The sequence below is a fragment of the Gorilla gorilla genome, chromosome X (assembly GCF_029281585.2).
Source record: "Gorilla gorilla gorilla isolate KB3781 chromosome X, NHGRI_mGorGor1-v2.1_pri, whole genome shotgun sequence".
In the NCBI taxonomy this organism is placed as follows: domain Eukaryota; kingdom Metazoa; phylum Chordata; class Mammalia; order Primates; family Hominidae; genus Gorilla; species Gorilla gorilla.
The window spans coordinates 128,573,833-128,718,011 of NC_073247.2; the positions used below are offsets into that span (position 1 = coordinate 128,573,833).

The 144,179-nt window shown below is 37.0% G+C and overlaps 1 non-coding gene across 1 annotated transcript; it reads right to left on the reverse strand.

The window, feature by feature from the left end:
- Nucleotides 1–14,662: 14,662 nt before the first annotated feature.
- LOC115932452 (U6 spliceosomal RNA) lies at nucleotides 14,663–14,769 on the reverse strand. Its single transcript, XR_004068732.2, has one exon. It is a non-coding gene; the product is annotated as a U6 spliceosomal RNA (small nuclear RNA).
- Nucleotides 14,770–144,179: the final 129,410 nt, after the last annotated feature.

The window sequence follows — 144,179 nt, forward strand, 5'->3', positions numbered from 1 at the left end:
CCTCACTCTCTGTGGGTGACGCCAACTGCCTAGTCAGGCCCAGTGAAAAAACTTAGATGCCTTGATTGCCAGTGTAGAATTCACTGGTCATTTTTGTTCTTCTCAGTGGGAGCCTCTGACTGCTGCTGTTTCCAGTTGGCGATCTTGGCCCCTCCCCCACTTTATTCTCTTTTATTATTTTTTTCTTTTGGTGCCTACTTACTGTGTATTTTCAAATAACCAGCCTTCAAGATTACCAATCTTTTCTTCTACTTAATAAATTCTGCTGTTAAAAGGCTTTGATGTATTTTTCAGTATGCCAGTTACATTTTTCAGCTCCAGCATTTCTGCTTGTTTAAAATTATTTTATTTTATTTATTTTTTATTATTATTATACTTTAAGTTTTAGGGTACGTGGGTACAATGTGCAGGTTAGTTACATATGTATACATGTGCCATGCTGGTGTGCTGCACTTATTAACTCGTCATTTAGCATTAGGTATATCTCCTAATGCTATCCCTCCCCCCTCCCCCTATTTTAATCTGTTAAATTAATCTGATAAAATTCTAGATTTCTACTCTGTGTTCTCTTGAATTTATCTGAGTTTCCTCAACACAGCTATTTCAAATTATCTGTCTGAAAGATCATATATCTCTGTTTCTCCAGGATTGGTTCCTAGTGCCTTATTTAGTTATTTTGTTGAGGTCGTTGTTTCCTGTATCTTCCTGGTACTTGTAGATATTCATCTGTGTCTGGGGGTATTGAAGAGTTAGGTGTTTATTTTAGGTTTTGCAGTCTGGGCTTGTTTGTACCTCTCCTTCTTGGGAAGGCTTTCCAGGTATTTCAAAGGACTTGGGTGTTGTGATTTAAGCTGTATCTGCTATAGCAGACACCTCAGTCCAGTATTCTGTGGTTCTTGCAGACTCATAGAAGGATAGCTTTGATGGTTTTGGGCAAGATTCAAAAGAATTCTCTGAATTACCAGGCAGAAACCCTTGTTCTCTTCTCTTACTTTCTTTCAAAAAATGGAGTCTGTATCTCTGTTCTGAGCCACCTGGAGCTGAGGATGGAGTGACGCAAGCACCCCTGTGGCCACTAACCCTAGGACAGTGGTGGGTCAGACCTGAAGTTACCACAGCACTGAGTCTCCCAGAAGGTCTGCTGTAATCACACTCTCTGGCTATGACTATCTTCACTCAAAGCCCTGGGGCTCTACAATCAGTGGGTGGCAAAGCCAGCCAGGCCCATGCCCTTCCCTTTAGGGCAGTAACTTCCCCCAACCCTTAACGGGTAGAGAGGTGTCATCTGGGGACCAGGGACTAGAGTAAAAAACTTCAGAAGTCTACCTGCTGTTCTACTGTACTGTGGTTGAGCTGGCACTCTCTACACTTTATTCTCCTTTCCAAAGGCAGAGGAGTCTCTTCCCATTGCCACCACCACCTCAACACATGTGGAGTACTGATAGACTACTGACAATGTTCCCTTAAGGTCCGAGAGCTCTTCAGTCAGCTTGTGGTGTATGCTGCCTGGCCTGGGACTCACTGTTCATGGCATTGAGTTTCCCTCTGGCTTAGGGCAGGTCTAGAAATGCCATCCAAGAGTCAAGTCCTGGAACTAGGGACCCTAAGAGCCCACTTTGTGCTCTGCCTCCCTGTAGCCAACCTTGAACCTAAGGTGCAAGACACACTCTCCAATACTTTTTTCTTCACTTTTATCGACCAGAGAGAGACTTGTCCTGTAGCCGCCACAGCTGGGAATGTGATGAGTCTCACCTGAAGCCATCAAGTTTCAGAGGTTTATGCAAGGCCCTCAATGTAGTACCTGGGCATTGCTGCCGGTTATTCAGGGCACAAGGTATTTTCAGTTAGCAGGTGATAAATTCTCCCAGGGCTGTTTTCTTCCCTTTAAGGCAGTGAGTGGGTTCCCTTTTGGCCAAGGTTAGGTCTAGAAATGTCCTAGAGCTAGGACCTGAAAATGGGGCCTTAGATTTCTGACTGGAACCCTATCCTGCTGTGGCTTAGCTGGTATCCAAGATGCTAGACAAAGTCCTCCCCACTTTGCCATCTCCTCTCTTTAAACCAAAGGACAGTGTCTCTTTTGGAGTCTTGAGCTGTGCAGCCTGAGTTTAGAGGAAGGGTGATGCCAGCACTCCCTTAGCTGCCCCTGCTGATGTCTAAGTAGCTCGCATCCCCCACCCCCAACATTCACTGTCTGTGGGCCCAGTTCAGCCCTAGGATACACCTAGGTGTTGCAGTCCTCGTGGTTTAGACTGAGTTTCAAGTTTATTTGGGGCCTCAGAGGACTTTAGTCAGCAGTGGCTAGGCTTGTGGGAACTGCTGGGATTGGCAATTTCCCTCTGGCTAGGGCTGATTTAAATGCTCCCTCTGTGGGTGGGCATTACCTGTGTTTGATCCAGTTTTGCTTTCTGCTATAACAAGGGCAGTGCTCAACTCGAGGCCTCACAATTGCTGGCTATTACTCCCTTAACACACAGTAATGCTTTCTGTACCAGGCTGCCTATACTGGTAGACAGGAGACGGGTGGCATCAGTGATTTAAGACTGTTTTTCCTATCTCTTCAGTGCCTCTCTCAGTGATATAAAGTTAAAACTAGATACTGTGAGTACTCACCTGATTTTTGGTTCTTATGAAGGCAGTTTTTGTGTGTATAGATAGCTGTTAAATTGGGGTCCTTGCTGGAGGGATGATCAGTGGGGCCTTCTATTCTGCCATCTTGCTCCGCCCCAAAAGCTCATTATAGATCTTATTTTTTTTACATGACTGGTAATTTTTGATGCCAGATATTACTATTTTAGATTGTTTGATGCTTGATATTTTTGTATTTCTAGACGTTTGTTCTGTGATGCAGTTAAGTCACTTGAAAACAATTTGATCCTTTTGTTTGGTGCATCTAAAGCACTTTGCAGTCTAGGGTTAATTATTTCCCATTACTGAGGTGAAATCCTTCTGTTTGTTCTACCCAATGTCTTGTAGATATTCAGGTTTAGCTGGCAGCAGGAGTCACTGTCGTGGGGCCTATGTGAATGCAGAGAATTCTAATCCTCTGGAAATTGTTTCTAATGTCTTGGATAGTTTCCTCACAGTCACACACTCATTTGAACACGTGAGGGCAGCTGTCTCTTCTCTAGAACTGTATTCTGTAAACACTGGTCGCTTTAATTTACCTGGATTCTCAGATCTTTCTTCTCAACTCAGGGAATTCACTGGGTTCTATATGAGCTCCCTCTACTTGTGGTTGGGAAACTGTCCCAAGGAAGTAAGCTAAAACAATCTTATGTTTGCACTCTCTCAAAGTTTACTGTCTTTGATTGCCAGATATTCAACATCTAAAAATTTCTTGTTGCATATATTTTGTCTTTATTTGTTGGTTCGTATGGGAGGAGAAATATGGTTCTATTATTTCAATGTATTTGGAAGCAAATATCTTGTGGACAGGTTAAAAGTAATGAGCAATAAAAAAGTCTTTGGCATCTGGGAATGTCAGAGCTCATTCAATAATTTGCCCTTTAAAGGTGGAATTTGATTACAGAGTCAAAAGTCTATATATTCACTGAACATCATTTTACTATTTTGTGAATAGATTTCATGTTGTTAGTATAGCCAATCCACCGTAGATATTAAATTTATAGACATTCCTTAATGCAACTTCAATAAAGGTTAGGTTTTAAACTTCAGGGGTTTTCAAAGCAACAAAGCATTCCAGAAAATGTTTGCTGCTTTTTCCCATCCGTCTTTTTCACACAATATTATTCATTCACAGGGTGGGAGAGTTTACCATTATTTCCTTTGACATCTGGTCACATAATTTAGGTCTACAAATGGAAATCAAAATTCAGAATTGAGTCTGTTATCTAAATTATTCTGCCTTCAGTTCCTCTGTACCCTCAAACCTAAATGGAATCTAAAATGTATGTGTGACATATTCATAAATATAAAAGCAGAATATTTGAGAGGCTTTCAACAAAATAGTTAAAATTATTGCCTTATAATTTCTAGCTTTATTCCTCAATATATGGTACTGTTTCAGGTGTTGTGAGAATATTAAAAATAGCTTATGAGGGAAAATATATATATAAAGAGAAATACTACGTTTACTGCTGAAGAAATGTTGATTAAGGAATCTCTTGAGTATGCTAAGAATTGGGCAAAGAATGAAATCTGTGAAGTAGAGTTTCATATAGGGTTGATTATTATAATTTTTTTCTTAACCAAATTGTTGCAAATTGATTTAGAAAAATAGAGAGCATTCCAGACATTGGCAATAACATGAATGAAGGCATGGTGGCAGGAGGGAACAAGATGTATTAATAAGAAGGGTGATTTGGCTGAAGAAAGAAAGAAATTAGAAATAAATTTTTGAAAAATATGTGAATTCGAAAACAAATCTATGGAGAATTTTGTATTTAGTCTAAAGGCTTAAGCATACATAACTTTCATTTCCAGAAAGTAAAGTGAAGTAGATAAATTTACCAATTCTTACTCTGAAAACAATAAACACAGAAACCTGGATTAAAAATTACATATAATAGCCTTCTGGTTTGGAACAAGATGGCGTAGATTCATTTCTTCCAGCTTCTCTTCACTTAGTACAAGTAAAAAGCCTAAAGATAACATAATAGACAGTCATAGAATAACCTGAATGATGAAAACGGGAAGCAGACTGCCTGGGGGACCCCAGGGCTTGAGTGAAAGCACGGCAACTCAGTGTCTCCTGATCACCTTCTCAGAGCCAGAAGCAAAATCAGACCCAAAGTCTCCCAACCCCCCAACAGACAGGAAGCATAGCAGGCCCAGTGTCTTCATACAGCAGTACCCCTACTGGCACTGAACAGCCTAAAAAAGCAGGACCTTGGAAGCTCTCCCTTTTTTTATTTAGTTCCAGCTACTCCCAACCTCTACCTTGCAGCACCCAGTGGCCTAGAGTAGCACAGTCTGCCCCTGCAATCAACACCAGGAGAAATCAATAGGGAACTTCACCAGGAAAGGGTGGGTGGGTGGGGCTGACTGACAACATGTTGTATGTGTTTTATCAGGCCCCGCTGTCTCCTGGTCCCACTTAGGGACACCAGGCCTAGGAAAGCACATTTAAAGAAGAATTAACACCATCTTTTACACAATCTCTTTCAGGAAAGAAAAGAGGATGGGAGACTTTCTAACTCATTTTATGAGATCCCTTACCAAAATAAGACACTTACAATTCCCTTACCAAAATAAGACACTAGCAATACAAAAAAATAAAAATAAAATAAAAAACTAAACTTCAGTCTCTCTCATGAGCATAGACTCAAAATACCTCAACAAAATATTAACCAAGTGTTGTGTAAAAGTGGTGTGAAATATTCTTTAAATGTTTGGTACAATTCTCCAGTGAAACCATCTGGGCCTAGAGAAATATTTCTTGAAAGCTTTTTAACTACACATGTAATTACTTTAAAGGTAGTGGGGCTATTCAGATTATTCATTTGTCTTGTTGAATTTGTTAGCTTGCAGTGTTGAGGAACTGGCTCATTTCTTCTAAACTGTTAAATTTATGAGTCTAAAGGTGCTCATAGTATTGCCTTATTATCCTTTTAATGGCTGCAGGATTTGTAGTGATATCTACTATTTTATTCCTGGTATTGCTAGTTTGTGCCTTCCCAGTTTTTTTCAATCTTGTTAAAAAGTTTATCAATAATATTGTTATTTAAGTAAAACCAGATTTCTTTGTTGTTTCCTCTGTCAATCTTCTATTTTTAATTTAATTGATTTCTGCACTTATCTTTATTATTTCCTTCTTTCTGCATGCTTAAGTCTACTTTGCTTTTTCTATTTTTTGGTAGTGGCTGAGATAAATGTGATGCAGGGTCTCAAATAAAAAAATCTCAGCCACTACCAAAAAAAAAGAAAAAGCAAAGTAGACTTAAGCCATAATATAACATGTTTTAAAATCCAGAAGTCAGTAAAATGAAAAAAAAAAGTTGATGTTTTCAACAGTAGTGAAATGAGGTGTGCAGTATAATCTGAATGATCTGAACAAATACTCTGACAAACAGATCAATTATATCTTCTTTTCCCGAAATCTGCTGTAAAAGTGAATGTTTGAGTTATCTTGATTTATTTAAATTCTCCACCATATATCTATAGCATTGATAACTTTGAAGACTTAAAATAATTCAAAGACATATTATTTAAACATAATATGTAATGAGAAAAAGAAAAAACTGAGACAAGTAAATACAGAAGACAAAAGAATACCCCATGGTGTTTGCACCAAAAATAGTAGAGAAGATTATAAGGCCAAACAAATGATCAGAAATGCAAAACTTAACAAGGCTAAGTAAGAATAGGACTGATAAGGAAATATAGGAGCACAAAACATAAGACAAAGATGAGATTCAGTTTATATAAGAAAACATTTGATGAAGATGATTTTTAAAAATTATAAGGACAAGGAAGACTTATTCAAGGATGAAGGTAAGACAGTGCAATCTAGTAGTTATTAATGCTTGCCAGGACTAGACTCGGTGATTCACCACTTACTAGATGTGAGAAGTAGGGCAATTTACGTATCTTCTTTGAGCCTCAGTTTCCTTATCTCTAAAGTGGGAAATAATAGGCTTTATAATTTTATAAGAATATCGTAAGGATTAAGTGAGGTAATGTGTAGTCATTTAGCATAATGCTTACACATAGGAAACAAGGAATACTACATATTATTATAAATCTGGTCACATCCTTATATGACTCACCATACATATTGAGCATCTATGAAATTATCTTTACAATTCTCTAAATTTTTTTCTTACTGTTTTGAAGATCCTTATCCAGTACTGTTCCAAAGTTACTATATAAAGGATCTCATTTTCTGATGTTAATCTGATACCTTGTAATTTTCTTGTTCAATTTGTTCTACTATGGCCATTTCATATGCAAAAAAATGGGGCTCAGGGAAACTAAGTGAGTGGTCTGAAGTCACACAGATGGTACATGGTGAAACTGTGTAGGTAATTATTACTTGATGAGAAAATAAATTCAAGAAAGCAGGGAATTAGAATTCCTCAAAACCTTACATGTTCAACTATGATCAGATAATCAGAAAAAGCAGCACATCTATAAAGGGGTAAAACGTCAAACTTGATTCATAAAATATATATATATATATTTCCTGTTACCTAGACAGCCCAAGTTCAGCAAGCCTGAATTTCTTTTGTTAGTGATTGTTGAGAAATGCCTTGACTATTGGTCAATTAAAAACTGTAAACCTATAAAAGGATATAAGGCATCTGTTAAGACTAGAAATGTGTTGGCTTTCTGAGTTAGTTCATGTAAAATTGTATGAGTTCAATGTATTTTCAGTTAGAGGATGTGGTATTATGACTAGTCCTATCAGTATTAACTGAGGAGTTATTTTTTCAAATTACACATATGAAAGGATTCAAGCATGTAGCAATTTAAAATAAATCTTAGAATGCAACTTAGATGTGCAAAAGGACCAAATTTCTATAACTGATATTATTTTTCAACTTGTACCTTTGATTTGCTCTATGGCTTTATACTTAATCTTGTTAATTCAGGGTAAATAAAATCAGATAACTTAAGATTTTCTCGTGTATTTCAGGGTAAATCCATTATATTTGTGGTTTCCCTTACCCTTCCTCTAAATATACATTCTATTGGCCTAATTTCTTCAGACATTTCTCTTTTAAAAATCGAAAGCTGGCCAGGCACGGTGGCTCATGCCTGTAATTCCAGCACTTTGGAAGGCTGAGGTGGGTGGATCACATGAGGTCAGGAGTTTGAGACCAGCCTGACCAACATGGTGAAACCTCGCTCTACTAAAAATACAAAAATTAGCCGGGCATGGTGGCAGGCACCTGTAATCCCAGCTACTCGGGAAGCTGAAGTAGGAGAATCACTTGAACCCAGGAGGCGGAGGTTGCAATGAGCCGAGATCGCGCCATTGCACTCCAGCCTAGGCAATAAGAGTGAAACTCTGTTTCCAAAAAAAAAAAAAAGAAAAAAGAAAAATCAAAAGCCAGTCATCTTGAGATTCAGAAACTTGTTCTTATAAGTTTCCATCTCTCTTATGAACTTCAAATCCTATTTTGAAATCTATTTTGAGATTCAAAAGCTGAGAATTGAATCTTTCCTTTCTCTTTGAATGTCTATCATTATAACTGTACCCTCAAGGTAGTGAGTATAGAATGATGTACATACAATGGCATGAATGGGATAGAGTAGAAATAGCAAAAAGTAACAACAAGCATATTGTCATATTTTACAAATTTATCAAATAAAATTAAAATATCTGCCTCATGTCCTTTCAACCAACAACGTGTTCTAGAAATAAACTTGAACAAGAAGATCAGGCTTTTCCTGTACTCAGACCTAGCAGAGCACATTGGTGTGCTGCTAATGGTTTACAGGTTTGTTGAGATATTGTACCCCTAAGTCCAGGGAGCTTCTGGCCATTAACAGCTACGCAAACATCTTATTTAAAAAAAAAAAAAAAAAAGATACGAAGCATCGTCCCAAACTATCTTCCTTTCTATTCCTCTATTTAATCTTTTTTAATAAATAAATTTCTATAGCAGCAAGCCTATTCAGACCAGAGTAAGATGGGATATGAAAAGTGTAAACCAATGAATAGGGAAGATAAACCAAGTTAAACTCAAACAGAAGAAAGGTGGTGCAGGTGAGGGTTGAAATCAGCCACAGCATCTCCATTTCAGAGACAGGACTCTAAACTTTGAAATTCTCGGAAATAGCAACAGAATTTAGAGTACCAGGAAAGAAGTCAGGGGAGTAGTTCATCAGGCCCAGTTATTAGAATTTGGGTGTGATCTGAGAGTAGGACCAACAGTAAGGTGAATGTTCCTGAGATACTAAATTACTGGACTAAAATTCTTCAGATTTTCTTGCTTTCATAAAATGGTCCTAGATTCCAGAGCAGAGATGGATTTCAGCAAGATTTAGTATTAGGGAGCAAGGTACACTGTTATATGCTATGGGAACAAATCCAAACAAAAATTCCTAAATATTGAGAAAAAGTGGCTTTTCCTATCCTAGGGATCTGTGATTATGCATGACTTCCTAATTAGGAATCAAATCTGGAAGGACTGAAGACCCAGAGACTGTTACCTCTTACTAACGAGATCTCTGCTGTCTTAATCTGTTTAAGCTGTTATAACAAAGTGCCATAAACTATGTAACTTATGAAAAACAGAAATTTGTTTTTCTGAGCTCTGGAGGCTGGGAAGTCCAAGGTCAAGACAGATTCTGTGTTTTGTGAGAGACTGCCTTCTGGGTCATAGATGATATCTTTTTGCTTTGTCCTCACATGGTGGAAGGGGTGAGGAGTTTTTCTCATTCTCTCCTAATAAGGGCACTAATCTCATTCATGTGGGCTCTGCCCCCATGATATAATCACCTTCAAAGACCACTAACTCCTAATACCATCACCCTGGGGGGTAAGATTTCAACAAATAAATTTTTGGAAGGGTGAGAAATATTCATATCATAGCATCTACTGAGGTATTTTAAATATTCTCTTTGTTTCATTACAAATCAACAATAAAGTGAAAAAATACTTGAGACTAAAACATACAATATTTCTCTGATATACCCGTCACATGAAAAAAGCTTGTAATATCAAAATTATGCAGGCCAAACAGCAAACCTCATCTTTATCCTCACAACTCATCACCCCAAATGCCAAGATTCCTAGGCTTTCTACCCTCTGCAATGCTCTGTACTTCCTTGCCTATGACTGAAGCAACTATCCCCCTTTCCAAAATCATTTTACTAAACCCTCCGTAAATATTCCTTGCTCCATATTTAGCAAACCATCCTATATACTACTCAGAATACAGGTGAGCACTACAAAAAAAAATGCTCCCCCATCTTATTATCTTAACTGAATCCTAGCTCTCCTCTGAGATCACTTCCCCTACAGTATTCTAAAGTGAAGTTTTTATTTTTCTCACAACACAGTTTGTTGCTGTTCTTGTTTCATCCCAAAAGTTTTGCCTTCATCCTGGATGACTCTCATACCTACAGGAATCATCTATATAATAATACCAAGACCTCTCATTTCTTCAGCTAATACCAATATATTTTTTTCTCAACACTATGTGAGTCAGCTATTTTCACAATGGTGACTTGAACCTCACCATTATTCACAACTGCTCTAACAAAAGTATTATTAACCCAACACTTGTCTTTTCTGGTTTCAATCTGCTATCCTTCCAGCTTGCCTGTTTGACTATTTCCCTTGTGATCATATCTCAGGATCATGGAGAATTCTGGTGTATTTATTCCTGTACTTTTTTCTTATTCACTCAGTACTTCCTTTTGTAACTTGGCTGTTTATCCAGCATAGATTTTATATATAGGATAAAGAGTAGCTTATTAGTAGTATTAAAATGGCCCAGCATTTCAGTAATATCCAGCCAATTATTTCCAGTGCAAGTTTATACTTACTAGCTTTATGTAAGACTTCAAGACTACACTGTGTCCTTACTATGGTTCACTGCTCAAGTGACTGTATTGAAACTTCTCTATTATGTGCAAACCTCCTTGCCCATGCAGAAAATGAGGGAAGGGGTCAGAAATTTTAAAATAGAGGGTACGAGGAAACTCACAGAAGAAAGTTTTATTTTTCACAGCAGAAAACCTACACATTTATTTAAATCTTATAACAGCTATTATCCTTCTCTCCAACTAAGACAAAGGAGCTGTCTTTTATGCCATCTAAAGTGAATCCTGCCACATTATTTATGCTCACAGTCTCCATTTCTCTATTTCCCCACTCATCCACTTCAATTTAGCTTTTTGCCCCATCCCTCCCTAAAAATAAATCTCGTTATGTCACCAATATGACTACATAAACTTTACAGCTCACAGTTTATTTGACCTCTTATCGATATTTGCTGTTGAACTGTGCAACCTTTTTTGAAACACATTTTTCTCTCAGCTTCCACGAGACAGTACTTATCTGTTATTTTCCTTCTGTGTTTCTTTGCAGGCTCATCTTCCTCTTCCCAGCCTTTGTATGTTATAATTAATCAAGGTTTGTTTATAAACTTTACTGGCTTCTCAATCTATAATCTTTCTTGTGGCTTCAATTAGTACATATCCCAAGTGAGTAAAATAGAGATATATTCATCTGAGACATTTGTGATCCAAAGCAGCATATTCAACTACTTGTTCTACATCATTCTTTTACTATTTTAAAGGTACTTCAGATCGATGCTGAACACATACCCCCTCCTCTCTCTCTCTCTGTCTCTGTCTCTCTCTGTCTTCCTCTCTCTCACACACACACAAAAACTCTGCCCCCCACCCCCCCAGCAAATATAGTCCTCTATAAAGATCCTCTGTTTTAAAGAATGAAACGTCCAAGCATCAAGTTGTAAAAGCAAGAAATTAAAATGCATTTTTGACATTATCCCACTCACACCCCATAGCTAATTCAGAACTAAGTTCTCACAGACTTTACTTCCCAAATCATTCATAAACATTCAGTTCTCTTTACCTCCACTGCTACCACCCTAATACAAACCAACATCATCACTTGATTGAATTTCACAACTTTCTAAATTTTTCCTATCATATTCACTATCTCCGCCTTCCTAGCAACTTTCAAATGCTGCCAAAAATTGTAATGCTAACCTTATCAGTGGCTCATCTTTCAATTTAATATTTTTCAATGTTTTCTTATTGCTCTTAGGTTAAGATTAAAACTCCTTAACATTTCAACAAATCTCTCTGTGCTTTGGGCTTCACCTATTTTTCAAGTGCTTTTTTTTTTTTTTTTTAATTACACTTCTCTATCTTTCTGTAATTCAGCTACACAGGGCTTTATCAGGCCTTTCTGCCTGCCATATTCCCTCACAACACAAGGACTTTGTACATACCAACCTTTGTTTTATTGAACATTTTATCCCATGGTCCTTCAAGTCTCCCAGCAGAACTCAGGTCAAATTTCTTTCTAATACTCCTTACTTCTTCCTAGAATCCATCTTAGTTTGTAGTTTTTCTTTGTGTTGTTATTACTGCCTGGAATTTTGTCTAGAGTCTAGATTCTAGCTCTGTAAGAGCATTTTTGCTTCTACTCACTAGGCATATTTCCAATGCCTAGTGACTAATTGTTGAATAAATGACTGAATGGATACTTTATCAGCACAACTGTGATATTCACCAAATAGGAGTTTAGTTCTTTTGTCCACACCTTTCCATGTCTTTTTTTTCCTCACCAGTGGTACAATGTCCTCATTTTCCTTAGACACTCAGTGCTCTCAAAAACTTTCTCTTATATTTTTTTTCCTAGTTCTAAAATTTTAGTTCTCATATGATAAGCTCATTTAAACTTAAGAATCACAGGCTGCTAAGACTCAATAGTTTTCTCCACCCAACTGGAATTACACTTTAGAAATCGATTAAATCTTATAAGTAAAGCAGAAACCTTCTATTATGGGATTTCTTCTACTAGTCAACCAAGTGAAAAAGGGTTCTGAACCAGAGGTCTACCAAAGAGACAGTCTTTTCCTTACTCTGTTACTGTGAGATCCATTTCTTGTTTATAGTATAAATATAAGTTCATTTGGTAATTGTCTAGAAAATAGTTGACAACATTTTTTAAACTGAAGTTTTAAAAAATTAAATTTTGCTAATATATCAGAGCTGAGAATGACCTAAATATTTTCCATTTCCACATAATGTAATACGTTTGTTTTCACATTTTAACTAACTTGAGTGGTAATTATTGTTGAAGTGGTTATTGTCAAGAAATATAAATTATGTCAATAGCTATATATAGGTGTATATATTCAGATAGTACATAATTGATTTTATAATATATATGTTAATAGTGAGAACAAATTATCATAACATTCCTTTCTCCCTTGTATCCCAAAGAGGAATAACTTCTCTGGAGAACCATAGACCCAATGAAAGACTTAGCACTGGAGATGACAAATTCATCCTGGCTTCCATGACTTGTAGGAGGCTGTACGTTTTATTCACTGGGAAATATAATTTCTGCATTGACCTAGAATACAAAAAGAAATCCACAAGTTGTTGAGATTCTGATTGATACACAGCTGCATTAAAATGAGAGACAATGTAGTACTGTTTGCCTGTTTTCTTTCAGTCACCACAGAGTAATAAAGGAAACATATTTTTTAATTACCATTTCTTACTAGAATGTTGAAATATTAGCCTCCAGATACCCATTTAAAAGCCTGAAACCAGATGGTGGAAAATATCAAACTCAATCAAAGTAAAGGGGAGAACAACATGACTAAAGTGATTTGGAGACATCTGATGCATGGAAACGGAGCATAATAAAGACTCCAAGAGAAAAAAAGACAAGGCAGAACTCAACTACTAACATCTCTAAAACCTCAGATATATTTCAGAAAATGATATCAAGTCAATAATGAGCAAATTCACGTTTTATTTCACTGGATGACTAGAAATCATAAGCTGTAGTTTCCAGCATTAGATGTGAAATTGCTTCTTTAAGTATAAGTGATTTTGATACCTTAAATTTCCATGGTGGCTTTCTTCTTGTTTTTGTTTTTGAAGGTGTCATTTTATTTGAGATTCAAAACCACATTAAGCATTTTTTAGATATACTTTAAGTTCTGGGACACATGTGCAGAACATGCAGGTTTGTTACATAGGGATCATGGTGGTTTGCTGCACGTAACAAGCCGTCATCTATGCTAGGTATTTATCCTAATGCTATCCCTCCCCAACACCCCCACCCCCAACAGGCCCCGGTGTATGATGTTCCCCTCCCGGTGTCCATGTGTTCTCACTGTTCAACTCCCACATATTACTGAAAACATGTGGTATTTGGTTTTCTGTCCCTGCATTAGTTTGCTGAGAATGATGATTTCCATCTTCATCCATGTCCCTGAAAAGGACCTGAACTCATCATTTTTTTATGGCTGCATAGTATTCCATGGTGTATATGTGCCACATTTTCTTTTTCTTTTTTTTTTCTCTTTTATTATTATACTTTAAGTTTTAGGGTACATGTGCACATTGTGCAGATTAGTTACATATGTATACATGTGCCATGCTGGTGCGCTGCACCCACTAACTCGTCATCTAGCATTAGGTATATCTCCCAGTGCTATCCCTCCCCCCTCCCCCCACCCCACAACAGTCCCCAGAGTGGGATGTTCTCCTTCCTGTGTCCATGTGATCTCATTGTTCAATTTCCACCTATGAGTGAGAATATGCAGTGTTTGGTTTTTTGTTCTTGCGATAGTTTACTGAGAATGATGATTTCCACTTTCATCCATGTCCCTACAAAGGACATGAACTCATCGTTTTTTATGGCTGCATAGTATTCCACGGTGTATATGTGCCACATTTTCTTAATCCAGTCTATCATTGTTGGACATTTGGCTTGGTTCCAAGTCTTTGCTATTGTGAATAATGCCGCAATAAACGTACGTGTGCATGTGTCTTTATAGCAGCATGATTTATAGTCCTTTGGGTGTATACCCAGTAATGGGATGGCTAGGTCAAATGGTATTTCTAGTTCTAGATCCCTGAGGAATCACCACACTGTCTTCCGCAGTGTTTGAACTAATTTACACTCCCACCAACAGTGTCAAAGCATGCCTAAGTTCTCCACATTCTCTCCAGCATCTGTTGTTTCCTGAAAAATATGGAACATGTCACGAATTTGCATGTCATCCTTGTGCAGGGGCCATGCTAATCTTCTCTGTATCATTCCAATTTTAGTATATGTGCTGCCCAGGCCAACACAAACATTTTCTTTTTTTTTATTATTATACTTTAAGTTTTAGGATACATGTGCACAACATGCAGGTTGGTTACATATGTATACATGTGCCATGTTGGTGTGCTGCACCCAGTAACTCGTCATTTAACATTAGGTATATCTCCAAATGCTATCACTCCCCCCTCCACCCACCGCACAGCAGGCCCAGGTGTATGATGTCTTTCCTGTGTCCCCCTTCCTGTGTCCATGTATTCTCATTTCTCAATTCCACCTTTGAGTGAGAATATGCGGTGTTTGGTTTCTTGTCCTTGCGATAGTTTGCTGAGAATGATGGTTTCCAGCTTCATCCATGTCCCTACAAAGGACATGAACTCATCATTTTTTATGGCTGCATAGTATTCCATGGTGTATATGTGCCACATTTTCTTAATCCAGTCTATCATTGTTGGACGTTTGGCTTGGTTCCAAGTCTTTGCTATTGTAAACAGTGCTGCAATAAACATACGTGTGTGTGTGTCTTTATAGCAGCATGATTTATAATCCTCTGGGTGTATACCCAGTAACGGAATGGCTAGGTCAAATGGTATTTCTAGTTCTAGATCTCTGAGGAATCACCAGACTGACTTCCACAATGGTTGAACCAGTTTACAGTCCCACCAACAGTGTAAAAGTGTTCCTATTTCTCCACATCCTCTCCAGCACCTGTTGTTTCCTGACTTTTTAATGATTGCCCTTCTAACTGGTGTGAGATGGTATCTCATTGTGGTTTTGATTTGCATTTCTCTGATGGCCAGTGATGATGAGCATTTTTTCATGTGTCTTTTGGCTGCATAAATGTCTTCTTTTAAGAAGTGTCTGTTCATATCCTTCGCCCACTTTTTGATGGGGTTGTTTGTTTTTTTCTTGTAAATTTGTTGGAGTTCGTTGTAGATTCTGGATATTAGCCCTTTGTCAGATGAGTAGATTGCAAAAATTTTCTCCCATTCTGTAGGTTGCCTGTTCATTCTGATGGTAGTTTTTTTTTGCTGTGCAGAAGCTCTTTAGTTTAATTAGATCCCATTTGTCAATTTTGGTTTTTGTTGCCATTGCTTTTGGTGTTTTAGACATGAAGTCCTTTCCCATGCCTATGTCCTGAATGGTATTGCCTAGGTTTTCTTCTAGGGTTTTTATGGTTTTAGGTCTAACATTTAAGTCTTTAATCCATCTTGAATTAATTTTTGTATAAGGTGTAAGGAAGGGATCCAGTTTCAGCTTTCTACATATGACTAGCCGGTTTTCCCAGCACCGTTTCTTAAATAGGGAATCCTTTCCCCATTGCTTGTTTTTGTCAGGTTTGTCAAAGATCAGATGGTTGTAGATATGCGGCATTATTTCTGAGGGCTGTATTCTGTTCCATTGGTCTGTATCTCTGTTTTGGTACCAGTACCATGCTGTTTTGGTTACTGTAGCCTTGTAGTATAGTTTGAAGTCAGGTAGCGTGATCCCTCCAGCTTTGTTCTTGTGGCTTTCTTTTCAAATAGTTTTCTCAAACTGAGGTTTGCAATGACATAGTTGTTAGCTTAACCTTGCAAAGAGAATAATTCCCGAGCAACATTGACCTCTTTCTCCTTTCTTCTAGTTCAACTCCACATTCTTCACCACATGCCTCCAATACTCAGCCACCATATACAGTGGTACCCCTTTATCTGTGGTTTCACTTTCCTAGGTTTCAGTTACCCATGGTCAGCTGCATTCAGAAAATGGGTGAGAGGAGGCAGAGATTGCCATGAGCCGAGATGGTGTCACTGCACTCCAGCCTGGGTGACAGAGTGAGACCCATTTCAAAAACAGAAAAAAAAAAAAAAGAAAAGAAAGAAACTGGGTGAGTACAATGCAATAAGATGTTGAAAGACAGAGAGACAGTGACACACACACACACACACACACACACACACACACGAGATAGAGAGAGAATGAGTCCACATTCACATAGCTTTTGTTACAATGTATTGTTATAGTTGTTCTATTTTATTATTAGTTTATAATTAGTTATTTGTTCTTAATATCTTACTGTGTTATGTATGTATAGGACAAAATATATATACAAATACTATATAAACTCTATAGGTATAGTTTACAGTTGTTGGCCCAACATAATCACTGATATCACCCTTTTTTAGCCTCAAAAATGTTTTAGTTTGGATATTAATTTATATGACAACTCTTTCTATAGGGTATAAGAGGAAAGGTGTTTAACCCAGGCAACCTCCCACAGAAAACCATAATCAAAAGCCTAAAGGCTGAGTAAGTGATCGCTAGATAGAAGGAGATGTAAGAAATGCTTCCCAGGCAAAGAATATAGCATATGAAAAAGTCAATTAAGAAGATGTGCTAGCACATTGAATAAAAGTAAATATGGCTGAAGTATTATAAGAATGGGAGAGAGTGTGCAAGATGAGATAGTAGATTGGACAGAAATCAAAGACACCTTTCTGTGCCTTGAACACACCAAGCAAGCTCTGGTCTCAGGACCTTTGGGTCTTTTGTTACTTCTACCTAATGCATTCCTCCTCCAAAAATTTTCTTTAAAAATCCACATGGCTTCAAACTATACTACAAGGCTACAGTAACCAAAACAGCATGGTACTGGTACCAAAACAGAGATATAGATCAATGGAACAGAACAGAGCCCTCAGAAATAACACTGCATATCTACAACTATCTGATCTTTGACAAACCTGAGAAAAACAAGCAATGGGGAAAGGATTCTCTATTTAATAAATGGTGCCGGGAAAACTGGCTAGCCATATGTAGAAAGCTGAAACTGGATCCCTTCCTTACACCTTATACAAAAATTAATTCAAGATGGATTAAAGACTTAAATGTTAGACCTAAAACCATAAAAACCCTAGAAGAAAACCTAGGCATTACCATTCAGGACATAGGCATGGGAAAGGACTTCATGTCTAAAACACCAAAAGCAATGGCAACAAAAGACAAAATTGACAAATGGGATCTAATTAAACTAAAGAGCTTCTGCACAGCAAAAGAAACTACTATCAGAGTGAACAGGCAACCTACAACATGGGAGAAAATTTTTGCAACCTACTCATCTGACAAAGGGCTAATATCCAGAATCTACAATGAACTCCAACAAATTTACAAGAAAAAGACAAACAACCCCATCAAAAAGTGGGCGAAGGATATGAACAGACACTTCTCAAAAGAAGACATTTATGCAGCCAAAAGACACATGAAAAAATGCTCATCATCACTGGCCATCAGAGAAATGCAAATCAAAACCACAATGAGATACCATCTCACACCAGTTAGAAGGGCAATCATTAAAAAGTCAGGAAACAACAGGTGCTGGAGAGGATGTGGAGAAACAGGAACACTTTCACACTGTTGGTGGGACTGTAAACTGGTTCAACCATTGTGGAAGTCAGTGTGGCGATTCCTCAGGGATCTAGGACTAGAAATACCATTTGACCCAGCCATCCCATTACTGGGTATATACCCAAAGGACTATAAATCATGCTGCTATAAAGACACATGCACACATATGTTTATTGCGGCACTATTCACGATAGCAAAGACTTGGAACCAAGCCAAACGTCCAACAATGATAGACTGGATTAAGAAAATGTGGCACATATATACCATGGAATACTATGCAGCCATAAAAAATGATGAGTTCATGTCCTTTGTAGGGACATGGATGAAGCTGGAAATCATCATTCTCAGCAAACTATCGCAAGGACAAAAAACCAAACACCGCATATTCTCACTCATAGGTGGGAATTGAACAATGAGAACACATGGACACAGGAAGGGGAACATCACACTCTGGGGACTGTTGTGGGATGGGGGGAGTGGGGAGGGATAGCATTAGGAGATATACCTAATGCTAGATGACAAGTTAATGGGTGCAGCACACCAGCATGGCACATGTATACATATGTAACTAACCTGCACATTGTGCACATGTACCCTAAAACTTGAAGTATAATAATAAAAAAAAAAAAATCCACATGGCAGCCGGGTGTGGTGGCTCATGCCTGTAATCCCAGCACTTTGGGAGACCTAGGCGGGTGGATCACGAGGTCAGGAGTTCAAGACAGTCTGGCCAACACGGTGAAACCTCGTCTGTACTCAAAATACAAAAATTAGCCGGGCATGGTGGCACGAACCTGTAATCCCAGCTATTCAGGAGGCTGAGGCAAAAGAGTGGCTTGAACCCTGGGGGCAGAGGTTGTGGTGAGCCGAGATCACGCCACTGCACTCCAATCTGGGTGACAGAGCGAGACTCCCTCTAAAAAAAAGAAATAAAAAATCACATGGCTCTTTCCCTCACTTTATTGTAGACTTTGCTCAAATGTCACTTAGAGAAACCTTTCTTCGCCAGTCTAAAATAACACGCCTCCTCATCATTCTCTATTCCCTCAATTTGCCACATTTTTAATCATAGCACTTATTACTCCCTGATACATATTACTTATCACCTCTCTTTCCCAGTGTAACATAAGCTTTACAAGAGAAACTTTATTTCTTCTTTTCATTGCTATACCTTTTTTGTCTAAACTTGTTTCTGGCCCATTTCAGTCATTCCACAAATATTTGATAAATGAAGACATGAAAAGCTCTTAGGTGCATGGCAGATAATAAGCATTAAAAACTTAATCATGTTATTGTGAAGTATGATAGGGAAGGGAGATCCTAAAAATATGGTAAAATTAAATATTTGAATATCACAGTATCACTGACAGGAAAGCTGGGTTTGAGTCTCTGCTTGAAACATCCCACAAAAAGAGGGACTTCACTATTTACTGAGATGGACTATACCATGATACCATGATTACATAAAAGGTCTATCCATTCAAACATTTTTTCTTAGGTTGAGCTGAAATCTGCCTTTGTATAACTTCTATTTCCCCCGACTTAGAAAAAAAAAAACAGTAAATCTTTTCTGAAGAGTTAGTCTTCTATGATGTTTCTTTGCTTTTAGATAGAAAAAATAATTCCTCCAACGGTACTTCATGATTTTTGGTATGTTTTTAAATATTAAGACAAAATGTTATAGATATCAACAGATTAGTAGGTATGATCTAATGAGCATCTTTTGTCCCTTGGTATCAATACTAATGCCATTTATTATTCTATGACCAGTATTATTTATTGTTGTGAATTTTACTGCGATAAACATACACGTGAATGTGTCTTTATAGTAGAATGATTTATATTCATTTGGGTATATACCCAATAATGAGATGGCTGGGTCAGATGGTAATTCTCTTTTAAGTTTTTTGAGAAATCGCCAAACTGCTTTCCATGATGGCTGAACTAATTTACATCCCCACAAGCAGTGCATAAGTGTTCCTTTTCTCAACAACCTTGCCAGCATCTGTTATTTTTTGAGTTTTTAATAATAGCCATTCTGACCCTTATGAAATATTATCTCATTGTAGTTTTGATTTGCATTTCTCTAATAATCGGTGATGTTGGTCATTTTTTATATGCTTGTTGGCTGCATGTATGTCTTCTTTTGAAAAGTGTCCATTTCCTTTGCCCACTTGTTAATGGGGTTGTCTTTTGCTTGTAAATTTGTTTAAATTTTTTATAGATTATGGATAATAGACCTTTGTCACATTCATAGTTTGCAAATATTTTCTCCCATTCTATAAGTTGTCTGTTTACTCAGTTGATAGTTTATTTTGCTATGCAGAAGCCGTTTATTTTAATTAGATGCCACTGGCCAACTTTTGTTTTTGTTGTAATTGCTTTTGGCATCTTTGACATGAAGTTTTTCCAAGGTCTTATGCCCAGAATGGTATTTCGTGGGTTATTGTCCAGGGTTTTTATAGTTTTAGGTTTTACATTTAAGACTTCAATCCATTTTGAGTTAATTTTTGTATATTGTGTAAAAAGGGCATCCAGTTTCAAATTTCTGCATATGGCTAGCCAGTTATCTCAGCACCATTTATTGAATAAAAAGTTCTTTCCCTATTGCTTGTTTTTGTCAGTTTTGTTGAATATCAGAGGGTTACAGGTGTGCAGCATTATATCTAGGTTCTCTATTCTGTTCCAGTGGCTTGTGTGTCTGTTTTTGTGCCAAGACCATGCTGTTTTTGTTACTGTAGCCTTGTATTATAGTTTAAAGTCAGATAATGTAATGTATCCAACTTTCTTCTTTTTGCATAAGATTGTCTTGGCTATTTGGGTTCTTCTTTGGTTCCACATGAATTTTAAAATCATTTTTTCTAATTCTGTGAAGAATGTCATCAGTAGTTTGATGAGAATAGCATTGAATCTGTAAATTGCTTTGGGCAGTATGGCCATTTTAACAATATTGATTCTTCTTATCCATGGACATAGAATGTTTTTCCATTTCTTTATGTTGTCTCTGATTCCTTTGAGCAGTGATTTTTACTCTTGTGGAGGTCTTTCACCTCCCTGGTTAACTGTATTCCTAGATATTTTGTTACTTTGTGAATATTGTGAACGGGATTGCATTATTGATTTGGCTTCTAGTTTCTATGTTGCTGGTGTATAGGAATGGTACTAATTTTTTTTGTTTGTTTCAGATGGAGTCTCGCTCTGTCGCCCAGGCTGGAGTGCAGTGGCATGATCTCAGCTCACTGCAACCTCCACCTCCCTGATTCAAACAATTCCCCTGCCTCAGCCTCCCGAGTAGCTGGGATTACAGGCACACACCACCACGTCTGGCTAATTTTTTTGTATTTTTAGTAGAGACGGGGTTTCACCATGCTGGCCAGACTGGTCTTGAACTCCTGACCTCAGGCAATCTGACCACCTTTGCTTCCCAAACTGCTGGGATTACAGGCGTGAGCCGCCATGCCCAGCTGGTACTAATTTTTATATATGTATTTTGTATGCTGAAACGTTGCAAAGGTTGTGTATCTGATCAAGTTACTTTTGGACAGACTATGGGGTTTTCTAGGCATAGAATCATATCTTCCATAAACAAGGATAGTTTGACTTCGTCTCTTTCTATTTCAATGCCTTTTATTTCTTTCTCTTGCCTGATTACTCTAGCTGGGACTTCCAGTACTATGTTGAATAGGAGTGGTGAGAGAAGGCATTCTTGTCTTGTTTCAGTTTTCAAAGAGAATGCTTCCAGCTTTTGCCCATTCTGTATGATGTTGGTGGTGGGTTTTTCATAGATGGCTCTTATTATTTTCAAGTTGTTACATTAATGCCTACATTGTTGAGAGTTTTTAACATAAAACAATGTTCAATTTTGTTGAAAGTTTTTTCTGTGTCTATTGAGGTGATCATAAGAATTTTGTTTTTAGTTCTTTTTTTTATGATGAATAACGTTTATTGATTTGTGTAGGTTGAGCCAAACTTGCATCCCAAGTAAAAATGCCTACTTGACCATAGTGTATTAGTTTTTTATGTGCTGCTGGATTCAGTTTGCGAGTATTTTGCTGAATATTTTTGCATCTATGTTCATCAAAGATATTGACTTGAAGTTTTTGTTTTGTTTTGTCTTTGCCAGGTTTTAATGTCAAGATGATGCTGGCCTCATAGAATGAGTTAGGGAGGAGTTCTCTCCTAAATTTTTTTGAAATCCTTTCAGTAGGGATGGTACCAGCTCTTTCTTATACATTTGGTACAATTTGGCCATGAATCCATCTGGACCTGGGCTTTTTTCTGGTTTGTAGGCTTTTTATTATTGATTCAACTTCTGAACTCATTATTGGTCTGTTCAGGGATTAAATCTCTTCCTGTTTCAATTTGGGGAGGTTGTATGTTTCCAGGAATGTATCCATTTATTCTAGCTTGGGCAGTATTTTTAGCTTGTGTTCATAGAGGTGTTCATAGTAGCCTCTAAGGGTTTTTTGTAATTCTGTGGGGTTAGCCGTAACGTTCCCTTTGTCATTTCTGATTGCGTATATTTGGATCTTCTCCATTTTTTTCTTTATTACTTTAGCGAGCAGTCCATCTTATTAATTTTTCCAAAGGACCAGCTCCTGGCTTCATTGATCTTTGGTATGATTTTTGGTGACTCAATTTTCTTCAGTTCAGCTCTGATTTTGGTTATTTGCTGTATTCTGCTAACTTTGGGGTTAGTTTGCCGTTGTCTCTAGTTTCTGTATGTGTGATGTTAAGTTGTTCATTTGAGACCTTTCTGACTTTTTGATGTGGGCATTTAGTGTAATAAACTTTCCTCCTAACATTGCTTTGGCTGGTCCCCAGATATACTGGTATGTTGTATCTTTTTTCTCATTATTTTCAAAGAATTCCTTCATTTATTCCTTAATTTCATTATTTAACCAGAAGTCATTTAGCAGCAGGTTGTTTAATTTTAATTTAATTGTATAGTTTTGAGTATTGATTTTGGATTGAGTATGGATTGAGCATTGATTTTTGGTTTTATCACACTGTGTGCTAAGAGTGTGGTTGGTATGATTTTCTTTTAATTTGCTAATAATTGTTTTATGCACAATTTCGTGGTTGATTTTAGAGTATGTGCCATGTGCAGATGAGAAGAATGTATATTCTTTTGTTTTTGGATAGAGTTCTGCAGATGGCTCTTAGGTCCCTTTCATCAAATGTTGAGTTAAAGGCCTGAATATCTTTGTTAGTTTTCTACCTCGATGATCTGTCTAATACTGTCATTAGAGTATTAAAGTCTCCCACTCTTATTGTGTGGTTACGTAAATTGCTTCATAGGTCTCTAAGAATTTGATTTATACATCTGAGTGCTTCTTTGTTGGGTGCATATATATTTAGAATAGTTCATGTTGAATTGAGTCCTTTAGCATTATGTAATGTTATTCTTTCTCTTTTTTGATCTTTGTTAGTTTAAAGTCTCTTTTTTGTGAAACACGACCCCCTTTTTCTTTTTCAGGGGATTGACTGTGGTATAAGGTGGAATCAGTCAACTGGCTTCATTTTTGAAATATTTTAGGGGGTCAAGGCTTAGATTAGGACTCCTGGCCTGCATGCTGTATCCCTAGGGAGCTAATATTGGGCCCCCAGCTTTGCTTTCTGGCTCCTCAGGGTTAAGAACCTGCCATGCCGGAGGGCCCAAGGTGTTCCCAGACTGCTGGTCACAACATTCTGACTGGTGATGGAAGCCAAAACACTTCATAGGGCAATGATAGTGGGATCTGTTCTTGTTTGCACATGCCATTAACAGTGACGGTGTGGTGAGGTGCACGCTCATTGGCTGCAGCAAGGTGCTGGTGGATGCAGGGGTGCTGGCCTCTTTGTGGCCATTCACAGCAGCAGCGGTAACAGCATGGCACAAGGGGGTTGTGAGCCCAACTGGCATCTGTGTGTGTGTGTGTTTATGCTGGGATTGGTGTTAGCATGAGGATAGGACACTGGCAGACACTGGACCCTGTAAGGCCTCTGTGTGCTTGTTCACATGGATGGCAGTGGCCACTCCAACAAAACATTGCTTAAAGTAAATTCGATTGACTAAACCATGACTTAGTACTTTTCAAACCTAAGTTTTTCTGTTTGAAATTATTATGACATTTACATACCCTGTGTATTCAGTTAAAACAAAAGTTTTATTAAACAAAATAATTCAGAGAAACTTTTCTACGATGTTTAGAATTCATTTATTTCATTTTGAATTTTTTTTGTGTTTTTTCTTAACTTTTTATTTTGAAGTAGTTATAGATAGAAAAACAGTAAATAGATATTCTATGCAGCCTTCATCCAGTTCCCACGATGGTCGCATCTTAGGTAATCATACTATAATACCAAAATTATAAATTGATATGGTTGCATGTCATTTTATCACATGTAAGCATTATCAGGATCTTTTATACTACTTCTTGACCCAACCCCCAAACCCCTGCTCATTACTGTTAACTCCTGATGACCAGTAATATGTTTTTCATATCTATAATTTTGCCATTTAAAAAATAATATATAAATGGGATTATACAGTTTGTGACATTTTGAGATTGGGTTTTTTACACTAAGTGTAATATATTTGAGATACAGTTGTTGTGTGTTATCAGTAATGTATACTTTTTTATTGCTGAGTAGTATCTCATGGTATGGATGTACCACAGTTTTACTATTTACCTATTGTACAATGTTTCATGTGTTTTCAGTTTAGGCTATTGCTAATAAAGCTGATATAAACATTTACATTCAAGTTTTTGTGTGTACATAAGTTTTTTTAAATTTTTTTCTGGGATAAATGCCCAGGAGAGTGATTATGAGGCATCATGATAAGTTCAAATTTCATTTTTTAAGAAACTGACAAACCACTTTCAGTGATAATGTACCAGTTTGAGGGAAATGTAAAAAATCATACTTAACATCTCTCTGTTCTCCCCTATTTATAATAGTTTTAAAATTTTTATCCATATAAATAACTATATCACAGTGTGCAATATTATAATTTTACTTAATCCATCAAATATAATTTAGAAACTTCAGAGCGGGGAACATCACACACCGGGGCCTGTTGGGGTGTGGGGGGCTGGGGGAGGGATAGCATTAGGACAAATGCCTAATGTAAATGACAAGTTGATGGGTGCAGCAAACCAACATGCCACATGTATACCTATGTGTAACCAACCTACACGTTGTGCACATGTATCCTAGAACTTAATGAATAATAATAATAAAAAAGAAACTTCAAGAGGAGAAAAGAAATCTATTGTATTTGCCAATATTTTTACTACTGGCAAAAACTTCTTTTAGTTTTTCATCATTTGAGCACATTTTCATTTTTTCTTTATTTCTGATAGGCATTTTCACTGGTTATAGAATTTAAGCTTTCAGTTTTTTTTTAATTTTAGCACTTGAAAAATACTGTGGCCCTCATAGCTTCTAATGTGAAATCCTGTGTAATTTCAGTTAGTGTTTCTTTATAGGTAAGGTGTCATTTCTCTCTCCAAGTCTTCAAGATTTATTTTTTTTTGTCCTTAGTTTTCAGAAGCTAGAATATGATACTTCTTGATACGAATATATTTAGGTTTATCCTTTTTAAAGTTTGCTCAGCTTCTTGCATTTGAGATGTGTGCCTTTCACCAAATTTGGCAATCTTTCAGCCATTATTTTCTCAAATACTTTCAGAGCCCTTTAACCTCTGTGTCTGGGATGCCAGCGACATGCATATCTTCTGCTACAATTCTGCATGTCCCAGAGTTTCTGTTCTTGTTTTTTTAGTTTATTTTCTCTCTGTTGATACTGGGTAGTTTCTACTATTCTCTCTTTAATTTCTTTTTTTATTCCACTTTTTACCATTTTGAACCCATCCATTGAGTTTTTTTTTTCATCATTAGGTATTTGAGTTCTAAAATTTCCACTTCACTTTCTATCTCCTGTTTGCTTGCTATAGTTTTCTATCTTTAATTTCAAGAGTATTTATAATTATTCATTGAAAAATTTATTTAATGGCTTCTTTTAAATACTTTTAGATAATTTTAACATCTGTATCACCTTGTTGGCATCTGTTGATTTTCTCATCTTATTCAAGTTGAGATTTTCCTGGTCTTGGTTTGATGAGTGATATTTGATTAAATATGGTACATTTTGGGTATAATGGTTTAAAAGGCTGGAACTTATTTAAATATTCTGTTTTGGTCAGCCTCCTCTGACAGGAGGAAGATGGCTACCTTCTCATTACTTCCAAATGGTGATTGATTCCATATTTCATACTCAGCCTCCATTGACACCTTGAAGTGGAAGGGAATACTAGATACTGCTTGGTTATATTGGATTTCCAGCTCCACATGTGACCTCTATCTGGGAAAACAGACGTGATGGAGTCAGTTGCAAGAACCTGTATGAAACTGGAGGTCATTATGTTAAGTAAAATAAGCCAGTCACAGAAAGACCACATTGCATTTTCTCACTTACTTGTGAGATCTAGAAACAAAGCAGTTGAACCTACTGAGTTAGAGTATAAAGATGTCTAGCAGAGGTTGAGAAAGGTACTGCGGGAGTAAGGGGAAACTGGGGATGATTAATGGGTACATAAAAATAGTTAGAATGAATGAATAAGACCTAGTATATACCACAATAGGATGACGATAGTCAATAATAATTCAATTGCCCATTTGAAAATAACTAAATGGTGTTTTTAGTTTTTTTCAAATACAAGATTATATTATCTGCAAACCAGGATAATTTCACTTTTTATTTTCCAAGTTGGATGCCCTTTATATCTTTCTCTTGAATGATTGCTCTAGCGCAGAATTCCAGGACTATGCTGAATAACAGCGGTGAAAATGGGCATCCTTATTGTGTTCCAGAACTTAGAAGAGAGAATATAAGTTATTCCCCATTCAGTATAATACTAGTTGAGGGTCTGTCATATGTGGCTTTTATTATCTTGAGGTATGTTCCTTCTATGGCCAGTGTTTTGAAGGTTTTTATTATAAAGTAATATTGAATTTTATCAATTGTTTCTTCAGTATTAATTGAAATGATCACATGGTTTTATCCTTTATTCTGTTGATAGAATGTATCACATTGATTAATTTTCATATAGTGAAACATGCTTGTTTGCATCCCAGGGTAAATCACTCTCAGTCATAGCAGGGTGTGGTGGCACACTCTTGTAATTCCAGCACTTTGGGAGGCCGAAGTGGGTAGATCACTTGAGGCAGGACTATAAGACCAGCCTGGACAATATGGCAAGACCCTGTCTCTACAAAACAAAACAAAACAAAAAGCAAAATTAACAGGGCGTGGTGGTGCATGCCTGTAGTCCCAGTTACTTGGGAGGCTGAGGCACAAGAATCGCTTCAACCTAGGAGATGGAAGTTGCAGTGAGCTAAAATTGCAACACTGAACTCCAGCCTGGGTGACAGAGCAAAACCCTATCTCAAAAGAAAAAAAAAAATTCACACTCTGTCATGATGAGTAAATTTTTTATTGTATTTTTAAATTCAGTTTGCTAATATTTTGTTGAGGGTTTTTCCATCTAGATTCATCAGGAACATTGGCTTGTAGTTTTCTCCATTTAAAGTATCTTTGTCTGATTGTGGTATCAGGGTAATACTGGCCTTGAAGCATGAGTTTGGGCGTATTCTCTATTCCTCTATCTTTTAGAAGAGTTTGAGTAGGATTGGCATTAGTTTTTTAAATGTGTGCTAGAATTCAGCAGTGAAGCCATCAGGCCCCAGGCTTTACTTTATTGACAGACATTTTCTTAAGGTTTTGACCTCATTGGTATTGGTCTGTTCAGGCTTGGAAGTTTTTCATAATTCACTCTTGAAAGGTTGTATGTGTTTAGGAAATTGTCAGTTTCTTCTAGATTTTCCTATTTGAATTTAGTTGCTCATAGTAGCCACTAATGATCCTTTAAATTTCTGTATTAACATGTGTCATATCTCCTTTTTTATCTCTGATTGTATTTATGTGGGTCTTCTCTCTTTTTTATAGTGCAGCTAAAGTTTTCTCTATTTTGTTTCATTTTAAAAAAACAACTTTTTGTTTTATTTATCTTTGGTACTGTTTTCTTTATTTCAATTTCATTTATTTCTGCTCTGATGTGTATTATTTTTTATTACAGTAACTTTGGCTTTGGTTTGGTCTTGCTTCTCTAATTCTTTAAGATGTATTGTTGAGTTGTTTATTTGAAGTTTTTTTTCTCCGGGCATTTGTAGCTATAAACTTTCTTCTTAGTAAAGCTTTTGTTGTATCCCATAGGATTTGGCATGTTGTGCTTCCATTATCATTTGTTTCAAGAAAATTTTCAATTTTCTTCTTAATTGTTTTATTAACACACTGGCCATTCAGGAGCATATTGTATTTGTACAGTTTTCAAAATTCAAATTATTGATTTCTAATTTTATTCCATTGTGATCAGAAAAGATGCTTATTCAATTTTTATGAATGATTTAAGACTTGTTTTGTGACCTAATGTATGATCTATCCTTGAGAATAATTCATTTACTGAGGAAAATAATGTGTTTTCTGCAGCTCTTGGCTGATATGTTTGGTAAATATCTGTTAGATTAATTTTGTCTATAGCTCAGACTAAGTGTGATGTTTCTTTGTTGATTTTCTGTCTGGAAGACTTTTCTGAAGTTGAAAATGGGGTTTTGAAGTCTCCAGCTATTACCGTATTGGGACCTAACTCTCTCTTTAGCTCTACTAATATTTGCTTTATATATCTGGGTGCCCTAGTGTTGGGTACTTACATATTTACAGTTGTTATGTCATCTTGCTGAATTAGCCTGTTTATTACTATACAGTGACTTATTTGACTTTTATCATAGATTTTGTCTTGAAATCTATTTTGTGTGATGTAAATATGGCTACTCCTGCTCTTTTCTTGTTTTCATTGACATGGAATATCTTTTTTAATCCCTTTATTTTCAGTCTGTGTCTTTCTTTATATGTAAAGTGTTTTTATTGCAGGCAACAGATCAACGGGCCTGGGTTTTAAATGCATTCAGCCTCTATGTCTTTTGATTGGAGAGTTTAATTTATTTACATTCAATGTTATTATTGATAAGTAAGGACACACTTCTGCCAACTTACTACATGTTTTCTGGTTGTTTTGTGGTCTTCTCTTCCTTGTTTCTGTTTTTATTGTCTTTTAGTGAAGGTGATTTTCTCTGGTAATATGATTTAGCTTCTTGACTTTTAATTTTTTTGTGTCCTTTGTGGGCTTTTTATATTTGAGATTACCATGGGGATTGCAAATACTATCTTATAACATATTATTTTAAGCTGATAATCATTTAACACTGTTTGCATAAACAAACAAGCAAAAAGAAACTAATAAAGACTCTACACCGTAACTTTGTCCTCCTACTTTTTAACTTTTTATTGTAACTATTTATATCTTATTGAACTGTCTTAAAAGCTTGTTGTAGTTATTATTTTTGATTAGTTAATTGTTTAGTCTTTCTACTGAAGATAAGAGTCGCTTACACACCACAGTTACAGTGCTATAATATCATGTGCTCTTCTGGATACTTACTATTAACACTGAGTTTTATACTTCAGATGATTTCTTATTGCTTATTAATGTCCTTTTCTTTCTAAATGAAGTATTCTCTTTAGCATTTCCTGTAGGACAGGTCTGGTATTGATGAAATCTCTCAGGTTTGGAGTCTTGGTGAGTCTTTATTTCTCTTTCACGTTTGAAATTTCACCAGATATAATGGTCTAATGTAGATTTGTTTTTCCTTCAGCACTTTAAATATGTCATGCCACTTTCTTCTCACCTGTACAGTTTCCACTGAAAAGTCTGTAGCCAAATATTTTAGAGCACGATTTTACTTTATTTGTTTATTTTCTCTTGCTGCTTTTATACTCCTTTCTTTATTCTTGATCTTTGGGGGTTTTATTATTAAATGCCATGAGGTAGTCTTCTTTGGGTTAAATCTACCTGGTGTTCTATAACCATCTTGTACTTGAACATTAATGTATTTCTCTAAGTTTGGGAACTTCTCTGTTATTATCTTTTTGAATAAACTTTCTACCCCAATCTCTTTCTCTACCTCTTTTTAAGGCCCATTACTCTTAGGTTTGCCTTTTTGAGGCTATTTTCTCATTTTTATATTCATGCTTCATTGTTTTTTATTATTTTTTCTTTTGTCTCCTCTGTATTTTCAAATAGTCTGTCTTCGAGCTCACTGTTTCTTCTTATTGATTAATTCTGCTATTAGAAGATGCTGATGTATTCTTCAGTGTGCCAATTGCATTTTTCAGCTCCAGAATTTCAGCTTGATGCTTTATAGTTATTTGGATCTCTTTGTAAAATTTATCTGCTAGAATTCTGAATTCCTTCTCTGTGTTATCTTGAATTTATTTGAGTTTCCCCAATACAGCCATTTTGAATTATCTGTCTGAATGGTTATATTTTTAAAAGATATCTCTTTAGGCTTGGTCCCTGGCACCTTGTTTAGTTTATTTGGTAATGTCATGGATTTGGTAATTCCTGGATGGTTTTGATACTTACCAATGTTCACCTGTGTCTGGGCATTAAGGAGTTGTGTATTTATTTTAGTCTTTGCAGTCTGGGCTTGTTTGTACCCATTCGACTTAGGAGGACTTTCTAGATATTCAAAAAGACTTCTTTGTTGTAATCTATGCTGTGTCTATTTTAGTAGGAACCATAAGACATGTATTACTGTGGTTCTTTCGGACTGATAGAGGTATAGCCTTGGTGATCTTGGCTAAGATCCAAAAGCATTTTCTGAATTATCAGATGGAGACTCTTGTTCTTTCTCTTACTTTCTTCCAAACAAATGGAGTCTCTTTCTCTCTGTTCTGAACCACCTGGAGCTGAGAATTGAGTGACACAAGCACCCTTGTGGCCACCATCCCTAGGACTGCAGTGAATCACACCCGAAGTTAGCACAGCACTGAGTCTCCCCCAAGGCCTGCTGTAATCACTTTCTGGTTGTGACTATCTTCTCTCAAAGCCCTGGGACTCTAAAATCAGCAGAGGCAACGCCAGCCAGGCCTATGTACTTCTCTTCTTCGTGGTGAGTTCCTCCAGTCCTCGTGTGGGTCCAGATATTCCATCCAGGAACCTGAAACTAGAGTCTGAAACCTTAGAAATTCACCTGCTGTTCTATTGTACTGCTGCTGAGCTGGTACTAAAACCACAAGTTGCAGTCCTTTCCACTCTGGCCACTGCCACCTCAGGCACATGAGAAGTACTGCCAGACTACTGCTGATGTTTTCTTAAGGTGCAAGGGCTCTGTAGTCAGCATGAGGTGAATGCTTCTTGGTCTGAGACACCCTTCAGGGGAGTAGTTTCCCCTCTGGATCCAAGCATGTCCTGAAATGCTGTCCAAAAGCCAAGTCCTGGAATCATGGACCCCAAGAGCTTGCTTTGTGCACTACTTCACTGTGACTGAGCTGGAACATAAGGTGCAAGACAAAGTCCCCTTTACTTTTTCTTTTGCTTTTCATTAGCAAAAAGGAGTCTTGCCCTGTAGTCACCACCAATGAGAAAGTCTTGAGTCTCACCTAAGGCTGGAAAGTCTTAGGACCTCACCCAAGGCCTTTGACATAGTACCTGGTTATTACTGCTTGTTATTCAGGGCCCAAGGTTTCTTCAGTCATCAGGTGATTAGTCCTGTTAGGACTCAGTCATTTCATTTGAGGCAGTGAGTTTCCTCCTGACCCAGAGTGTATCTAGAAATGTTCAGGAGCTAGGTCCTAAAAAGAAGTCCTCTTGAATCTGCCTGGTGCCCTGCTCTGCTGTGGCTGTGCTGGTATCCAAGTGGAAGACAAAGTGCCCGGACTCTTTCCTCTTCTTTTCTCAGACAGAAGGAAGAGGTCTTTTTGGAACCATGAACTGTGAAGCCTGTGGTTATGCACTGAATGACGTCAGCACTCCCTTATCTGCCCAGGCTGTTGTCTTAGTAGGTGGCATATCTCCCCCAGTCCACTCTCTCTGGGCCCAGTTTAGCCCTAGGACTTGCTCAGAAGTTTCATTCCTTGTAGCCTAGACTGTGTTTTAGGGTCATTTGGAGTCCCAGAGCACTTTAACCTGCAGTGGGAAAGCTTGCCAGAATTTAAGTTTTGACTGCTGGAATCAGCAATTCCCCTCATTTTAGGGCTGATTTCAATGCACCTTCTGTGGGGCAGGCACAAGCTGAATTTGGTCCGGTTTTGCTTTCTGCTATAACAAGGACAGCACTGAGTTCAGTGTCTCTCAATTGCCAGCTATCTTTCTCTCCAGGGCACAGAAAAGCTCTCTGCACTATGATGCTGCTGCCAGGGTGTGCGGGAGTCATGTCTGTGATTCAACACTGTTTTTCCTACCAATTCAGTACGTCTTTCTGGACAGAAAGTTAATTACAGGTAATGGAATTAACCCGATTTTTAGTTTTTATGAAGGTGCTTTTTTGTGTAGGCAGTTGTTAAATTAGTGTCCCTGTTGGGGGAAAATTTTGTTGGAGTGTTCATATATATATTATATATATATAAAATATTATATATATAATTTTTATATAATATAATATATATGCGATTGTAACTTGGCTGAGATATTATCTGATTGTATTTCTGAGTTCTGATTTGTATTTATCTGATGATCAAGGATGTTGAGCCCCTTTTCATGTATCTGTTTGTCATTTGTACCTTTTCTTTACTCTGATAATAGCTTTTTTGTTGTTGCTGTGCAAAAGTTCTTCAGTTTAATTAGATCCCTTTTGTCAGTTTTTGGTTTTGTTGCAATTACTTTTGATGTTTTTGTCATGAAATTTTTGCCCATGCCTATATGCTGAATGATATTACCTAGATTTTCTTTAAGGGTTTTTATAGTTTTGGGTTTCACATTCAGGTACTTAATCCTTCTTTAGGCCTTTGATAAAATTCAACATCCCTTTATGTTAAGAACTCTCAATAAACTAGGTATTGAAAGAATATATCTCAATATAATAAGAGCTCTGTATGACAGACTGACAGCCAATATTATACTGAATGGACAAAAGCTTGAAGCATTTCTTTTGAAAACTAGCACAAGACAAGGAAGGGGTCCAGTTTCAATTTTTTGCATATGACTAGCCAGTTCTCCCAGCACCATTTACTAAATAGGAAATCCTTTTTCCATTGCTTGTTTGGATAAGGTTTGTAAAAGATCAGATGGTTTTAGGTGTGTGGTCTTATTTCTGAGTTCTCAACTATTCTGTTCCATTGGTCTGTGTGTCTCTTTTTGTACCAGTATCATGCCGTTTTGGTTACTGTAACCTTGTATTATGGTTTGAAGTCAGGTAGCATGATGCCTCTAGCTTTGTTATTTTTCCTAAGGATTGTCTTAGCTATTTGGGCTCTGTTTTTATTCCATGTGAATTTTTAAATAGTTTTTCTAATTCTATGAAGAATGTCAATGGTAGTTTAATTGGAATAACATTGAATCTATGAATTAGTTTGGGCATCTTGGCAATTTTCACAATATTAATTTTTCCTCTCCATTAGCATAGGAAGTTTTTCCTTTTGTTTGTGTTCCTTTTGATTTCCTTGAGCAGTGGTTTGTGGTTATCCTTGAAGAGTTCCTTCACTTCCCTTGTTAGCTGTATTTCTAGGTATTTTATTCTTTTTGTGGCAATTGTGAATGAGAGTTCATTTATGATTTGGCTCTCTGCTTGTCTGTTGTTGGTGTATAGTAATGCTACTGATTTTTGCACATTGATTTTATATCCTGAGACATTGCTGAAGTAGCTTATCAGCTTAAAGAGCTTTTAGGCTGAGACAATGGGGTTTTCTAGATAGAGGATCATGTTATCTGCAAACAAAGACAGTCTGACTTCTTCTCTCCCTACTGGAATATGCTTTATTTCTTTCTCTTGCCTGATAGCCTGGTCAGAACTTCCAATACTATGATGAAAAGGAGTTGGTGAGAGAGGACATTATTGTCTTGTGACGGTTTTCAAGGGGAGTGCTTCCAGCTTTTGCCCATTCAGTATGATATTGGCTGTGGGTCTGTCAAATAGAGCTCTTATTATTTTGGGGTATATTCCTTCAACACCTAGTTCACGGAGAGTTTTTACCATGAAGGTATGTTGAATCTATCAAAGGCCTTTTCTGCTTCTATTGAGATAATGATTTGTTTTTTGTCTTTAGTTCTATATATGTGATTAATTATATTTATTGATTTGTGTATGTTGAACCAACCTGGCATCCAAGATGAAGCTGACTTGATTGTGGTGGATAAGCTTTTTGATGTGCTGCTGCATTCAGCTTGCTAGTATTTAATTGAAGATTTTTGCATCAATGTTCATCAAGGATATTGGCCTGAAGTTGTCTATTTTCATTGTATCTCTGACAGGTTTTGGTATCAGAATGATCCTGGCCTCATAAAATGAGTTAGGTAGGAGTCTCTCCTCTTCAATTTTTTGGAATAGTTTCAGTAGAAATTGTCCCAGCTCTTCTTTGTACCTGTGGTAGAATTCAGCTTTAAATCTCTCTGGTTCTGGGCTTTTTTGGTTAGTAGGCTATTTATTACTTTCTCCATTTCAGAACTCGTTATTCATCTATTTGAGTATTCAGTTTCTCCCTGCTTCAATCTTGGGAAGATGTATGTGTTCAGGAATTTATTGATGTCTTCTAAGTTTTATGTTTTATGTGCATAAATGTGTTTATAGTATTCTATGATGATTGTTTGTATTTCTGTGGGGTCAGTGGTGACATCTCCCTTATCACTTCTAATTGTATCTATTTGATCATTCTCTCTTTTTTTTTTTTTTATTAGTCTGGCTAGCCGTCTGTTTGTGTTGTTAATTTTTTTCCAAAAAAATGCTTCTCAATTTTTAATTTTTTTTGACGGGATTTTCATATTTCTATCTCTTCCAGTTCCATTCTGATCTTGGTTATTTTTTCTTTTCTTCTACCTATGGGATTTGTTTGGTCTTGGTTCTCTAGTTCTTTTAGTTGCAATGTTAGGTTGTTAATTTGAGATATTTCTAGATTTTTGATGTGGATATCCAGTGCTACAAATTTTCTTCTTCTTCTTTTTTTTTCATACGTATTTTCGCTCTTGTTGCCCAGGCTGGAGTCCAATGGCACAATCTCGGCTCACTGCAACCTCCACCTCCCGGGTTCAGGCAATTCTTCTGCCTCAGCCTCCTGAGTAGCTGGGATTACAGGCACGCACCACCACGCCCAGCTAATTTTGTATTTTTAGTAGAGACAAGGTTTCACCATGTTGGTCAGACTGGTCTCGAACTCATGATCTCAGGTGATCTGCCTGCCCCGGCCTCCCAAAGTGCTGGGATTGCAGGTATGAGCCTCCGTGCCTGGCCATAAATTTTTCTCTTAACACTGCTTTAGCTACATCCCAAAGATTCTGGTATGTTGCCTCTTTGTCCCCATTACTTTCAAAGAACTTCTTGCTTTCTGTCTTAATTTTATTGTTTACCCAGGAGTCACTCAAGCAGTCTCCAATCTGCTGCACTGGCCGGCTGGAATTCCAAGCCAATGGGACTTAATTTATGAGGTGCCATGAAAGTTGGCCCCATAGAATGAAACCGCTTGGCTCCCTGAGTTCAGCCCCCTTCCTAGGGGAGTCTATGGATGGATCTCCCGCCTTGTTGGGATTCCTGGAGCCACAGTCTGTAAAACCCCTGGGTATCTGTGTGAGCCTGAGTGATTGCTCTGACAAGACTCTGCACAGCTCTGTGTATAGGACCCAAGGCCCTGGTGGCATGGGATCATGAGGGAATCTCCTGATCATTTGGTTGCAAAGATCCACGGGAGAAGTGTGGTTTCGGCGGCGGGGAGGGGGTTGCCCAATCACTCACAGCAGCCCTTGACTGGGGGTGGTGGTTCCTTTGACTCTATACCACTTGTGGGTTGGCCATCACCCCACCCTGCTTTTCTTCATTTTCCATGGGTCGAGCCATCTGTCTAGTCAGTCCCAATGAGAGAGCCTGTATATTTTAGTTGAAGGTGCTGAATTCACTCACTATTTTCGTTCTTCTCCATGAGATAATTGCTTCTAATCAGCCATCTTGGCCCCTCTCAGTAAAGCTACATTTCTAAGAAATCTCTTTTCCCTCAGACAAAGAAATCAGCATGCCTTGCTGTCTATATTCAGCTACAGACAGATTCAATAAGTTTAAACATTATTTGGCCAAATCCAAATGATATTTCCCCTTATGGAAAAGGAGGTCCATAAAATGAGAGATTATTGTGAAGGTAAGCTGAAGAATTGGGGAGATATATTTTGATCTCTTAATTAAAACTATGCAATATAAATTCAAAACACTCATATTATTGGAATGGTTATTACAAAACTGGACAAGCTGTTAAGTTCAAGAGGTGAGAAAAGACAATTCCTCAAAAATGTGGTGACAAATAATCTTTGGATTGAGTCCTAAGCTTATTAAACCATCAGTGTTGAATTATCAGTAAATCAAAAAGGATGTTAATGAGCATCTGTGCTTCAGCTTTCAATGCCATTTGGCAAACAGTAGCACAAAAAGAAAATGGTAATTAACAATAAAGGTGTGTTTATTAGTTTGTGCAATTGACAGAGGCTGTATATCTCTTCTACACAGTATGTGTCCTTTATAAAACTGCCAAACAATGGATGAAAAACCTGTTCTCTTTTCCTTTAGGTTGGAGCTTCATGACCTTGAAGTGCTGCTAGAGGAAAACTAATAAATGCAAAACATGAAAGCTTATTCTTTTTATTAAGAAACAAAACAAAGAGATATAAGGCAGTGAGCAAAATTTAGGTAACCCTAAATTCCTAGTTCCTTTAAGGGACTTCCATTAAGTATGCATTTCATAATACATTCTCTATACTACATCCTGTGATCTTTCTAAAAGCAAAGTTTGATCCCAACATTCCCCCATTGAAAATCCTTCAATGGGCTCTCAGAATGAGATCAACGTCGCCTAGTAGGTTCTATAAGTAAATTTATGATCAAGCCCTTGTCTACTCTCTAAACTTTTCTCAGTCCGCTATCCCCCATCCCCTCACAAGTTACACTCTGATAACATATTGGTGAGGAGAAAGACACAGGAATGTCTATACACTTTTGGAATAAGTTTATATAGTCATTCCAGTTTGTGAGCAATGTGGCAACCTGTAGTAAAGTAAAAAATGTTCATACTCTACAACACTGTCATTCCACTTCTGGATATACTGTTGACAACTTTCATACACACACATCTATAAAGGTGCACTGATATTTTCACGATGATGTTGATTGCAATAGTGAAAAGTGAGACAAGAAAACAAAAAAAAATCCTCATCAATAGGACAAGAAATAAATTGTGGTCTATGTACATAATGGAACAATACAGGAAATGATAATTAAAGTGGTAGTGGTATACTACATGTATACATGTCAAAAACTTTATTAGGAAATATTTAACTAAATGATAAGTATAATATACAATTTATGTGAAGTGTTTAAATGAATAAAAAGTATTATATATTGTTTATGGGCACATACATATATGCCAATACCTAAAAAAGAAGGACAAGAAACAACTTTAAGAGAAACATGGGAGGAAAATGACATCAGAGAAGATTACAAAGATACTGCATTTTTACCTATAATATTTTATTTCATATACATTTAATTTATGTATTATATATAATACACTGGCTTTTGTGTTTTTCATTTTGTGACAGTTTTTGTATGTGCAAATAATGATTCTTAATAAAAGTTTTCAAACAAAGTAAACTACAAAAAACAATAGATTGAACACCTGTGTACTCACCACTTGGATTTTAAAAATAAATACATACATACATATATATATATATATATATATATATATAATGCTTGCTTTTGTTGAAACTTAATAATCAATGTGAGAGCATTAAGAGGTAGAAACCTTAGAAGGTGATTAAATTATGAGGACAGAGACCTCATAGATGGAATTAGGGCCCTTATAAAAGGGCTGGAGGGTACTACCATTAGCCCTTTCTTTGATTTCTGTCCCTTTTGTCATGTGAGGACATAATGGTTATCCCTTCAGAAGGACACAGCAACAAGACACTATCTTTGAAGAAGAGACCAGGCCTTCACCAGACACTGAAACTGCCAGAAACTTGATCTTGGACTTTCAGCTCCCAGAAGTGAGAACTGTGAGAAAGAAACGTATATTCTTTATCAATTACCCAGTCTCAGGTATTTTGTTATAGTAGTACCAACAGACTCAATATTCTTACGAATATATATATATATATATATACACATAAAAATTTATATATACATATATCCTTAAGAAAATAAGCAAAATGTTAACTTTTACTAAATCTGGGAGGTGAATATACAGCTTTTCAATCTATGATATTTGTGGTTTAGTTTGTTTGACACTTTTTATTAGCCAGGCACTGTGGCTTTCACCTGTAATCCCAGATCCTCAGGAGGCTGAGGCAGGAGGATCATTTGAGGCCAGGAATTCAAGGCTGCAGTGAGCTATGATTGCACCATGGCACTCCAGCCTGGGTGGCAGAGAAAGACCCCATATCTTAAAAAAAAATTGTCACCATCATTTTACACATAAAAAATTGGCACAACATAAAAATACACAAATAAAAGCTAAGCCATATAATAGATGGAGCATAATAGGGAGGTGCTGTGTTGACTTTCTCCTCAGTCTTCTATCTTTTTTCTTCTTTCCTTTCGGGGTTATAACTGGTAAAAGAAAGTATGTCTTTTCATGGGCTTTTATACAATGGGATTTCCTGAATGATGGAGTATGTTCTGAAGCTGTAGCCGTGCAATATGAAGCTAGATAGGGTGTGAACGTAGATATCTAGGTGAGTTGTAGTTGTAGTTTACTGGATTAAATGTGGCTGTTAGGTAATATAATTACCACCGGTTGCATTTTTTCCACAAAGACACTTATGGCCGGGTGTGGTGTCTCGTGACTTTAATCACAGCATTTTAGGAGGCTGAGGCAAGATGATCTCTTGAGGCTAGGTGTTGCAGACCAGCCTGGGCAACATAGTGAGACCACATCTCTACTAAACAAAAATAAAAAGTAGCTGAGTGTGGTGGTGCATGCCTAGAGTCCCAGCTACTTGAGAGGTTGTGGCAGGAGGAACACTTGAGCCCAAGAGTTCAAGGCTGCAGTGAGCTATGATCATGCCACTGCACTCCAGCCTGGGTGACACAGCAATACCCTGTTTCTTAAAAAAAAAAAAAAAAAAGAAGAAGAAGAAGAAAGAAAGAAAGAAAGAAAGACAGAAAGAAAGAAAGAAAGAAAGAAAGAAAGAAAGAAAAGAAAAGAAAAGAGAAAAAGATCCTTCTGAACTTAGTTGCTTACATTGCAATGGAGTGTAAGTTAGTACAAACAGTGTGGAAAAGCACTAGGTATTACCTGGTAAAGTAGTACCTGTGCTTAATACATGACCCAGAAATTACACTTCTATTATATACTCTAGAGAAACTATTTGAAATATGCACCAAGATACATATTCATAAAGCTGTTGTAATAGCTAAAAAACTGTCAAAGAAACAAACTCGAGAGAATGAATAAATTGTGGTTGTCACATGTCTAGTCTGTTTTTGCTGCTTAACAAAATACCTGTCTGGATTATATATAAAGAACAGATTTATTTTCTCACCATTCTGGAGAATGGAATGTCCAGGATCAAGGTGCCCAGAAAGTTTGGTTGTCTGGTAGGGGCTGCTCTCTGCTTCTGGGATGGTGGCTTGCTGCTGCATGCTCCTGAGGAGAAGAGTGCTAGGTTCTCACATGACAGAAGGTGGATGGGCAAAAGGGATGAATTCGCTCAGCCAAGCCCTTTTATATGGGCATCTAATCTCATTCATGAGAGCTCCACTTTCATGACTTATTCACGTCTTGAAGGCTCTGTCTCTTTATGCTGTTACACTGGCAGTTAAGTTTCAACATGAAATTTGGAGGGGACAAAACATTCAAATCACAGTATCACAGAACAGAATTCTTTTATTTTTTTATTATACTTTAAGTTTTAGGGTACATGTGCACATTGTGCAGGTTAGTTACATATGTATACATGTGCCATGCTGGTGCGCTGCACCCACTAACTCGTCATCTAGCATTAGGTATATCTCCCAATGCTATCCCTCCCCCCTCCCCCCACCCCACAACAGTCCCCAGAGTGTGATATTCCCCTTCCTGTGTCCATGTGATCTCATTGTTCAATTCCCACCTATGAGTGAGAATATGCGGTGTTTGGTTTTTTGTTCTTGCGATAGTTTACTGAGAATGATGGTTTCCAATTTCATCCATGTCCCTACAAAGGACATGAACTCATCATTTTTTATGGCTGCATAGTGTTCCATGGTGTATATGTGCCACATTTTCTTAATCCAGTCTATCATTGTTGGACATTTGGGTTGGTTCCAAGTCTTTGCTATTGTGAATAATGCCACAATAAACATACCTGTGCATGTGTCTTTATAGCAGCACGATTTATAGTCCTTTGGGTATATACCCAGTAATGGGATGGCTGGGTCAAATGGTATTTCTAGTTCTAGATCCCTGAGGAATTGCCACACTGACTTCCACAATGGTTGAACTAGTTTACAGTCCCACCAACAGTGTAAAAGTGTTCCTATTTCTCCACATCCTCTCCAGCACCTGTTGTTTCCTGACTTTTTAATGATTGCCATTCTAACTGGTGTGAGATGATATCTCATAGTGGTTTTGATTTGCATTTCTCTGATGGCCAGTGATGATGAGCATTTATTCATGTGTTTTTTGGCTGCATAAATGTCTTCTTTTGAGAAGTGTCTGTTCATGTCCTTTGCCCACTTTTTGATGGGGTTGTTTGTTTTTTTCTTGTAAATTTGTTTGAGTTCATTGTAGATTCTGGATATTAGCCCTTTGTCAGATGAGTAGGTTGCGAAAATTTTCTCCCATGTTGTAGGTTGCCTGTTCACTCTGATAGTAGTTTCTTTTGCTGTGCAGAAGCTCTTTAGTTTAATTAGATCCCATTTGTCAATTTTGTCTTTTGTTGCCATTGCTTTTGGTGTTTTGGACATGAAGTCCTTGCCCACGCCTATGTCCTGAATGGTAATGCCTAGGTTTTCTTCTAGGGTTTTTATGGTTTTAGGTCTAACATTTAAATCTTTAATCCATCTTGAATTGATTTTTGTATAAGGTGTAAGGAAGGGATCCAGTTTCAGCTTTCTACATATGGCTAGCCAGTTTTCCCAGCACCATTTATTAAATAGGGAATCCTTTCCCCATTGCTTGTTTTTCTCAGGTTTGTCAAAGATCAGATATGTAGGTATGCGGCGTTCTTTCTGAGGGCTCTGTTCTGTTCCATTGATCTATATCTCTGTTTTGGTACCAGTACCATGCTGTTTTGGTTACTGTAGCCTTGTAGTATAGTTTGAAGTCAGGTAGTGTGATGCCTCCAGCTTTGTTCTTTTGGCTTAGGATTGACTTGGTGATGCGGGCTCTTTTTTGGTTCCATATGAACTTTAAAGTAGTTTTTTCCAATTCTGTGAAGAAAGTCATTGGTAGCTTGATGGGGATGGCATTGAATCTGTAAATTACCTTGGGCAGTATGGCCATTTTCACGATATTGATTCTTCCTACCCATGAGCATGGAATGTTCTTCCATTTGTTTGTATCCTCTTTTATTTCCTTGAGCAGTGGTTTGTAGTTCTCCTTGAAGATGTCCTTCACATCCCTTGTAAGTTGGATTCCTAGGTATTTTATTCTCTTTGAAGCAATTGTGAATGGGATTTCACTCATGATTTGGCTCTCTGTTTGTCTGTTATTGGTGTATAAGAATGCTTGTGATTTTTGTACATTGATTTTGTATCCTGAGACTTTGCTGAAGTTGCTTATCAGCTTAAGGAGATTTTGGGCTGAGACAATGGGGTTTTCTAGATAAACAATCATGTCGTCTGCAAACAGGGACAATTTGACTTCCTCTTTTGCTAACTGAATACCCTTTATTTCCTTCTCCTGCCTAATTGCCCTGGCCAGAACTTCCAACACTATGTTGAATAGGAGTGGTGAGAGAGGGCATCCCTGTCTCGTGCCAGATTTCAAAGGGAATGCTTCCAGTTTTTGCCCATTCAGTATGATATTGGCTGTGGGTTTGTCATAGATAGCTCTTATTATTTTGAAATACGTCCCATCAATACCTAATTTATTGAGAGTTTTTAGCATGAAGGGTTGTTGAATTTTGTCAAAGGCTTTTTCTGCATCTATTGAGATAATCATGTGGTTTTTGTCTTTGGCTCTGTTTATATGCTGGATTACATTTATTGATTTGCGTATATTGAACCAGCCTTGCATCCCAGGGATGAAGCCCACTTGATCATGGTGGATAAGCTTTTTGATGTGCTGCTGGATTCGGTTTGCCAGTATTTTCTTGAGGATTTTTGCATCAATGTTCATCAAGGATACTGGTCTAAAATTCTCTTTTTTTGTTGTGTCTCTGCCCAGCTTTGGTATCAGAATGATGCTGGCCTCATAAAATGAGTTAGGGAGGATTCCTTCTTTTTCTATTGATTGGAATAGTTTCAGAAGGAATGGTACCAGTTCCTCCTTGTACCTCTGGTAGAATTCGGCTGTGAATCCATCTGGTCCTGGACTCTTTTTGGTTGGTAAACTATTGATTATTGCCACAATTTCAGCTCCTGTTATTGGTCTATTCAGAGATTCAACTTCTTCCTGGTTTAGTCTTGGGAGAGTGTATGTGTCGAGGAATGTATCCATTTCTTCTAGATTTTCTAGTTTATTTGCGTAGAGGTGTTTGTAGTATTCTCTGATGGTAGTTTGTATTTCTGTGGGATCGGTGGTGATATCTCCTTTATCATTTTTTATTGTGTCTATTTGATTCTTCTCTCTTTTTTTCTTTATTAGTCTTGCTAGCGGTCTATCAATTTTGTTGATCCCTTCAAAAAACCAGCTCCTGGATTCATTGATTTTTTGAAGGGTTTTTTGTGTCTCTATTTCCTTCAGTTCTGCTCTGATTTTAGTTATTTCTTGCCTTCTGCTAGCTTTTGAATGTGTTTGCTCTTGCTTTTCTAGTTCTTTTAATTGTGATGTTAGGGTGTCAATTTTGGATCTTTCCTGCTTTCTCTTGTGGGCATTTAGTGCTATAAATTTCCCTCTACACACTGCTTTGAATGCATCCCAGAGATTCTGGTATGTTGTGTCTTTGTTCTCGTTGGTTTCAAAGAACATCTTTATTTCTGCCTTCATTTCGTTATGTACCCAGTAGTCATTCAGGAGCAGGTTGTTCAGTTTCCATGTAGTTGAGCGGCTTTGAGTGAGATTTTTAATCCTGGGTTCTAGTTTGATTGCACTGTGGTCTGAGAGACAGTTTGTTATAATTTCTGTTCTTTTACATTTGCTGAGGAGAGCTTTACTTCCAACTATGTGGTCAATTTTGGAATAGGTGTGGTGTGGTGCTGAAAAAAATGTATATTCTGTTGATTTGGGGTGGAGAGTTCTGTAGATGTCTATTAGGTCCGCTTGGTGCAGAGCTGAGTTCAATTCCTGGGTATCCTTGTTGACTTTCTGTCTGATTGATCTGTCTAATGTTGACAGTGGGGTGTTAAAGTCTCCCATTATTAATGTGTGGGAGTCTAAGTCTCTTTGTAGGTCATTCAGGACTTGCTTTATGAATCTGGGTGCTCCTGTATTGGGTGCATATATATTTAGGATAGTTAGCTCCTCTTGTTGAATTGATCCCTTTACCATTATGTAATGGCCTTCTTTGTCTCTTTTGATCTTTGTTGGTTTAAAGTCTGTTTTATCAGAGACTAGGATTGCAACCCCTGCCTTTTTTTGTTTTCCATTTGCTTGGTAGATCTTCCTCCATCCTTTTATTTTGAGCCTATGTGTGTCTCTGCACGTGAGATGGGTTTCCTGAATACAGCACACTGATGGGTCTTGACTCTTTATCCAATTTGCCAGTCTGTGTCTTTTAATTGGAGAATTTAGTCCATTTACATTTAAAGTTAATATTGTTATGTGTGAATTTGATCCTGTCATTATGATGTTAGCTGGTTCTTTTGCTCATTAGTTGATGCAGTTTCTTCCTAGTCTCGATGGTCTTTACATTTTGGCATGATTTTGCAGCGGCTGGTACCGGTTGTTCCTTTCCATGTTTAGCGCTTCCTTCAGGAGCTCTTTTAGGGCAGGCCTGGTGGTGACAAAATCTCTCAGCATTTGCTTGTCTGTAAAGTATTTTATTTCTTCTTCACTTATGAAGCTTAGTTTGGCTGGATATGAAATTCTGGGTTGAAAATTCTTTTCTTTAAGAATGTTGAATATTGGCCCCCACTCTCTTCTGGCTTGTAGGGTTTCTGCCGAGAAATCCGCTGTTAGTCTGATGGGCTTCCCTTTGAGGGTAACCCGACCTTTCTCTCTGGCTGCCCTTAACATTTTTTCCTTCATTTCAACTTTGGTGAATCTGACAATTATGTGTCTTGGAGTTGCTCTTCTCGAGGAGTATCTTTGTGGTATTCTCTGTATTTCCTGAATCTGAACATTGGCCTGCCTTGCTAGATTGGGGAAGTTCTCCTGGATAATATCCTGCAGAGTGTTTTCCAACTTGGTTCCATTCTCTGCATCACTTTCAGGTACACCAATCAGACGTAGATTTGGTCTTTTCACATAGTCCCATATTTCTTGGAGGCTTTGCTCATTTCTTTTTATTCTTTTTTCTCTAGACTTCCCTTCTCGCTTCATTTCATTCATTTCATCTTCCATGGCTGATACCCTTTCTTCCAGTTGATCGCATCAGCTCCTGAGGCTTCTGCATTCTTCACGTAGTTCTCGAGCCTTGGTTTTCAGCTCCATCAGCTCCTTTAAGCACTTCTCTGTATTGGTTATTCTAGTTATACATTCTTCTAAATTTTTTTCAAAGTTTTCAACTTCTTTGCCTTTGGTTTGAATGTCCTCCCGTAGCTCAGAGTAATTTGATCATCTGAAGCCTTCTTCTCTCAGCTCGTGAAAATCATTCTCCATCCAGCTTTGTTCCGTTGCTGGTGAGGAACTGCGTTCCTTTGGAGGAGGAGAGGAGCTCTGCGTTTTAGAGTTTCCAGTTTTTCTGTTCTGTTTTTTCCCCATCTTTGTGGTTTTATCTACTTTTGGTCTTTGATGATGGTGATGTACAGATAGGTTTTCGGTGTGGATGTCCTTTCTGTTTGTTAGTTTTCCTTCTAACAGACAGGACCCTCAGCTGCAGGTCTGTTGGAATACCCTGCCGTGTGAGGTGTCAGTGTGCCCCTGCTGGGGGGTGCCTCCCAGTTAGGCTGCTCGGGGGTCAGGGGTCAGGGACCCACTCGAGGAGGCAGTCTGCCCGTTCTCAGATCTCCAGCTGCGTGCTGGGAGAACCACTGCTCTCTTCAAAGCTGTCAGACAGGGACATTTAAGTCTGCAGAGGTTACTGCTGTCTTTTTGTTTGTCTGTGCCCTGCCCCCAGAGGTGGAGCCTACAGAGGCAGGCAAGCCTCCTTGAGCTGTGGTGGGGTCCACCCAGTTGGAGCTTCCAGGCTGCTTTGTTTACCTAAGCAAGCCTGGGCAATGGCGGGCGCCCCTCCCCCAGCCTCGCTGCCGCCTTGCAGTTTGATCTCAGACTGCTGTGCTAGCAATCAGCGAGATTCCGTGGGCGTAGGACCCTCCGAGCCAGGTGTGGGATATAGTCTCGTGGTGCGCCGCTTTTCAAGCCGGTCCGAAAAGCGCAATATTCGGGTGGGAATGACCCGATTTTCCAGGTGCGTCCGTCACCCATTTCTTTGACTCGGAAAGGGAACTCCCTGACCCCTTGCGCTTCCCAGGTGAGGCAATGCCTCGCCCTGCTTCAGCTCACACACGGTGCGCGCACCCACTGGCCTGCGCCCACTGTCTGGCACTCCCTAGTGAGATGAACCCGGTACCTCAGATGGAAATGCAGAAATCACCCGTCTTCTGCATCGCTCACGCTGGGAGCTGTAGACCGGAGCTGTTCCTATTCGGCCATCTTGGCTCCTCCCCACAGAACAGAATTCTATACAGTAAAGAAAATTAATGAATCAGTGCCACAAGGAATCATGGAAGAATAGATAAATAATGATTCTGCCTATATATAGGCTAAGAAAAATTTATATATAAATTAAGAGCAACACATGCCTATGATAAAACTGAATAAAATCATTGGAATACGTAATTCAGGATATTAGTGTTTTTTTATGGGAGGAAGGAAAAACTATTAGGCAGCAGCATAGAGGGAACTTTGAAGAAACTGTTAATATTTTATTGTATAGGATTGGTGGTGGGTTAGGTATGTTTACTTTATTTTTAAAAATATACATGTAAATGCTATATATAACATAATAATACACAAGATATTTCTGGATGTAATGCACCAGAAAGGTCTCTTCTCATTGAAGATCTGAGGTCCACTGGGCCAAGTCATAGCCTTGCTAGAGTCATGGCCTGGCAATTTCCTTTCACCTATACATCTTTGAATACATGCTTAAGTGTTTTGTCAGTGTGCTGAAAGCTGCTGAGCCGTTGCATTATAATTTGTGGAGTGCCTGACAGGCAACTCCATTCATACTTCTCTCATGTCCTGATAGGGAAAATTATTTTACTAGATATATATTTTGGTTTTTGAGGATTGTTATCCTTACAGTTTATTCAAAATGAAAACCTGCCTAAAAGAAGTACCACATAAGGCTCTGTTACCTCAGTGTGAATGAAACTATAATTTGCCTCCTTAGGAAAGCAGAAATATGAGAAGTCTGAGAACATCAGATGCCTGAGCATGGAGAAATACAAGAAGAAATGAGAAGTGAGAGAGTACCACCAAGAAACTTTGTGAACTTGAAACAATTTGCTTGTACATGATGTAACAAGAATTGAAAGATACTGCAGTGCATATTCACCGAACCAGGCATTTATTAGCCTTCTGGTCCTGGTGGAGGATGTAGGCTTTAGAAGCGTACCTCTATGGTGTTTACATTGTAAGCCAAGAGTAATGAGATGCAGGCCTAATCTGACAAAGTAATACAGGGTCAATGTCTAAAGGAAACTGGTTAGACATAACGATTGATGAGCTGCAATGAGAATGAGGGGCCGAAATCATAGGGTTAGTAAAGCGAAGAGATCTCAAATTGCAGAAACAAGCAGTGGGTGGAGACCTTAGGAAATGATGGCAACAACAAATATTAGGACTGCATAGTGTATTAGTCATCCAGAAGCTTGAAGCCTGCCACAAACACCTAAGGAATGACAGAAAAGCAATATGCTTTCCTGTATCTATTTTTGCTAGTTATGGCATACCAATGTGAACATTCAGTCAAAAATCTGGTGTTATTTATTCAGTAGTAAAGTTGATTCCAAAGTTTCAGACAGAAGGCCCAGTATTCAGCTATTTCTGAAGAAGGCAAGGCTGAAACTGGTAGTTTCAGCTCTGGCACATAAGCTAACATGAAACCCATTCCCAACGTAAGGGCCAAGTTTGACAAAATCAAATTTAGTTGTTTTAATTTCATGCAGCTGAGTTAAAATTGTTTGCCTGTTATGATGCCATTAGCCTTTCAACTAAATATGTACATTCATGATTGTTTGACAAGGGTATAAAGTCTTGAAAACACGCTACTGAAATATTAAACCTTACTTATTTAAATTTAAAAAGCAGTCCCTGGCACACAGTAGGCACTCAATAAATGTTTGTTAAATGGAGCTGAATATAGGAAATTAGAAGAGACTGTTCAGCTTTCCAAGAGTGTGTTAAATTGAGTACACCATTTCTCAAGCTGAAAGGAAGCTAAATGAAAGAAAACAGGTTTATTTGATTGTCTCACACACATAAGAACATAAAATAATATGGAAAAGTTTAGATTGTTTATCCCAAATTTTGCCTGACTTAGCCAGATGAATAAGTCGTTTGTTTTTATAAATCTACATTACTCAGCTCCCTCAATCCTCTCCTTCCTTTTTATAAATTAAAAAAAAAAAACAAAGTGTTCTAAACCAAGTTTTGAATTTGTAAATGCAATGTGCCATCTATTTGACTGTATATCGTCACAGGAGGTAAATATAAAGTCATTGCAAATGACTCAGGATGGAGATATGACAAGCTAAGTGGTTTCCTGATGTTCCAACACCTACTTTTCTGCCTTTTTCCGATTTAGCTAGTGAGGCCCTGTAGAGTCCACTTAAAAAAACGAAAAAAAATCTGCACTATTCCCAGCCGTAAGATTATATTTTGGTTGTCCAAGAGCTACTTTTTATTTGAATAAAACATTGACCTTAAAAAATATCATATCTAGGGTAATAAATGGGTATGCCTCAAACAAACTAGATTTTCCGAGAAGAGAGGTGTGATAACCAGTTGCTTTGTCTTAGAGCCATCCTAACATCAAGTGTTCAATTCAACCTCTCAAAGTGCACATCCCCTAAATCAACTTGTTTCACAAACAGGTTGAAGGACAAATGGAAAATGACTGAAAATCCAAAATAATTTAATACTTCTAACAAAATGCTTTCTATAGAAAACTGTTGCAGAAAGTATATTCATCTTCTGACCTGAAATAATATATCTGCCCTTTGTCTCAACCTGCAGATCAGCCATGTGCTTTCATAAGTGTTTTGGTATCACGTAATATCTTAGGTTTATCTGTAAGTAGAATATTTCTGTAGAGGTACACAAAACAGCACATTCACACACATCAGAGTTCTCACACCCAAGTCATGTGACACAAATAACTCTCTTCCCTGTGATGGAAGAACCAAATATGCACACCTACAATTCATTTAATATTTCACAAAAAGTTGGAGTGCTTGCTATACTAAACACTGGATTATCATATAACAAGTTACCTGCCTTAAGAAGTTCATACTAAAAGGGGGCATATAAATTTGATAAGTGATATTATGCATGAAATGTAAATACTTAGAAAATGTGCAGAACATTTTACAGAGTTGATAACGTATGATCTGCATTTTGTGGGTATGGACAGAAGAGTTTGTTATTTATTAAAGAGGTAAAAGTGTGTTCAGGTAGAAATAATAGTATTGGCAAGAGCATGAGGTTGTAAAAGTGTGTTAAGTCTTCAGAGAGTGATGAGACATTTTCTGCAGCTGGAAGATACCATATGCGAGAAGAGGTGCAAGTAGGTGAGGCTGGGAAAGTTGATAGATAATAAATTGTAAAGAGCTTGGATATGTAACTAAGAAGTTAGACTTCATTAAGTATGTAATCAGGAACCAAAAAAAAAAAAGTTCATAAACTTGGTTTTAATGTTACAAGGGTTTCCCTCTACTAAATGACATTGATTTCACTACCTAGAAGCTTCAGTTGGAGCTGAATTTGGAGCCGATTGGCAACTCAGATACGATGGAAGTGCCTTCATGTCAAGTCTCTAAGTGCCTTAGCGACTTCAAAATCTAAACCATGAGACACAGAAACTTTCTAATTTGTTATAATTATATTTCTGGCTTTATTCCTACACATGGTAGCCATTTGTGGCATGAGATCAATAGTAATTCAGAAAACTATGTTAAATACAGTACTTGATCTTGATTGTGTGACTGAAGCCCTCAGTTCTTTCTCTCCAAAACACATATGTCCTGACACAATGTGGCCTGAATTAAGCACCAAAAGAGATCATAAGATTAATATATTTCTTATAATTCATATATAGCACATTTAGAAATATTTTGACACTCCCGAGAAAACAAAAACAAAGCTAGAGACATCATTACTATCTGACTGTAAAATATACCACATAGATAAGACCTCAAGAACAGGCAATGAAAGCAAAAATGGGAATTATTTAAGACTAAAAAGTTCATGTACAGCAAGATAAACAGAGTGAAGGGACAACCTGCGGAATGGGAGAAAATTTACAAACTATTCACATGACAAGGGATTAATAGCCAGAATACATAAAAACTCAAACAACTCAGCAGCAAAAGCCAAATATTTTGGTTTAAAAATGGAAAAATGCACAGAAGAGACATCTTGCGAAAGAAGGCATACAGTGGCCAACATGCATGTGAAAAAATGCTCCAGTAATTATCAGGGAAACACAAATAAAAACCACAGGATATCATCTCTCCCCTGTTCAAATGCTTATTATTCAAAAAGATAAAAATAACAAATTATGGCAAGGATGCAGAGAAAGTGGAACTCTTAGTGGGAATGTAAATTAGTACAATCATTATTGAAAACCGTGTAGAAATTCCTTTAAAAACTAAAAATAGAACTACCGTATGATCCAGCGGTCCCCCTAATGGGTATGCATTCATTGATGAGTTGATAACTTTATATTTTTATTTCTTGAGGAAGCTCCAAACGGTTTTCCATAGTGGTTGTACTAACTTACTTTACCACCAACAGTATACAAAGGTTCCATTTTCTCCACATCCTCACCAGTGTTTGTTATTGCCTGTCTTTTGCATATAAGCCATTTTAACTGGGGTGAGATATCTCATTGTAGTTCTGATTTGCATTTCTCTGATGATCAATGATGTCAGATACCTTTCATATGCCTATTTCCTAATTATGTGTCTATTTTTGAGAAATGTATATTCAAATATTTTGCCCACTTTTTAATTGGATGACTAGATATTTTTCCTGCAGAATTGTTTGAGCTCCTTACATGTTCTAGTTATGAATCCCTTGTCAGAGGGGTAGTTTGCAAATATTTTCTACCATCCTGTGGATTATCACTTTGTTGACGGTATCCTTTGCTGTGCAGAAGCTTTTTAACTTCATGTGAATCCCATTTGTTCATGTTTGCTTTGGTTGCCTGCGCTTGTGTGGTATTGCTCAAGAAATCTTTGCCCAGACCAATGCCCTGGAGATTTTCCCCAATGTCTTCTTGTAGTGGTTTCGTAGGCTGAGGTCTTAGATTTAAGTCCTTAATCCATTTTGATTTGATTTTTGTGTATGGAAATAAACAGCGGTCTAGCTTCATTCTTCTGCATATGGCTATCAAGTTTTTTCCAGCACCATTCATTGAAGAGACTGTCTTTTTCTCAGTGTATGTTCTTGGCACCTTTGTCAAAAATGACTTCGCTGTAAACTTGCTGAATTGTTTCTGGGTTTTCTATTTTTTCCTTTGTCTATAAGTTTGTTTTTGTGCCAGTATCATGTTGTTTTGCTTACTATAGCTCTGTACTATAATTTGAAGTCAGGTAATGTGATTTCTTAAGTTTTGTTCATTTTGCTTAGATAGCTTTAGCTTTTCTGGGTCTTCTATAGTTCCATATAAGTTTTAGGATTTTTTTCTATTTCCATTTTGTTTCTATTTATATTTCAAGAATATTACTGGTATTTTAATAGGGGTTTCACTGAATATGTAGATTGCTTTGGGAGTATGGACATTTTAATAATATTGATTCTTCCAACCCATGGAAATTTTTCCATTTTTTGGTGTCCTCTTCAATTTCCTTCATCAGTGTTTTATAGTTTTCTTTATAGAGATTTTTTCCTTCTTTCGATAATTCCTAGGTATTTTATTTTATGCATGGCTACTGTAAATAAGATTACTTTTATCAATTTTTTTTCACATTGTTCACTGTTGGCATATAGAAATACTGCTAATTTTTGTATGTTGATTTTGTGTCCTGCAACTTTACTGATTTTTTTTAATCAGTTGTAATATCTTTGTTGTGGAGTCTTTAGGTTTTTCTAAATGTAAGAACCATCAATGAACAAGGATAATTTGATTTCTTCCTTTCCAATTTGGATGCCCTTTATGTCTTTTTCCTGTCTGATTGCTCTAGCTAGGACTTCCAGTACTATGTTAAATAACAGTGGTGACATCCTTTCATGTTCCATATCTTAGACAAAATACTTTTAGTTTTTTCCCATCCAGTATGATACTAGCTGTGGGTCTGTCATATATGACTTATTATGTTGAGATATGTTACTTCTGTACCCGGGTTTTTGAGGATTTTTATCATTTTATCATGAAGGAATTTTGAATTTTACCAAATGCTTTTTTCAGCATCAACTGAAATTACCATATAGTTTTTATTCTTTATTCTGTTGATGTGATGTATCACATTGATTTATTTGTGTTTTTTTTTATGTGTTTTGTCTGGTTTTGGTATCAGGGTAATACTGTCTATGTAGAATGAGTTTGGGGATATTGCCTCCTCTCGTATTTTTTTGAATAGTTTGAGTAGGATTGGTATAAGTTTTTTCTTTTTTTTTGTTTAATATAATTCAGCAGTAAAGCCACCAGGTCCTGAGCTTTTCTTTACTGGAAAACTTTTAATTATGGCTTTGATATCATTACTTGTTATTGTCCTCTTCAGACTTTGGATATCTTCCTGATTTATTATGGGTAGGTTGTATGTATCTAGGAATTCATTCATTTCTTCTAGATTTTTCTATTTATTGACATACAGTTGCTCATTTTAGCCTTTAATGATCCCTTGAATTTCTTCAGTATCAGTTATAATGTCTTCTTTTTCATCTCTGATTGTGATTATTTGGATCTTCTCTTCTTTTTTCTTAGTCTGGCTAATAATTTATCAACTTTGTTTATCTTTCAAAAAACCAATGTTTGTTTCATTGATCTTTTTTATTTTGTCATTATAATTTCATTTATTAATGCTCTAATCTCTTTTTTTTCTTCTGGTACCTTGCGATTTGGTTTGCTCTTGATTTTCCAGTTTTTTATGATGCACCATTAGATTATTCATTTTATGTTATTTCTCTTTTCTTGGTGGCACTTATAGCTATAAACTTTCCTCTTAGTACTGCTTTTGCTGTATTCTATAGGTTTTGGTATGTTGTGTTTTCATTATCAGTTTTTTCAGGAAATTTTCCAATTAATTTCTTAATTTCTTCATTGACCCACTGGCCATTCAGGAGCATATTGTTTAGTTTCCATGTATTTTTATAGTTTCAAAAGTTTCTCTTTTTATTAGTTTATAGTTTTATCCCATTGTATTCGAGAAGATGCTTGATATTATTTCAATTTTTTCAATGTTTTAAGATTTGTTTTGTGACCTAACATGATCCATCCTTCAGTACAATTCTTGTGCTAAGGAAAAGAAAACGTGCATTCTGCAGCTCTTGGATGAAATGTTCTGTGTATATCTTAGATCCATTTAGTCTTTAGTGCAAAATTAAGTCCAGTGTTTCTTTGTTGATTTTCTCTCTGGAAGATTTATCCAATGCTGAAAATGGGGTGTTGAAGTCTTCAGCTATTATTGTATTGGGGCCTATCTTTCTCTTTCGCTCTAATACCTCTAATAGCTCTAATATCTGGGTGCTCCAGTGTTGGGTGCATATATATTTAGCATTGTTTTAATCTTCTTAGTGAATGTACACCTTTATCATTACATAGTGACTCCCTCTGTCTCTTCTTATAGTATTTGTCTTGAAATCTATTTTTTCTGATATAAGTATAGGGTGTCCTGTTCTTTTTTGGTTTTTATTGGCATGGTATATCTTTTTCCATCCCTTTATTTTAAGTCTATGTGTGGCTTTATAGGTGAAGTGTGTTTCTGTTAGGCAGCAGATCAGGGGTCTTGTTTTTTCTTCCATTCAGCTAGTCTATGTCTTTTGATTAGAGAGTTTAGTCCATTTACATTCAGTGTTATTATTGATAAGTAAGGACCTACTCCTATCATTTTATTATTTGTTTTCTGTCTTTTTTATCATTTTCACTTTTTTCTTTTCTGTTTTCCTGTCTTCCTCTACTGAAGGAGACTTTCTGAGGTAATATGATTTACTTTATTCATATTTTACTTTTTGTGTATACATTCTATATTATTTGGTTTGAGGTTACCACAAGGCTGCAAATACGATCTTATAACCCATTATTTTAAGCTAATAACAACTGAACACAATTTGCATAAACAAGAAAAGAAAAAAACTAATAAAAATTCTGCACCTTAATTTTATCCCTCCACTTTTTGCCTTTTGTTGTTTCTATTTATATATTTTTATAATTACTATGTTTTAAAAAGTTGTTGTATTTATTATTTTTCATTGATTCATTGTTTAGTCTTTATTTAGGATGAGGGGTTTACACATCACAGTTACAATGACATTATATTATTTGTCTTTCTGTGTACTTATTATTACCAGTGAATTTTGTACCTCCAGAGGGTTATTTATTGCTCATTAATGTCCTCTTATTTCTGATTGAAGTACTCCTTTTAGCATTTCTTGTAGGATGGGTGTGGTATTGATGAAATCCTTCAGCTTTTGTTTGTTAGGGAAAGTCTTTATTTCTCCTTCATATTTGAAGGATACTTTCACTGGATATACTATTTTAGAGGAAAAGTTTTACTTTTTCCCCCCCTTCAGCACATTAAGTGCGTCATGCCACTCTCTCATGGCTTGTAAGGTTTCCATTGATATGTCTGCTGCCAGACTTACTGAAGCTCTATTGTATGTTATTTGTTCTTTTCTCTTGCTGCTTTTAGGATCCTTTCTCTATTTTTGGCGTTTGGGAGTTTGACAATTAAATGACTTGAGGTAGTCTTCTTTGGGGTAAATCTGCTTGTTGTTCTAACACCTTCTTGTACTTGGACAGTGACATCTTTCTCTAGGTTTGGGAAGTTCTCTGTTATTATGTTGTTGAATAAACATTCTACCCTGATCTCTTTCTCTACCTACTCATAAAGGCCAATAACTCTTAAATTTGTCTTTTTCAGGCTATTTTCTAGATCCTGTAGGCATGCTTCATATTTTTTTCATTTGTCTCCTCTGACTGTATTTTTGAATAGCCTGTCTTCAAGCTCCCTAATTCTTTCTTCTGCTTGATCAATTCTGCTATTAAATAACACGGATGAATTATTCAGTATGCCAATTGCATTTCTCCACTCCAGAATTTCTGCTTGATTCTCTTTCATTATTTTGGTCTCTTTGTTGAATTTATCTGACAGAATTCTGAATTCCTTCTCTGTGCTATCTTGAATTCCTCTGAGTTTTCTCAACACAGCAATTTTGAATTATTTCTCTGAAAGGGCACATATCTCTTTCCCCAGGATGGTCCCTGGTGCCTTATTTAGTTCACTTGGTGATGTCATGTTTTCCTGGATGGTGTTGATGCTAGTACATGTTCTTCACTGGGCATTGAATTATTTGGTGTTTATTGTAGTCTTCACTGTCTGGGCTTATTTTATAGCCTTCCTTCTTGGGAAGGATTTCCAGATATTTGAAAGGACATAGGTGTTGTGATCTAAGCTGTACCTGCTTTACAGGACACCCCAAACCCAGTAATGCTGTGGTTCTTGCAAACTCATAGAGGCATCACCTTGATGGTCTTGGACAATATCTGGGAGAATTTTCTGGATTACCAGGCAGAGACTCCTATTCTTTTCTGTTACTTTCTCTCAGATAAAGGAAGTCTTTCTCTCTTTTCTGAGCCTCCTAAAATTGGTGATGAAGTGACAAAAGCATCTCTGGCTACCACCACTATGACTGCCTTAGGTCAGACCTGAAGCAAGTACAGCACTGGGTCTTGCCCAAGACCTGCCACAACCACTCCCTGACTACTCCCTATGTTTACTCAAGGCTTGGAGCTCTACAGTCATCATGTGACAAAGTCATTCAGGCCTGTGTTGTTCCTTTCAGGGTGTCAAAGTCTGTTTCTTCCCTTCAGGGCATCAAGCTCTGCCTGACCCTGGGTTGGTGTAGAAGTGCCCTTCGGGCATCAGGTACTAGGGTCAAAATCCATACAAGTCTATCTAGTGTTCTATTATATTGTGACTGAGCTGACACTCAAACCACAAGATGCAGTCCTTTCTTCTCTTCCTTCCCCTTTCCAAATGCAAAGGAGCTTCACCCCATAGCCACTGCCACCCCTGGCAAGGAGGAGTACTTCCAGACTACTGCATATGTTCACTTAAGGCCCAAGGTCTCTTTAAGTCACCTTGTTGTGAATGTTTCCTGTCTCAGGAGTCACTCTTCAGGGCTGTGGGATCCCTTCTGACCCAGGGCAGGTCTAGAAATGCCATCCAAGAGTCAGGTCCTGGAACTGGGGACCCCTAGAACCCACTTGGTGCTCTACATCTCTGTGGCTGTGCTGTTCCCTGAAGCCAGTAAGTCTCAGAGGTTTACCTAAGACCCTTAAACTAGTACTTACATATTGCTGCTTGTTATTCTGGGCCCAAGGGCTCTTCAATTAGAAGGTGATGAATGATGCCAAGACTGGGCTCTTTTCTTCAAGGCAGTGGGTTCCCTTCTGGCCCAGGTTGTATCTAGAAATGACATATGAGAGCTAGCACATGGAATGGGGGCCTCACCACTCTGACTGGTGTCCTGTCCTGCTGTGGCTGAGCTGGTACCCTAGATGCAGGACAAAGTTCTCCCCACTCTTCCCTCTCCTCTTCTCAAGCAGAAAGAAGAGATCCCTTTTAGAGCCACAAGCTATGCAACCTTGGGTTAGGGACGGTGTGACACCAGTACTCCCTCGGCTGCCCCAGTTGTTGTATCAGTATGTTGCATGCCCCCACTTCTTTACTCCACTGTTTCTGAGCCCAGTTCAGCATTAGATCTCACCTGAGAGTTGAAGTCCTTATTGTTAGGCTGCCTTTCATGTTTACTTGGAGACGCAGAATGCTGTAGCCCTCAGTGGCAAGGTTTGGCAAGGCACCCATGTTTGGACCACTGGGATCAACAATTCCCCTCTGGTGAGGGCTGATTTAAATGCTCCTGCCATGGGCAGGCATCAACTAAGTTTCATCCAATTTTTCTTTCTTCTCTAACAGGACAGCACTTTATTCAATGTATCACAATTGCTATCTTCTCCCTCCCCCAGTGCCCAGAAGTGCTCTCTCCACCAGGCTTCTGCAGGGGGCTTGGGGAGGTTTTTTTGTCAGCAATTCAGAGCCATTTTTTCTATCTGTTCAGTGCCTCTATCAGTGATATGAAGTTAAAACCAGGTACTATTAGTGTCCACTTGATTTTTCGTTCTTATAAAGGTTTTTTTTCTCTGTAGATAGCTGTTAACTTGATGTCCTTGCAGAAGGGAAGTGGAGCTTTCTATTCTGCCATCTTACTCTGCCTCATCCTATTGAATCTAACATCATACTTAATGGTGAATGACTGAAAGTGTTTTCTCTAAGATCAGGAACAGGACAAAGATGCCACCTTTTACCACTTCTATTCAATGCAGTATTGGAAGTTATAACCAGAGCAATTAGGCAAGAAAAAGAAATAAAAGGCATTTAAATTCGACTCATTTTCTGAGCTGAGCTGGGCCCTTAGAATTTCATAACACTCTTGAACTGCTCTTTATTTTAAAATCATATTTTATTTTATTTTATTTTATTTTATTTTATTTTATTTTATTTTATTTTATTTTATTTTTTGAGATGGAGTCTTTCTCTGTTGCCCAGGCTGGAGTGCAGTGGCATAATCTCAGCTCACTGCAACTTTTACCTCCAGGGTTCAAGTGACTCTCCTGCCTCAGCCTCCTGAGTAGCTGGGACCACAGGCACATGCCACCACGCCCAGCTAATTTTTTGTATTTTTAGTAGAGAGGGGATTTCACCATGTTGGCCAGGTTGGTCTCGAACTCCTGATCTCAGATGATCTGCCTGCTTCGGCCTCCCAAAGTGCTGGGGTTACAGGCATGAGCCACCACACCTGGCCTCAATCATCTTTTTATTATTTGAATGTGTCACGTGCTCCCTGCTTTGAGGTACTTGCATATGTTGTTTTTACTACCTTATATGTTTTGCCCAGTCTTTGCTAAAAGGAAACCCATACTCATTCAGTCCAATTTCAGTTCAAATGTCACTTCAAGAAAAATTTCCCCTGACTGTCCACCTCTCATTTATAAATTAACTCTAGTTAGTCTAAAAGGTCACTTTTTCCTTTATAATATATCATAGCTTGCATATACATGTTTGTGTGATTATTTTATTTTTAACTAGAAGATGAAATTTACAAGGGAAGAAAACATGTCTGTCTTCTTTATAATTTTTTCACCAGTGCATAGCACAGGTCTCAGCACAAACTTTGGTTGTATACACAAATCAACAAATGAATAAATGTAGGTCTTAGCCAACTTAGTTGGCACTCTCCCATCACCCGAGTAGACCAGATAGCCCTCTTTTCTCCTGAATGTCCTGATCCCCATATTCTGGGGTCCTGATGCTGGGCAGTAGAGACACAGAAAAAGAAATGATTTAGAGAGAAAAACATAATTTCCACTAGCTATTGACAAAATATAAGAAGGCTGATGCATATATATTTATCTGATAACGTTGCACTTAATACCATCACTAAGGGAAAATGGAGGAAATGGCTCTCCTAGTCCATGATGCTTCCCATCCATTCCACAACATGCCCATTTCTGACATTATCCTCAAATATGTTGTTGATGCTCACCTTAATCTCATTTCATTGGTTTCTAATATATGTTTTGCTAGGCATTTGTGGTGGTGGTAGTGTTGAATATATAGTTTCTCTACACACCCCTTCACAGGGAATACCTTAAAAACATTCCTTTCTTTCTACCTACCAGAGAAGGATCAGAAGAGCTAAGATCTTATGGGTCCCATTTCATTTGAACCTTGGGCATATTAATTCAAGGAAAAATTTACTATTATTTTAAACAATGGCATCCTAGGAAATATACTTGTAATGAACTTTTACTCTGAAGATTATTATGTTAATTAGTCTATTTTAGGTATGTTACTCTCTGAAAAGCAACAATTTCTATATCTTTGTCGTTGATTATATGGTTGTTCACCTAAAACAATATTATGGGGCTTCACCTATGTGGATAAGTTGCATTGATTGCCAAGTTCCAAGCTACTGTACTATATGTTACTTGAGTCAGGCAACCTGTAATTTGGTGCAGCATTATTTCCACCACAAAATTAGAGAATACTGGAGCTGGAAGGGACTGTAAAAGGTCACTAATACAATTGCCTTATTTTACAGTGGAAGATAATGAAGCCAAAATGACACACTTATTCTGGGCCAAGTAATACTAGAATCTCGCCACCGCAGAACGTTATCTCCCATAGCTATCATATTCATTACTTTAAAAATGCTCATCTTTCCTTTATTACCCCTCAAATGCCTACTTAATTCCTTCAACTCTATCTTTTCTCCTTCACCCTTACTATCCCTGATTATCTCCCACTGTCTCCTACCTATGATCCATTTCAGCAACTCAATGGTAGCATTGTCATTACCCTTCCCCAAAGCTACACATACAGGCTCAGTAGCAATGGGTTACTAATAAAATGAATCCCTTCAAGGACCAGGCCAAAGCTCCTAAACTAGCTCTGTAGGAGTCCTGTGGCCAGCCCCAACCCTCCATAACATCTGACCATTTTGATCTCTACACGAGCACAAAATTTCAGTAGCCTTTTTAATACAAAATTTAGATAATCTTTTTATAGATATTGTAATTAACAACTCCTAAACTATAAATGGCCTTGTTCCAAATTTGCTTAAAAACAGTTCTGTGAACAGATGTAGAAAGGGACCCATTGCTGTCAGAAAATATCTTTGCTGAGATAGAAAGCCTAAAGTGACTTGATCTTGAGATAGATTATGAGGCAGTTTGGGTCATATAGAAAATACTAGATAGGTTATTCAGGATGACATAGGCTTAAACAATACTCTTTAAGAATCATCTCTGCTTTCTCTGAAACCCAAGACACACTTGCTTAGACAATGAATTCATAACTGTCTTTGTGACCACATGCTAGTGTTAGAATTTTGACACTACCATAGAGATTAACTTACCTCTCAACCTTATATTCCATTGCCAAAGAAAAGCAGTACCTTATGCTCGTGATCCATCCATTTATCTATCTAGGTCATGAACATTCACTGACTGCCCAATATGTTATATACCAGATACTATGTGGTGTTCCAGGTACACAACAGTCATTAAGTTTCCTGGACTTACTCTACTATTGAACACAATTTCTTAATTTAATTTTCCCAAGTTTATTGAGGTATAATTGACAAAGAAAATTATATATATTTAAGGCATACACTGTGATAGTTTAATATATGTATACATTATGAAGTAATTATTTGAATAAAACTAATCAAAATATCCATCACTTCACATGGTAACCTATTTTGTGTGATGAGGATACTTAAGATCTACCGTCTTACCAAATTTCAAGCATGCAATACATTGTTATTAACTATAGTCATGATGTTGTACATTAGGTCTTTGGAATTTATTCACCTTGTAACTGAATGTTTGTAGCCTTTGACCAGTACCTCCCCATTTAACCATGCCCTGAAACTGGTAACCACCCTTCTACTCTGTGTTTCTATAAGACTTTCTTATGATAACCATTCAAACAGGTGTGACATTATAGCTTATTGTGGTCTTTACTTGCATTTCCCGGTTTATTAGAGATTTTGACCATTTTTTTCATATACCTGCTGATCTTTGATATGTCTTATTTGGAAAAACATTGATTCAGATCATTTGTTCATTCTTAAATTTGTGTTATTTGTTTGATTGCTATTGAGTTGTTTGAGTTTCTTATATATTTTGAATATTAACCTCTTATCAGATGTAAGGTTTTAAAATATTTTCATTTCATAGGTTTTCTCTTCACTTGATTGATTTTTTTTTTTTTTTTTTTTTTTTTTTGCTGTGTAGAAGCTTTTTAGTTTGCTATGATCCCATGTGTCATTTCTGCATTTGTTGCCTGTGCTTTTGAGGTCATATCCAAAAAATCATTACAAAAACCAATGTAATAGAGCTTCCCCCTAAATTTTGTTTCAGCAGTTTTACATGTTCAGGACTTACATTTGAGTCTTCCATCCATATTCAATTTATTTTTGTACATGGGATGAGATAAGGGTCTAATTTCATTCTTCTGTGTGTGGATATCCAATTTCCCCACCAATATTTATTGAAGAGGCAGTCCTTTCTTCATTTAGTGTCCTTGACAACTTTGTAGAAAATCAATTGACTGTAAATATCTGGGTTTATTTCTGGGGTCTTCATTCTATTCCATTTATGTATGTGTCTATTTTAACGCCAGCACCAGGCTGTTTTCATTATTATAGCCATTGAGTACTTTTTTAAGTCAGATAACTTGGTGCCTCCAGCTTTGTTATTTTTGCTCAAGACAGTTTTGGTTAGTTTGAGTCTTTTGTGCTTCCATACAAATTTTAGGATTCTTTCTACTTCAATAAAAAATGTTGTTAAAATATAATAAAAATTGCACTGAATCTCTAGATCATTTTCGGTAGTATGGCCATTTTAACAATGTTAATTTTTTCAATCCATAAACATTGGCTATCTTTTTATTACTTATATTTTCTACAATTTCTTTTGCCAATGTATTATACTTTTCAGTGCATAGATCTTTGACCCCCTTGGTAAAATTTATTCTTAAGCATTTTATTATTTGTAATGCTATTTTAAATGATATTTTTTAGTTTTATTTTAGATTGTTGGTTGTTAATGTACAGAAGTGCAACTGATTTCTGTTTGTTGATTTAGTATCCTTCAACTTTATTGAATTCATTTATCAATTCTAACTGTTTTGTGGGCTTGTTTGTGAAAGTTTTAAAGTTATCTGTATTATAAGGTCATATCATCTGCAGAGGCAATTTTACATTTTCTCTTCTGATTTGGATTCCTTCATTTCTTTTTTTTTTACTCAATTGACTCTTTCTATGACTATCAATATTGTGTTGGGAAGTGGTGAGAGTGGACATCTCTGTCTTGTTCTTCATCTTAGTGGAAAAGCTTTCCACTCCTCATCTTTGAGTACGATGCTGTCTGCGGACTTGTCATATATGACCTTTACGATGTTGAGGTGCATTCCTTGTATTCCCAATGTCTTGAGATATTTTATCATGAAAAAATGTTGAGTTCTGCTAAATGGCTTTACTGCACTTATTGTGATTATTGTATTCTTTTATCTTTCATGTTGTTAATGGTGTATATCACATTTATTGATTTGTGTAGATTGAGCCATTCTTATATCCTAAGGATAAATCCCATTTGATCATGCCGTTTTTTCCTTTCAATGTGCTGTTTAATTTGGATTGCTGGAATTTTGTTGAGGATTTTCTTTGCATTTATGTTCATCAGAGATATTGGCCTGTAATTTTCTCTTCTTTAGTGTTTTTGTCTGGCAAAGAGAAGGTATCAAGGCAATGCTGGCCTCATAAAATGAGTTTGTAAGTGTTCCCTTCTTTTAAAATTTTTTGGAAGAGTTTTAGATTGATTAGTGTTAATCTACTCAACAAAAAATCCACTTGGTTCTGGATGTTTCTTGGTTTAGAGGGTTTTTTTTTTTTTTTTTACATTTTAAATCTCCTTACCTGTCATTGGTTTGTTCATATTTTCTATTTCTTCAAGATTCAGTCTTGGTAAGCTGTATGTTACTAAAAATGTATCCATTTTTTCTAGGTTATCCAATTTGTTGGCATGTGATTGTTCATAGTAGTCTCATAATCCTTTGCATTTCTGTAGCATCAGTTGTAATGTCTCCTCTAGAATTTACAACTTTATTTATTTGAATCTTCTCTCTTTCTTCTTGGTTAGTCTAGCTAATTGTCAATTTTATTTAACTTTTCAAAAAACTAGCACTTAGTTTGTTGATCTTTTATATTGTTTTTATTTTGTATATATCATCTATTTCTGCTCTAATATTTATTATTTCCTTCTTTATAACTTTGAGATTTGTTCTTTCTCCCAGTGTCTTCAGGTTAGGCTGTTTATTTGAGATTATTATTTTATCTTTATATAGGCATTTATTGCTATAAAATTCCCTCTTAGAACTGATTTTGCTGCATTACATAAATTTTGGTATGTTTACTTTCCATTTTTATTAGTTCTGAGATATGTTAAAATATATGTTTTGATTTCTTCCTTGAAACATTGGTTGTTTAGGAGCATGTTGCTTAATCTTCACATATTTGTACATTTTTCTGTTTTCCTTTTAATTGATTTTTAATTTCATACCATTGTGGTCAGAAAAGATGCTAAATACAATTTCAATGTTCTTGCTGAATGTGTTAAGACTTGATATGTGGCCTAACATATTATTTATTCAGGAAAATGTTCAGTTTGTGCTTGAGAAGAATGTGCATTTATTTGCTTTCAGATAGAATGTTTTATATATATCTGCTAGGTCCATTTGATCGAAAGTGTAGTGCCAGTCCAAGATTTTCTTACTGATTTTCTGTGTAGATGATCTATGCACTGAGGAAAGAGGAATATTTAAATTCCCCCTTATTATTGTATTGCTCTCTATTTCCTTCTTCAGATCTGTTAATATTTGCTTTGTATATTGAGAAGTTCCAGTGTTGCATCCCTATATATTCACAATAGCTATATCCTCTTGATAAATGGAATATTTTATCATTACATAATGATCTTTTGTTCTTGCTAAGTTTTTGACTTAATGTTTATTTTGTCTGCATGGAGTATCTCTTTCCATTCTTTCACTTTCAGTCTATGTGATCTTAAAGATAAAGTGAGCCTCTTATAGGCAGGATATAGTTGGGTCTTTTTATTTATTCATTTAGCCATTCTTTGTCTTTTGTTAGAGAATTTAATCTATTTATGTTAAAAAATTATTGATAGGTAAGGAATTACTATTGCCATTTTGTTGTTTCCTGGTTGTTTTGTCAAACTTTTATTCATTTATTTCTCTCTTACTGTTTTTGTTATTTGTGATCTTCACTATTTGTATAAAAACAGAGATTTTTAACAGCTTATCATCTAGAGAGTTACTGAGCATTATCACCATGAGAATGTAAATGGAACTGCTAGTTAAAATGACTGGTTACTTCAGTTTGAAGAGGAAAACAGCCGCAATAAAGCTTCTTAAATGTAAAAAAACAAAAAAACAAACAAAAAAAACAAAGAAGAAGAAGCAGTCAGGTGTGGCAGCTCATGCCTATAATCCCAACATTTTGGGAGGCTGAGGCAGGAGGATTACTTGAGACCAGGAGTTAGGAGTTAGACTGGGCAACATAGAGAGAATCTTCTCATCTTTAAAAATAAGAAAAATAAAATTATAAAATTAAATAATTTATTTTTTTAGTTGCTTTAATTCTTTTCTTTTTACTTTTCATGCTTTGTTTAGCAATTATAGATTTTTGCTTTGGGGTCACCAGAAGACTTATATAAAACATCTTAGAGTGGCAATAGTCTATTTTAAGCTAATAACAACTTTGAATGCATACATACACTCTACACTTTTACTCCTGCATCACTAATTTTACATTTTCAATGTTATAATATATATATTTTTATATCATGTATCCATTAACAAATTTTTTTAATGCAAAACATTATAATAGGTTGTCAAATATACAGTTAATAGAATTATGTAACTATCACCTGTAAAAATTGGTATATCACATTAGATGATTCTATAAAATAAAAACACAAATCACACATTGACAATAACCCCTGCAATCCAAGTATACCCCTGCATAGTGCAAATTACAAACACATTAAAAAAAACCCTAAAGTCATTTATATATCTAAACCAAAGTAACTGTGATTAAATACATTCATTCATCAAGTACAATAAATTTAGCATTGCTGCTTATAGTAACTAATAACACAATTTTAGGTGCAATTTCACATGCTTTAATAAATCTTCCAGTACAGTTCCCATAGTAAAGTGTCTGTGTATGCCATTTTCATTTATATGTAGGTGCATCATACATCATACTTAAAACTATTTCACTTCACAAACTGGTAATATATATTTTAAGTGGACAGCAGGTAAAAAATTTAAACCTCAACGTTGACAAAATTTAACATTAAAGTCTTGAAAGCCAACAGTGATTTGTTTACTTGCATAAATACTATTTTCACTTACTACAGGCTATTAAAATAAGTAATGAGAATTTAAATATTAACTCAAAAAAAGATAGAGGCTCAAAACCTTCCTAAGAAATTAATGTGTTTTCAAAGTAATAATATAATCAGACTGTAAGTCAAAAGTAATTTCATATTCATTGCTAAATTTAAAATATCAGTGATGTGAAGTGAAGATTAAGGCCTAAAATTGTTGTACTAAATTGTAAAATACAGTAAAGAAGATGCAGCTCATTTGCTTGGGAATATGTAATGGAATGTTTTTCACAGTAATGTTATATTAAACACTACTTTAAATGGACAGTCTAAATAAACATACCTTGGCCAGCAAGGAAAGTGAAAAATTAAGGCTTTTTATGCTGTCTGTAACTACTACCCAAACTTAAATTAAATAGGGGTTACAATACTGCAAAATATTACTTCTAACTTCTTTAACATATTGTTAGTTGCTTCATTTCAACTCCATACTTATTAACTTATCTTATTTAGATGCATATTTTCCTATATCTCTGTTTTAATTAAGTCCCCAGTCCCACCCCATCTAAACAGAGTGCTGAAGATGGTTAGGGCCTTATCTGTTTGGTTCACAGTTGTAATACTGGGGGCTAAAAATGCTTAACACATGGCATAAATCTAATAAATATTTTTGAATGAACTAAGAAGCCTGGCCTCCAAAGGCAACCCTACTTGTTTTTCCAAAGCATTAACAGATAATTGTCACCTCTTTAGACATCCAGATTGACAATTATACAAATTATTATAACTATAATTATTTGCAATTCTTTTGTCTTTTAACCTTTATGGTAGAGTTATAAGAAATTTTCATACCACCATTACAAATACTCTCAACTTGACTATATACTTACCTTTACTAGTGAATTTTATACTTTTGCATGTTTTTATGTTACTAATTGTTGTCCTTTTGTTTCAGTTTGTAGAACTCCATTTAGTATATCTTGTAAGTCAAGTTTAGTGGCAATGAATGCTTTGAGGTTTTCTTTGCCTGAAAAACTCTTTATTTCTGCATAACTTCTAAAGGACAGCGGGTATTTTTTTTTTGGCGGTGGAGGCGGGGAGATAAAGTACTATTTCTTGGCAGCTCTTTTCCTGTGGCACTTTGAATATATCATCCACTCTCCTGTTCTGCAATGTTTCGCTGGAGAATCTGCAAGTAGTCTTATTGACATTCCCTTATATGTAATGTGCTTCCTTTCTCTTCCTGCTTTCAAAAGTCTTTATTTTTTTAATTTTTTATATAGTTTCATTACAGTATGTCTTGGTGAAGTCTCCTTTGAGTTGAATATGATTGGCAACCTTTGAGCTTCATGTATCTGGGTTTCCATATAACTCCTCAGATTTGGAAAGTTATCAGCCATCATTTCTTTAAATAAACTTTCTGCTGCTTTGTCTCTCTCTTCCCCTCTGAGATTCTCATAATAGAAAAGTTAGCTTTTTTGATGGTGACACATAAATCCCATAGGCTTTCTTCATTCTTTTTCATTTTTTTCATCTTGTTTCCTCTGATGGATGTTTTCAAATGTCCTGTGTTAAATTATACAGATTCTTTCTTCTGCTTTGTCAAGTTCTTTTGATACTCTCTATAGCTTTTTTTTATTTCATTCATTATATTCCTCTGCTTCAAATTTTTTTGTTTTTTTTAATGATTTACAGCTTTTTATTAAACTTTTTATTTTGTTCATTTTGCCAATCACTTCAATATTCTGGGTAGAGTGAGAAAGAAGTTGGCCTCCCGGGCAGCACTCTGCACAATTCCAAGTGCCAAGAGCTCACTCACAATGTTTTCACTTTTCCCCATGGGAGATACCATGGACCGATGAGTCTTGCTTGGCAGAGAGCCCTACCACCTCAGAAGGGAGGTATGATGTGGATAATGTGAAACTGTTCTTTTTAGCCTCTTTAGTGCATCTATTTTTAGACTTTTTTCTTCTGTTATAAAACTTTGCTAGAACCTCTCTGCCTCACTTTCAGACTCCTACAAAAAATAGAGTTTTTAAAATTTCATTGAATTATCTGTGTTCTCTTGCAACATGCTGAGCTTTCTTAAGATAATTATTTTGAAATCTTTTTTGGGCAATTAATAGATTTCCCTGGCTTTGGGTTGGTTACTAAAATATCATTGTGTTTATTTGGTGGCATCATGTTTTGTTGGTATTTTTGTTTTTCTTAAAGTATTGCATTGTTATCTACACATTTGAAGAAGCATTCACCTCTTCCAGTCTTTACTGACTGGCTTTGAGAGAGAAACAGCTTAACCAAACAGTTTGGCTAGAAATTCTGAAGATTTATCAGACCTTTTCTGTGGATGTGTTCACTTCACATCACTTTTTCCATCTTTGGGGAGATTTCTTATTATTGTATACCTTCTCTCAATTCAGCAAAACCATGCCAGGTGCTAAGAGCATCCTGTCTGTTTTCACTAAGGTAATGTCCTAACAATGCTCAAGCTTATGTGCCTTCTCCTAATTCCACAGAGTTTAGCTGTCTGTCTGTGTGAGATACAATCAGTTGTCTTCAGGAATGTGCTTCCAGAGTCATCCTGGGGAATGGAGAGGTGATATATGCAGGGTGTTTTTGGGTAACCATGGGCTTGTTGAGGGGAAGCCACACCTAAAGTAGTCCAAGCAATTCATGGGTAGTCTTTATGGTAGTTTTTGGAGCAGTTAGTAGGGTCTACAGCCTATCTTCCCGGCTCCAAGTTTCTCCCAACCACTCTACTGTACCAATCACCTCAATATTCTGGGTGGAGTGAGAAAGAAGTTGGCCTCCTGGGAAGCACCCTATACAACTCCAAGAGCCAACAGCTCACTCACAATGCATTCATATTCCCCGAAGGAAGAAACTATGGGTCATGGGTCTCTCTTGGCACTGATCTGTACCACCTCAGAAGAGAGGCGTGATATGGGTAAAATTAGACTTCTCTTTTGACTGTCTTCAATTTATCTATTTTTAGATGTTTTGTTCTGTTCTAAAGCTTTGCTAGAACTTCTTTGTTGCATGTTCAGACTCTCACAAAGATAGTCTCATGCATGGGTAGTTGTTAAAATTGATGCTTCTGCAAAAATCCATTTTACCACCTTGCTGACATCACACTGAACACAACCACTAATTAAATAAATACATTGGCTGCCAATGTTCATATAATAAAGACATCTAACCTGACCAGGAGAATCAGATCTCTTTACATTATAACTTAATGGAGCTAAGGGTGCAAGAAAATACTACACGAAAAGGGAGACAAGTTTGGAGGAGAATTTGAACTTTATGTGCTTCAAAATGTGGTCTAGGCCTACCCCTGACTAAAAGCCAATCACCATAATAGTTGTTCATAACAAAATCTTATAATGTTATACCCCTGTTCATCGACTTCTATTAGCTCCCTGTTGCTATCACAGTTAAGTTTTAACTCCTAACCACAACATAATGTAAGGACCATCACAGTTAAAGCAAATATCTTTCTCTGTTTTTTTTTTTTTTAATATTCTTCTGTGTATACCTGTAGCCTCTGGCCAATGACACACCTTGCCACTTCCATTCTCCCATGATTTTAGACCTGCTATTTCCTAGAATGCTTCCCTCTCTCAACCTCCTGTTACCTAGAGATCACTTTATAATTCATTACAACTCAGTTCAAATTTAAAACTCTTAGACAAAGCTCTTACTGGCTTCCCCAGTTTCCCTCCCCAACCCTATCCTACCTAACAAACTCTGGGCTGTTTATTAAGTGATAGTAAGCTACAGTTGGCATCTTTTGAGTACTTACAATGTGCTCAATAGTATATTAGGCATTTTTTCATGTGCTATCTAATTATATGCTTAACATATTCTTTGAGGTAGATATAATTATGATTCCCATTTTAATGAAGAGGAAAACAATGTAAGAAAATAAAGTTAACTTGTGCAAAGTCACACGGCAGTAAACAATAGATTTGAGATTTAGACTTAGGGTGTTTGATTCCTGCACCCATGCCCTTACATATTTACATATTTATTTATTCCTTCATCCCGCTTGTTCTTTTTTTTTTTTTTTTTTTTTGTGCTTCTCTGTGTTAGGAACTTAGAATATAAGAAAAAAGTGTTTCTGCATGAAGAGGCCTCTGTCATTATTGCCTCCTAGAGAGACAGCATTCAGAACAGGCAAATAACTAAATTGAACTGCCCCCTATGGTAGGCAATATTTTTACTACTATTTCTTTTTTTTTTTTTTTTTTTTTTTTTGAGACAAGAGTCTCACTCTGTCGCCCAGGCTGGAGTGCAGGGGCGCAATCTCCGCTCACTGCAAGCTCCGCCTCCCGGGTTCACGCCATTCTCCTGCCTCAGCCTCCGGAGTAGCTGGGACTACAGGTGCCCGCCACTACGCCCAGCTAATTTTTTGTATTTTTAGTAGAGACGGGGTTTCACCGCGTTAGCCAGGATGGTCTCGATCTCCTGACCTCGTGATTCGCCTGCCTCGGCCTCCCAAAGTGCTGGGATTACAGGCGTGAGCCACCGCGCCCGGCCTATTTTTACTACTGTTTCTATCACTGACCACAGAGATTTATTTATACTTCTTTTGGCACAGGTGCTTCTTCTATGACTAAAACTCAATAAGATATGAACCGTTTACCATGGCCTCAAGACCCTGCATGGAATGGCAATTTCATACCTCTAAAATCATATGTTATGGCACTCTCTTTAATCGCCTTCTAGTTACACTGGCTATACTTATGATCTTTAATAAGCTCTTATCCATCTCAGGACATGTTTTTACTTATCACAATCTTAATCAAAGGTTAAAGTGCCACATAAAATGAATATTCATATTTACTTTAACTACTATGTGCTGAATGTTTCTGAAGGAGGGAAGAGTGGATGCAAGTAGAAGGGTTAAGAAGCAAGGGCGATACATCCAAAAAAGATAAAGCGGTGGTTTGTTCTAGGATGATGGTAAATAGTGGGGGTTGTGGAGGCAAGTGGATAAATTGAAGACATATATTTTGAAGGAAAAAGTAGTTAGACTATGTGATTGAACCTAGAAGTGGGGCAAATGAAGAAAAGAAAAACTCTATGGATGTTGATGCTATTAATTAAATAGAAAACATTGAAATACTGCAGAAAGAACAGACCATGAGGCTTTGTGATAAAGGAGAAAGTGAGGGAAGATGACTTCTGCCCCAAGAGGCTATTTACTCTCTTAGGTAGGGCCAGTATCATTTATTTCAGCCTTCTTGTGTGAATATAACCCATTCTTAACCGAGAAAATCAATACTGAGACAGCTGAGCTTTGAAATTTGATCCTCAGAGACAAAGAACAGCATCCTTCTGAGGACTGTTTAGACAAATACAACCTTTAGTTCAAGTAGAGGCTAAAATAGAGATGCCAGAATATTATCAAAAGCTAAATTTAATTGATGAGAAGAGGGAAAAAATTGTTCATTTTGTGGAGGGCAAGAACTCTTTCAGAAACCAGCTGATTTCAGAAATCAGCTGTGACATTTGGTAAATTATTATTCAAACATGGCCTTGTTGCTGAGCTCAGGCAGCATGTATCTATCTTATCACAGCTTTCTACCCCAATTTCACCAACACAGGTAGTGAGGGCAAAAGTATTTTTTTAACAGATGCATAATGAGAGAAAATATTACTTAAGATGTAAAGACAAAATAAAGTTGAAGGATGCAGTCAGAGAACTGAGCAGAAAAGAATGAACTTAGACTACAGACAAAGGAGAGGCACTAGTTGTATATCATAGTGGATAATATACTACATAGACTCTGGAGTATGATTACTTTGGCTTGTGTTTTGTCCCAAGTACATTGCTAGATATATAACATTGGATGGATTAAATAACTTCCTTGGGTCTCAGTTTCCCCATATCTAAAATATTTCATGAATAATTCTCACAGTCATCTAAAATGGTGTACAATATACTGACTGCTGCTATTTATATTACTGCAGCAGATTTTATGACTAAATAATGTGAGCCTATTTATATTCTAGTCAAATATTTTTATTGCACCCAAACATATCTTTTAAAAGGGAAACACATTATATGACAACAGCTGTCAATTCAATTGACAAGCAAGAGAAGAAAAGGGGCCACACAAGGACTAAAACTGGAAATTCAAAAACTGAAATTGCTTACCATATTTTAGGGGCCATAAATTTTCTCTTACTTCTGCTTCTCTTTGCAAATCTTCATTCTTCTCTTTCTGCATATTGACATTTATGGTTCACACATAAGATTACAAAGGGTCATAAGGCTCAGCCATTGAGTTTACATGACCTTTCAGCTCAGTAACCCACAGGTGTGAACTTCCTGCAGCATTTCTGTTGTCAAATTATGAGAGAATCTGACTGAACTAGGAATAGACACTTGAACTTTCATTTCTCCAGCTCTTTCTTTGTGCAGGGGTCCATGAACAGAGCACTTTAATCTAGAAGTGGTTATTTCTTGAACATATAGGCCACATTGATTGGACTGTCAGATCCAGCATTTGAGAAAAAAAAAATGTACTCTTGATGAGTTGACAGCATCTGATTTTGACTTCTGCAAGGTTGAGAGCCTGGTTTTGCAGACTCAAAAAGTAATGCCAGCTATGACCCATTTTATGTTAAAACATTCCCCATTTTTTGCTTTATCCCTAATAAAATATTTTCTCCAAACTTCTGGAAGTGTTGACTTAATTTATGTATTTTTTCATAAGTTTCCTCTAACAAATTGGGTGGGGAGGTAGCCAGGCTACAGAAGCAGTACCAAGTGTTGTGTCAATAATTTCACAAGGAGAGTACAAACTTAGGGAGAATACCAATGAACAGTTCACTTTTCCTCTTCATCCACAGCTGAGACTCCACCTAAAACTGCCAGTCTCAAGCCCATTGAAACCCTAAGGAAACTGTATTAGACGATTCTTGCACTGCTATAAAGAAATTCCAAAGACTGGGTGATTTATAAGAAAAGAGGTCTTATTGACTCATGGTTCTGCAGGCTTTACAGGAAGCATAGGGGCATCTGCTTTTGGAGAGGCCTCAGGAAACTACATTCATGGTGCAAGGCAAAGTGGGAGCAGGCACATCTCATGGTGAAAGCAGGAGCAAGACAGAAAGTATAAGGTAGGGAGGTGCCACACACTTTTAAACAACCAAATGTCATGTGAACTCAGACCGATATCTCTGTTATCACAAAGAGAATGGCCTAAGCCATTCATGAAGGGTCTGACTCCATGTTCCAAGCACCTCCCACCAGGCCCCACCACTAAATTTGGAGATTACAATTCAACATGAAATTTTGGCAGGGACAAATATCCAAATTACATCAGAAACATAAGTTAAAAGTAGCTTAGACAGTTTTTTCCCCCTAATCAATACTCTTAGTGATCATCTAACTCCAATATTTACACCTTTCGAAATCTTGGTCAAGTAATCGATGCACTTTTGAACACATATTTTTTACAGAGAAATGTTCACTTAAATTGCAGCCAGTCACAAGAAAAAGCATCACCTGTCCTTCCTAGTTAAATATAGCTTTGACATACAGACTAATACTAGAGCAAATCCAGCATTCATATTAATATAATCAGTGTCAGACGCAAGATACAGAAATAAATATCACCTAACACTTAGTAGGACTTTGCCACCTGCTATAACACAACTATCTGAAAGTTTCAATGACCTCTAACAATAATACCCTACATATCTCCCCATTTTGGCTCATGGGGTAATACCACCATTCTTCTTGTCCCTTTTTTTTTTTTGTTATTCTGAACCATGCCTTACCCCAAATTCTAGTAAGTTAGTTGGCTACCAAATCCCATATTTTACAGTTTCTCTCACAAGTCACCCCTCTTATTCCATTGTGTGGTAAGCCGAATAATGGTCTACCAAAGATGTTCATGCCCTAAACTCTGGGAATTTTGAATCTGTTTTGTAATATATTAGTCTGTTTTCATGCTGCTGATAAAGGTATACCTGAGACTGGGCAATTTACAAAAGAAAGAGGTTTAATTGAACTTACAGATCCACATGGCTGGAGAAGCCTCACAATCATGGCAGAATGCAAGAAAGAGCAAGTCACATCTTACGTGGATAGCAGCAAATAGGGAGAATAGGAGCCAATTGAAATGGGTTTCCCCTTATCAAACCATCAGATCTCATTAGACTAATTCACTACTATGTGAACAGTATGGAAGAAACTGCTCCTATGATTCAATTATGTCCCACTGGGTACCTCCCCAACAGGTGGGAATTACGGGAATACAATTCAAGATGAGATCTGAGTGGGGACACAGAGCCAAGCCATATCATTCTGCCCCTGGCCCCTGCCAAATCCCATGTCTTCACATTTCAAAGCCAATCATGCATTCCAACAGTCCTCCAAAGTCTTAACTCATTTCAGCATTAACTCAAAAGTCCACAGTCTAATGTCTCATCTGAGACAAGGCAAGTCCCTTCTGCCTATGGGCCTGTAAAATAAAAAGCAAGTTAGTTACTTCCCAGACACAATTAGGGTATGGGCATTTGGTATATACAGCCATTCCAAATGAAAGAAAGTAGCCAAAACAAAGGAGATACAGGCCCCATGCCAGTCCAAAATCCAGTGGGACATTCAAAACTTAAAGCCCCCAAATGACATGCTTTGACTCCATTTCTCACTTATGGGTCACACTGATGTAAGAAGTAGGTTCCCATGGTCTTGGGCAGCTCTGCCCCTGTGGCTATGCAGGGTACAGGCTTCCTCCTGGCTGCTTTCATGGGCTGGTATTGTCTGTGGTCTTTCCAGGCACATGGTGCAAGGTGTTGGTGGATCTACCATTCTGGGGTCTTGAGGATGGTGGCTGTCTTCTCACAGTTCCACTAGGCAGTGCCCCAGCAGGGACTCTGTGTGTGGGCTCTAACCCCACATTTCCCTTCTGCATTGCCCTAGCAGAGGTTCTCCATGACAGCCCCACACCTGCACAAAACTTCTGCCTGGACATCCAGGCATTTCCATACATCCTCTGAAATCCAGGCAGAGGTTTCCAAATCTCAGTTCTTGACTTCTGTGCACCCGCAGGCTCAACAACATGTGGAAGCTGCCAAGGCTTGGGGCTTCCACCCTCTGAAGCCACAGTCTGAGTTGTATGTTGGCCCCTTGTAGTCATGGCTGAAGCAGCTGTGACACAGGGCACCAAGTCCCTAGACTGCACACAGCACGGGGACCCTAGGCCTTTCCCATCAAACCATTTTTTTTTCTCCTAGGCCACCTGGCCTGTAATGGGAGGGGCTGCCATGAAGACCTCTGACATGCCCTGGAGACATTTTCCCCATTGTCTTGGGTATTAACATTTGGCTCCTCGTTACTTATGCAGATTTCTGCAGTGGACTTGAATTTCTTCTTAGAAAATGGGATTTTCTTTTCTATTGCATTGTCAGACTGCAAATTTTCCAAACTTTTATGCTCTGCTTCTCTTATAAAACTGAATGCCTTTAACAGTACCCATGTCACGTCTTGAATGCTTTGCTGCTGAGAAATCTCTTCTTCCAGATACCCTAAATTATATCTCTCATGTTGGGAATCCCACAAATCTCTAGGGCAGGGGCAAAATGCTGCCAGTCTCTTTGCTAGAACATAACAAGAGTCACCTTTGCTCCAGTTCCCAACAATTTCCTCATCTCCATCTGAGACCACCTCAGTTTGGACCTTATTGTCCATATCACTATCAGGCTTTTCGTTAAAGCCATTCAACAAGTCTCTAGGAAGTTCCAAATTTTCCCACATTTTCCTGTCTTCTTCTGAGCCCTCCAAACTTTTCCAACCTGTGCCTGTTACTCAGTTCCAAAGTCACTTTGACATTTTTGGGTATTTTTTCTGCAACACCCCACTCCTAGTAACAATTTACTATATTAATCTGTTTTCGTGCTCCTGAGAAAGACATACCTGACACTGGGCAATTTACCAAAAAAAGGGGTTTAATTGGACTTACAGTTCCACATGGCTGAGGAAGCCTCACAATCATGGTGGTAGGCAAGGAAGAGCAAGTCACATCTTACATGAATGGCAGCAAAGAGAGAGAATGAGAGTCAAGCAAAATGGGTTTCCCCTTATCAAATCATCAGATCTCGAGAGACTTATTCACTACCATGAGAATGGTATGGGAGAAACTGCTCCATGATTCAATTATTTCCCACCAGGTCCCTCCCATAATATGTGAATTATAGGAGTACAATTCAAGGTGAGATTTGGGTGAGGACACAGAGTCAAACCATATCAAGTGACATGGCAAAATAGACTTTGCAGATGCAATCTAGTTGTGAAATTTAAAATGCAAAGATTATCCTAGATTACCTGAGTGGGTCCAATCTAAATACACAATTTCTTAGTATCTGGGGCCTGTTTTCTGCTGCAGTGAGAGAAGGAAGTGATGATAAAAGAAGTGTCAGTGGGATGGCACCATGAGAAGAATTCACTACTTTATGGCTGCTTCTGGGAAGTATTAAACTACATGAAGGGGTCAGAAAGAGGCCCATATGCTATGGGTGGTTTCCATATGACAGCCTGCAAGGAAATAGAGATATCAGTTCTACAACAACATGAAATTGATTAAGGTTTTTTAAGCCTGACTTTTAATTTGTAATACAATTTTACAAATATGGATTTCTTTTATGACAACACACTGAAATCACCTGCTTTTAAATGTATTGAATAGCTGGAAGTTGGGAAGGCAGTTAGGAGAGAAAGGATTGCTGCCCTTAGATAACTTACATTCTAGTGTAAAAGCAAAACATTATACAGAAATGGGCTATAGGAAAACAGAAAAGAGAGAAATTAATTCTGAGTTTGGTGGCAGTATTTTTCAGAATTGAGGAAAGTATAATATTTGATCTAGTTCTTGAAAATAAAAAAATACATGGGGAAGAGTATTTCAAGCAAATAGAATAGCAAGAGAAAAGACTTAGAGATATCAAAGTATATTCTACTTTTCAGCATCTCTCTGGAAAAAGAAGAGCTTTTATTCAACAAATATTTACTGTGTGCCTATATGTTCCAGGCCCTGTTCCAGCACCAGAGAGGAAAAAGTGAACATGACAGGCAAGGTCTCTGTTCCGTTTTATGACACTTTCATTCTAGTATGAAAAAATGGCAAGAGATAAAGGTGAAAAGGCAGGCTGGGGTCAAATAACGAAAGGCCTTCAATAGAGAGCCCAGAAATAATTCTGCACATCTACAACCATTTGATCTTTCCAAAAATTGACAGAAACAAGCAATGGGGAAATGACTCCCTATTCAAAAAATGGTGCTGGTAAAACTGTCTAGCCATATGCAGAATATTGAAACTGAATCCCTTCCTTTCCATTATCTACAAAAATCAACTCAAGATATAATAAAGACTTAAATGTCAAACCTAAAACTGTAAAAACCCTGGAAGACAACCTAGGAAATACCATTATGGACATAGGACCCGAAAAAAGATTTCATGATGAAGACACCAAAAGCAATTGCAACAAAACCAATAGTTGACAAATGGGACCTAATTAAACTAAAGAGCTTCTGCATAGCAAAATAAATTATCAACAGAGTAAACGGACAACTTACAGAATGGGAGAAAATAAATATTTGCTAACAATGAATCCGACAAAGGTCTAATATCCAGAATCCATAATGAAATTCAACAAATTTACAAGCAAATAACAACCAACCTCATAAAAAGTGGGCAACGGAAATAACAGACTCTTTTCAAAACAAGACATACACGTGAGCAACAAGCATATGAAAAATGCTCAACATCACTAATCATTAGAGGAATGCAAATCAAAATCACAACGAGACACCATCTCACATCAGCCAGAAAGGCTATTATTAAAAAGTCCAAAAATAACAGATGCTGGCAAGGTTGCAGGGAAAAGGGAACGTTTATACACTGCTGGTGAGAGTGTACATTAGCTCAGACATTGTAGAAAGCAGTGTGGTGAATCCTGAAAGAACAAAAAAAACGTAATTACCATTTTACCCAGCACTCCCATTACTGGGTATAAACCCAAAGGAATATAAAGACACATGCATGCATTTGTTTATGGTCGTACTATTCACAATAGCAAAGACGTGGAATCAACCTAAACACCATCAACAGCAGACAAGATTTAAAAATTCCATGCATATGGCTCACGCTTGTAATCTCAGCACTTTGGGAGGCCGAGGCAGATGGATCACCTGAGGTCAGGAGTTCGAGACTAGCCTGGCCAACATGGTGAAATCCTGTCTCTACTAAAAATACAAAAATTAGCCAGGCGTGGTGGCGCTCTCCTGTAATCCCAGCTACTCAGGAGGCTGAGGCAGGAGAATTGCTTGAACCCGGAGGTGGAGATTGTAGTGCGCCGAGATTGTGCCATTGCACTCCAGCTCCAGGCGACAGCGCAAGACTCTGTCTTGGAAAAAAAAAAAAAAAATCCATGCATATACACAATGGAATACCCTGCAGCCATAAAAAAGAATGAGGTCATGTCTTTTGCAGCAACATGGATGTAGCTGGAGGCCATTATCCTAGGCAAACTAACACAGGAACAGAAAACCCAACACTGCATGTTCTCACTTACAAGTGAGAGCTAAATTTGAGTACATATGAACACAAAGAAGGGAAGAGGAGACCTCGGGACCTACTTGAGGTTGAAAAGTAGGTGGAGAGTAAGGATAAAAAAAAAAGCCTACCTATTGGATACTATGCTTACTACCTGGGTGACGAAATAATCTGAACACCAAATCTCTGTGACATGAAATTTACCTGTATAACCATCCTACACATGTACCCCTGAAGCTAAAATAAAAGTTCAAAAAAAAAAAAAGGACACTTCTGGGATAAATCATAAGTTCCATACACTGTTATTGGGAATATAAGCTGGTGCAAACCTTTTGAAGATGAAGTAGAAATATCTAGTAAATCAGAAAATATACACACCTTATTACCTAATAATTCCAGTTCTTGCTGTATACTCCGTGGAAACATTCTTGCATGTGTGCAAAAGGAGATAGGTAAAGAGCATTCATCGTCACATTGTTCATGATAGAAATAAATACATATATTGCAATATACTCCTCTGATGCATTATCTTGCAGCCATTAAGATGTATGAATCTGATTTTGATGCATTAATATAGATAGGTCACAAATATATAACATCCAGTAAAATAAAAACAAAGCTCACAATTACATATACATAGTATAATTGTTTTATGTGAATATTTAAGCATATAAAACAATTTCCTACACACACACAGATAACAAAAGTAGAAATACCATCACATTAGATATTAGATTTTTATATATGAATTTTAAAGGGACACTTTTAAGCTACAACATCATTTCTAGAGGATCAGCAGAAGGTGGTTTGTAATATTATTCTATGTATTTATCTGTGTATGTATGTGTAAAATATAACCTAAACATGGAGAATAACAAGGAAAAAATATTAATTTATTCAACTTTAAATCCAGATCTCTACTCTCTAATTAAGAATTTAGAACATTTCCAATTTCAATTTAGCCACATTTTAATATTTTACGTTTGTTATCTCATTTAATAATCTTCCCAATCACACTACCAGTTGGTCATTTCATCATCATTTTATGAGGAAGATAATTTGGTTTGGTGCCGTGTCCCCACCCAAATCTCATCTGGAGTTTTAATTCCCATGTGTCAAGGGAGGAGTCTGGTGGGAGGTGATTGAATAGTGGGAGCCAGACCTGTCTAATACCTATTTTTAACTACTATTCCACATTGATTACAAAAGATAAAAATAAACAGGCAATATAACTTTTTCAGTCTTAAGGCATACCCCTACCACACTATGTGTTTGGATTGTAGTTAAATAACATCTAATATTGAACATATTTTTCTCTTCTGTGTTTACTTGGCTGTACCTACTGGCCCATAGCACTTCATTACCTCAGGGACAATGAACGCTGAAGGGGTATTCATTTGCCTCAGAAAAATGTTGAGAGAACCAAGTCAACTGAGTTTTTTTAAAAAAAATTATTTTTTAATACCTTTCAGTTTGGTGAGTTTTAAATTTTTTATTTATTTTTAATTGAAAATAAATGTTTTCATATATGTATGCAACATAGAATGATTAAATCAAAGTAATTAACATATGCATCTTCTCTCTTTTTTTACGGTGAGAACATCTAAAATCTCGGCAATTTTCAGGTATACATTATTAACTATAATCACTATAATATACAACTGACCTCGAAAAATAATTATTTCTCTACAACTGAAATTTTATGCCCTTTGACCAATATTTCTTCATTCTCCCATCATCCTAGCCCCTAGTAATCAGTCTTCTTCTTTTTGTTTCCATGAATTGATTTTTGTTTTTAGATTCCACATATAAATGTATCACATTTATTGATTTGCGTATGTTGAGCCATCCTTGCATCCCAAGAACAGATGCTACTTGATCATGGTAAATTATTCTTTGAATGTGCTGTTGAATTTGATTTTGCTAATATTTTGTCAAAAATTTTTTCATCTCTGTTCATCAGGGATATTTGTCTGTAATTTTCTTTTCTTCTAGTGTCCTTGTCTGGCTTTGAAATTTGACTAGTGCTGGCCTCATGAAATGAGTTGGAAATACTCCCTCTACTTCTATATTTTGGAAGCAGTTGAGAAAGGCTGATAGCACTCCTTCTTTAAATGTTTGGTAGAATTCAGCCATAAAACATTCCTGAGATTCTCTTTGATTGTAGATTCTTTATTGCTGATTCTATTTTTTTACTCCTTATTTGTCTGTTCAGATTTTCTATTTCTTCATGAAATAGGTTTTGGTAGACAGTATATGATTAGGAATTCATGAGTTTTTTCCTAGGTTATCCAATTTGTTGGTATATATTGGTTCATAGTAGTCTCTTATGATCCTTTTATTTCTCTGATATCAGTGGTAACATATTTTCATTTCTGATTTTTCTTAGTATAGCTGTTTGTCAATTTTACTATCTTTAAAAAATGACTGTTGACCTATCCTATGTTTTTTTCTCATTTGTTTTATTTCTGCTCTAATTTTTATTATTTTTCTTCTGCTAACTTCAGTTAGTTTTTCTATTCCTTGTGGTGTAAAAGTAGGTTGTTTGTTTGGAAACTTTCTTTTTTCTTAATATATGCATTTACTTCTAGCAACTTCTCTCTTAGAACAGCTTTTTCTGCATCTCATATGATTAGATATGCTGTGTTCCTATTTGTATTGGTCTTAATAAACTTTTAAATTTTCCTTTTGATTTCTTGTTTGATCTATTTTTTTGTTCAATAGCATGTTGTTTAATTTCCACAAATTTTGAATTTTCCAAAATTCTTCCTGTTATTGATTTTTTGTTGCATACCATTTTGGTCAGTAAAGATACTAGATGTTATTTCAATCTTTTAAATTCACTGACTTGTTATGTGGCCTAATATAAGATCTATCCTGGAGAATGTTCTGTGTGCACTTGAGAAAAACGCGTATTCTGCTGTTGTTGGAAAGCATGCGTGTATATGCCTTCCAGGTTCATTTGGTCTAAAGTATTCTTCAAGAACAATGTTTCCTTATTGACTTTCTGTCTAGATGATCTATTTGTCATTTAAACTGGGGTTTCAAATCCCCCAGTATTATTGTTTTGTATTTTTCCCTTCAGATCTATTAATATTTGCTTTATATTTTAGGTGCTCCAATTCTGGGTGCATACATAGTTACAACTGCTCTATTCTCTTGGTAAATTGACCCCTTTACCATGATATAATGACCCTCTTTGCCTCTTGTCACAGTTTCTGATTTAAAGTCTATTTTATATGATAAAACTATAGCTACTCTTGCTTTCTTTTGGTTTACATATGCATTAAATATCTTTTTTTCTTTCCTTCACTTTAAGTCCCTGAGTGTCCTTAAATCTAAAGTGAGCCTCTTATAGGGAGAATATAATTGGGTCTTGTTTATTTATTCATTTAGCCACTCTGCATCTTTTGATTAAATAATTTAACCTACTTACATTCAAGAATTATTGATAGGTATGGACTTACTACTGCCATTAGTTAATGCTTTCTGGTTATGTTGTAGATCTTTTGTTGTTTCTTATACTCTTGCTGCTGTCTTTATTATTATTATTATTATTATTATTATTATTATTATTATCTTTTCTAACTGTAAGAAATCTCATGCTGACCACAAAGCAAAAACCTATAGTAGATACATAACTGTGTAGGCAGCACAGCCAGGTAGTCAGAGTCTCGAACATGGGCACATAAGAAGTTATAGTGGCTCTGGAGTTCCAGATGTAGTAGTGATTAACTTGATGTAACTGCAGCTCCGATGTCCTAGGAGTAGGCACACATAAAGCAGCCCTGGAGGAGGAATATGTAGTACAGGCATGCACAGAGTGACCAAGGCTCCAGAGAATGAGACAAGGCTGGCCTGTAGCTGCAATATCTCTGGTGTTTGCAGCATGGGTGTGTGTGGCTTGGCCACAGAGCCAAAGTCTGAAACACTAGAAAATGAGGAGTTCTTTTGAGCCAGTGTTTGAAGTGTGGGCATATGCACAGCGGTCACAACTTCAGAGTCAAGAGTGTGTGCAAGGTTGGAAGAGGTGATGGCTCCAGCCTTGAAACAGTGCGCAGCTGCTTCTTCTTGTGGGGGGCGGGGACACACTTACATCTCCATCTCAGGGGTTTTTGGAGGGGATTGCTATTGATTACCTCACTGGTAAAAGATGCTAGTGTTCTCTCCAGCATAGGCAACTGAAGACCATGATGTCACCCATTGCCTGGCTGATGCTGACAGCCACTGGCCTATTTCTTTGTTCCTACTATCTCCAGACATCTCAGGTATGCCAACTTCCCCAGGGATCTTTTCTGTGTCTTTACTCTTCATTTTATTGTATTGTTTCATTTTGCTTTTTTCTGTTTTTCTGCACTGTGTTGCTTCAAGTTCTTAAATTAACCCTTGATCCCTCCCAGGGCTATTATTCTTCATGAATAACTGTCTATTTGTTGCTTTCTGTAGATACTATGATTTGAATATTGTGCCTTCCAAAACTCATGGTGAAACTTAATCCCCAATGTGACAGTGTCAAAAGGTCGGGCGTTTCATAGGTGATTGGTTTGTGAGGGTATTCCCCTCACAAATGGATGAATCTATTCATCAGTTAATTACTAGGTCATCATGGGAAGGCAACTGGTGTCTTTATAAGAAAGGAAAGAGAGAACTGAGCTAGCGTGTTAGCACACTCAGCTCCCTTGCCATGTGATGCCCTGAACTGCCCTGTACCACCTTGGGACTGTACAGAGAGTCCCCACCAGCAAGAAAGCTCTCCCAAGATGTTGCTCCTCAATCGTTGAACTTCTCAAGTGAAACTTGGACTTCTCAGTCTCCATAACTATAAGAGATAAATATCATCTTCTTTATAAATAACCCAGTCTCCTCTATTCTGCTATAAGCGATATAAAACAGACTATGACAGTGGGGGCTGAAAGGCTTGTCTACTACTTCACCACCTTGCTGATAACACCCTATCAATTGAGTTTTTAAATACATTTGTAAAACTCACGGAAAATGATCAATAGTATTGAAAGCCAAGTTTTTTTCTGATTTTGTAGGATCTATATTAAGACTTTGGAGATATAAAATGCATTTTTATGGTAACAGCAGCCTGAATGTAAATACAAACATTTGAAAGATTACAAAATTATGTGGATAACATTTATGTTATAAAAATGAGTGAGGAAAGAATTCATGATTATATTATACTCTTTTACCATCTCCAAAAGAGATATGTTTGATGCTAACACAGGAGTTTAGAGTAATAGTGTTAGAAGACACTGAGTATCTCTAATAAGGGATCCTGTGTTCCCTACACTCACTCCAGGTAGAGGGACAATGTGAAGGAAACACCAGATAAGTTGGAGGGTACTCTCTAATGTAGAAGCAACCTTTGTCTAGCTGTTCATGTTGTCAACTGAGAATATAGTTAGACATGCATTCAGCATGGTGCTGGAACTCTCAACCAACAATGGTGAGTGAAAGTCAAAGTAGATAGACCTAAAGGTAGGCTCACTGAGTTATATGTACCTTGTTATAGAGCTTTGTAAAATTCCTATACCTCAGGTGAGTGCAGGGAAAGTTGAAATAAGGCAGGCCAAGGAGATGTATATTAGTGGTTTGGATAAGGAGGACACATAGTGCAAAGACTATCATCAACCAGAGGCCACAGTGGGTCCAGGATTATCACAGTAAGTGCCAGTTGAAGTGGATGGCAAAAAAACAACAGCAATTAGCTACAGCTTAATTTAATGATAGCAAAGGTTATAGGACATGCATGAAGCTGGGGTCCATACTACTTATTTACATGGCAAGACAATATGGAATCCTCCAAACTCCACCCTATTTTTTATTGGGAATGGAACAAAACAATAGATATTCCAGAGTTCGTGTAATTTAAACAACGAAAACTAAAGTACAAGCAATTTTGAAATTATATTACCATGTGGATCCGTTGGTGGTGGTTCTCTTGTGTTGTGTGTATATAGCTGATCTTTCAAAAATGTATTTTGAATAACTTTAGACTCATACAGAAAATTTGTAAAAATAGTAGAGTTCCCATACATTCTTCACCCTGTTTCTCCTATTAACATCTTACATAACCATGGTGAATTTATAAAAACTAAGAAAATAACATTTATACAGTATTGTTACATAAACTACAAACTTGCTTCAGGTTTAACAAGTTTTTCCATTATTTTTTTTTCCCGTTCCAGGATCTAATCCTAAATACTACATTGTGTTAAGTCGCCATGCTTTCTTACTCTCCTTCAAGCTGCAAAAATTCTTTGGTATTTACTTGTCTTTTATGTCTCAATAATTCTGAAGTGTACTGGTCAGTGTATTTCTAGAAATAGGTTTTCTCTACTAGGTTTTCCCTCAAATAGGTTTTCTCTAATGTTTTCTGATGATTAGACTGAAGTGGTGCAATATTTGGAAGAAAACCACAGAGGTCGTGTTTTGCTTTTCTCACTGAATTATATTGGGATTACAGGATGTCTGTATTTCTCGTTACTGGTAACATTAATCTTAATCACTCAGTTAAGGTAGTGTCTGAGAGCTTACTCTACCATAAATTTACTATTGTTCTCCTGTTAGTAATAAATATTTTGGAAAAGGTATTTTGAGACTATTCATATGTGCTAATTTTCTGTAAATTTTTGTCCACTAATTTTAATGTGCTTCAGTAGCTCTTGCCAAAAACAATTATTACTGTGGTGTTCTAATGGTAATTTTTTATTATCATTTTTCATCCATATCTATTATAATTTTCTATAAAAAAGACATTATATTATTCTGTGTCTAAGAATATTATTCTTGTTTATTTTATTATTTAAATTATTCCATTTGTGGTATAAGGCTTAAAATTAATAATTAACATTATGTGCTGCTTTGACATCTGCTGAAATCTGGATGGCCTCAAATGGCCAAACTGCAAGTTCTCCTCCACACTCTGTTCCCATAGATATTTTCCCTAGCCAAACAATCCTTTTTATAATGGGGACAAGGTACCACTGCTGTTTATCCCTAGGTAGCAAGTTTTAGTATTTTGTGAGCCAGTGGATTTGTGCAGACAAGCTAATCACATGTTTCTGCAAGAACCAGGGGCCATGCCACCCTTTTGATACTACAAAGTCTGATTTACACAGCCCTTGCTTTTTCACTATGTTCCCAGGTGCACCACACCTGTGTCGTCACATGGCATGCAGTGTTCTTTTCCCCTACTCCCCAGGGCGGTGAGTATATGTGACTAACAAACTGTTCTCAATCTCATCTGACCAGTAATGTGTGTCATGTGTTCAGTCATCCCCTTAATCCTGAGGCAAGAAATCCCTCTCTCATGATGAGATGAAGAGAAGGTGATACAAACATCATAAGTTATTGGGAATTGCTATGGTCTGAATGTTTGCCTCCCTTCAAAATTCTTGTTGAAACCTAATCCTCATTTTGGTGGTAATAAGAGGCGGGGCCTCTCGAAGGCAATTTGGTCATAAGGGCTTTGTCCTCATGAATGAAGTTAGTGCCCTCATAAAAGAGGCTTGAGTACACCTTTCACCCCCTTCTACATGGGAAGATGCAGCAACAAGGCACTATGTTTGAAGCAGAGAACAAGCCCTCACCTAGCAGTGGATCTGCTGATGCCTTGATCTTGGTCTTTCCAGCCTCTAGAATTGTTTGCAAAACATTTGTTGTTTATAAATTGCCTAATCTAAGGTATCTTGTTATAGCAAACTGAACAGACTAAGACAGCAGTTGTTTCAAATTGTTTTTTGATACAGTTTGAATTTGTGTACTCACCCAAATCTCATATTGAAATGTGATTACCAATGTTGGAGGTGGGACCTAGTGGGTGGTGATTGGCTAATGGGGGCTGATTTCTCATGAATGGCTTAGCACCATCTCTAGGTACTCTCCTCACAATAATGAGTGAGTTCTCCTGAGATCTGGCTGTTTAAAAGTGTGTAGCACCCCACCCCCGCCCTTGCTCCTGCTTTCACTGTGTGAAGTACCTCATTTTTCTTCAGTTTCTACCATGATTGTAAGCTTCAGGGGCCTCCCCAGAAGCCAAGTGATGTCTGCACCATGCTTGTACAGCTTGCAGAACCAGGAGACAATTAAACCTCTTTTATTTATGAATTATCTAGTCTCAGATATTTCTTTACAGCAACATGAGAATGGACTAACACAGTTTCTTTAACCTTTTGACATGAGAAAGTGGTTAATTCTTTGGCTGTGACAGAGAAAATACAAGACGCACCTGGAGCATCTTGTGGCATCAGACAGTAAGGAAGTGCTCCTTTATATTTTGTAAAAGAGAAACAAAATCATAGTTGTTTTTTCTCCACAGGCTGTTGCATAGTTTCCACAGTTTCAGCCCTAGTAAATATGTGTTCACTCAAATTATTTTCTATATTCCCTTATTAATGGTAATTCTCAAAGAACTTTTGTAACAATCATACTGAGTCCTACCTTCCAGTAACGTGACAGACTTTTTCACTGCATAGAGTCTACTAGTCCTTGTGTTTACAGCACATTAGTAATTTCCTGTGTGTGTTTCATTACCGTGATTGATTTTACAATATGTTGCTATACAATGAAAAGACTTGCTCCTTGGTAAGTCACATGAAGTCATTTATAGTAATCCTCATTTAACTAGCTATAAACTTTTCAAATACAGTCTGCAGGAAGCTGGAATTTGCAGCAGAAAACAAGAGAATGTAAATATTCCTACTTCAAAAATGCATGTCTGAAACTTTCAAACAAAAGAAAGAAGCTACACAAAATACCTTGAGTAACCTGACATTTACTAATTTCATCCAAAAGGGCATCAAATCATGGAGGGTCTTTCCAGCCTTAAACAAGTGCGTTTGCTTTTTGGCTTGTTTATTTTTGTTTTAGCTGGGGCTTCAGATGGATGAGATGTATACCTAAATATGAAATTTCATTGCATAAATGGATAATAATACATTATATGCAGTGACTATTATCTAGTAAAATATAACATAAAACATTACGTTGGTTTGGATGGTCGGGTTACAGGCATGATTATTTTGTTTAACGAGATTTAATAATAAAATTATGTTAATTTTAAAAATAAAATTATATGTTATTAAATAAATGTGATTGAAAAATACAGACATAGAAAAAAGAATACATGAAATCAAAGTTGTGTCCTTAAAGCTGTTACCATAGAAAAATACACATTTTTCAACAATTATGCTATAGCTTCAAGATTCTTTTAGAAATTCTTCTTGAAAAATGTCTTTAGAGTAAGTTTACAAGCCACTTAAACGAAAAATAGATCACTGTTTTAATAGTCACAATCTGTTTTTTTAATCGAAATCATATTCTCAGGCTTAATAACCCACTTTACTCACAACTTTGGCTCCAAATTTTTGCTATTGCTAGAAATAAAATTGAAGCACAAAAAATGTGATACCACTTAATCTATTCAAACTACCTGGGGAAGCACCCATAAGTAATTTCAGCTAGTTTCTGAGACATTCCAACTTTTACTTACCATCTGGTATATCACAATTTGCATACCATTGTTTCCCCAATCATACTTTTTTTTTTTTTACTTTTTTTTACATTGAGAAGAAAAGATTAGACCATTTTCCTTTTTAATATATAAAGGTAACAAAGTGGTTTACATTCATTTTTCCAGAATATGAATTTATTAAAACTGATACAGTAATTGATTTCTTCACAAGACATCTATCTTCCCTCAACCTTTAACAAACTGTTTGACATATAGTGTGTGTTGAATAGATGTTTATCTAAAAAGCAGTAATTTAGTAATCTAAAAAGCAGGATTTCTTCACATCTATCTTCCCTCAATCTTTAACACACTGACACATAGCGTGTGTTGAATAGATGTATATATACACATATATGTATATGTATATGTGTATATATGTATATATACACATATCTACATATATACCTATATGTATATACACACATATATACCTGTGTGTATATACACACATATATACCTGTGTGTATATACACACATACATACACACATATGTGTATATACATATATACACATATCTACATATATGCATATATGTATATGTGTATATATACACATATATGTAGATGTCTACATACATGTATATATATGCATATATGTATATACATACAAGTATATATGTGCATATGTACATATATATATATGTGCATATGTATGTATTGTATATATGTATGTGCATATGCATGCATGCATATATGCACATATGTATGTATGTACATGTGTATATACACATAGATGTACATATGTATGTACACACATGTACATATATGTATATATACACATATATACGTATATATGTATATGCATACATGTATATATGTATATATGCATATGTGTGTATATACATATATGTGCATATGTATGTGCGTATGCACATATACATATATGTACGTATGTATGTGCGTATGCACATATATGTACATATGTATGTGTGTGCATATGCACATGTACATATGTATGTGTGTGCATATGCACATGTACATATGTATGTATGTGCATATGCACATGTACATATGTATGTATATACATATGTGTCTATACATATGTACATGTGTGTGTACATATATATGTGTATATACATATGTACATGTGTGTATATACATGTGTGTATGTACATATGTGTATATACACATGTACATATATGTACACGTGCACATGTACATATATGTGCATGTGTACAACTGCACATATACATGTATGTACATGTATATAGATGCACATATGTACATATACATATATATGTACATATAGGTACACATATGTATATATACGTATATGTACATATAGGTACACATAGGTATATATACGTATATGTACATATGTTTATGTACCTATATGTACATATGTATATATATCATGTATTTATATATCTATGTTGTCTTTTATATCCTGAATTTTTATGTATTTATTTATATTGTTTTTCAACTTTCTCGAGGATCTCATTTAGCTTCCTTTCAATTCATATTTTGAATTATTTATCTGTCATGTCAGAATTTTCAGTGTGGTTAGGATCCATTGTTACAGAGCTACTGAGATCCTTTGGAGATATCAAAACACTCTGTCTCTTTGTACCACTCGAGTTCTTACACTGATTTCTTCTCATTTGAAGAAGATTTCACTTCTTATTTTTGAGATTGCTTTCATTTGTATATTTTTTTATTTTTTTATTTTCATTGTTCTTTTCTCCACTGAGGTTCCAACTGTACTATATATTGTATATAATCATTTGGCTTCATTTTTGCATGTTTTCATGGGGCCAAGCTTCTGTGTGAATTCCTTGGTTATAGATTGCTTTTGTGCTGTGGCTTTCTCAAATGCTGCTTGTTGTAGCAATTTATTGGATATATGAGCCAACTTACTGTCTTCTGTAAGGCTATGAGCACAGAGGTCTCAGGATAGTTAATTCATATCCTAGCACTATGCCCTTCTACCCACATGGTTTTTTCTGTGTGTGTGTAGTACAATTTTTTTGTGTGGTACTTAAGTGCCACAGTCCAGCAGGTGGCACTTAAAAGTAACAGCCAGCTCACCCTTGGCTACTGTGATAATGAATGGAAACACCCGTCTTGACTGGAGTGGCAGGGAGACTTTGTAATGGGATACTCTCAGGTCTGAGGTGTGGTGCAGAGGGTTCTGCACCAACTCCTTGTTTTGGGCAGGCAGGAATGTAATTCACTTTATTATCATGCCCCTATCACAAGACTCAGGACTTTCAGTCTAGATAGACATTATGGTTCATCTTCAGGCCACATTTCGATTGACATCCATGGTATACACCCATGTGGTGGCTAGCAATGAAATGCTCTCAGGGTGGAACGTCTTCCCTTAGCTCGAAACAGGCAGTTCTGTGGTTTTTCTACACTCAACTGCAGGGATGCTGCACTCTGTATTGGGAGGGGTTGATGAACCCACCCCTCATACAAGTTTCGATACTTTTAGTAAGGGAGTTGCCGAATTGAAATCTTTTTTTATTATTCACCACTTAGTTTATTTACTATGTAGTTAAAACTTGCTGAATTGAAATCGTTCTTTTTTTATTATTCATCAGTTAGTTTATTTACTATGTAGTTAAAAACTATTTTATACTCTTTTTTGTTTCCTTATTTTAAATTCTTATTTTAGGTTTGGGAGAAATGTACATATTGGTTATATAGGTAAACTCGGGTTATAAATGTTTCTTGTATAGATTATTTTGTCATCCAGGTACTAAGCTTGGTACCCAATAGTTATTTTTTCTGCTCCTCTCCCTTCTCCCTTTCTCCACCCTTAAGTAGGCCCCATTGTCTCCTTTTCCCTTCTTTGTCTTCATGAGCTCTCTTCATTTAGCTCCTACTTATAAGTGAGAACGTGCAGTCTTTGGTTTTCTGTTCCTGTGTTTGTTTGCTGAGAATGATGGCCTCCAACTCCATCTAGGTTCCTGCAAAAGAAATAACCTTATTTTTTATGGCTGCGTAGTATTCCATGGGGTATATGTGGTGTATATGTAAAATATTTTTTTTAATATATATATATTTATTATACTTTAACTTCTAAGGTACATGTGTACAATGTGCAGGTTGGTTACGTATGTATACATGTGCCATGTTGATGTGCTGCACCCATTAACTCGTCATTTACATTAGGTATATCTCCTAACGCTATCCCTCCCCGCTCCCCCCACCCACAACAGGCCCCGGTGTGTGATGTTCCCCTTCCTGTGTCCAAGTGTTCTCATTGTTCAATTCCCAACTATGAGTGAGAACATGTGTTGTTTGGTTTTTTGTCCTTGCGATAGTTTGCTGAGAATGATGGTTTCCAGCTTCATCCATGTCCCTACAAAGGACGTGAACTCATCCTTTTTTATGGCTGCATAGTATTCCATGGTGTATATGCGTCACATTTTCTTAATCCAGTCTATCATTGTTGGACATTTGGGTTGGTTCCAAGTCTTTGCTATTGCGAATAGTGCCACAATAAACATACCTGTGCATGTGTCTTTATAGCAGCATGATTTATAATCCTTTGGGTATATACCCAGTAATGGGATGGCTGGGTCAAATGGTATTTCTAGTTCTAGATCCCTGAGGAATCGCCACACTGACTTCCACAATGGTTGAACTAGTTTACAGTCCCACCAACAGTGTAAAAGTGTTCCTATTTCTCCACATCCTCTCCAGCACCTGTTGTTTCCTGACTTTTTAATGATCGCCATTATAACTAGTGTGAGATGTTATCTCATTGTTGTTTTGATTTGCATTTCTCTGATGGCCAGTGATGATGAGCATTCTTTCATGTGTCTGTTGGCTGCATAAATGTCTTCTTTTGAGAAGTGTCTGATCATATCCTTTGCCCACTTGTTGATGGGGTTGTTTTTTCTTGTAAATTTGTTGGAGTTCATTGTAGATTCTGGATATTAGCCCTCTGTCAGATGAGTAGATTGCAAAAATTTTCTCCCATGTTGTAGGTTTCCTGTTCACTCTGATGGTAGTTTCTTTTGCTGTGTAGAAGCTCTTTAGTTTAATTAGATCTCATTTGTCAATTTTGGCTTTTGTTGTCATTGCTTTTGGTGTTTTAGACATGAAGTCCTTGCCCATGCCTATGTCCTGAATGGTATTGCCTAGGTTTTCTTCTACGGTTTTTATGATTTTAGGTCTAACATTTAAGTCTTTAATCCATCGCGAATTAATTTTTGTATAAGGTGTAAGGAAGGGATCCAGTTTCAGCTATCTGCATATGGCTAGCCAGTTTTCCCAGCACCATTTGTTAAATATAGAATCCTTTCCCCATTTCTTGTTTTTGTCAGGTTTGACAAAGATCCAGATAGTTGTAGATGTGTGGTATTATTTCTGATGGCTCTGTTCTGTTCCATTGGTCTGTATCTCTGTTTTGGTACCAGTATTATGCTGTTTTGGTTACTGTAGCCTTGTAGTATAGTTTGAAGTCAGGTAGTGTGATGCCTCCAGCTTTGTCCTTTTGGCTTAGGACTGATTTGGCAATGCAGGCTCTTTTTTGGTTCCATGTGAACTTTAAAGTAGTTTTTTCCAATTCTGTGAAGAAAGTCAATGGTGGCTGGATGGGGATGGCATTGAATCTATAAATTACCTTGGGCAGTATGGCCATTTCCACGATATTGATTCTTCCTATCCATGAGCCTGGAATGTTCTTCCATTTGTTTGTATCCTCTTTTATTTCATCAAGCGGTGGTTTGTAGTTCTCCTTGAAGAGGTCCTTCACATCTCTTGTAAGTTGGATTCCTAGGTATTTTATCGTCTTTGAAGCAATTGTGAATGGGAATTGCTAAATTCTTTTCCTAGCAAGGAATATTAATATTAATACCCTGGGAAAGGAATGGATTCCTGGGGGAGGTCTATAAATGGCTGCTCTGGGAATGTCTGTCTTATGCGGTTGAGATAAGGACTGATATACACCCTGTTCTCCTGCAGTACCCTCAGGCTTACTAGGGTTGGGAAACTCCACCCTGGTAAATTTGTGGTCAGACTGGTTCTCTGCTTTTGAACACTGTTTTCTGTTGTTTAAGATGTTTATCAAGACAATACATGCACCGCTGAACATAGACCCTTATTAGTAGTTCTGCTTTTGCCCTTTGACTTGTGATCTTTGTTGGGCCCTTATCAATAGTTCTGCTTTTTCCCTTTGTCCTGTTCCCTCAGAAGCATGCGATCTTTGTTAGACCCTTATTAGTAGTTCTGCTTTTTGCCCTTTGAAGCATGTGATCTTTGCACCTACTCCCTGTTCTTACACCCCCTCCCCTTTTGAAACCCTTAAAAAAACTTGCTGGCTTTGAGGCTCAGGCAGGCATCACGGTCCTACAGATATGTGATGTCACCCCCAGCGGCCCAGTCGTAAAATTCCTCTCTTTGTACTGTCTCTCTTTATTTCTCAGCCAGCTGACACTTATGGAAAATAGAACCTATGTTGAAATATTGGGGGGCGTGTTCCCCCAATAATTAGATAATAATATAATTATTTATCTATTATATTACATAATATAATATAAATGAGTCAATTTAGAAAGAGGATATAACAATTTAAAATATATATGCACCCAACACTGGAGCACCCAGATATACAAAGCAAATATTATTAGAGCTAAAGAGAGAGAGAGACCCCAATACAATAATGGCGGGAGGCTTCAATACCACACTTTCAGTATTGGACACATCTTCTAGATAGAAATCTAGAAGAAGCCGACAGATTCCTTAACATCTACAACCTACCAAGATTGAACCAGAAAAAAATCCAAAACCTGAAGAGACCAATATAAAGTAAGGAGATTGAAGCCATAATAAAAAGTTTCCCAGTAAAGGAAAGCCCAGGACTTGATGGCTTCTCTGATGAATTCTACCAGGCATTTATAGAAGAATTCATACCAATCTTACTAAAGCTGTTTCAAAAACAGACGAAAAGATTACACTTCCAAACTCATTCTATTAGGTCAGTATTACCCTGATACCAAAATCAGACAAAGACACATAAAAAAAAGAAACATGGAAGCCAATATTTAATGAATATTAATGTGAAAAATCCTCAACACAGTACTAGCAAACCAAATTCAGCAATACATTGCAAAGATTATTCATCATAACCAAGTTGGATTTATCCCTGGGATGAAAGGATGCTTCAACATTTGCAAATTAATCAATGTGATATATCATATCAACAGAATTTAGAATAAAAATTATATGATCATTGCAATTGATTCTGAAAAGCATTTGATAAAATTCAACATCCCTTTATAATAAAATCCCTCAAAGAACTGGGTATAAGAGGGACATTCCTCTGCATAATAAAAGCCATATATGTCAGACCCACAGCAAGTATCATACTAAATGGGAAAATACCAAAAAGGTTTACTCTAATATTTAGAACATGACACAGATGCCCTCTTTCACTAATATTATTCAACAGAGTACTATAATTCAGAGCCAGAGCTGTTAGACAAGAGACAGAAATAAAGGTCTTTCAAATTGGAATGGAAGAGGTCACATTAGCTTTGTTTGTAGATGATATAATCTTATATTTGGAAAAAAATCTAAAGACTATACAAAAACATTATTCAAAGTGCAAACGCATTCAGTAAAGTTGCATATACAAAATCAACATACAAATCTCAGTAGCATTTTTCAGCAGTGAACAATCTGACAAATAAATATAAATGTGATTCTATATAAAATAGTCACAAATAAAGATAAATATATAGGAGTTACCCTAACCAAGAAGTAAAAAACTCCATAATGAAAACCCTAAAACACTAATTAAAAAAAGAGATAACTAAAAACTAGAAATATATTTCATATTCTTGGATTAGAAGAATCAATATTGTTAAAATATCCATACTACCCAAAGCAATCTACAGATTCAGTGCAACCCTTATCTAAATACCAATGACATTCTTCACAGAAATAGAACAAAACTATCCTAAAATTTATATGGAACCACAAAAGACACAGAATAGCCAAAGCTATCCTAAATAAAATGGACAAAACTGAAGGAATCCCAATACCTGACTTCAAGTCATACCACAGAACTATAGTAACCAAAATAGCACGCTACTGGGATAAAAACAGACACATAGACAAATGGAACAGAACAGAGCACCCAGAAACAAATTCACATGCTTACAATGTACTAATTTTTGACAAATGTGCCAGGAACATACACTGGGGAAAAGACAGTCTCTTCCATAAATGGTGCTGAGAAAACAGGATGGCCATATGTAGATGAGTGAAACTAGACCCCCATCTATTGCTATATACAAAAATAAATTAACACGGATTAAAGCCTTAAATCTAAGACCTAAACTATGAAACTATTACAAGAAAACTTTGGGGGAAATCTCCAAGACATTGGTCTGGGTAGGATGGTGGTACCATGTGTTTGCAGCTGGTGTCATGATTGTTTCCTGGGACTTTCAGCCCAGTAGATGGCTGTGGGGCCTGCTCATCTGCTCAGCTTGTGTTACCCCAGCCCAGTGCATTTCTCTCAAGCATCTGTACCAGCTTTAGGCCTGACCAGCCAGGCTTGTCCCAGGTCTTCTGCACCCAGATCTCTGGGCTGTTCCAAATGATCAGGGCCATGGCACTCCCTGGGAATCCAGCTGCAACTGGCTAACAGGCCACACCCTTCTGGAACAGACCTGTCTTGTGGAGGAATGGACACACAGCTCCCACACCCATACACAAACCTGTGCCACAGTCTTCTCAGTGTTCTGAGTGTGGGGGCTCTTCTCCTCCTTGAGCTCAGACTGCAGATCTAGCTCAATATCCCCGGGCAATGTGTTTGAATTCTGACAAGTTTGGATTGCACCCACTGATTTGTCTTCTGGCCCCTCAGGGTTAGCACTGGCTAGGCTGGGTGGGCCAAATTGCTCCTAGGTAGCCAGGAAAATAGGCTAGGCAGTAGAGACACAGTTCTGCAGGAACGGCCAAACATGAGGTCTAGGAAGTGGCCTGCAAAGGGGCACGTGGATTTGATGCTGCTGTCCCACGGGAAAGGCAGTCTTGCTCTCTCCCAACTCAGCAGACAGCAGGAGCTGCAGTCACTCAGAGCATGATGGAGAGCCTTGAGGGATGGATGCCTGTCGTGTTTTGCTGCAGCTGTACCACATGTCATGAAACCTTCTGGGTTTCGTGCAGGTTTGAGCTCTGCCTCTGCCTAATCTCTGGAAAGTTTCCCCTGCCAATTCAAATATCTATGGGGGTTGTGAGATCTCTTGTATCTAGGATCCCAGAGGTCTACAGCAGGAGTGTAGTGCTCAGGAGTTTCTTCACTCACCCCTTCCTTAGGACTTGTTCGGTACCAAAAGCCAGTCCCGGAACTTGGCAACTCCTTGCAGGCTTCCCATTTTCTTCCCTCTTCAACCAGGTTGTCTGTGTTGTCTCTCTATTGACTAGCAGTGTTTTGTCTCAAAAGATCTGTTCTAAGTGTGATAGTTTACTTGAAATTGTGGTTCCTCTTCATGGGAGAGGCATTTCCCAGCTGTGACTAGTTGGCCATTTTAGTGTCCCCAAACTGGCTTTTTAACGATAATCATTCTGACTGGTGTAAGATGGTATCTCATTATTCAAGGCAGTCTTTTACAAGTCTAGTTAACCAATAGAAGTTAATTAAATGTGACTGGGTGTCATTTGCTATTGTTAGACCACCTTGTTCATGATGCAAATTGTTTTATTCATCTCATCTTCACCCCAATGGCAAAGGAAGGATTTCTGCCTCAGGTTATGAGGATGGCTTAACACATGACTCTGATACTCAACAGCAATTTTTTAGTCACATATACATTCATGCACTGCATAATGATAGTTTGGACAACAGACTGTGTGTCATCTCATATATTATAATACCGTATTTTTACTCTACCTTTTCTGTTTAGATATGTTTACATACAGAATACCATATTGTTCCAGTTGCCAAAAATATTCATTACAGTAACATGCTGTTCAGGCTTTTTGTGTGGTAGGCTATAATATCTAGATTAGTGTAAGTGCACTCTATTATGGTTGCACATCAACAAAATAACCTAACAATGCATTTCTCAGAACATATCCACATCTTTAAGAAATGCATGACTGTATTCACAGCCCAGGGGAAGGGGCAATGTGCCATGGAGGGACACACAGGTGTTGTGCTCAAGAACAGAGTGAACAGTCAGGGGCTGTAGGAGGCCAGCTTTGTAGCATAAAGAGGATGGGATAATCTCTGGTTCCCACAGGGGAATATTATTGGCTTGTTTGAATAGTTTTTCTAGCTGACAGGCAATTGAAACTTGTTACTCGGGGATAAGTAGGCACTTTGGCCCATATGATAGGAAGTGTTATTTGACTAGGGATCTTTATCTGCAGGAGCATAATGGGAAGGAGAACTTGTAGTTAGGCCATTGAAGTTCCTCTCAGTTTTCCCCAGATGTCAAGGCACATATTATAGTAAACCTGAATTTTAGGTCTTATACCACGGTCAAAAAGACATCTTGATATTTGAGATATTGTATGGAATTTTTATCCTAATCATAATGGAATTTTTATTTCTCATTTTCCTCCCATGTAATTATGGCTAGCTCTTCACAGGATAATTCCAGGCAAAAGCATCTACTGTCAAGTCCTCTTATATAAGTTTCACCTCCACTGGTGATCCCAAATTTCCATATAGCAGGAATTTATAGTGTGAATCCAAAATATCTGAGACAGGTCTCAGTCCATTTAAAAAGTTTATTTTGCCTGAGTTAAGGATGTGTCCCTGACACAGCCTCAGGAGGTCCTGATGACATGTGCCCAAGGAGGTCGGGACACAGCTTGGTTTTATACATGTTAGGGAGAAATAAGACATCAACCAATACATGTAAGATGTACATTGGTTCAGTCTGGAAAGGCAGGACAACTTGGAGCAGTGAGGGGGCTTCCAGGTCATAGGTAGATAAGAGATGAAAGGGTGCATTCTTTTGAGTTTCTGATTAGCCTTTCCAAAGGAAGCAATCAGATATGCATTTATCTCAGTGAGTAGAGGGAAAACTTTGACTAGAATAGGAGGTAGGTTTGCCCTAAGCAGTCCTCAGCTTGACTTTTCCCTTTAGCGATTTGAGGGGATCCCAAGATTCATTTTCCTTTCATGCATTTCCTCTTTTTTAAAAAAATCATTTGGAGAAAGCATTTTAGAAGAAAATGAGTCTCTGGTCTCAGGTTTCATCTGATCTCTTATGGCTAAGACGGTTTATTTCTAGACTAGTAGGTCCCACATATTAGGAAAGCCCATTTGTAGCAGGTTGTGAAGTCTCACATCCTATGAAGAGAAAATAGGGGGAGGAAGGGAGAAAAACAACATCAAACCAAGAAAGAACAATCCTGGAAAATCCAAATAGGCCACATTACTCTGAAGTCTACATATCAGCAGGCAAGGTAGTGATGGAGGGTGTCCAGGTTCTTAGCATCTTAAACAAAGAATTGGACAAAACACACAAACAAAACAAGGAAAGAATGAAGCAACAAAAGCAGAGATTTATTGAAAATGAAAGTACACTCCACAGTGTTGGAGTGGGCCCAAGCCTAGGGGCTCAAGGGCCCAATTATGGAATTTTGCAGGATTTAAATAACCACTAGAGGATTCTATTGGTTACTTGGTGAACACCCTATATAAACAAAAAGGGAGAAGTAAAGTTACAAAATTATTTACTCAGCATACACCCTATGAAGAGGATATTTTCTGTCATAGATGAAGTGTAAATTAGCGTTATGTTCCCTGCCTCCAGACCCTATTTTCTTGCTTTATTCCCCCAGTGAGAGATGTGATCCCCATAAATCTTTATGGGAGACAGAGGAACCTATGGTCTTTCTTCTGTACCTGCTTCATCCTGGCTTGGGGCTTAGTCCCTACTGTCACACACGTCCCTGTGAAGAGACCACCAAACAGGCTTTGTGTGAGCAATAAAGCTTTTTAATCACCTCGGTGCAGGTGGGATGAGTATGAAAAGATTGTCAGTAAAGGGAGATAGGGTTGGGGCCATTTTATAGGCTTTGGGTGGGTAGTGGAAAATTACAGTCAAAGGTGGTTTTTCTCTTGTGGGCAGGAGTGGGGGGGTCACAGGGTGCACAGTGGGGGAGCTTCTGAGCCAGGATAAGGAATTTCACAAGGTTAGTTGCTCAGTTAAGGTGGGGCAGGAACAGATCACAATGGTGAAATGTCATCAAGTTAAGGCAGGAACCGGTCATTTTCACTTCTTTTGTGATTCTTCACTTGCTTCAGGCCATCTGGATGTATTTGTGCAGGTCACAAGGGATATGATGACTTAACTTGGGCTCAGAGGCCTGACACATACCTATTAGAGATCATGGAACTCTTGCCCGGCTCTTTCTAGTGAAGGCAGGGTAGCTTCTGGATGACCAGGGGTGGTGTTTTCATTTGGAACTGGCTGGAACCTTTGTTGCATAATTATCTGAAGCTTGGTGATTTCTAGGTGAGAGGAAATGAATTTGGTTAAAAGATTTAATGGGAACATCAGGGGTTGGATACCTATGCTCTCAGGAATGTTTGTTACAGAAATTTGCAGGAGAGAAAAACAAAACCTTGTCTGTTCTAGAATGTATGTGTCCCTTAAAGTCTCAGCACAAGTGACTCCATTTGTTTTGGTTTGGTCTGTTGGGGCCTAGTGCATGAGCTTAGTCCAAAATAATGGCCTCCCATAATTTTGTTTTTAAAAATTCCCTCTTTTTGGTCAAGTTCCCACTTAGGTAAGAGTGTGACCAAAAATCAGGCCTTAGCGTCACTCTCAGTTACCATCATTTTGGGTTTCTGGTCTCGGCATGTCATTCATAGGTTATGGTGTCCTCATGGTTGCACACTTCTTTTAGTTCTTGCCATTCCAGTTGAAGAGAGACAATTTGACATCTTAGAGATGGCTGCATGCAAGCATTTAAACCTGTGAGAGAATGCAGTGCACCAGGTAAACAATTATTATGACTATTGGGAAGATAATACCAAGACTTCAGAGTATGTTTCTTACACAAGGTTCCCATAATCCAAACTCCTAAAATCAATTAGATCAAAGAATGAGCTAGATAAAGAGTCTGTTCGCTTGACTGCGCAATCTCTTCATTAATACCCTACCACTGAATCTCTACAATCTTTATTTGATGTATTTCTTCATAGGCCACAAGAGCCAGCAGTTGCACAGCTACTTCTCTGTTCAGACAATTCTATCATAACTTTCACAAGAGAATTTAAAGTCTGTTGTGTAACTGTAGCCTTTACAGTAGAATCTGCTATAGAGCCTATCATGGGGGATACATTTCTAATCACTACTTCTTTTACTTCAAACCATGGAAAAAGGACCTAACAAATGATGCTCTTGTAGAAGAGCAAAGGCCTCCTGGCAATGTTCTCTTTAACCCATGATGTGGCTTAATAGGAGTGAATTAATGTTCTGTTTCTGACTAATTATGAGGCAATGTATATACCATTAAAGTTTCTTTTCTACATTGGGCCTTCATGTTTTATCTGTCAAAGTATAAGTTTTTCCATGCATAAAGCTGGCTGCAAACTTCTTTACAAATAAAAGTATACCCCATAAGTGCATATAACGGACCCCTTTCCCACTTCTATTGTTCATAGAGGCATAAGCAAGGGAAAATATTCAAAGATAATAGTTTCATAATAGTAGAAGTTTTAATCTGGGAACTTGGAAAAAGCTGTTTACATCAAGGATGCCATTTCTTCTGGAGAGTAAGTTCCCTGGTTAGTTTTACCTTATGTGTTCGAATGGGTATACAGTTCCAGGAGTGTGGGAGTACCCTTCTCAGTTGTGAGATTATGAATCCAAAGTTCAAGGTCCCGAAGTTTTGTTGTAGTGTGGATGGCAAGGACAGTCTTTTTCTGATGTTCTCCAAAGATCCAAACCATAAAAAACTTCATTTACCTGGTGAAAATACACTGTAGCATAATAACCTATTGTTATAACATCAGCCCTCTTGCATGGAAAAGCTTTTATACAACCAGAAAACATGCATGGAAAATAACAATTGAATGAAATTCCTTTATAAAATGTTTAAGTGGCCCAATAGGTGGCCCAATAGGTGACCAAATGTACCTGAAGCTTTAACTATTTTCCCAGGAGTATGGAGCAAAACATTGGTTGTAAACTATTTTAGTAATTTGTAAGCCACCACAACAATGTATTCAGTTTAGATCATTTTTTTTCCATGATGAGGCATGGAATGAAAACTTTTAATAATGAAAGCTTTAAGGACTCAGGAAGGACAATGTGGCCATCCTGGTTCTCCATGAGTCCATGCTTAATTAACATTTGAGTTATAGGCTCATGAATATCAGTTATTTTTCCAAATTAGGTGAATAACTGAAGGGTTGTTTGACAAATTGTTTTCTTGGTATTTAATTTTTGTCTAACTTGAATTAGTAGATTTATAAAAGGAAATTTAGTTATTACTGTAGCTTACAATAACTCATGTCATAACCATAATTATGATTGATAGCATATAATATAACCTAAAGAAGATTGAACATCATTTTGGCAATCCCATGTACCTAAAGATTTCAAATAATCCTGTTTACCTATTTTCTGGATGTTTCAGGGGTGCTCTGCTGATTAATCCAAAAAGCCAAGCATCAGGAAAGATAATTTTGAAACTAAAGTTTGATTTGGGGAAGGCTGTTAAATATGTTCAGAGTTTACAACACTTGATATTATGAAATAGAATTCCAGATTACCATAAACTATTTATTTTGCCAAAATGATAACTCAGAAATCTTAAAGAAGGAAAATCCTGTTATAACCCTTTATGGATTTTGCCAAAGAGCAGATTAGTGTATTAAGAAAACCTTGTTGTGCTTTTATTTTAATACACAATTTACAGAAAAACCATATAATACCGTTTTTAGTCAATATGTTCACACACAGAATTTATTTTGCAAGATTAATTTTTAGAAACTTTCCACCACTTGTTCAAACTTTTAGCTCTATTTTATCTAACTTAAAGTAATCCTTTAACCCTAGGCAAGAATTTACATTTTCATGCCTTTTTATAACTCTTTTAAAAAAAACACACATTCTATGTTTTTACACACCTGCATGTACTCTTAGTAATGTAAAACCTGGTAAGTTATGTTAATTACATATAAGGTTTAACTATTTTCAGCATAGCTAAGGGTGTGGCCAACTCCACATGTCCCCAGGTCTTACCTAGTTGTAAAGCAGGCAAGTTAAACAATTTTCAAAAGCCAAAGAAGCAGCTTATGACCTTAAGGCATTTAGCAAACCTAATATTTGAACATAATTTAAACCACATGTTTACATTTTGAAGACATTTTCATTTTACCAATAATCTTTAAAACTGTCCTTATTTTCCAAAGATCACTCAAGTTACATGAACTAAATAAAAGGCATTGTCTTTTTTACTTCTCTGACAAAATATTTGATTTAAGTTCTTATTATTATTAAAGCAGTTAATTGAAGCTCTTTGGTATTAATTAAAACTTTATAGAACAGATAAACAGTGACTTCTACCTTTCATTTAACTAGTTTGCACAGAAAGAAAGAGGTCAGAGTTTGGTAAGAAATTCTTACCCTTTTGCCAGTATGTCAGGTTTCTGGGTTCTCTCTTCCTGAGCAGCCCTATCTATCCTGCTCGATTGTATGCAAACACATAAGAATATTCACACATAGATCATGAATTTTGGAGAAATTAGGCAAAGAGAGAAATATAACTCAATTTCTATTTATGAATGCATACTTAACACAATTAAAGTATCAGGAAGCCTAAAATCCAAAAAGTTTAAGGTTAAAAGGCTAGTGTGCTCCATCAATTCCTGTGGGCCCAATAAAGGTAACTTAGGAATTCCAGATAAATGGAACAAATAATGACTTGCTAGAAATGCATACGAAGCAAAATAACTGTTCACAGAACCAAATAAGAGCCTTGGCTATTTTTTTTTAAGTTGCCAAATTGCTGATGTATTTCATTAAATACTTCTTATTTTACTTTAATTAAAACTAGGAGCTTAAACTAAGAAAATGTTAATTAGTGAAATGTCTCCAATTCTCTATCAGGTTTTAAAGAATATTTTATTATCTAAAGTTTTCCCCATCTTTCTCCCCTACTTAATGTTTTTTTTAACTACATTGTTTTATAAATAACATCATTAAATCTGTAATTTAAACTAACTTTCTGATAACTTCTGAATTAGACAAAATTATTATCTTTCTCACTAATAACATAACCCTTTCTGGCACATTTTATATTCAGAATTACACGTTATCTAGAATTCTTATCTTAGTAACCTAAAACGTTAGTGAAACCCTAAAAAACTAGAAATCCTGAACTATCAGATATTGGCATTTATAAATAAGAACAATCCCACAATTTTTGAAACCTATTTTCCCACACTACAACCCCTTTTTAATTGGAAATGACCCAGATATTCAATGAGCATTAAAAATAACTTTAAGATTTTAATTTACACAAGAAGTTTACCTAAACCATTTATTATATTTACTGTACTTATTTTTTTACTTTTAACAAGGGAGGCATGAGACATTATTTAACATACCTAAAATAAACACTGGTTTGGTCTGGAAAGGTGGGACAACTCAAGTGAGGGGTGGCTTGGGGGTTTCCAGGTCACAGGTAGGTGGGAGACAAATGGTTACATTCTTTTGAGCCTCTGATTAGCCTTTCCAAAGGAGGCAATCAGATATGCATTTATCTCACTGAGCAGGGGGATGACTTTGAATAGAATGGGAGGCAGGTTTGCCTTAAGCATTCCCAGCTTTAATTTTCCCTTCAGCTTAGTGATTTTGCGGGCAGCCCAATGTATTTTCCTTTCATAATTGCTCTCATTTGTCAAAAGAAAGAATGCAAACCAAGATCATTTTGTTTTGGCTGTGATTATAATTTCATAACCTTCTATGGCAAACACTGACATCTCAAAATATATATCAAAGACAAACATAAAATCCAGACAAAAATGTATGCTGACAATTCTGAAGGCATTTCTATTTTTATTCTACTAATAATTTTAAAGCTAGTGTAACGCCAAAGGTGCTTGCCTTAGCCACACCAAAAATTTGGTGGGGCGGCAGCCCGTGGTGAGAGAGACACACGGATCGGACCCAGAGAAAAAAAGCTGTAGGCTTTATTGAACAGAGTGACAGTACAAAGCTTCCACAGTGTGGAAGGGGTCCCGAGCGGGTAGCCAATGTTAGATTTTTTTTATCACCTTTTAAACTCTTTAAGGTGGGAAATACATGCGGTGGGAAGATGTTACCAGACTGAGAAACAAAGGCAATTAACATGTCTCAGATCTTGAGGAAAACCGGAATTGTAACTTAAGTTTTATCTGCTTTATAACCTTGCAGCGGCATGGCAAAGGAGACAGGATTTCACAGGATTTTACAGATTGTGTTTACAAGGAGTTGGAATTGGGAGCATAGATAAGGTCTGCTGGTCACAGAAAAAATGGGCTTTTAACATTCCTTTTAGTTTCAGGGGAGGAGGAAGGGAGAGAGGGAGAGAGGACACAGGGAAGCTTACAACAAAATTTTCGCTGTTTACAGCTTTCTTGGGGAAGAAAACACATGCACAAATTCTGATGTTAGGAATATTTTAAGCATATATCTTCAATATTATTCGTCCAGGACCAAAGTAAGTCCTGATGCAGGAAATGAGTGAGTTTCACAGCTTTCTGAGCCCCTACTGGACCCACGAAGCCCAGCTGACACCTCCTCTCGCTAGCTTTTTCAGTAAAGTTATACTTAAGTCATGTGAACTTGAAAATTGCTTAGACTTATTTACTCAATTTATAAGTGCTATTTTACTTATTTGCCAATTTTAGTAGACACAATATATGACAATAAGTGTACATATAAATAAATACATCCAGACATGTATGCAAACACATAAATGAAGATCCAATAGCTTGGAAACTTATCCATGAGATAGCAATACAATCTTGCCAGTTTTACTTTGTTTGCCCCAACAGATAATCCAATGAAGTCTGTGAACCAAAACTTCAGGTAAAGCAGTTTCCATGGCAGTTTGATTTTTAAAGGCCAAACTTCCTCAGACTCCAAAGAGCACTGGGGCCAAACAGCACCAAAGGAGAGAATCATCTGAAACAAGTGTGAGTTTGCTTTGAGCTAAGCTACATGTAGGGATCAGGGACCACAACTGGAAAAGATAAAATAGAGCTCTTCTCCCTTCCTGGCAGGGCAGTTATCCCCATTCACTCCTCCGAGGCCTTCAGCTAATACTGGAGAGTAACCCCAAGCCGGTTGCCCTCAATTCAGAAGAGGGTGATAGAAAGGAGCTGCGAAAGGACTGAAAAATGAAGAAAGAAAAAAAAAGGGAAAAAGATCCTGTTCCTTTAAGCAAATCAAGCAGTGGTTGTTAGGTGCCTCAGCATGGAAACTCCTTAGCTTTTGCAGTTGCCTCCATCTTTAGGCACTGCCCACCAAGGGTACTTAGTTGGAAAGGGGGAGAGGAGAGAGAGAGAGAGGGAGAGGGAGAGGGAGAGGGAGAGGGAGAGGGAGAGGGAGAGGGAGAGGGAGAGGGAGAGGGAGAGGGAGAGGGAGAGGGAGAGGGAGAGGGAGAGGGAGAGGGAGAGGGAGAGGGAGAGGGAGAGGGAGAGGGAGAGGGAGAGGGAGAGGGAGAGGGAGAGGGAGAGGGAGAGAGAGAGAGAGAGAGAGAGAGAGAGAGAGAGAGATTAATTCCCTTGTATGGAGCAGAAAGGAAAAGGAGAAAAATAAATCCAAAACATAAGGCTTACTTCCTCCAGAACCTATTTTCCTGCCTCACAAGTATAGAAGTGGCTTTTGTATGTAAATAGGTTGATGTTATTTTCTTCTGAAGTTTAAGTTGTCTGGCTTCAGTTCACAGAGCGTTAAGAAAACATAGCTTAGTTTTCAGTGATTTCAAATGAGAAAAAAATGAGGAAAAATAAAGAAAAAAATTGAAAACATTATTTTGGAGACTTGTAGCCAGGAACAAATTTAGAATTCAGTCTAAACTGTAGAAAATAATAAACATTCAAAAACATTAGGCAAAAGTAGAACCTAACAGCAGGTGCATTATAGTTTATTTTGAAATGTAATTTCTCTCTCTCCAGTTCCGTTTTCACTAAAATCAAATTATAGGACAAATTCATTTGCAAAATAAGTTTTAGTCTTATTATACTTGGCCAGAGTATTTTCATGAAGTCAGCAAGAATAATTATTTGCTACATATGTTCCTCCTTTTTTCTTTAAACTGGCTTTACTAGAACTTCATTTCATAAGGAATCTCAGGTTCAACTTTAATACCTTAAGCTTAGCCTGTGCCTGCAAATACCCATATTAATTGGGTAAATTCCTCACCTTAAGGGCCCAAGAAAACTTGGGGCTCCTGGGCCTGTCAGAAAGTAACATTCTTTACTTACCACAGGTCAGGAACGTATAGGGGGACTGTGTAGACAAGGTATGAGGTCAGCTTTCCCAAGGCGCTTTTTTTTTGAGACAGTGTCTCACTTTGTCACTCAGGCTGAAGTGGAGTGTTGTGATCTCGGCTCACCACAGCCTCCATCTTACAGGCACGGGTGATCCTCCCACCTTAGCCCCCTGAGTACCTGGGACTGCAGGCATGCACCAGTATACCTGGCTAATTTTTTGTATTTGTGGTGGAGACAGGGTTTCACCATGTTGGCCAGTTTGGTCTTGAACACGTGAGCTCAAGCAATCTATCCACCTCTGCCTCCCAAAGTGCTGGGATTACAGGCATGAGCCATCATGCCCAGCCCCAAGGAAATTTTATTGGCTCTAAAACTCAACTTTGATTCCTTAAAGAAGTCTGTATCTGATAGCATTCTATGCCAGTCAAAACCTTAGTAAAATAACCAGTGTCTCCAATTGTGTCCTGTTACAAAGCAAAACAGATTCTTATTGTAGTTATGCAAATAACGATGTTTCTGTAAATTGAGAATACTCACAACTACTTTCCAGATTTTGAAAAAAACAAGTAGAGGGAATTATGCCCCAGAATTTATTTGTAGGAGTACACTTTTCTCAATTGTTAAAAGCCATAAATAGCTCAAAAGAAAAGTTTCGTTGGCTCTGAAAAGCAAAGAAATGGTCAGCAACATTTTAAGCAAAATGTCATAAAATGATTATTTCAGTCTTCTATTAGTTCAGACTATGAACTAGCTCCTGTTCTGCTTGATATTCATGAACATTTCAGCTCTCCATGGGAGTCTTAAAAGTTTTTTTCTATTCCAGGAGATTTCACAATCTCCAAAACCTACATTCTGGAACACCAGTCAGAGTCCTGGGCTGAATATAAAACCACATTTTTAAAAAGGATGAAAGTAAAACAACTGTGGTTAATATGGTTTGGTTCTGTCCTCACACAAATATCATCCTGAAATGTAACTCCCAAAATTTCCACATGTTATGGGTGCAACCCTCTGGGAGGTGATTGAATTATGGGAGCGGGTCTTTCCTGCACTGTACTCATAATAGTGAATAGTCTAACGAGAGCTGATGGTTTTAAAAAGGGGATTTTCCCTGCACAATCTTTCTTCTCTTGTCTACCACCATGTGAGATGTGCCTTTCAACTTCCACTATGATTGTGAGGCCTCCCCAGCCACATGAAACTGTAAGTGCAATAAACATCGTTCTTTTGTAAATTATCTAGTCTTGGGTATGTCTTTATCAGCAGCGTGAAAACAGACCAATACATTAAGTTGGTACTGAGAGTGAGGTGTTGCTGAAAAGATACCTGAAAATGTGAAAGCAAGTTTGGAACTGGATAACAGGTAGAAATTGGAACACTTTGGAAGGCTCAGAAGAAGACAGGAAAATGTAGGAAAGTTTGGAACTTCCTAGAGACTTGTTGAATGGCTGTGTCCACAATGCTGATAGAGATATGAACAATATGGTCCAGGCTGAGGTGGTCTCAGATGGAGATGAGGAACTTGTTGGGGACTGGATCAAAGGAGACTCTTGTTATGTTTTAGCAAAAAGACTGGCAGCATTTTGTCTCTGCTCTGGAGATTTGTGGAACTTTGAACTTGAGACAGATGTTTTAGGGTATCTGATGGAAGAAATTTCTAAGCAGTAAAGCATTCAAGATGTGACTTGGGTGCTGTTAAAGGCATTCAGCTTTAAAAAGGAAACAAAGCATAAAAGTTAGGAAAATTTGCAGCCTGACAATGCAATAGAAAATAAAATCCCATTTTCTGAGGTAAAATTCAGTCTGGCTGTAGAAATTTGCATAAGTAACAAGACACAGAATGTTAATCCCCAAGACCATGGGGAAAATATCTCCAGGGCATGTCAGAAGTCTTCATGGCAGCCCCTCCCATCACAGGCCCAAAGGACTAGGAGGAAAAAGTGGTTTCCTGGATTGAGCCCAGGGTCCCCATGATGTGTGCAGCCTAGGACTTGGTGCATTGTGTCTCAGCTGCTGTAGCCATGGCTGAAAGGAGCCAATATAGAGCTCAGGCCATGGCTTCAGAGAGTGCAAGCCCCAAGCCTTGACAGCTTCCATATGCTGTTGAGCCTGTGAGTACATAGAAGTCAAGAACTGGGGTTTGGGAACCTCCACTTAGATTTCAGAAGTTTTGTGGAAATGCCTGGATGCAGGGATCTCATGGAGAACCTCTGCTAGGGTAGTGCCTATTGGAAATGGGGTTGGAGCCCCCACACAGAGTCCTTACTGGGCACCATCTAGTGGATCTCTGAGAAGAGAGCCACTGTCTTCCAGACCCTAGAATTGTAGATCCATCTCCAGGTTGCACCATGTGCCTAGAAAAGCCACAGACACTCAACACCAGTTTGTGAAAGCAGTCAGGAAGGAGGCTGTACCCTGTAGAGCCATGGGGCAGAGCTGCTCAAGACCATAGGAACTCACCTCTTACATCAGTGTGACCTGGATGCGAGACCTGGAGTCAAAGGAGATCATGTTGGGGCTTTAAGATTTGACTGCCTCATTGAATTTCAGATTTGCAGGGGCCTTGTATGCCCTTGGTTTCAGCCAGTTTTTTCCATTTGAAACCCAATGTCTGTACCTCCATTGTATCTAGGAAGTAACTAACTTGGTTTTGATTTTACCGGCTCATAGGCAGAAAGGACTTGCCTTGTCTCAGACAAGCCTTTAGACTGTGGACTTTTAAGTTAATGCTGAAATAAGTTAAGACTTTGGGGGACTGTTGGGAAGACATGGTTGGTTTTGAAATGTGAAGCTTATATAAAAAGTTTAAATCACTTGATATGATAAAATGCAATCATGGGTCCTTGTATAAGTCTCATTTATTTAGCCAAAGTGATAACTCAAAGATGTCAAAAAAGGACAAAATATTTATTTTTTGAGAGAGGAGACTTAATTTCTCAAACAATAAACCCCAATAAAAACAGCATGAGGCCCATTAAATGTGTTTTTCAAAATTTTATAAACAATCTATGAAATTTTAATCATCTTGACAATAAGATATAATTTTCACAAGCCTTTTAATATCCTTTATAACCTTTATTAAGGAGTGTGTTAATGCTCATTTTAATGTCTTTTTAACCTTTATTAAGGAGTGGGTTAATGCTTCAAGAAAACCTTGTTAATCTGACGCAGGGACCCATATGCTAGACTTGCATTAGAGTGCCTTTGACATTAATGGTTAATATATAGAGAAATTGAACTTATTTTATTTCTCAAAAACAGCCCTTACAATATTATGTGGCCATCTCTTTCAGAATAGTCTCTGGGCCTTGAGGAGTTAAACAGTTTTAATTTCCAGCCCTGTGTCCCATGAACACAGTTTATTTTGACTGGCATCTTCTACCAGGTCTGAAGATGAGGATTTAATTGCTGTCAGTGTTAAGATTTAGCAGGACTTGGTGTTCCTTTTATATCCAGGAGTCAAAGTCCCATAACTTAATGTCATGAAGACTTTTAAAGAACATACAAAAAATTCCACTGGTGTAATAACCTTAATTTTAAAAAATCAGTTTTTTCTAAGCAAACCAAACTTAGTAATAATGACATTGGAATTATTTTGATAAAGTGTAAGATCTGTTTATTAGGCTAGTCACCCAAAGGCAAAATAAAAGACCTTCTGCAGTGTGACTGCTATTCCCTATGGGAAATTTTATGTTGGCAGGAAACATTTCTTTTGGACCTCTAAGATAAAACATTTTTTGTTTTGTTTTTAACATCCAGCCACAACAGTTAGAATCCAAAGGAAAAAGAAAAACTTCCAGGAGTTGAAAATGAGTTGAAGCATAGAGTTATTATTTCGAGCTTTTTAAAAAGGGAGGGAAAGCTAAAAACAGATTGAACAAAAGTTGAACTCTGCATTAAAAAATTATAATGTCTTGCCATGTATTAAGAGTAAAGCAATAACTAAAAAATTGTAGTTTGAGCCAATTCTTTAGTATATAAGTGGTTTTTATTTTTATTAAAACCCAATCTCTAGAAAGACCATTATAATTTCCCTGTAATTATAGATAACTTGATCATATAATTTTTTAAATAAATCCCCTTATTGTGACTTGCATGGACCACTCATGATATGCTTGGACTTTCTGGTGTATCCTGAATATCAGTCTTTCTTAAACAACCAGTTATTTTATTCTAGGACAAAATTTACCATGTGTAATAGTCTGTTCTCATGCTGCCATGAAGAAATACCCAAGACTGAATAATTTATAAGGGAAATGGGTTTAATTGACTCACAATTCAGCATGGCTGAGGAGACTTGAAGAAACTTACAATCATGGCTGAAGGCACCTCTTCCCAGGGCAGCAGGAGAGAGAATGAGAACTGAGTGAACGGGGAAACCCCTTATAAAACCATCAGATCTCATGAGAACTCACTCACTATCACAAGAACAAGATGGAGGAAACTGCCCCCTTGATTCAATTATCTCCACCTGGTCCCATCCATGACACATGGGAATTGTTACAGTTCAAGGTGAGATTTGTGGGGGGACACAGAGCCAAATGATATTCTACCCCTAGCCATTCCCAAATCTCATGTCCTCACATTTCAAAACACAATAATGCCCTTCAAACAGTCCCCCAAAGTCTTAGCTCATTCTGGTATTAACCCAAAAGGCCAAGTTCAAAGTCTCATCTGATACAAGGCAAGTCCCTTTTCGCTATGAGCCTGTAAAATCAAAAGTAAGGTTACTTGCTAGATACAATTGAGGTGCAGGCATTGAGTAAATACACCTTTTCCAGATGGGAGAAATTGGTCAAAACAAAGCAGATACAGGCCCCATGGAAGTCCAAAATCCAATAAGGCAATCATTAAACATTAAAGTTTCAAAATGATCTCCTTTGACACCACATCTCACATACAGGTCATATTGATGCAAGAGGTGGGCTTCCATGGCCTTGGGTGGCTCCACCCCTGTGACTTTGCAGGGTACAGCCCCTAATCCTGGCTGTCTTCACATGCTAGCATTGATTGTCTGTGGGTTTTCCAGGTACATGGTGCAAGCTGTCAGTGTATCTAACATTCTGGGGTCTGGAGGATGGTGGCCCCCTTCTCACAACTCCACTAGGCAGTGCTCCAGTGGGGATTCTGTGTGGGGGCTCCAACCCCACATTTTGCTTCTACACTGCCATAGCACAGGTTCTTCATGAGGGCTCCACCCCTATAGCAAAATTCTGCCTGGATATCCAGATGTTCCCATACATCCTGTGAAATCTAGGTGGAGGTTCCTAAACCTCATTTCTTGACTTCTGTACACCTATATGCTCAACACCACATAAAAGCCAAAAAGGCTTGGGGCTTACACCCTCTGAAGCAATGGCCTGAGCTGTACATTAGCCCCTTTTAGCCACAGCTAAAGCTGAAGCACCTGGAACACAAGGAACCATGTTCTGAGGCTACACAGAGCAAAGGGACCCTGAGCCCAGCCCATGATACCATTTTTCCCTTTTACACCTTGGGGCCTTTGATAGGAGGGGCTGCTGTGAAGGTCTCTGACATGCCCTGGAGACATTCCCCTTTGCTTGGTGATTAACATTCTGCTCCTCATTAGTTATGCAAATTTCTGTAGCAGGCTTGAATTTATCCCTCCAAAATGGGATTTGCTTTTCTGTCACATCCTGTAGCTGCGAATTTTTCAAACATTTATGTTCTGCTTCCTCTCGTATGCTTTGCCACTTAGAAACTTCTTTGACTAGATACCCTAAATTACCTCTCTCAAGTTTAAAGATCCACGTATCTCCAGGGCAGAGACAGAATACCTCTAGTCTTTTTGCCAAAGCCTAACAAGAGTCACCTTTGCTCCAGTTGCCAAGAAGTTTATCATCTCTATTTAGACCAACTCAGGCTGGACTTCATTGTCCATGTCTCTATCAGCATTTTGGTCAAAACCCTTCAACAAGTCTATAGGGAGTTCCAAACTTTCCCACATCTTCCTGTCTTCTGAGCCCTACAAGTCCCTAGGAAGTTCCAAACATTCCCACATTTTTCTGTCTTCTTTTGAGACCTCCAAACTTCCAACCTCTGACTGTTACCCAGTTCCAATGTTGCTTTCATATTTTTTTCGTATCTTTATGGCAGAACCCCATTCTCTGTGGTATCAATTGACTGTATTACTCCATTCTCATGCTACTGTGAAAAAATACACAACGTGGTAATTTATAAAGGAAAGAGGTTTAATTGTCTCACAGTTCAGCATGGCTGAGGAGTCCTCAGAAAACCTACAATCATGATGGAAGGAAATTCTTCACAGGATGACAGGAGAGAGAATGAGAATTTAGCAGAGGAAAACCCCATATAAAGCCATCAGACCTTGTGGAAACTCACTCACTATCACAAGAACAGTATGGAGGAATTGGCCCCCATGATTCGATTATCTCCACTTGGTCCTACCCTTGACATGTGGTGATTATTACAATACAAACTGGGATTTGGGTGGGAACACAGAGCCAAACCACATCACCATACAAGATTCTTTCTCATATAAAATTATTTTTCTTTAAGTTTCCTACCCAAAATACCACTTTATTTCTATAATTTTCTCTCTTATTTCCTGGTTCCTTTACCTTTTTTTATATATAACCTTTAAATAAGCTTTGATTAGACAAAATGTATTCACTTTTTAAAAAGAACTTTTTTTTAGAAAGAATGTTTTACTACAATCTTTTTTATTGGAAAATATCAATTAATGAAATAGCTGTTATTTAATTTAATATAATGCTAGATTATAAATTATGACAAGTTTGTCTACAAGCATTTACCCGATTATATTAACCTAATTATTTTAATAGTTTACCTAGATTATTTATGGAAACTGTGGTAGTCATCATTTAAAATTATGAAAACACTATTGCAAAATTGTAACTGAGACAGTGAAAGAGAGCTGACCTAAATGATTCCATCTTGCTTTTAACCTCAACACTGTCCTTGTTTATTCCTGGGCATAGACCAAATTAACCTTGGGAGAAACTAGTTTATAGTTTTGCTTTGAAACAAAGACAATGATAGTCCTTTCCCAAAGTAAACCTCCTTCTTGCTTGGGGACTAGACTGCCTAAAGCCACAAGATTAGAAATTATGGTTTAGGATTCATGCAGCTGGAGGCTACAAGATTCTAAATCTCCTCAAATTGCTCCTGGGGATAACATAACTATTATAAAATATAAGACCAGTGCTTGAGATATTTTGCAGACCCTGCACTTGATGGGTCAGCTGGCACCACCCAGATCAATGAACTGGCTCATCTGGTCTTGTGGCCCCCATCCACTAACTGACTCAGGGTAAGAGGAATCAACTCCCTTTGATTTAACCTCCAACCCAACCAATCAAAACTCCTGACTGACTGGAACCCTACCCACAAAATTATCCTTAAAAATTATGATCCCCGCATTTTCTGTGAAAGTGATTTGAGTAATAATAAAACTCCAGTCTCCTGCACAGCTGGCTCTGTATGAATTACTCTTTTTCTATTGCAATTCCCATATTTTGATAAATCAGTTCTGTATAGGGAGTGGGCAAGGTGAACCCACTGGGCACTTATAGTTATTTCCTGGTCAACCATTTTATAGCCTGTGAATTTCAGGTGTTTACCTAATTAAGAATCTTAAGATTAAATATATGTTTATTTTAATAATAATTCAAGATTTAGCTATTTTTATTAAGCCAATATTAATGGCTTATTTATCAAAAATTACACAAGCAAAATCATTCTGTTTCAGGCTGGGTTTACACTTTTGTAACCCTTATGCCAAATGTTGACATGTTAAAGTATTTGGCAGGGATAAGTATGAAATCATTTGATCAATAAATGCAAACAAAAATGTATGCTGGCAATTCTTGAGACATTTCTGATATTACTTTAACAATAATTTTAAAGCTAGATTTTTACATATTTTGCTTAAGTCAGGTGAACTTGAAAAGCATTTGTGCTTATTATGTAATTTATGAGTACCCTTTAAGCCAATTTGGTACCTTGTGGCCAAAAATACAACAAAATACATGTACATACACATAAACACACATATACACACTAATACAACCAAAGATCCTATAGATTTTACTGCAGAATTCTAGCCATGAGATATTAATAAAATTCATTGGTTTGCAAAAACAGTAACAAAAAATATATGGTTAATTTCAAGCAGTGGATTTTATCTCAGTGGAAAAGTAACAGTACACTTAAGGCAGAAAAGAAAGCAGAGAGATAGAGAACTTGGGAACTTTATAATTGCAGGTAGACCTTTGGGTTCTTCATTTTCCTTGATATAATCATGCATGAAAATACTACATATATCCATTTTACTGAAACGATTGCAAGAAGAGGCACCATAAAACCAAAGGAGTGCCTGAAAAGGAGGTCATTCTCCTTGTTTTTTCTCATTCTTAGATTATTTGTTTCCCCCCATTTTTTTGAAGGAGAAACTAAGCTGCAGCCTAGTGGGTTGAGTGGGTTGCAGTGTGCTGCTTGTGGGTGGGACTCCACAGTGTGTTACCATTGAGTCGTTTCCACCCTCTTACACGTCTCAGTTTCTCTCTCTGGAGGTCTAGACCTCCAAGAGGGCTCAAAATGCAGAGCAACCAGCTTCTATACGTACTTCCTGACCAAACCTTTTTAAACTAATTATGTTGGGGGTTTCCTGTAGGACTACTACATGTCACGGGGGGTCAACCACCTCTAAGATACTCCCACTCATCACCCAGGGTTGCCTGTTGGCTGGGAGGAGCAAAATGCCCTTTCTCTTAAGAGCTGAAGAAAATCAGTCTCTCATTTTTTTTTTTTTTTGGATTTATATTTTTATTTTTTATTTTTTTATTATACTTTAAGTTTTAGGGTACATGTGCACATTGTGCAGGTTAGTTACATATGTATACATGGGCCATGCTGGTGTGCTGCACCCACTAACTCGTCATCTAGCATTAGGTATATCTCCCAATGCTATCCCTCCCCCTCCCCCCACCCCACAACAGTCCCCAGAGTGTGATATTCCCCTTCCTGTGTCCATGTGATCTCATTGTTCAATTCCCACCTATGAGTGAGAATATGCGGTGTTTGGTTTTTTGTTCTTGTGATAGTTTACTGAGAATGATGATTTCCAATCTCATCCATGTCCCTACAAAGGACATGAACTCATCATGTTTTATGGCTGCATAGTATTCCATGGTGTATATGTGCCACATTTTCTTAATCCAGTCTATCATTGTTGGACATTTGGGTTGGTTCCAAGTCTTTGCTATTGTGAATAATGCCGCAATAAACATACGTGTGCATGTGTCTTTATAGCAGCATGATTTATAGTCCTTTGGGTATATACCCAGTAATGGGATGGCTGGGTCAAATGGTATTTCTAGTTCTAGATGCCTGAGGAATCGCCACACTGACTTCCACAATGGTTGAACTAGTTTACAGTCCCACCAATGGTGTAAAAGTGTTCCTATTTCTCCACATCCTCTCCAGCACCTGTTGTTTCCTGACTTTTTAATGATTGCCATTCTAACTGGTGTGAGATGGCATCTCATTGTGGTTTTGATTTGCATTTCTCTGATGGCCAGTGATGATGAGCATTTCTTCATGTGTTTTTTGGCTGCATAAATGTCTTCTTTTGAGAAGTGTCTGTTCATGTCCTTTGCCCACTTTTTGATGGGGTTGTTTGTTTTTTTCTTGTAAATTTGTTGGAGTTCATTGTAGATTCTGGATATTAGCCCTCTGTCAGATGAGTAGGTTGCAAAAATTTTCTCCCATGTTGTAGGTTGCCTGTTCACTCTGATGGTAGTTTCTTTTGCTGTGTAGAAGCTCTTTAGTTTAATTAGATCCCATTTGTCAATTTTGTCTTTTGTTGCCATTGCTTTTGGTGTTTTAGACATGAAGTCCTTGCCCATGCCTATGTCCTGAATGGTAAAGCCTAGGTTTTCTTCTAGGGTTTTTATGGTTTTAGGTCTAACATGTAAGTCTTTAATCCATCTTGAATTGATTTTTGTATAAGGTGTAAGGAAGGGATCCAGTTTCAGCTTTCTACATATGGCTAGCCAGTTTTCCCAGCACCATTTATTAAATAGGGAATCCTTTCCCCATTGCTTGTTTTTCTCAGGTTTGTCAAAGATCAGATAGTTGTAGATATGTGGCATTATTTCTGAGGGCTCTGTTCTGTTCCATTGATCTATATCTCTGTTTTGATACCAGTACCATGCTATTTTGGTTACTGTAGCCTTGTAGTATACTTTGAAGTCAGGTAGTGTGATGCCTCCAGCTTTGTTCTTTTGGCTTAGGATTGACTTGGTGATGCGGGCTGTTTTTTGGTTCCATATGAACTTTAAAGTAGTTTTTTCCAATTCTGTGAAGAAAGTCATTGGTAGCTTGATGGGGATGGCATTGAATCTGTAAATGACCTTGGGCAGTATGGCCATTTTCATGATATTGATTCTTCCTACCCATGAGCATGGAATGTTCTTCCATTTGTTTGTATCCTCTTTTATTTCCTTGAGCAGTGGTTTGTAGTTCTACTTGAAGAGGTCCTTCACATCCCTTGTAAGTTGGATTCCTAGGTATTTTATTCTCTTTGAAGCAATTGTGAATGGGATTTCACTCATGATTTGGCTCTCTGTTTGTCTGTTATTGGTGTATAAGAATGCTTGTGATTTTTGTACATTGATTTTGTATCCTGAGACTTTGCTGAAGTTGCTTATCAGCTTAAGGAGATTTTGGGCTGAGACAATGGGGTTTTCTAGATATACAATCATGTCGTCTGCCAACAGGGACAATTTGACTTCCTCTTTTCCTAATTGAATACGCTTTATTTCCTTCTCCTGCCTAATTGCCCTGGCCAGAACTTCCAACACTATGTTGAATAGGAGTGGTGAGAGAGGGCATCCCTGTCTTGTGCCAGTTTTCAAAGGGAATGCTTCCAGTTTTTGCGAGACAGAAAGGCAACAACCAGGAATTGAACTCAGCTCTGCACCAAGCGGACCTAATAGACATCTACAGAACTCTCCACCCGAAATCAACAGAATATACATTTTTTTCAGCACCACACCACACCTATTCCAAAATTGACCACATAGTTGGAAGTAAAGCTCTCCTCGGCAAATGTAAAAGAACAGAGATTATAACAAACTATCTCTCAGACCACAGAGCAATCAAACTAGAACTCAGAATTACGAATCTCACTCAAAACCACTCAACTACATGGAAACTGAACAACCTGCTCCTGAATGACTACTGGATACATAACGAAATGAAGGCAGAAATAAAGATGTTCTTTGAAACCAACGAGAACAAAGACACAACATACCAGAATCTCTGGGATGCATTCAAAGCAGTGTGTAGAGGGAAATTTATAGCACTAAGTGCCCACAAGAGAAAGCAGGAAAGATCCAAAATTGACACCCTAACATCACAATTAAAAGAACTAGAAAAGCAAGAGCAAACACATTCAAAAGCTAGCAGAAGGCAAGAAATAACTAAAATCAGAGCAGAACTGAAGGAAATAGAGACACAAAAAACCCTTCCAAAAATTAAAGAATCCAGGAGCTGGTTTTTTGAAAAGATCAACAAAATTGATAGACTGCTAGCAAGACTAATAAAGAAAAAAAGAGAGAAGAATCAAATAGACACAATAGAAAATGATAAAGGGGATATCACCACCGATCCCACAGAAATACAAACTACCATCAGAGAATACTACAAACACCTCTACGCAAATAAACTAGAAAATCTAGAAGAAATGGATAAATTCCTCGACACATACACTCTCCCAAGACTAAACCAGGAAGAAGTTGAATCTCTGAATAGACCAATAACAGGAGCTGAAATTGTGGCAATAATCAATAGTTTACCAACCAAAAAGAGTCCAGGACCAGATGGATTCACAGCCAAATTCTACCAGAGGTACAAGGAGGAACTGGTACCATTCCTTCTGAAACTATTCCAATCAATAGAAAAAGAGGGAATCCTCCCTAACTCATTTGATGAGGCCAGCATCATTCTGACACCAAAGCCGGGCAGAGACACAACCAAAAAAGAGAATTTTAGACCAATATCCTTGATGAACATTGATGCAAAAATCCTCAAGAAAATACTGGCAAACCGAATCCAGCAGCACATCATAAAGCTTATCCACCATGATCAAGTGGGCTTCATCCCTGGGATGCAAGGCTGGTTCAATATATGCAAATCAATAAATGTAATCCAGCATATAAACAGAGCCAAAGACAAAAACCACATGATTATCTCAATAGATGCAGAAAAGGCCTTTGACAAAATTCAACAACCCTTCATGCTAAAAACTCTCAATAAATTAGGTATTGATGGGATGTATTTCAAAATAATAAGAGCTATCTATGACAAACCCACAGCCAATATCATACTAAATGGGCAAAAACTGGAAGCATTCCCTTTGAAAACTGGCACAAGACAGGGATGCCCTCTCTCACCACTCCTATTCAACATAGTGTTGGAAGTTCTGACCAGGGCAATTAGGCAGGAGAAGGAAATAAAGGGTATTCAATTAGGAAAAGAGGAAGTCAAATTGTCCCTGTTTGCAGACAACATGATTGTATATCTAGAAAACCCCATTGTCTCAGCCCAAAATCTCCTTAAGCTGATCAGCAACTTCAGCAAAGTCTCAGGATACAAAATCAATGTACAAAAATCACAAGCATTCTTATACACCAACAACAGAGAAACGGAGAGCCAAATCATGAGTGAACTCCCATTCACAATTGCTTCTAAGAGAATAAAATACCTAGGAATCCAACTTACAAGGGATGTGAAGGACCTCTTCAAGGAGAACTACAAACCACTGCTCAAGGAAATAAAAGAGGATACAAACAAATGGAAGACCATTCCATGCTCACGGGAAGGAAGAATCAATATCGTGAAAATGGCCATACTGCCCAAGGTAATTTACAGATTCAATGCCATCCCCATCAAGCTACCAATGACTTTCTTCACAGAATTGGAAAAAACTACTTTAAAGTTCATATGGAACCAAAAAAGAGCCCGCATCGCCAAGGCAATCCTAAGCCAAAAGAACAAAGCTGGAGGCATCACACTACCTGACTTCAAACTATACTACAAGGCTACAGTAACCAAAACAGCATGGTACTGGTACCAAAACAGAGATATAGATCAATGGAACAGAACAGAGCCCTCAGAAATAACGCCACATATCTACAACCATCTGATCTTTGACAAACCTGAGAAAAACAAGCAATGGGGAAAGGATTCCCTATTTAATAAATGGTGCTTGGAAAACTGGCTAGCCATATGTAGAAAGCTGAAACTGGATCCCTTCCTTACACCTTATACAAAAATCAATTCAAGATGGATTAAAGACTTAAACATTAGACCTAAAACCATAAAAACCCTAGAAGAAAACCTAGGCATTACCATTCAGGACATAGGCATGGGCAAGGACTTCATGTCCAAAACACCAAAAGCAATGGCAAGAAAAGCCAAAATTGACAAATGGGATCTAATGAAACTAAAGAGCTTCTGCACAGCAAAAGAAACTACCATCAGAGTGAACAGGCAACCTACAACATGGGAGAAAATTTTTGCAACCTACTCATCTGACAAAGGGCTAATATCCAGAATCTACAATGAACTCCAACAAATTTACAAGAAAAAAACAAACAACCCCATCAAAAAGTGGGTGAAGGACATGAACAGACACTTCTCAAAAGAAGACATTTATGCAGCCAAAAAACACATGAAAAAATGCTCATCATCACTGAAATGCAAATCAGAGAAATGCATCAGAGAAATGCAAATCAAAACCACAAGGAGATATCATCTCACACCAGTTAGAATGACAATCATTAAAAAGTCAGGAAACAACAGGTGCTGGAGAGGATGTGGTGAAATAGGAACACTTTTACACTGTTGGTGGGACTGTAAACTAGTTCAACCATTGTGGAAGTCAGTTTGGCGATTCCTCAGGGATCTAGAACTAGAAATACCATTTGACCCAGCCATCCCATTACTGGGTATATACCCAAAGGACTATAAATCATGCTGCTATAAAGACACATGCACACGTATGTTTATTGTGGCATTATTCACAATAGCAAAGACTTGGAACCAACCCAAATGTCCAACAATGATAGACTGGATTAAGAAAATGTGGCACATATACACCGTGGAATACTATGCAGCCATAAAAAATGATGAGTTCATGTCCTTTGCAGGGACATGGATGAAGCTGGAGGCAATATCACACACTAGTGTCTGTTGGCAGATGGGGGGCTAGGGGAGGGATGGCATTAGGAGAAATACCTAATGTAGATGATGTGTTGATGGGTGCAGCAAACCACCATGGCACGTGTATTCCTATGTAACAAACCTGCAAGTTCTGCACATGTACCCCAGAACTTAAAGTAGAATATAAAAAATTAATAAAAAATAAAAATAATAAAAAACAACCAGATGGCAACACAATGCCATGATAAAATCTACACATATGAATATTAACCTTGAATGTGAGCAGGCTAAAATAAATAAATAAGTATAAAAACAGAGATGAAAAAGGAGACATTACAACTGCTACCACAGAAATTCACAGGATTATTATTGACTACTAAGAGAAACTATATGTCAATATATTACAAAATCGAGAGGAGTTGGTAAATTCCCAGACACATAGAGCCTACCAAGGTTGAACCTGGAAGAAATCCAATACCTGAGATCAAAAACAAGTAACAAGATCAAAGCTGCAATGAAATATGCCATCAAAGAAAAGCCCAGAATCTGTTGGCTTTACTGCTGAATTCTGCCAGTCATTTAAGAAACTAATTCTAATTCTATTTATACTATTCCAAAATATAGAGGAGGAGGGAATACTTTCATATTCATTCTATGAGGCCAGTATTATCCTGATACAAAAATCAGACAAAGACATATCAAAAAAGAAAATGACAGGCCAACATCCCTGATGAATATTGATGAAAAAATCTTCAACAACATACTAGCAAACTGAATTCAACAAACATTAAAATGATTTTTCATCATGACCAAGTAGGATTTACTCTTGGTATGCCAGAATGGTTCAACATATGTAAATCAACCAATGTGATACATCATTTCAACAGAATGAAGAACTAAATGTATATGATCATTTCAATTGATGCTGAAGAAGCCTTTGATAAAATACATCATCCCTTCATTATAAAAACCCTCATAAAGCTGAGTATAAAAGGAACATACTTGAACATAATAAAAACTATATATGACAGAACCACAGCCAGTATCATACTGAATGAGAAAATCTGATAGCCTTTCCTCTAAAATTTGGAACATGACAAGGATGTCCACTTTCACCACTGCTATTAAACACAGTATTGGAAGTCCTAGGTACAGCAATCAGAGAAGTGAAAGAAATAAAGAGAATCCAAATTGGAATTTTTCTTTTAAAAGTCCTTGTTTGTAGAAGGTCTGATCTTATATTTGAGAAAATCTAAAGACTCCACCAAAACTATTAAAACTGAGAAACAAATTCAGTAAAGTTGCAAGATACAAAACCAACATACAAAAATTAGTAGCATTTCTATGTGCCTACACTGAACAATCTGAGACAGAAATTAAAAAGTAATCCCATTTGCAATAGCTACACACAAATTTAAATACCTAGGAATTAACCAAATAAGTAAAAAATTTCTACAATAAAAAATATAAAACATTTATGCAAGAAGTAGAAAAAAGATTAAAACATTGAAAGATTTTCCATGTTCATAGATTGGAGGAATAAATATTGTTAAAATATTTATACTTCCCAAAGCAATTTACACATTCAATGCAATTTCTATCAAAATTCCAATTACATTCTTCACAGAAATAGAAAAAAAAATTATCCTGAAATTTACATGGAATCATAAAAGACCCCAAATAGCCAATGGTATTCTGAGCAAAAAGAACAAAACTGGAGGAATCACGTTAACTGACTTCAAATTATTCTGCAGCGTTATAGTAACTAAAACAACATGGAACTGGCATAAAAACTAATACATAGACGAGCATCATGGAATACAAAACCCAGACACAAATCCATACGTTTGCAGTGAATTCATTTTTTACAAAGGCGCCAAGACCATACATTGAGGAAAGGACAGGTTCTTCAATAAATAGTGCTGGGAAACGTGGATATCAATATGCAGAAGAAAGTAACAAGACTCCTCTCTCTTGATATATACAAAAGTAAAATCAAAATGGATTAAAGACTTAAATCTAAGACCTCAAACTACAAAACTACTACAATGAAATGTTGAGAAAACTCTCAAGGACATTGAAGTGGGCAAGAATTTCTTGATTAATACACCACAAGCACAGGCAACCAAAGCAATCACGGACAAATGGGATCACATCAAGTTAAACAGTTTCTGCACAGCAAAAGAAACAATCAACAAAATGTAGTGACAACACACAGAATAAAATCAAATATTTGCAAAGTACCTATCTGTCAACAGAATTATAAACAGAACACATGAGGAGCTCAAACAACTCTATAGGAAGAAGTATAACAAATTGATTGAAAAAAATGGGCAAAATATCTGAATAGACATTTCTCAAAAAAAAGACATACGAATGACAAGCAGGCATACAAAAAGGTCCTTGGCATCGTTGATCATCAGAGAAATGCAAATCAAAATACAATGAGATATCATCTCATCCCAGCAAAATGGCTTATATCCAAAAGCAAGGCAATAAGAAGTGTTTGTGAGGATGTGGAGAAAAGAGAACACTCATACACTGTTGGTGAGAATGTAAATTAGTACAACCACTATGGAGAACAATTTGGAGCTTCCTCACAAAACTAAAAATAGAGCTACCATATGATCCAGCAATCCCACAGGAGTGGATATACCCACCAGAAAGGAAATGAGTATATCAAAGAGACATATGCCCTCCCATGTTTGTTGCAGCAGTGTTCACAATAGCCACAATTTGGAAGCAACCTAAGTGTCCATCAACAGATAAATGGATTAAAAAATGGGGTACATATACACAATAGAGTACCATTCAGCCATATAAAAGAACAAGATCCTGTCATTTACAACAACATGAATTTAAAAAAAAGAGTGAGATCCTGTCATTTACAACAATATGAATGAAACTAGGGGTCATTATGTTAAGTGAAATAAGCCAGGCACAGAAAGACAAACATTCCATGTTCTCACTTATTGTGGGAGCTTAAAATTAAAACAACTAAAATCATGGAAATAGCAGAAACATGGTTGCTAGATTCTAGGGACAGTTGGGGAAGGGTTATTGGAGGGGAAATTGGCCTCATTAATGGGTACAAAATATAGAAAGAATGGATAAAACCTAATATTTGACAACACAACAGAGTGACTGTAGTCAATAATAATTTAATTGTACATTTTAAAATAACATATTTATTATATGTTATATAGTATAATTGGATTGTTTATAACACAAATGAAAAACATTTGAGGGAATAAATACCCCATTTACTATTATGTGATTATTACACATTGCATGCCAATATCAAAGTATCTCATGTACACCACAAATATATACACATACTACGCAGCACAAAATTAAATTTTTTTAAGTTGTAAAAAATACAGCAATGAATTTTGCCACATCAGTGGAGTCTTCCTATTGCAACATATTTCTCTATAGCACACAATGCTGTTTGATAACCCTTTACCCAAAGTAGGACTTCCTTAGAAATTAGAGTCATTCTTTGCACATTCTGCCACTGACTTATCAATCATGTTTGTGTAATATTCTAAATCATTTGGTGTCATTTCAACGACGCTCATAGTATCTTCACCAAGACTAGTTTCCATCTCAAGAAATTACTTTGTTCATCCACAAAAAGCGACTCCTCATCTCTTCAAGTTTTATCATGAGATTGCAGCAATCCAGTCACATCTTCAGGCTCTACTTCTAATTGTACTTCTCTTGCTATTTCCACCACATTTACAGTTAATTCCTCCACTGAAATCTTGAACCCCTCTCAATGTAATCCATGAAAGTTGGGATCAGCTTCTTCCAAAATTCTGTTAATGTTGATATCTTGGCCTCTTCCCATTAACCACAAATGTCCTTAATGGCATCTAGAATGGAGAATCCTTTTCAGATGCTTTTCAATTTACTTTACTCAGATGCATCAGAAGAATTACTACCTATGGCAGCAATAGCCTTATGAAATGTATTTCTTAAATAATAATACATGAAAGTCAAAATTACTCATTGATCTATAGGCTACAGATTGAATGTTGTGTTTTGCAGGTACGAAAACAAGATTAATCTCCTTATACATCTCTATTATAAATCTTGAGAGACAAGGTGCATTGTCAATACGCAGTAATATTTTGAAAGGAGTCTTTTTTCCCAAGCAGTAGGTCTCAACAGTAGATAAAATATTCATGAAATAAACAGATATGCTGTCATCCACTCTCTGTTCTTCTATTTACAAAGCACAGGTAGAGTAGACTGAGAATAATTCTTAAGTGCCCTAGGATTTTTCTAATGGTAAGTGAATACATGTTTCAACTTAAAGTCCACGGCTGCATTTGCCTGTAATAAGAGAGTCAGCATATCCTTTGAAGTTTGAAGCCAGGCATTGACTTTTTCTAGCTATGAAATTCCTAGATGGCATCTCCTTCCAATAGAAGGTTGTTTCATCTACATTGAAAATCTGTTGTTTAGTGTAGCTATCTTTATCAATGATCTTAGCTAGATCTTCTAGATAACTTGTTGCACCTTCTACATCAGCATTTGCTGTATCACCTTGCACCATTATGTTACACAAACAGTTTTTTTTTTTTCTAAACCTCATGAGCCAACCTTTACCAGCTTCAGAGTTTTCTTCTGCAGCTTCCTTACTTCTCCCAACCTTTGTAGATTTGAAGAGTTAGGGCCTTGCTCAGGATTAGACTTTGGTTTAAGGGAATCTTATGGCTGGCTTGATCTTCTATCTAAACCACTAAAACTTTCACCATATCAGAAACACATTTGTTTTGCTTTCTTATAATTCACGTGTTCACTGGCTTATCACCTTTAATTTTTTTAAGAACTTTTCCCTTTCATCCACAACTAGACCAACTGCTTTGCATAAAGGTCTAAACTTTTGGTCTAGTTCAGCTTTTGACATGGCTTCCTCACTAAGCTTAATAATTACTAGATTTTGATTTAAAATGAGAGATGTGCAACTCATCTTTCCCTTGAACACACAGAGTCCATTGTGGAGTTATTTATTATCATAATTTCAATAGTTTTGTGTCTCAGGGAACAGGAAGACCCGAGGAGAGGGAGAGAGATGGTGAAGCAGCTGGTCAGTAGAGCAGTCAGAACACAACATTTATCAACTGACTTAATCGTCATATGGGCGTGGTTCGTAGCACTCCAAAACAATTACAATTGTAAAATCAAAGATCACTGATTCACAGATCAACATAACAGATGTAATAATAATGAAAAAGTTTTAAATACTGCAAGAATCACCAGAAGGTGACACAGAGACACAAAATGAGCACATACTATTGGAAAAATTGTGCCAATAGACTTGCTGGACATAGGGTTGGCACAAAAGGTCAGTTTTTTAAAAGGCAATATGTGGGAAGCAAAGCACAATAAAACGATGCATGGCTGTATTTATGGTGGGAAATGGCAGAAAGCTATGACATGGGGTCAGGGGCAGGATATTTTGTAAGATTGTATAACCTGAAAAGGTTGTTCATCTTTAATTTTACAATTCAATTGCCTAAATGAAATTATGTCAACATTAATCTATTTCTGTAATATTATATTTATTCATCTCATGCAACTTTGAGACATAACTCTAATAAGAAGTATTTCTCGTTAAAAAACCAAGGATTTCATTTTACATTTTAGAGAAAACGTTTTATCAGAAGCAAGTGCTTTAATTGTGAATTTTGAGAGTTCAATAGCAATATCACTTCAGTTGTAAAATATCCTTATATTGTCTGAGAGCATTTCAAGATATATAAGAGGATATAATCTATAAACTTTTTAAATATTTAGTAAATAAAATACACTTCTTCTTTATTAGCTTTATCATATAATGTCATAGTAACAAGAAATTACTTCCTAATTTTTATTGTAATGTAGTAGTCTCATTTACTAAAAAGCATTTTCCAGCTGTTATTATAGCATATACAAAATATTTAGAAACCAGAGCAGTGTGGGAATAGGGGTGTAATAGAGATTCTGGTATGAAAAGATAAATTTTGATGCTAGGAAAGTTTTGATTGGCATGCAATGAAAACTCATTAACACTAGCATAAGCAGAGGGGGGATTTTTCTTTTAATGATGCACTTCTTTTTTTTTCAGACCCCAAGGGCAAAAATATGGTCAGGCCTAATGAGGTACAGAAAACATGAACTGAAGAGCCATTTGAAAACAACTCATTTTGTGTGTTTGTCTCTCTGTTTTCTTGTGGCTTCATGGTCTATAATCGTTGCTTGTGTCTGTTTTACTATTTCACATTTCTCTTTCTATAGCCTGGCTCTCGCTGCTTGTTTCTATGCACAGCATATGAGGATGACTCACAACTCTCCAGTCTTCCTTATGTTCCTTAAGGAGATAAACTTTACTTTAGGACAAACAGGTTTGCTACTAAACCATAGCGGTGAACAAAAGACCCAAAATAATAGAAACAAATAATTAGTGATTCTTGGTATCTAGAGTTATAGTGACCTACCATTGGGACTACATGCATCTGTCCCTCCTCCCACAATTGCCCCAAATACAGAGGTATAAACTGAGTTCTTAGCTACACTATTTTAATGAAGGCTTTTATCCACTTCTAAATAGATTACAGTGAAATTGAGAAGTGGGTGTTTGAATGTTTCAGTGACCTAAATAACCAATTCCATTGGAAATAAAAAAATATATATAAGGGATTTCATAGTAAAATAAAGAAAATGTAGTAGTGAATGATATGAAAAAGTTTGCTCTGTAGTAATATCCACTAATGCAGTGGATATGAAAATTGAACATAACCTAGAAGAAGTGTTAAAACACAGATTGCTGGGTCCTATCTCCAGAGTATCTGATTTAGTAGGTAAGGGGCGATTATGGGTCGTGATACTTTGAATTTCCAACAAGTTTCCTGGGACCACACATTAAAAACCACTGTTTAGCGTATTTGCCATTAATAGGTTTGGCTGAGTACAAATTGACTTTCAGGCTTATCTCATACTTAACTTGGTCAAAGATACTCTGCTGTGCTGGAAACAGGCAGGCTGGCACTAATGCAGGAAAGCAGAAGGCAGTAAGGAAAAGGAAAACACACAGATCTTGCCTGGTATTTTATAATACTGACTTATAATCCATTACGCAGGTGCAAACATTATGCTATCTCAGGGTTCCTTTATGAACCTGTTACTATGTATTTCTGTTGCTGCAGTAAAGAAAAATGAAAACAAAAACAAAGCAAACAAACCAAACCGAGCCTGATAAGGTATGATGTTGTAGACTAGATTGCTATGTACCACATAGAAATGAACTACATAGTGGTATAAAAATTGAAAAGGGAACAAGCATATAGGATATGTAAAGATAAAATGTTTACAGTTTCATAAATCACTATTTTACAAAAAGATTAAGAATAAACTAGTTTACTATTTTTTTCAGGAGAAAAATATCTTGTGAAAAAAATTGAAACGGGAAAATAAATTTTATAAAAAATGTTGCAAAGCCATTCTAATAAACGTGTTTAGCAAAAACATCAGTTTAGAAAAATCTCTTCATACAGTATGTCCTTGTCTCATATTGTGTTACTATGATCATATTCAAAATAACCCATATCTGTGGATACGTGACATCATGCATTTGTCAAAATTCATGGAACTTTATAACAGAAAAAGTTAAGGTTAATGCATGTAAATTTAAAATAAATCATGTAGGAGGTCAGGGGAGTCCAGGACAAAACATAGACCATGACAAAAGAATCTAACTGCATTTAAAATGTAGGCAAAAACCTCACTAAAAAGGTGAGGTGGGAGGGGGAAGATATCGACATAAGAAATTTTGAAAAGCAGTGGAGACTATAAGACTAAAGACAAAAGGATCTGTACATAAGCACTGTACACTAGTGGAGAAAATAGTTTCTCTTGGGGATAAAGGTTGACAATTCTGAAACCACTATTTGTGTACCTTGAAAATGAACAATTAAGTAAATGGTGGCAAATGGTGGGAGCCAGGTTTCTTGCTACAGACAAGAAATGAGAGGAGGTTAGAATTATCTATGTGGTAATGGATTCGAGTTGGAAACATTAACTTGAATTTATGTTTAGCTATATATATATGTCTCCATGTGTATGTGTGTACGCAGGTTAGCATACACACATATATTTCTTTGCTCTGTCAGTTGAGAGGGTCTAGAAACAATAACACCTTAGTTTCAATGAGCATACCCAGCACCCAGAACTTGATTTCTAATACCATACTTAATAAAATGAACCAAGGTTCCTTGAAGAAATGGCTGATTTTAGAAATGGGGTAGGTAATATACAAGGTAAACTTGGAGCATACTGTAGTACCACAAATTAAGGAAATGCCTGAAAAAAAAAACTGATTTCTGGAGCCAACTGAAAGGGTTTCCAACGGCGTTTGAGTAGCAAAATAAATAAAGTGATATCAAAGTATAACCAAAAATACAAAATAAATAAGTCCATACTAATATAAATCAAAAATTAAATAAAAAATAATAATTGGGGAAAAGAGAAAAACTCTCATAAAATACAAATTTCAGATATTTATTTAGACTCTGCCCTCAAGGTGTTGTAGCATAACACTCAATTCTTAAGTGTGGGCTACACTGGGTATGGACAGAGGAAAAATAGGAAACATACAGTGGAGAAAACCACCTCAGCCAGTTAATGTTAACATAAGTAATAAGCCACGTGGGTATCATGTACCTACGATATGATATGATGAGAATGGCACTTTACATCTGTGGTCTTCCTCCTGCAGATGACAATGTAATCACAAGAAAAACATGAGAAAAATACCAATTAAAGGACATTCTACAAAATACCTAATCAGTACTCCTCAAAATTGTCAAGGTCATTAAAAGCAAAGAAAGTTTCAGAAAGTGGAGCCTAAGAAGACATGACAACTAAATGTAATGTGGTATCCTGGATGGAATCCTAAAAGAGAAAAAGAAAATTAGGTAAAAACTAAAAAGTCTAAAGAACATATGGACTTTAGTTAGTAATAATGTACCAATATTAGTTCATTAACTGTGATAAAAGTACCATCCTGATGCAAGATGTTAATTGTAGGGGAAACTGGATGTGGAGCACACAGACACTTTCTATATCATTGCAAACTTTCTGTAAATGTAAAGCTCTTCTTAAAAGTTTATTTAAAAAATGCTATATCTCAATGGTAGAATTCTTTGCCAGAAACATCTTTTCCAAAAGCAAAAGTAATACTAAAATAAAGAGCAAATAATTTTATTTTAGGATTTGTATTTCTTCCACACTGTGTATCAGGATGGCATTTATCCATTTTGCTTCCTTTTAAGAGAGACTGGCTACAATTCTTAATCCTTTTTATTTTTACCACTTTTCCTTACCTCAGAGATCAAGGTACTGAACATGACAGTGTTGCAGATGATAGCTCCAACACTCTGAGGAAATCAGATTATAATTTCAAGGCAGTTCTGTTGTTAGCATTGCCCAAGTTTGGATCTACCTCAACAGGTCAACCTACATCTAAAGAATGAAAATTGCCTTCTTCTGTTCAACTGCCCACCACCACGAACACCAAATACAACAACAACTCAAAAAAAGCTACAGAAAACATTATTTTAAAAATGTTATTTTGATTTGTACATCCCTACTGAGTAATAATATTGAGTAGTTCTGTACAGTGCATGCCTACCATACATATGCAATAGAGAATGAAATCAGAAATGGCTCATTTAAGGAGGTAACAATTTGACTTGTGACCTGAAAGGGAGCTGGATATGTGTTGACTGAGAAAGGAGCCATTAGGACAAAGAAACCAAAAAGGCAAAAACGGAAGGGAAGGAACTTGGAAATGAAGGGAAGATGTTGATCATGCCTGTAATGGTATAAGAAAGGGTGCTAGATGAGATTAAAGAAGTGGGTAGTTAGTTAAAGTGGTACCTTGAAGGCCAGGGTTCATTGTTTGGAGTCATTCTTAGTGCAGCTATAGTCATGTGAGGGTGGTAAATATGGGAAGGAAGTGACATGATGTACTTTTTTTAAACTTTTATATTGAAGTAACAAATACAAGCATACATCAAAGTGAAAATGCCTTATAATACAGATTAAGAACTGATTTGTGGATGATTCTTCAAGTTTTTAAATGTTAATTGTCCTTTAATATCAATATATAAACTCTGAAAGCTGTCTCTGTCTTTGCTCACAAAAGAAAAAAAAAATTAACTAAAACCTGTAAAAGCATCAATATATGGTCTGTTGGCCCAGATTCTTATGACTGCCCCTGGATTTCCTTTTGGCACACTCAGAAGATTAAACAACAGGGTAAAATGCAATACAACTTCCTCCCAATGATGTTTTTATGCTCAAATTTTTATATCCATTTTATAACTAGATTACTGATTGCCACCACTAGCAGAGAATTCCTAAAGAGGGAGAAACATTTTCTCCACAGACAGTTTGCTGTTGTTGTTGCTGTAAATATGATGGTATATTTTCATTAATCTTATGTTATACATTGGATCCCTTATTCATAGATTTTTTATTGTGATATAATTCACTTATCACAAAAATTAGCCCTTTACAGTACACAATTTAGTGGTTTTTAGTATATCCACAATGTGTGCAGCCATAACCACTAGAAATTTGAGAATATTTTCATCACCCCAAAAAGAAACTCTGTATCCATTAGCAGTAACTCCCCATTCCCCACTCACCCCAGTCCCTGATAACTACAGATATACTTTCCATTCCTGTGTAATTGCCTACTATGGACATTTCATATAAATGGAATCACACAGTACATGACCTTTTATATCTGGCTCATTTCACTTACATAATGTTTTTAAGATTTATTCACATTCTAACATGTATCAGTATTTCATTCTTTTTTATGACTGAATATATTTCTTTGTTATTTTTTATTTTAAGAAGCAAGGTCTCACTTTGTCACCCAGGCTAAAGTGCAGTGGCATGATCATAGCACACTGCAACATTGAACTCCTGGGCTCAAGGCATCCTCCTGCCTCAGCCTCTCAAGGAGTTGGGATTACAGGCACACACCACCATTCCCAGTAAGTTTTTTTTCTTTTTTTTTTTAGTAGAAATGGGGTCTCACTCTAATGCCAAGACTGGTCTCGAACTCCTGGCTTCAACCAATCCCCTTGCTTCAGCCTCCCAAAGTGCTGGGATTACAGGCATGAGCCACCACACCAGGCCGGAATATTATTTCATTATATTGATACTATTTTGTTTATGTATTCATCATTTTATAAACATTTGAGTTATTTCTACTTTTTGGCTACTATGAATAATGTCACTATAAATATTCATATACAAGTTTTTATGTGGACATATATTTAAAATGCTCTTGGGTATATACCTAAGAGTGGAATTGCTGGGTTATGTGGTAACTCTATGTTTAACTTTTTGAGGAACTTCTAAACTGTTTCCTCAGTTGCTTGCCTTTTTATATTCCCACAGTCAATGTATGAGGCTTCCATTTTCTCTACACCTTTGCCAATAATTATTAATAAATGTGTGTTTTTTTTTAATTATAGCCAAACTAATGGTTGTGAAGTGGTATCTCACAGTGGTTACATTTTGCATTTTCATAATGACTAGTGATGTTTAGCATCTTTATACATTGTATGCACACCAGCAAAGTTTTTTGTTATTGGTTTGTGTAAATGTTCTTAAAATCAGATGGAAAATAAAATGAGTCATAAAAAATACATTTATACTGTCTTTTATATTTCCAATGTTGTTACCTTTTTGACATTCTTTTTTTCTTCATGTAGACTTGAGTTATTGTCTAGTGAACTTTTATTTCAGCTTGAAGGACTCACTTTAGTATTTGTCGTGAGGAAGATCTGTTAGCAAAAAATTCTTACCTCTTGTTAGCCTGTTGTGAACTCCATCTATTACTTGTCTTTTTAAGCAGCCACACTGTTCTACAATTCCCACAAATGTTCCCAAGGAAAATGTTGTTCATATTAGGCGATCACTTCTTGTGGTCTTCTTATTTAGGCTATACCTTTTCCCTAAAACAAAAAAAATACAAGAATAGTCTTTCAAAATAAATATTTCTACCAATGGATTGAAACAGCACCTAGTGAAAATGGAAAAATATGGTATGTATGGAATATAATTGCCATCCAAGAAGCTCAAATGTTGGCCATGTCTCAGAAAAAGGAACTAAGAGATATATTTCCGTTTGTCCTAAATAGGAATGAAAAATCCCCCAACACATGCCAAAAACCATTGCTTAAATTGAGATGGAGAGTATGTGTCACAATCATTCATTAATGGTAATATCACATGTGTTTTTAAGTTCCCAAACTCCAGTATGTATAATTATCCTTTATTACCTATAAAAGAAGTAATTGTCTGGAAATAGTTTGCTGTTTTTACAAGTTTAATATAAGACAGACAGCTGTAAGATTCCAAAAGGCACAACCTGAGGATAATTGCAATTTTACTAAATATGTAAGAATATATACTGATATTTATATGGAAGCTTGGCATCAGAGTTCATCCAAAGCAAACTAATGGCAGCTGTAACAGACTACTAAAGCTCTGTTGTTATATCTACCAGGCATTGGAGAATGAAGATGCTGCGAAACTCTCTGAGTTTACAGCAAGTTAGAACTTTTTCACCTCTCAGAGCATGGAAGCAGCTCTTTATCCATATGCTATAATGACAAGCCTGGCTTAGTATATTGTCAGGATCTTCAGCAGGAGCTACTTATCTCTTTCCTTACGGTTCAGCCTGGTTTGCAGCTGTAGGGGAATATCCAGCCTCTAGGTAAGTGAAGTATAAGCACCACACTCACAGATCTAAAGATCAGAGGCACAGTATCAAGTTGGAGATGCCTCTATTCACACTATCATGCCTCCTAGTTTTAGTAAGTACCAGGATACTGCCTTTCCCCCTTATGTTCAAAGCATTGCATGAACCATTATTTGTATAATACCATTATAGGATTAGGTGATGGTCAATTCATGAGGAAATAAAAAGAGAGTCAAAGCAAAGGAAATCTAATTTCCAAAGACAAGTTTTTACTATAGCATATTTTTTTCATCTGGTTGCAGTGCGAGACCATGTATTATTATATTAAGACAGTGTGCTTCTTCAATCAGATATTGTCAGAGGTTTGAGAGCAATGAACTAGCAATTAGAAGGTATATTTTCTAATTATGGCTCATCACATATTAATTATGTAGCATTTCACTTTCGTAGACTCAGTTTTCCACATCTGTTGAACAGGGATTGTCATAAGGTCATTTATATCTGCTAAATAATGACAATCATAAGGTCATAATACAAATTAAAATTTTAAAAATGTATTTAATGCACTTAGCACCATTCCTAGCACCTAGTAATCTTAATGAATCCATTTGGAGAATGAGAAGGGAGGGGAGGAGGAGGAAAAGATGGAGAAAGGAAGGACAGATAGAGGAGAAGTAAATGTAGGAGGAAGAATAGTAGAAGTAGTAAGAAGCAATGGTGATTTTGATGGTGGTGGAATGGTTGTTAAAAACACGAGTTTTTGCCATGATGCTTCTGTGATCTCAAACAAAATAATTCAACCATTTGAGCCTGTTTGTTTCAGAATTTTTAGATAGATAAATAATAATTGTCCATACTCAAGGGATACATAGTATATAGTGATTTTTGATACATATAATGTATAGTGATCAGATCAGAGTAAATAGCATATCTGTCATCCAGAGGTAGGGAGATATTTCTTAAAGAATATAAAATTAGAGTTAAGAGGGTTATCTTTTAGTATTATATACTAGAAGCTATTTGTATTAGTTTGTTCTCATGCTGCTAATAAAGATATACCCGAGACTGGGTAGTTTATAAAGAAAAGAGGTTTAATGGACTCACAGTTCCACATGGCTGGGGAGGCCTCACAATCATGGTGGAAAGTGAAGAAAGAGCAAAGGCACATCTTACATGGTGGCAGGCAAGAAGGGAAAAATGAGAGCCAAGTAAAAAGAGAAACCCTTATAAAACCATCAGCTCTAATGAGACTTATTCACTACCATGTGAACAGTATGGGGGAAACTGCCCCCATGATTCAGTTATCTTCCACCAGGTCCCTCCCACAACATGTGGGAATTATGGGAGCTACAATTCAAGATCAGATTTGGTTGGGAACACAGCCAAATCATATCATTCCACACCTGGCCCTTCCCAAATCTCATGTCCTCACATTTCAAAACCAATTATGCCTTCCCCTCAACTGTCCCCCAAAGTCTTAAATCATTTCAGGATTAAGTCAACAGTCTAGTCCAAAGTCTCATCTGAGACAAGGCAAGTCTCTTCCACCTGTGAGCCTGTAAAATCAAAAGCAAGTTAGTTACTTCCTAGATACAATGGGGGTACAGGCATTGGGTAAATACACTTATTCCAAATGGGATAAATTGGCCCAAACCAAGGTGCTACAAGCCTCATGCAAGTCCAAAATCCAGGATGGCAGTCAAATCTTAAAGCTTCAAAATAATCTCCTTCGACTCCATGTCTCACCTCCAGGTAATGCTGATGCAAGAGGTCTGCTCCCAGGGCCTTTGGCAGCTCTGCCCCTGTGGCTTGTCAAGGTGCAGCCCCCATCCTGGCTGCTTTCACAGGCTGGCATTGAGTGTCTGCAGCTTTTCCACATGCACAGTGCAAGCTGATGATGGATCTCCATTCTGAAGTCTGGAGAACAGTGGCCCTCTTCTCGCAGCTCCACTAGGCAATGTCCCAGTAGGGATTCTGTGTGGGGGCTCCAACCCCACATTTCCCTTCTGCACTGCCCTAGCAGAGGTTATCCATGAGGACCCCACCCCTGCAGCAAACTTCTGCCTGGACATCTAGACATTTCCATACATCCTCTGAAATCTAGGTGAAGGTTCCCAAATCTCAATTCTTGACTTCTGTGCACCCACAGGCTCAACACCATGTGGAAGATGCCAAAACTTGGGGCTTGCACCCTTGGAAGCTATGGTCTGAGTTGTACCTTGGCCACTTTTAGCCATGGCTTGAGCAGCTGGGATGCAGGGCACCAAGTCCCTAGGCTGCACACAACAGGAGGGCCCTGGGCCCAGCCCACAAAACTGTTTTGTTCTTCCTATGCCTCCTGGCTTATGATAAGAGGGGCTGCCATGACAACCCTGAAATGCCCTAGAGACATTTTCCCCATATTCTTGGCAATTAACATTTGGCTTCTCATTACTTATGCAAATGTCTGGAGCCAGCTTGAGTTTCTCCTCAGAAAATGGGTTTTTCTTTTCTATCCCATTGTCAGACTGCAAATTTTCCAAACCTTTATACTCTGCTTCCCTTTTAAACATAAGTTCCAATTCCAAACCATGTCTTTGCAAATCAATAAAACTAAGTGGTTTTAAAATCACCCAGTGACCTCTTGAATGTTTTGCTGCTTAGAAATTTCTGCCATCAGATACTCTAAATTATCTCCCTCAAGCTCAAAGTTCCAGAAATCTCTAGGCCAGGGGAAAAATTCCACCAGTCTCTATGCTAAAACATAGCAAGAGTCACCTTTACTTAGTTCCCAACAAGTTCCTCATTACTGTCTGAGACCACCTCAGCCTGGATTTCATTGTCCATATCATTAGCATTTTGGTTAAAGCCATTCAACAAGTCTCTAGGAAGTTCCAAACTTTCCTACATCTTTATGGCTTCTTCTCAGCCTTCCAAACTCTTCCAACTTTTGCATGTTACCCAGTTCTAAAGTTGCTTCCACATTTTTTGGGTATCTTTACAGCAGCACCCCACTGTTGGTACCAATTTGTATTTGTCAGCTCTGATGCTGGTAATAAAGACATACCCAAGGCTGGGTAATTTATAAAGGAAAAAGGTTTAATGGACTCACAGTTTCACATGGCTGGGGAGGCCTCATAATAGTGACAGAAGGTGAAGAAAGAGCAAAGGCACATCTTACATGATGGCAGGCAAGAGGGAACATACAAGAGCCAAGCAAAAGGGAAAACCCCTTATAAAACCATCAGCTCCCATGAGACTTATTCACTACCACAAGAACAGTATGGGGGAAACCACCCCCATGATTCAATTATCTCCCACCAGGGCCCTCCTGCAACATATGGGAATTATGGGAAATAAAATTCAAGATAAGCTTTGGGTGGAGACACAGCCAAACCATATCACTGTTTACTGAGAACTTCTTGAAAGTCTATCTGTCTGTCTATCTATCGATCTATCTATTTATTGTATCATCTATCTATCTATCTAATGAATCTATCTATCTATTCACCTACCTACCTACCTACCTACCTGTTTACCTACCCATCTACCTCCCTCTCAGTGAGTCACTGGCTGATGAAAGGAGCATGGATGACATTCTGTAGGATGACTGTAGTCTTCAATAATACACAGTTTCAAATAACCAGAAGGAGAATATTGATTGCTCCCAACACAGAGAAATGATCAATATTTGAGCCCCAATTTTCTTATGTGTAAAATCTAGAATCTGATGTATTGTCATGCATACTCAGAAAGCTGCTGTAAGATGTAAATAAAATAATGGACATAAAAAACATTTTGATACCCACTAAATTCAAAAGAATCCTAAAAGATTATTACTCCAAAAAAACAGTCCCTGTAGACCATGTTAGGCAACTACATAATAAAGATAAATGGTGCTTGGCATAGAGCTTCTTCCTAATTTCTTCTTTATCATTTATGTGGACCTAAATTGAGATTACAGAAGAGACCAGGTATGATCTAATCACTCTCTGGGAGGTTTTTATATAGGCAAAATAGAGTACAGTATTTGAAGTTGAGTTGTATATAAAACATGTTGCAGAGTAGAATTGGTCTCCATTGTATTAAGTGAACACCTTTATTTATATGTGTAATTGCCCTTTTCCAAAACTATATGAATTCTTTGGGGGATAATACAGGTTGGATGGGTATATTAAACTTGATCAAATGTTCTGAGAGTCAATTAAAATCAAATATATCAAACCGTTATGTTGTTTTTGTTTTTTAAATGAATTGTCACACTTTTAGCACCCAAATACACAGTCCATAGATAAATTGATTCAATTACCTTTACAATTTCAATATTGGAAGAAAACATTTTTAACAAGTTGTCTGGACCCTTCCATTCTTTTGATGAACAGGAGTGATGGCATGACATCCCCATGATATAGTCTGGCTGTGTCCCCACCCAAATCTCATCTTGAATTGTACACTCCCATAATTCCCATGTATTTTGGGAGGGACACGGTGGGAGATAATGGTATCATGGGGTCAGTTTCTCCCATACTGTACTCATGGTAGTGAATAAGTCTCACAAGATCTGATGGTTTTATAAGGGGAAACCCCTTTTGCCTCTCTCTCATTTCTCTCTTGCCTGCCACCATGTAGGCCATGCCTTTCACCTTCCTCCATGATTATGAGGCCTCCCCAGTTACGTGAAACTGTGAGTTCATTAAACCTTTTTTCTTTCTTTATAAATTAGCCAGTCTTGGGTATGTCTTTATCATCAGCATGAAAATGGAGTAATACACCCCCCACTCACACTCCTTGGTGCTGCCCTAAATATTTTTTTTAAGGGTAAAAGAAAGGCCTCCTTTCCATGCTCAAACCACTTACATTCTAGGATCCTGTCTTCAGACTGACACGCCTTATTTCCTGGAACCTCAAAATTCTGGATGGCATTTAAATAGTGAAACTGAGGTCTCAGGATTGCATCCATGCTCTTTTCAGTCAGCCAGTGGGTCTTTAAGAAGGATGTAGATGGGCAGGTAAATAGGTAGGTAGTAAGTAGGTGAGTAGATAAATAGATTACTTAGCTACATAGATAGACAGACAGACAGACAGACTTCAAGAAGTTGTAAGTAAGAAGAGATAGCCAATATGAAATTATCTTAATTATGTAAAAACCTGTTTCTGTAATATTTTCTTCTGACAAATTAAGTAGCATTGGGTGATTTATGAAAAGATGATTTCATATGCAGTGATTTGTTATAAAATAAATAGGTCTTTAAGCATTTGAAAGTTATTTGACACTAGAGTTCTGTATTTTTATGAGTATATACTTGTCAAAAACGAAAGCCTTCAATAGAGTGGAAATCAATTATTTGTATTTAGATTGTTTTCCTGAAATAAAATTTAACTTGGATTTCTGCTTTTTTGTTTGCCAAATCTAGCAGCCCTATGGTAAAATGATAAGCTCAGTATGGGTAAACCCAGATAACTTCTAAGTGTCCTTTCAGCTGGAAACATCCACATTGCTGTTGCAGGACCAGCCTGGCAAGCAATATGCATATGTGGAATGGATACTAGTATACGCTTGGAAGGCAGTGGTTCTGAAACTTCACTCTTGAGAAACATTTAAAATATCAAATCTTGTGCAACACCCTAAGAAATTCTGATTCACCAGTTCTGGAGTAAGGCCACTGAAACTGCACCATTAACAGCAACTCAAGTAACTCTGATGCAAGTATTCAAAATCCTCCTTTTGAAAAACACTGGACTTTCTCTTACAAATAAATGCAGGAATCATGACTACCTGGATCAGAAAATTATACCGTTATTCATTTATGACCATACTAAAATCTAAATACTGCTTGTCTAACCATGCAAAAGACCCACTCTGGACTACTCTGCCAACATTTCGTTGACTAAAATATATTTAATGCTAAATTGGTCGTGAAATTGTTTTACATTAATTTTTGTGAAAGTGGGAAAATTCAACTTAATCATATTCATCTATACATAAAAGCACTGTAGAAAAAGACAATAAAATTTTCATTTAATAAAGAAAAATAACTTGTTGAATCTTATGCATGGAAATAATAGAATAAGCTTTTGATTAGAGGAGTGTGGAGCACTTCTTCTGAGAGAAAAAGCTCATTATTTTAATACAAATCAATCTGCTATTAAGGCAAAACTCTAAAAGGTCAAACAGCACTATATAAAACCCCTGCGCTAAACTATTTTTCAGTGAAGATTCAGTATTCTCTAACAGCCATTTTCCCTCAATTTAATATTTAAATGTTCCCTCCTGTAATAGCAATTTAAAAAGGAGATTATGTCTAAAAGTTAACATTTAACTAATAATCTCACTAGAGGGTATTCCTGCAAGCACAACTAGTTAAACTTTGGTTGTTCATCAGACTAAAAGTCAGGTTGACTGATTTGGTGGGGGGCAGAAACTAGCTTTCAATTGACCTGATCATTAATAGTTTAAACGTATACAAATATTGTATATGGATAAATTCACACATTCAGATATCACTAGTAGGAAAAATTACTGTAATTGTATTGTTTGTATGATTAAGGCAAAAACATGTTTTTCCTAGGAATTATCCCACCATAAACAAATATTTGATTCTCTACACTTAATTACTCTTAAAAACTGGATTTTAGATGAGGTCGGGCGTGTTCAGGGTGGTATGGACGTAAAAATGGCATTCATGATGTCTGAAACAAGCCTAAATAGAATTCAAGATTAGACTAAATGATTTTCACAAGGTGCATTCAAGGTTTTACATTCTATGATTGGAAAAAAATTTTTTTTTGAAAACTTTTTATTTCACATTCTTTCCTGTAGGATTTTGCTACAAATGACTTTGGGAATGAATACAGTGGAATGGTAACTTTTCAGTGGTTCAGAATTGAATTAGACTTCTTGTGATTGTGATGTTTGGTTTCCATTCAAATATATGAAGTGAGATGTCATATCCTGAATATAGTTTCTCTTCCCCAATTACTGATAGCATGTCTGTCAGCCAGTAAAGATTAAGAACAGAGTTTCTCTAAATTCCTCTGATTATTTCACTAAGGCACATTAAAATACTTAATTTTGGGAAACCAAATATCACAGATTTCTCCATGAAGTCCTAAATCTTCTTTAAAGTCAGAATAGGTATCTTAGTTACTGACAGTATTCAGGTTTTTTTCTCCCTTGGTGATGATATGTCATTCCATCAGTGAAAAAATATTTTTCTCCTGGGGTAAGAAAGGTATTCTTGTAATGCATTATCATCAATCCTTAAACAGTAACAGTCTTGTCACTTATCATAAAACCGACCCATCTCTTATAACCAGAAAGATTATCTTAGACTGTCCTTCACATTATACTTTACTTACTGCCTTGTAAGAATAAGAGTTGCTCACTGTGTTTATTTGCTGTCCTCCATATTCTCCACTGCATCACTGGTGTATAATGTTAAGAGTTTCATTGAATATTATTTGAAGTATTACAAAAGACAGCTTGCTTCTTAATCTATGCATCTTTGGGGTTTTTGAAGAAGAAATTTAATTCTTTGATGTAAAAAGGAACTGTTAAAAGAGTTGGAAACTCTGCACCTGTGTAAATATACATTTTTAGCAATAAAGCAGCATGGGCTGAGACTGCAAAAAAAAAACCTGGATTTTAATATTATCAAAAAAACTCAGGTGAATTGATTAGAAAATGCTGCAGCAGAATTTCTCATGTAACTTTTGTTTCTATCACATGGGAATGAAATCATTGAATTTAACATAACAGACATCTGACTCTGGAGCCAGAATTATTGGGTTTAAATTCTGAATGTGCATCCTACTGCAACCTACTGTGTTTCCGTGGAAACATACTCAGCTTCCCTTTGCCTCAATTTCTACCTCTCTATAATAGGATTAGAACCTTCCTTTTGGACTGCTCTGAGGATCAAATGAAATTAAAATTATGTGGGTAATGTTCTTAGAATAGTTTCTGGTGCCTGCAAAGTATATATAAGTTGGGGGGAAGGAAGGTCATTATTATTATGTTTCAGGTTTATGGCCTTTTCACACATAGCATGGTTGATGGCAAATCTTAAGTACTGTTTTGTTCAGAGTTCATTCTAGGGGATCAAATAATCTCTGATACAGTATGATTAATTCTCAGGTAAAAAGTATGACAGATGAAACTACAAAGCAGTCAGATCTTTCTTCTTTTGATTATGTACAGTCATGCATTACTTAACAACGTGGATATGCTCTGGGAAATGCATCTTTAGGTGACTTTAACACTGTGCAAACATCATAGAATGTACTTACACAAACCTAGATGGTTTATAGATGTATAATATTATTTATATATTTTTATATGGAAAACCAAACCTCTCAGCACCAATACTGACTGTCTACAATGCCAATACCAAGTACCATATATCAGGTTTCTACAAATGCTCCATGATAATTTTATGGGATCACTGTAGTATATTCAGTCCATCATTAACTCAAATGTCATTATGTGGTGCATTACTTTAATTAGTTTCCTGGCTGTCAGTACACCGTGTATGTATGTTAAGTACATGTCAGTACACTGTGTATGTATGTTCACAATGCTGAAGGTGGCACACCTTTGGAAGATAGAACCATTTCGTTCCCGGTGCCACTTGTAAGTCTAAACGCTCTTCTAGAACTCCAATCTGGTGATGAGACAATTTGTTTTGTTTGTTCCTCCAGTCCAACCCTGTATGTTCACTTTGTGTTTCTTTATCTCTTAATTTCTCAAACTACCTGACTTTCATTGTTACCTAAAGTCCTAGAAATCTGACTTCTGTTTTGATTCAGTTCTGTGAGCTTTACGTTCAAACACGTTCTTGCACACCCCCTTCCTCTGTTCTGCTCTTCCATTGATTCTGACTCAAATGGTATAACTTATACTCTGGAGCATTATACTTCTGAAAGAAACCACTATAAGGCCTTTCATGAGGTTTTGCATACACATCCACTTCCTGGAAGTTTCTGTGAGTCAGTACAGAGGTTTCATGAGATGTCCTATTTATAACTGTGTCTCCCTGATTAATAACAGTACCTAGCACAAAATGCGTAAGAAATATTTGCTGAATGAATGAATGACTGCATAGAAAACAGTTGTTATCTTCATATATATATATATATGTCCTTTATTTATGTTCTTCTTCTCTTTGTTGCCTGACTTTGTGCTTATATTTTTTTAATTTTAGTGAACTCATTACCACTTAGTCCCTCCACTACTAATGGTTCACTCAATGTTTTCTTTAATTCCAAAACCTTTTGCTACTTGATGTTATTAGCAAAACTGTTCATACCAAGAGGTACTATTGCTAGCCAGAAAGATTTCATCAACATCTCTAAAACTTGGTTTGCATGTAGACAATTAATATGCTAGGGAAACAATCAATACACAATCAATGCACTAGATTTTAATTTCAGGCCATGTCTTCTGTTTCCAGCCGAATTCATCATGACTCCTAGGGAGAGAATATTTATTCTAGAGGGCAATTCTATAATAAACAATTACTACCTTTTTCTCAAATCTATATTTGCCTATCAACCCAGAATGCAATAAACACTGTCAGGTTAACAGTTGATCAATAATTTCAGGCAATGATGGGAAATGCCAATACAAAGAGCATAGAAGATGAACAAAGGCAGATTTGGGGCACACTGGGTGACATCCTAGAAGAAAGTAACTGAAACCTGCAGAGTAGTTAGGTGCTTTACATAATAGATTATTGATGAGTCTCAGCTTGTATCTTGGGGAAAGAATGCCAAATAAATGTCACAAGGAGTCAAGACATTAATCCCATCTAATATGGAATCTCTAAAGTATTGTGGGAAATGACCTCCAATGAACAGGGGAAGGATCTGACATAGTCCGAACTTGATTTTCCAGAATATTCTGCAGTGGGCTTCTGGTGTTTGGCTTAGATGGCAGGTTTGGCCCGAGGGGAGAGATTTCCATCGACTATTCATAAGGCAGAATTGACCAGATATATTTATGCATCTAACATTTCCATGTGGGTTACCTATATTGCCAAACGTTTTTTTTTCAGAGTTCTTTTTTTTTATAATCTAAATAGGTTAAAACATCTTTTGTAACTTTGATGTAACATTACATTCCCTTTTAGAAAGTGAAAATTGCTGCCCTCAAAATGAAAACAAATTTTAAATCAGAGAGCTTGAATTTAATGCAGGGGGTGGCGGATGGGGGAGAAGCCAAATACGTAAAGCAGTCTAGCAGCTGGCACTCATATTGGCAAAAGCTGTCTCTAAACATGTAAAGTGAAGAGAAATGCGGTGGTTTTTCAATAATTCCAGAAGTTTCACACCTTGTTTGTAATTATCTGAGCATTCAAACTAAACTGTATATTTGTCTCAATGACATAAAGAGTTAACCCAAACCTTCCCTTAACTTCATATAGAGAAAAGCAAACCTTATCTATAGTACTATACATTCAGATGTCTAGAAAAATCTGGTTAATTGACTGCATTTTAAAATTTCTCATCCAGATGCTTAGCAACATGGGGCCAAAACTAAGGTCAGTGAGACTATTTGCAACTTTTTTCCAAAGGACAGAGCAAATTGTTCCCAAAATATTTTGTGATGGAGAGAGAAATATGAGGTTGTCCCAGTCCAATACACTTAGAGTGTTAGGGTATTCTTGGGCAGAAAGCTGCCTGAATATCCAGAGCCTAGACAAACTTGTAGAGATACAGCTAAGATCCTCTTCCTATGATGTGAAATCACTACTGGCTACCTCTTTGTCAGCAAATATTAGTTCAGTTAGAAGGTCACATTTTGATAAAAAGATGACTTGAAAAATGAAAGAGGCACTTAAAATGTCTCAAAAATTGCCTAAATTTTCAGTAATAAAGCAAAATAAAATGAAGACGTAGCTGTTTAACTGTGAACTCTGACTTGGTAACGAAAGAAAGAAAAGAAAGAAAGAAAGAAAAAGAAAGAAAGAAAGAAAGAAAGAAAGAAAGAAAGAAAGAAAGAAAGAAAGAAAGAAAGCAAGCAGATCTGATAGCAGTGTTGACAATGTGATTTTCAAACCATTCAATTTCAGTATTTCCCTTTACTAGCTCTACTTATATCGTGCTTATGTGTGAACATAGAAGAGAGAGAGTAAGAGGAAATGGATGAAAGAGGGGAAGGTAGGGGGACAGATAAGAGGAAAAAGGGAAAAGAGAGGCTAGAGGAGAAAGAAAAATAAAGAGCAGTTTATTTAATTTAAACAAGAGGACCTCAGTTTTAGTATGACAGAAAAAAACAATTAAACATTTCCATGTAACTCGGGATTCTGTCAAGGCTATCTGTTGTGGTGAGGTCTAATTGGTAGATATGTCTGGCTCCCAAGCCCACCCTGACAGGATTGGTATGAGAAGAGATATCTGGAAGTATCCACCATTCTCTGAATATTGGTTGGCTAGCCAGTCCCTTTCAGCAAGTTGATGGCAGTCTCCAGTACTGCAATTCACGGAATCAACCATTCCCATTGTGAGACAGAGCCACTCACCAAACACTAATTTGACTCCAAAGTCTTTTTTTTATTGTCGAGCAAAAGAATGTGACAAAATGACTGAAAACCAGGCATGGTCAAGATTCCCATAGATGAGCTGGAATGGGAATCAGAATGTAGCTCTTCATTTTTATAGGGAAATAATGAGATCTCATTGGTAAGGTTCTAACAGAACTCTTTATCAGTGATGCAACCACCAATGGCATTGATAAAGGTTATTGGATTATAGAGAAGTAAATAAATGTATTGAAGAAAATGAGACTACCAGCACAGGATGTAAGAGTT